At 42.8% G+C, this 144,179-nt stretch overlaps 1 protein-coding gene and 1 non-coding gene across 2 annotated transcripts; one reads left to right on the forward strand and one right to left on the reverse strand.

Annotated features, from left to right (window-relative positions):
• Nucleotides 1-11,174: 11,174 nt before the first annotated feature.
• On the reverse strand, nt 11,175-115,517 carry MAOB (monoamine oxidase B). The gene is made up of 15 exons (XM_059157987.1): nt 115,337-115,517; nt 76,121-76,215; nt 75,008-75,145; nt 39,559-39,663; nt 38,732-38,823; nt 32,651-32,792; nt 31,271-31,420; nt 30,059-30,218; nt 26,954-27,050; nt 25,941-25,994; nt 23,730-23,787; nt 20,362-20,459; nt 14,254-14,365; nt 13,612-13,674; nt 11,175-12,143 (listed from the first exon to the last, which is right to left on the reverse strand). Exons 1-15 carry the CDS (start codon nt 115,380-115,382, stop codon nt 11,991-11,993), a joined length of 1,563 nt encoding a protein of 520 aa, XP_059013970.1. The 5' UTR covers nt 115,383-115,517; the 3' UTR covers nt 11,175-11,990.
• LOC131822351 (U6 spliceosomal RNA) lies at nt 85,594-85,699 on the forward strand. Its single transcript, XR_009350226.1, has one exon. It is a non-coding gene; the product is annotated as a U6 spliceosomal RNA (small nuclear RNA).
• Nucleotides 115,518-144,179: the final 28,662 nt, after the last annotated feature.

The following is a 144,179-nucleotide window of genomic DNA, read 5'->3' on the forward strand; positions in this document are numbered from 1 at the left end:
CTGGGTTTCCAGGGTGTCTTGTGGGGTGGTGGGGGTGGCCGGCAGAGGACAGCAATAGGAAATCTGAATTTAGGACAGGGCACGCTGTCAGGCTCGGGCAAAGGGGCCCCGCATACAAGGAACAGAGAGACTGGGCCTCTGGCAGAATTCCCAGGGGGCTGCTGACAGTTACAGACCACAGAGCCTCAGTCCTGTTCCCTAAGGCAGACCCATCTTTGTCAGAGGATGGGGTTTGGACCCAGCCTTAGGCCAGTGGTCTGCACTGGGTGCTTTCATTTCCCTGTTCTCACCCCATCTCCCTACCAGGCCCGGGTATAGCTGGAACCCAGGTGCTTCCAATCTCTTGCCCTTGCCTCCCAGCGCCCAGCGACCCTTCCCACCCTTCCTGGGGGCTGGACCTCTGAAGCCACCTGCCCTAGTCTCCAGGGACCTTGGTTGACTCACCTGCCAGCCCTGCCTGTGCCCCTGCTGCTCCACCTGGGCCCACCGACCCAGGTGACGTCACCAAGCCAGGGCTACTGTGTGATTGCCCTGCAAGCTCCTCCCCTTGGCTTCCTGAGGAGGGATATTCTGCAGCTGAGCCCCTGAAGACAAAATGGAGAAACTCTCCAGGCTGACAACAGGGAGGCTGCCCAAGACAGAGGAAATAGTGCTGTCTGCAGGGATAAGTCCCGAGGGAGGGTCGTCAGGCCACAGTCCTCTGGGTGGACAAAAGGCCAATAGAGCTTAGTGTTGCTTTCCTTGGTCACACATCTTTATTCTAGCTCAGCCATGTGCTTTTTCACTGAATTCTTCCTTCCTTCCTTCCTTTCTTCTTTCTTTCTTTGTCTTTCTTTCTTTCTTTCTTTCTTTCTTTCTTTCTTTCTTTCTTTCTTTCTTTCTTTCTTTCCTTCTTCATTTATGAGACAGAGAGATAACCAGAGAGAGGGGCAGAGAGCAAGAGAGGGAGAGAGAGAATCCCAAGCAGACTCCGAGCCGAACACAGAGCCCAATGCGGGGCCTGATCCTATGACCCCAAGATCATCACCTGAGCCAGAGCCAAGAGTCCAATGCACAACCGACCATGCCACCTAGGCGCCCCTCACCGAGCTCTTTCAAACAGGGAACACACCTTTCTGATGTCAAGTCATGAAATCATCTTTTAGCAGCCCCCTCCTGATCCCTGGGAAGCATGGGGCACATTGGGGGCCCTCTTCCTTCTGTCAGCAGGATCTGCGAAAAAGAGGAGGTTGCCCGCCAGAAAGGACACCAGGAGGAGGAGGCCAGGGAGAGGCCTGAGGAAAAGCTGACAGAAACAGGAGCCTGGAAAGTGGAGGGGAAGGAGGAATAAGGAGTCTCCCAACATGCAGCACCCACCTTGTGCAGCTATGGTTCCGAAGCCACTCGGCAGAGTAGATTTTATTTCTAGGCTGGCCTCAGTTTGATGAAGCTTACCCATACGACGGTAAGATATGCCAGGAACCCGGGCAATGGGTTAGATGCGTATTGTGAGAGACCCCCTATCCAAGAGGCTTTCTCTTGTAATATTTCAGACAGCGTGACAAACTAAAACAGGGACACTTCAGGCCTTGGTCACCATGTCCTTGCTGGAGGCCCTCAGATTCCCCACCTGGACAGCAGTTTCCCTTCTCCGTGTCTGGCTGCTTGTCTTTCTTCTCCTCAACGATCTGCTCAACTGGTATCTTTTTTGGGGGAGGGGGCATGAGTCTTGATTTTCTACTTTGCTTTATTAATTCAATATTTACATTGACAGCTGGATGTTGCCCCAGATCCTTTGGGAAGGAACAGACAATAAGCAAAACATAAATAACAGGAGCAGATTGCCCAGCCAGGTGTCGGAATACCAGACGTTGAAACTGGAAATATCTTCAGGAGATGTCAAGAAATAACTACTCACCTTCTGACATTGGGTTATCGTAATCACTGAAAAGCTATAATAATGTAGTGTATGGTGGGGGATCAGAGTGAAGTCACAGTCGTCTCTGTACTCTATTTGGGATGTTTCTCAGATAGGTTCGTTTTAGGGATCACTGCTGTTTGTAACTGAGCAAATATCATGTTTGGATGTCTCAAGGTTCATTCTCAGGCATTACTCAATCCCAGCACTCCCCATAACACCTCACCAACCCCAACCTGTCCCCTAAACTCTAAAGATATGGCCAACATTCTACGTGACGTCCCCACTTGGATGTACATGGATACGTAATAGATGTTTCCATTTTATTACACCAGACTGAGCAACCAGGGTCATTGGCTTGGATGGCTGCCCTGGCCTCCTAAGCAGCCTCCTGTTCCCACACTTCCTGCAGAATAATCTGCTTTCCAAACTGCCAAGTTTGGATTCTGTTCTAAAAGTCACTTTCTCAGCAAGGCCTCAGCAGACCACCCCAATCTACTGGAGCCTCCCTTTGCCCACATTACAATGTTTCCCTTGCCTTTGCCTACATTTCCTTGATGACACTTCTCTCCACCGACCTACCCATTAGCATTTAAGTTCCATGAGAAGAGGGGCTGCCTTTGTTTTGCTCACAATTCTATTCCTAGCACTAAGAAAAAGTCACAGGCTGACTTCCCCAGGACGCTGACTCCAAGATGGAGATGTGGGCACGGGGAGGACTCTGGAGGGAGGATGCTCTTGGGATCAAAGCCTATGAGGGAGTGAGGGAATTGAATTGGGCAGAAAGGGAAGTTGAACTAGGCCCTTGTTGCTGTAGGGGTGTCAGCGGACCCTATGGCAGCTTTGAAGCTAGGAGAGCCTCTTATACCACCCACCCCCGGGCCCAGTCTTTGGATGGGGGCTACTCTTAGCAAGGGACAGATCTTTGGGCCAGGGCGGTTTCTTCAGCCTACAGAAAGGGACACAGCCAGGAACTGTCAGCTTCCCAACTGTCAGGGAGAATGAGTGCCCACAGTCTCCCAAAGAGGGATCTCTGTGGCACACTACAGTACCCACTACAAAGCAATTCTTGGAAACATTTGCTGACTGTACCCCTACTAGGGTACAGTACCCCTACTAGGAGTTACCTACTAGGGGTTGCCCTGTACCCCTACTCGGAACCCTCCAGTGGGTTGTCTTCCCACTTAGAATGAAAGCCAAGGCCTTGCTATGGCCTAAGCCTCCTTCTGTGATCTTGCCTCTGTCAAACCCTCCAACCTTATTTCTTATCACTAAGTTCCTGTGATTGTTGCTCCTGCCTTTAAAGCCCCAATTCTCTTCCTCTGATGTTCCAATCACACTCTCACCTTCGGGCCTTGCACTTCCAGTTTCTCGTGCCTGGAACGCTCCTCCCCCAAAGAGCATCATGCTTCCTTCCCTTACTCTACTTAGGATTCTGTTCTAAAAGTCACTTTCTCAGCGAGGCCTCAGTGGACCACCCAATCTACTAGAGCCTCCCTCTGCCTACATCACAATGTTTCCCTTGCTTTTGCTTACATTTCCTTGATCACACTCCTCTCCATCAACTTATCCTTCAGCATTTAAGTTCCATGAGGAGAGGGGCTGCCTCTGTTTTGGTCACGATTCTATTCCCAGCACCAAGAAAAAGATCTGGGATAAATAGTATTCCATGTATGTTTGCTGAGTTGTGGTTGAATGGTGATCATTCTTTAAACCATATAATGCAATGGGCAGAAAAACATATGAAGAAGATATTGGGGTTAGACAGAGTGGTAAGAGAGCAAAAAAAAAAAAAAATCTAAGCTTTGGAAATACAAGTAACTCAGAAAGATCAGGTCCTTGGTATTCCAGATAACTCTTTTTTAAAAAAATTAATTTTATTTTTTAAAAAGACTTTATTTTCCTATTTGAGAGAGAGAGAGAGAGAGAGAATGCTCACAGAGGGAGAGTGAGAGGGAAAGGCAGATGCCCCGTTGAGTGCAGATCTCAATGCGGGTCTCGATCCCAGGACCCCAAGATCATGACCTGAGCTGAAGGCAGAGGCTCAACTGACTGACTGAGCCACCCAGGCACCCCTCCGAGGTGCATCTGAAGCTCATGTCCACCTCTTACTGATTCTGAGACCTTTGTCTCGTAGCATCTCTGAGACACAGACTCCTCATCTGTAACATGGAGATGATGGGGGTGATTTTGGGGTTAAAAGAGATGATGTACAATGTCTTGTAGATAATACGTGTTTAACGAAAGGGAGCTATTATTATAATATAATTAATAATGAGCAAAATTATTATCCAAAGACAGTTTTATAAGGAGATCTTAAATTGCGTTAAGGCAGGTGGGTCTTTTAGGATGCTTTGGACTCTAAGTGCCAGAAAACATATTCAAACTTGTTGAACTTATTTCTCACGTGGCAGCCATCCTGAGACAGGCTAGGCTGTAAGTAGGGTGCATCAGGGATACAGCTCCATACCTCTGAGACTTTTGTGGCCCTGACCTGATCTGTGCTAGGACTCATCCTACGCTTGAAAGCTAGATGGCTGTAGCAACTACAAATATCTCATCCAGACACTTGCAGTGTCCCTGGGAAGGATGGGATTGGACTTTTTATTTTTTTTAATTTAATTTTTTTAAGGTTTTATTTATTTACTTGACAGACTGAGATCACAAGTAGGCAGAGAGAGAGAGAGAGAGAATGAGTGAGAGAGAAGGAAGCAGGCTCCCCACCGAGCACAGAGCCCGACGCGGGACTCGATCCCAGGATCCCGGGATCACGACCCGAGCCAAAGGCAGAGGCCCCAACCCACTGAGCCATCCAGGCGTCCCTAGACTTTTTATTTCATGGGTCTGTTTCTAAGAGTGAGGGACCCTGGGGCACCTGATGGTTTTGGTTGGTAAGGCATGGGACTCTTGATCTCGGAGTTGTAAATTCAAGTTCAAGCCCCATATTGGATGTGGAGTTTACTTAAAAATAAAATCTTAAAAAAACTTACTCTCCTGGAGGCTCCAGCCTACCCCTAAGAACACTTCTTTTGTTCCATGAGCCAGAATCACGTAACATGGTGAGGCTTAAGTCAATCATTGACAAAGGAAACAGACGCCCCACCATTGGCTTAGACTAAACAGTACCCACATCTTGGGGCTGAGGGTGTGGCAGCAGAGCAGTAGGTGAATAGCTGAGCAAAACCAAGACTTATTTAGGAAGAGAGTGGAAGGATGCATACAGAGTAAGTCTAATACCCAACATTCTACCCTAATCTGTGACTCAAAAGACATGGCCATTGCCAATGGGAATAGCCTGTAAGTCTAGAACCCCTTCTGTGAGTGCAGTTCCTATACTGCTCTTTTCTACAGTGGGTTTTATCGCTTACCCTGTCCTTTGCTTCAGTGGTAACTTTGGCATTGGGCGCCTAAAATAAATGGGGCTCAAGGAGGCGGGGGTTGGCAGGGAGGCTCTTCTGTTATCTAAGGACACCATTTATTTCCTGATTTTAACATGCCTAGAAGCTTTTAGAAAAATGAGATTTTGAAAACAGTCTTGTCGTTGGAGTACTTCTAAAACACAGAGAGGCCTAGTCCGAAGGGCCAGCATCACCAGTGAGCTTTGGACTCTAGAAGGAGTTCTGTTTATCTAAGCCTAGCCTTGACCAGGGGACTAGGGCCCGAGCACGTGGCACACTGGAGTTTAAGCAGATGAAAAGAGCAGATAGAGGACAACACTAGGTCAGAGAAGAGGGATAGGTCATGGGGATGAGGGGCTTATGGCCCAAGCCACCTCTCACCCTCTTCCAAAACAGTGATTGGTCTTTTTCTCAGTGTCCCCTATCCCCCAATCCTCCACCATAACTCCAGGACTTTCTCCCTGCTTTTCTATAACCCAGGGAAGATTCTGGTATTGAAAAGCTCTTGACAGCAAACTAGGGAAAAGAAAATATAATACAGTGAAATGGCCTAGAGGGAAGGCAATTGGATATGTCAACGTCACGTACAAAAACTCAGTGCCACTCAGCCTTTTGCCTTGCAGGAAAGTAAATATTCAAGGAGAATCAACTGGACTAGAATGCTTAAGGAAGAAATGGTTGGGGATTAGAGAGGTAAAGAAAGGTGAAAGAAGAGGTGATAGGGATCATGGATGGGGGTCAGAGCCTGAAGTTCATTCTGCTGGACTGGTATATGATATATCAGTGACTCACTGCATGGTCTCAGCAGAAATGACAAGAGCAATCACATCAGAAAGGAGGAGCCGGGGGTTAGTGCAAGGTCTGATTAGATTAGTTATTTCCAATACGGGAGCTTGGCTTCTAGTGTCCATAGACCGAAATGTCATTAAGGTCACTCTCCAGGAGAATTTCCAGCTCAAATGAGTCTTCTCAGCACTTAAAAAACAAACTGGCAGGAAACAAACAATAAGAGCAAGCTCACCACTACAGTACACCAGTTTGTCTACACAGTCCCCTAGAGTCTAGAACATTCTAGACTATTTTGTTTGGTTTACAAGGTTTAAATCTATTGGGTTTTCTGTTTTGTTTTTTAAAAGGTTTTATTTATTTGAGAGAGAGAGGGAGAGCATGAACGGGGTGGGGGGGCAGAGGGAGAAGGGCAGAGGGAGAAGCACGTGGCTTCTTTCTGCTCAGCAGGGAGCCAGATGCAGGACTCAATCCCAGGACCCCAGGATCATGGCCTGAGACAAAGGCAGATGTTTCACCGACTGAGTCACCCAGGTGTCCCGGTTTAGTCTATTGTTGAAATGAGGACTTGTCCTTTTAGTTCCGGGCCTAGGCTAAGATGGAAATAAAGGGATCCTATCCTGACAGATTGTCCAGGAGACAAATGCCTAAAGGACCGAGGGCTAGGTAACTGAGGACAAGTAGAGTTGAAGTTTGGAAGAAAGCAGGTAGGAGGGAGGAATATTGGCAGAGTACACTCTGTTTCCATAGAAAATCAGCTCACTATGTCCTGGAATGTCCATCACTGTTGATATGTGTCAGTAGGTCAAGTGACATAGCAGCCACTCTAAAGTCACGTGTCAGGATCAGGCACCATTACACCTCATTCCTGTGGCTTAGGCTCCCCGCCACCTGTGTCCTTTATCTTCACCAGTGCCACAGAAAGTCTTTGGGCCAGTCAATGCATGGGCCATTGAGCACTCACAGAGAGCTATCTTTGACTCAGGAATCAGCCGTGGTCCAGTCAGTCGTCATCAGGGTAGTAGATCACACAAGCAGGTGACCTGGTTGCAAGGATCCACCTCTGACCACTCTTATTGAAAAGAGACCACAGGTATGGTAAGCACTGTGTTTCATAGACACCTTTCTTGCATGAGACCTTACCAGTCATTGGATTTACCCCAGATGGGCAGTCTTGAAGGTCTCAAATTGGTATGTACTTGTATAACTAAAATACCCACAAGAATGTCACATAAACATCTATTCCCAAGATTCAGAAGCTCTTCCCAAAAAGCCACGCTTCTCTTTTAATTTGTATATTGCCCCCTATATATAGGGCACCCCTTTTTTAAGATTTTATTTATTTGAGAGAGAAAGCAAGCACAAACAGGCAGAGGAGCAGAGGATGAGGGAGAAGCAGGCTCCCCGCTGAGCAAGGAGTTCGATGGGACCCAGGATCATGACCTGAACTGAAGGCAGACGCTTAACCAACTGATCCATGCAGGAGCTTCTATAGGGCGCCTCTTGGACACCACCATGTCCCCTCAGCCTGTCTTTTTACTCCAGCCGTTGCTATAGCAACCAGCAACCAGCTGCGCAAGTTACTGACAGCACCGTCAGCAGCCATTCTGATACAGGGGCAGTCCTGGAAGTGGAAGCAAGTTAAGCGTTTTACGGAAAACTTTGGCCCATGGGAGATGAATACTCTCTTAACTCCCTCTGGTGATCTAGTCTGAGGTGAATTTTGTGTGGCTCCTCAGAGGCTCCCCAGGAGGACCAAGCCCCAAAAGCCCACAGCAATGGCCAATTCGATACTGCAACCCCTGGGACTGGCATTCCCTCCTTCCCTGTTTTTGTTCTTCCTTGGCCCCCTTTGGCTCCCTGAGATCACTTCCTAGAGCGAATGATCGGCTTCAACGCCATTGCTTCAGGCTTGGCCTTTGGGGGAGACTTTGGGACCCAGCTAAAGACAACCATGCTTTCCAATAGAAAGATAGCCCTTCTTGATTCAAGTAGTTCCTATGATCCAGGAAATAGGTCTCACTCTTTATCTTTTTTTTTTTTTTAAAGATTTTATTTATTTATTTGACAGAGAGAGACCACAAGTAGGCAGAGAGGCAGGCAGAGAGAGAGAGGAGGAAGCAGGTTCCCTGCTGAGCAGAGAGCCTGATGCGGGACTCGATCCCAGGACCCTGAGATCATGACCTGAGCCGAAGGCAGCGGCGTAACCCACTGAGCCACCCAGGCGCCCCTCACTCTTTATCTTGATGGATTTAATGCTTGGCTTTCAGTGGGCGACACTGTTCCTTTCTATTCCAAGGGTTTTTTTTTTTTTTTTTTTTAAGATTTTATTTACTTGACAGAAAGAGAGAGAGATCACAAGTAAGCAGAGAGGCAGGCAGAGGGAGAGGGGGAAGCAGACTCCCCACTGAGCAGAGAACCGGATGTGGGGCTCGATCCCGATCCTGAGATCATGACCTGAGCCAAAGGCAGAGGCATAACCCACGGAGCCACCCAGGTGCCCCTATTCCAAGTGTTTTATAAGCACTTTCTTTTCACCCTGATATACCTGGATAGCTGAAAGGGAATGAAGGCAGAAGAGCTGTCCTGTGAGAAGGGCTCAGTTTCAGACCTTGACAGAGAAGGTCTATGAAGACACTTGCCCTTTCTCTACCCAACCTGCTACATTAAACTCTCCATGTAAAGCTTAGGCATGTGGCTCTTTCCAAAGCACCCCAGTAATTCTGCTATGCACCCTCCGTTGAGAATCACTGCTTAGACTCCATTGACTCAAAAAGGAAACTGGATCCAAACATTATCAGTGCTATGCTGACTCGCATACAGTCGAGAAGATAGTATTTTCACAACGAGTCTGAGAAAAAATAAAAATGAGCTCTTTGCAAAAGAAGGCAAGGGAACATCCTCTTTACAAAGTGTAAGCAGGTGTAACCAGATGGTCAGAATTATAAAAAGCAGAACTACAACGAAAATTACAGGAATCCATTTTGAGACACTATGGTGGCTTAGGCACCATAAGAGATACAAAGGTTGAAAAGATGGATAGAAAAACAGTCTCTGCTCTAAAGAATAGATGATAAGGACACCAATACATGAAATGGGTTGTAAAGAAATTACAACTTTCTTTCTCTTCCACTGTGCACAGGGAGAGATGTTCCTCCCCTTCTTGCATTCAAACACTCTAGCAGTCTGTGACTCTACCAGTCACTCTTAAATTAGAGGCAGTCCTGAGGCTTAAGTCACAAACCAGTTTCAATTTAATAATTTGAATGTCCAGTATTATAGAAAAACTAAATCTCTGAACTTGGTTTTTTATTTTTTTTAAATTTTGCTTTGAGCTTGATTTAGAGTTTGATTTTCTTTTCTCTTCCAGTTAGGACCCATTTCAGGGCCTGTCATGCCAACTCACAGAAGCCTATGGCTAACTTTTCCTTTCCTTCTGTATACCTTGCTTAGCTTGCCCACTGTACATTCTGGGACTTTAGAGGTATGTGTGGAGAAGGATGAGGCAAGGGGGCTCAGTGAACCCTCCTACTTGACTGGCCCTCTTGTATGATGGATTTATACGCTTTGGGACTGTCATGAGAACCAACTATTGTGGGGACACTTGTGAGGTTTTATTTATTTTTATTTTATTTTATTTTTATTTGACAGAGAGAGACACAGCGAGAGAGGGAACACAAGCAGGGGAAGTGGGAGAGGGAGAAGCAGCCTTCCCATGGAGCAGAGAGCCCGATACAGGGCTCGATCCCAGGACCCTGGGAGCATGACCTGAGCTGAAGGTAGATGCTTAACAACTGAGCCACCCAGGTGACCCACATATGTTACATTTTTCTTTATTCCTAGTAGTGGCAGGGTGGGGGGAGGTAGAGGGAGATAGTCTCAAGCAGATTCCACACTCAGTGCAGAGCCTGATGTGGGGCTCCATTCCAAGCCCTTGAGATCATGATCTGAGCTGGAATCAAGAGCTGGACACTTAACCAATCGAGGCATCCAGGCATGCCATCTCTTGTCTTTTTTATGGTAAGTCATTCTAACAGACATGAGATGGTATCTCACTGTGGTTTTGGTTTGCATTCCCCTATTTGACTCTTTCTTAATGGATGTGTTGGGAGTTATTAATGTGACAAATTTGGGGGGAAATTTTTTTTGAAGGGAAACATGCTCAAGAAGACATCTCTAGCCCAAGTACATTACATTTTTAGAGATTCAAAAAATCACACTGTTTACATACAAAGTCTTAGTGGGTTCTTTTTTTTTTTTTTAAGATTTTATTTATTTGACAGAGAGACAGTGAGAGAGGGAACACAAGCACGGGGAGTGGGAGAGGGAGAAGTAGGCTTTCCACTCACCAGGGACCCCCATGTGGGGCTCGATCCCAGGACCCTGGGATCATGAACTGAGCTGAGGGCAGACACTTAATGACTGAGCCGCCCAGGTGCCCCATGTCTCAGTGGGTTCTTTAACTTCCTCATTTAGTCTCTAAAGTTCTTATAAATTTACAAATGTAAATGTCACTGTAAAATCAGCAAATCTACGCTATTATTGGTTAATCGTGGAGATTTCTCACACTGCATTTATGCTAAGAATAATAAATTTCATTTTCTAAAGGAGAGTAGGAAAATGGTCATTTATGGATTTAAAATCTATTCTGACAAAAAGTGACCTTGGGAGTTGAGAGGTATGAATACTTTGAAATGATAGCATTTAAAAAGTAGTTTAAATAGGATTTAATGGACTGTGAAACTGTAGTTTTAAATTAATGAGTGTATCTAGTAAAAAGCTTTGCACTGATAAAGAATATGAAAGGGTAACTGAAATATTATAATTATCTTAATAGTTAACGGATCTTATTAATATGTCAATTACTTTGACAGGTCTTTTGAGGGGGGTGAAAGGAAGGAGTGCTGTCTTTTAGCATTCTTATCTTATCATTATAAATCATTTACCAAGTGCTCACACACACATCATCATCTGGGCTTCAAGGAAATTTTGGCCAAAGGGTTTAAAGCCACAATTATATGCCTAATACTGGGTCTTGATCTGATCTGTCAAAACCCTGAAAGTCATTACCCAAAAAGAAAAGACAACAGACATCTGGTCAATCAAGTTTATTTCAATTGAACAAATACATACTGACCTTTGTATCTAGACATAATAGGAGAATACAAAAGGAAGAAAAAGCAATATTCCTATCCTCAAAGAAATTGAAATCAGCTGAAGACACACTGCACAAGACAGTAATACTTTAAAGATGTATACTGAGTAGCACTGAGGAGCGCCTAACAACTTAGTATGGCATAAACCCACACAAAGGGACACCATCCATGACCATGGCAGGGAGTAGAAGAGGGTGATTGGGGCATACACCTGGGGGGATAGGAGAAGCAATGGACTTGTGTTCTAGTACCCCAGATACAAGTGGCTTATTGTGAAACTTGGGCAATTTAAGTTCCACCTCTCCTGGTCTTGGCTTGATCAACACTACAAAAGAAAGTGAAGACTAGATATTCTCTAAGGCCAGGCTATAACAATACAGGATTCAAAGGACAAGTGCAGAGAATTCGGACAAAAAGGATGTTACACCTAAGAGAAAGGACCAGCACAAAGCCACAGAGATGGGGAAAAAAAGTAGGTTTTTTTGTGCGTGGGCAAGGTGCATCGTGGCACAGTGAGGATTTTAAGAAGGCTATTTAACTACTAGAAAGATTCTGAGCGCAGTAAACTTGGAAATGGGCAAGAAAGAGCATAAAGCCAGGTAAGGGAGTATATGCAGGGGTCAACTGGAAATGGACATACCGCGTTTCTTATGGTCGGAAGTCTGACTTATCTTCATGCTCCCCACGTCATTCTACAGTCTTTATGTCTTTTTGGAACCTCATTACAACCCCTGCCCCAAACCCACACACTGGTTAGACCCGCAGCAGTAGACCCCTTTTGTGGGCCAGGAAGCCAAGGGCGGTTGCTGAAAAGATGGCGGTCAACCCAATGAGCTTCAGCAGGCCTGGCACGGAGGGCAAATTTCTCTCCAAGAAGGTCGTGGTGATGGGCTGCGCAGGGACATCCTGGGTTCAGAGAACATTCAGTGTCAGCACAGGGCGTACGCACTTTGCTTCAGAAATTCTTTGTTTCCTCCAGTTCTTTGAACACGACCCACTCCTGCCCACCTCTACGCCAGGAAATACAATGTTCCTGCTGCTCATGGCACTCGTCCCCATTCCCCACTAGGCCCTTTACTTGGCTAATTCGGACTCATCCTTCAAGTCTTACTTTACAGGCTCCTGGCGGAGTCTTTCCTGGGACCCCAGGCTAAAACGGCCTCCACTTTTTACACCCTTGAGAAGTCTTCTCCATGACATTTATACTTTCTGGTTATCATCTATTTTCCCCACATGTTGTTGCTCCATGAAAGCACTGCTCTACCCTTAGCATGGTAGCTGATGCCGAGTCGGTACATGATAAATATTTGTTGAGTTGAATGGATCTGTGGTCCACTCAGCCCCCAGTCCCATCTTTGATAAAAGCACGGAGGCAATGACTCGGACAGGCATGGCTGTTCTTTTGGACTTCACACTGATCAAGGAGTAACTTTGACATTTTTGACCCTTGTCCTCTGTAATGCATTTCACTCTATCCTCTGTGTCCTCCCTTCCAGTCAGGAAAACTTCCTGGGGTTTTATTATAAAAATGACAGTGCATATATTGAAAATACTTTTCTAATCTACATCTGCTCTTTTTCATTCCACTCCTTGGTCCCTAGACAGTGGATGCTGACCTATTTTCCTTTTATTTCCTACCCACTGTTAGAGATTTATTCAGGAGGCATTTATTGAGTTCTTAAAATGTTCAAGAACTCTGACCAAAAGAAACTATATTTTTTCCTAATAATCTGCAATGGATGTGGCAGGCTATAAGTTTATCAATTTCTATTAAATCTCTCATCTACCCTAGCTCATGGTATCTTTTAAAATTCTTCCCTTTTTTGGCGGGGTGGGGGGTATAGAGAGAGGGAGAAAGAGAATCTTAAGCAGACTCCATACCCAGCATGAGCTCCACCCACGGCTCGATCTCACAATCCTGAGATTTTTTTTTTTTTATAAAATTGTTAATGAAATTAAGTTAAATTAAAATGTAGATTGATTAAAAATAATTTTGGTGGTTTCCATGAATTTTGAGAAGACCCCTTTTACCCCTTTAATATATATATACAAAAATCTATAAACAATTTGGGGAGTTTGTGGATCCCTCAGTTTTCTTTTTAATGTACTTTTTATTTTTTAAATTTTTTTAAAATGTCTTAATTTTATCTTATTTTTTTCAGGGCTCCAAGATTCATCTTGACCTGAGCCAAAATCAAGAGTCAGAAGCTCAACTGACTGAGCCACCCAAGCACCCCTTTATGGTATCTTTTCAAACATGCATGGGTTAAATCACTTAGGGAAAGGTATATGACCATTGTAAGTGGTTCTTTTGGTAAATAATTGCTTTTAGAGAAAAGGGATTTAAAAATTCATGAAATAAAAAATAACCTACCACCGACTCTGGTTCTGACTGCCAGATTTCATCCTCAGGGATCTTCCCCATGGCATGCAGGATCTGAAAAGAGGATTTTGGTGAGTAACAGAGCTGACACCACCTTTCTGCTGCTAATCTCCTCTTTAAATAAAAGACTAACTGATTGTCTCTCAGGATATCCATCCAAAACACCAGGATAAAAGCCAACATAGTCCATTCAATCTTTGAAAGGCTCTGAAAGGTCTTTCAGCTATGACATAAGAAGCCCCAACCATGGGGCTTACCATAGATTTGAGTAGTTATGAACATTCCTTGATAGGAATGAGACATAGGGATTGTCAGGAAATATATAAATGAATTCTGAGTCATCATAAAAAACATTTTGAGTTCTATAACACTAGTCCTGGGTGATTTCTCAAGTATAACCATTGGGATCTTTTGTCCCATGGGGTCTTTTCACTTTGGGCGACGTGATCGATATTTTCATTACTTTTGGGTTAAGGTGTTCGTTGCACTTGAGGATACTGTTAAAATGGTGTTTTGTGGGTCTTCAGATGGCGGTCACTGGGGAATTGGCCTCCAAGATCTCAGACATCTTTGACCTGCTTATAAGACCCATGCATTACCCCCTTTCCCACAGTCCATGACCCAAGGCCCTACCTCCCGGGCTGCTCTCTCCCCAGCCTCCACGGCCCCCTCCATGTAACCACTCCAGTGCGTGGCTGTCTCAGTGCCAGCAAAATAAATCTTGCCCACGGGCTGTCGTAGAACCCTTGAAACAAAAGCAAAGAGGTAAAAGTGGTCAGTCTCAGAAAGACAGAGAAGAACCCTCCCACAAAGACCAAATCCGGATGCTTTCCTCTGATACTAAGCATTGGAAGTTCATGGGTAATTCTGGGATGATGTTCACAGGTGCCTCCGGCTACTGCATGATCCTTGTCATAGACAAGGAATAAAAGCTGAAGGCTGCTCCTGCACCAAGAGCCTACAGGTATAGGGGATGATGTCAATGGAGTATGTATTTGCTTCACCTACATGAAATGAGGGACTATTAGGGCCCAATGCTTTTATGGCTCACCAGGTCCAAGCAAGGTGACACCTGCCTCAGTTCCCTACTGGTTGGGGAGTCCACCAATGGACTTGGCAAATCAATTCCTCTCATTAAGCTCTGGATTCCCCATCACTTAGAGGACACAGAACAATGATCTCTATCAGTGATAGGTAACAAATCTGTGAGCCTGACTATGGCCATAAACGTCAGAACAATGATCTCCATCAGTGACAGGTAACAAATCTGTGAGCCTGACTATGGCCATAAACTACCACTCACTAGGGTCGTCTGGGTGGCTCAGTCGGTTAAGCATCTGACTCTTGGTTTTGGCTCAGGTCATGATCTCAGGGTCATGAGATTGAGCCCTGTGCTGGGCTCTGCACTCAGCAGGGAATCTTCTTGTTTCCCTCTCCCTCTGTCCCCTCCCCCTGTTCACTCTCTCTCTCTCAATATATCTTGAAAACAAAAACAAACAAACAAACCAACCCTGTGACTCACTGAGAGCTTACCGCTTCCTGTGTAAATAACAGTTAAGATTTATTGGGTGCCAAGCCCTCTTCAAAGTGCATTAATCCTCACCACAGCATTAAGATTAAGTGTTAAGATTATCCCCATTTTGCAGATGAGAATACTAAGTTACACGGACTGTGACACTGTGATACACTACCAAGACCACCCCCCGCGCCTCAGGAACGAAGGATTTATTCCCAGCTGCTCGGAGTGCTGCCAGAAGATGTCTTCGGATGTCAATCCTCTCCAGGGATTGGCTCTGCTGAAGAGAACTGCATCGCCTCAAGGTCATGCTTCTTCCAGAACCAGGAGCATTCAATGACTAAGCACCATGGGGCGATAAGGACTTCTCTACCCCTTCGCTCCAACTTGAAACAACTCTTAAGGGCCATCCTAGCTCCAGAGCTTCCTATGGGCTCAGCTCAGGCCTTCACCACTGTACAACTTCTCCCTCTGCCCACTCTTGCTTCCCTCCTCTCACTTCTGCAAGTACTGACCTCAAGGGCTGTCTCGAGAATATATCCTGGATGTGAATCTGTGTTTCAGAGTCTGCCTCGTGGGGAATCTAATCAGCAACAAAGACAGTCATTCACTCTAGGTCATGGCTAGTAAGGCTCCAGGTTATGGCTAGTTGGTGCCAGAGCTGATATCTGAACCCAGGCCGTTTGACTCCAGCCCCTACAGTCTTTTTTTTTTTTTAAGTTTTACTTATTTATCTGGGAGAGAGAGTAGAGGGGCAGAGGGATAGAATCCTCAAGCAGACTTCCAGCTGAGTGCAGAACCCTACATGGGGCTCGACCCCACAACCCATGAAATCAGGACCTGAGCCAAAACCAAGAGTTGGATGCTTAACTGACTGTGCCACCCAGGGACCCTGAGCACCCACAGTCTTAGTCACCTAGTTACATTTTCTCCCTCTATTGAATTATTTAATCTTTTTAAAGAGTTCTGTGACATACCTACTATTATCATTATCCCATTTTACACATGAGAAATAGGCTTGAAGAAATATGCACTAATTTGCCAAGAGTCAAAGTGCTAGAAAATAGCAGACTTAGTATTGGAACTAGGTCTACCAGATGTCAAGGTCTCTGGTGTCAGTTTTTTTTCCCCCTCTGTGCTTTGCCTTGTGTATCATCAACACCAGTTAGCAAAGAGAGGTCATATGCTATACAAAGGGACAGAAGTGTACCGAACTTGGCTTCTAAGAGGGGTGCTTTGTTGTTACCCTAACAAAAATACCATAAGGGACATAGACACTGTTGCCCCATCATTATTCATCCTATCTCAGGTTTCCTTTATATCAAGGAAGGGATGTGGCTGTCCAGAGTGGACACCCAAGCTCTATCCTGGTCAACACTGTATACCATCAAGCCTTTTATCAGAAAACCAAATGGGTTTTCTTGAATTGGTGGGTTTTCCTTCACTGTTCCTCGCTGAAGCGAGGAATAAAAAAAGGGGAGAAAGAAGAATAGAAGATACTATAGAATATTAAATGCTGCCAGTAATACATAGAATAATCTGGAACGACCCAAAGCCAGAAGGGCCTGGAGAACCTAAAGGTACTCAGGAAGGATTCCCTGCAAGAGAAGGTGAATTCCTTTTTTCCAAGTTCATTAAACAATGTTGCTTTTTACACAGGAGGAATGTCAAGGTCTCTGTTTTTATCCTCTATACTTTGCCTCAGGTATCATCATCAACATTATACATGTTCACTTTTTTCTTGTTTTTTAGTAAGATTTTACAGAGAGAGAGGGAGAGAGATAATCTCAAGCAGACTCTGCACCTAGCATGGAGTCTTATGTGGGGCTTGATCTCACGACCCTGAGACCATGACCTGAGCCAACATGAAGATTTGGCGCTTAACTCCTTGAGCCACTGAGGTCCCCGCGCATGTTCACTCTTTTCAAATCGAGGGAACAAACAACAAATTGGAAACTTCTGGAAGGCATGGCCAAATCCTAGAATTAAATATTAGATGAGAGAATAAAGTCTTAGAGAACTAGTCATGCAAACCATTGGAATGTAAAAACTAAGAATTAATTTCAAACAAAGAGATATTTTTCCTGTATTTGTTCGGTGCGAATCTTCCCTTGAGCCGGTGGGGCGGGGGGTGGGGGGGAAATCCAGCAGCTAGAGAAGCAAAAATCCCTGTCTCTGCCTCTTAAAAAAAAAAAAAATCCTGTCTCTTCTTTTGCAGGTGAGTGAGCAGGCCGTATATATGCACAAAAAGGGATTATTTCCACGTATATTTCTCATGGCTTGGTGGAGTAAAACATTTTCCTTACATGTTTTTATTGCTTCATCACTACAATTCCTTTTTCTGTCTACCCTTTAGAAATGCAAACGGAGTGTTTTCTGTATACTTCCAGGGCCATGAAGAGCTCACTCACAGCACTACCTCAAATGTCATGAACCTGATGGGTCACGGGAAGCCCTTTGGCAGGTAGTCCTTGCTTGGTCTGGGAGCTAGGTTACCAAGATATGCTGAGCCTTAGTCTCTACCCTCCAAACTGAAGCTGGTGATATGAAGCCTGATACGTGTCCTTGGGAAGAAATCAAGATGAGAACAGGGCATTGACCCGTCACCACGAATGCCTGACATGATGGGGTTTATACTGCTTCTGTCGTGTGGCCAGGGTCAAGCCAGTGCAGGTGAATCTTGGCTCCCCGCCACCCGGTGGCCTGACAGACATTGTCTTCCAACATCTTAGGGGACTGAGTATGAAGTTTGCCATTCCGCTGTCAGAAATCTAATCACATTACAAAACCCAAACCAAAAGTCCTGCTCGGGTTGGCCTTTCTTTGTTGAAAGAGGAAGTTTGTCTTCCAGAATCTGTTGTATGAGGCAAAGGATCCTATTTACTTTTCTGATTCTCCATTCAATCCCCAGGATGACTCAGAGCCCAGGCACACAGAACTTCCTCCCAGACCTCCCACAAACTTGAAGGAGTCCAAGTGTTTGCTCCTAAGTGTCCATCTGCCCAGGGTGCATCATTCAATACCCTTCTCTGCCTTCCGCGCTCCTCAGGCAGTGTGTGTATTATGAAGCTTTCTTCTATTTCTCTTGGTAAGGCTAGCCCATCTCTCCCTGGGTACCCAAGACATCTGTATACCCATATATTAGAGTACTTACCACAGCACATTAAAGTCAAAGTTTGCTCTCCTCTCTTCTCCCCAGCCCCTCTCCAGCCCCAAACACGGTCAGCTCCTTCACAGTGCGGAGGAATTTTCTTGGTATGGACATCTCCAGCACAGGAGCTGGCAAGCGGTTGGCACTTAGCCAATATGCCCTGAATGAAGCAATTACTATGGACACATTCTATACTTAGCATATTCAAAAATGAACTAAATGACCCAGTAGCTAATCAGGTGGTGCTCTTTGGCCCCAGAATGTTCTCGCATGTGACACTTTGCCATCTTCAGGGAAATAAGGAAAGTGTTCACCAAAGTCATTGTGTATCTTCACACAAGCAGGTTTTAATCCTTCTTTGATTTAGGTGGACAGATCGATCATCTGTTCACATTCACTCTTACCCTCTTTTTACTGCATACTGCCAACAGGCTTTTCCTCACACTACCCTACATTTCTTATCTTTTTGAGATTGAGCTCTTACCTTTAAATTATTGTTTTGCTTAGTATTACTATAATGGTCATAAAAGTTACTGGTAGATTATCAATCCATACCATGTCATTGTCATCAAACACAATTATCTAAACACCAGTGAGTCCTACTTGGACGCACGCACTGTTAATGCTAAAAACCACTGAATTGTGTGCTTTGGGTAAATTGTATGGTATGTGAATTATATCTCAGAAGATGTGTTAACAAAAAGTAACTCTTGGGGCACCCAGCTGGCACAATGGTTAAATGTCTGACTCCTGCTTTTGGCTCAGGTCATGATCTCTGGGTGGTGAGATTGAGCTCCGTGTCAGGCTCTGAGCTTAGCTGGAGGCCGCTTGAGATTCCCCCTCTCCCTCTGCCCCTTTTGCCAAATCACGCTCTATAAATAAATAAATAAATAAGTAAAATCAGTCTTTTAAAAAAAATCTCTTATGTTGTCATTAACATACTGATTATTATTCCTTGTATGCTATCTTGTACTTTCCCATACACCTGCCAAGGGAAGCAAGGTCCAGAGAGAAGTGACCTGTCCAGGATGACAAAGTTAGTTATGGGCAGAGTCAGGACTGTACCCTGCACTTCCAGTCTAGAATTCATATCGAAGAACCAGTATAGGTCAAAAGTAGAGCCTTACTATCCTGATATGTTCAGAGATATGTCTTTGGGCAGGTCAGTGTCCTTCGTGATAAACTTCTAAGAAATTCCGACTTGATGATTGCTTTTATGAATGCTGTACCCATGCAGGTACTTCTACAGTTCCATTTTCTTAAAGACTTATTTATTTATTGGAGAGACAGAGTGAGAGAAAGAGAGAGAGAGCATGCGCACACTCACATGAGTTGGGGGAGGGGTAGAGGGAGAGAGAGAATCTCAAGCTGACTCTACACTGAGCTTGGAGCTGAATGGGGAGCTCGATCCCACCACCCATGAGATCATGACCTGAGCCGAAAACAAGAGTCCAGCGCTTCACAGACTGAACCACCCAAGCTCCCCGACAGTTCCATTTGAAGGAAATTTTACTGAGCTCTAACCTCAGTATAAAGACAATTCTTCTGACAATGTAAGCGAACCTGCTGAATATCTAAACTCCCATTCTTATGTGGCCACCTTCATTGTATTGATTGGGACGGCTCTTTCCGAAGACTCCAGAAATGCAAGGCACCTCCATGGGGCAGAGTTGTAATGACTTTACCCAGGAGATTCACAAGATGCAAAGGAACCTGGGAATCCCTTCCTTCCTTCCTCCCTCTCTCCCTCCCTTCTTTTTTAGCATCTACAAGATCAAAAGGGTGAAGGGGGGGCGCCTGGGTGGCTCAGTGGGTTAAGCCGCTGCCTTCGGCTCAGGTCATGATCTCGGGGTCCTGGGATCGAGTCCCGCATCGGGCTCTCTGCTCAGCAAGGAGCCTGCTTCCTCCTCTCTGTCTCTCTGCCTGCCTCTCGGCCTACTTGTGATCTCTCTGTCAAATAAATAAATACAATCTTAAAAAAAAAAAAAGGGGGAGAAGGGGTCCATAAACCCATTTAGAGTTTGGATTCAGGCTCAGGGAATTTCAGTAAGAGCTTAGCACACTTTTACTCTACCTTCCATATTGAGTCATGATCCCAGGGGGGAAATAGGTGGTGTAGCAGCCCCCGGAGTACTGTTCCTCACACCAGTTCTTCTCTTCATAGTGCACGGGCTGCAAGAGAGAAAGACAAAGGTTCAGAAGAGACTCAGACAAAATTATCTACTCTAGAATAAATCGAACACAGCCTGGTGGGCATCATACTGAAGAACCAATATTCGTCTGAAAGAGAGCCTTATTACTAGCCTGATGTTCTCAAGAGATATGTCTTCGGGCAGGTAAATGCCCTTGGTAATAAACATGGAAGACATTCTGACCAGAGAAAGTTCATTCATGTCTCAGGAAACGTTCATGAACTGCTATGGTCTCATTCCACGTTTCAGTTGGTCTTACCTTTCAAAAAGTTGTTAGTGCCTAATGGTTTCAAGACAAGTTTAAATAAGGATTTATGCTGGGCGCCTGGGTGGCTCAGTGGGTTAAGCCGCTGCCTTCGGCTCAGGTCATGGTCTCAGGGTCCTGGGATCGAGTCCCGCATCAGGCTCTCTGCTCAGCAGGGGGCCTGCTTCCCTCTCTCTCTCTCTGCCGGCCTCTCTGCCTACTTGTGATCTCTGTCTGTCAAATAAATAAATAAAATCTTAAAAAAAGAAAAAGGATTTATGCTTACTGGAGTGGTTGGAGCAGAGAGAACAGCAGAAAAACACGTCTGTCAAAGAAAAAGGAGGACCAGACTCATGACTTTGGTGGAAGTGAGCTTTTGCGAGGGGAAGCTAGGTGGACAAAAATGAGTGTTTTTCACAAGCTGGAGACACGTCTATGGATCTGGGCTCTTGCAAACAACTATTGGCCTAAAGAACATGTTTTGCCACAAACAGACAAAACAGTAGCGAAGATTCTGCAAAGCTCGAGCTCTTTATTAAAATAACTAAAATAAGCTTTATCAATAAGCGTTATTTTGACATGAAAATCACCATAGCAAGTTTTAAGAGAAAAATGTCAGCTTGAAAGTAAATTTTGAAAAAATGTTTTGCCTAAGAAATATGCAGTCACCTAGGGCACGTTGGATAGTCGTGTGTAATGTATCCTGTTTACAGAACACAAGGCCGCCGGTGAGGGCTGTCCCTGGGTCCAGGTCACTAGTGGTCTTGCCACATCCCGTGCCCTCTCTACATCTGAGGGCAACCACCACCTCAGGAGCACTCTTCTCTGCTGTTTCCAGCCACTCAGGAGAGAGGGTGGACTTTCTCTTTCCCCTTTCCCTGCTCCCGGGGCTTGCTTCCTTCCACACAATAAACACCAACGCAAGACAAAAGCAAGTGCTCCTCTTTGTGCCAAGAGCAAACAAGGACAGGACCAGCTCACTTTTATCAGCCACAATGAATCATCCACATTCTTCTTTGAAAAAAGAGACTTTCCCACATTAAACTTGGGAACAACTGCTTTCCCTTCCAACCGGGGTTCCCCAAACAACCATCTCACAGGTCATTAGAGGGATTCTCAGTGACACACCACCTCAGCCTGAGCACATCTCAGAACGTTAACCTCAAGAAAGCTTGAGGATCTACCCAGGGGAAGTATCTGGAACAGCATTTTAAAACGGAAAAAACAGTCGTTTTCAACAGACATGAAATGACTTTTTTCTAGTGTGTGTATATTGATGGTTTTGCTATTACATTCGCACTACCCTTGAGCCTAGAGGCTATGGTTATATTTAAACTTTTTAGGGCTGCCTGGGTGGCTCAGTCAGTCAAGTGTCTGCCTTCGGCTCAGGTCATGATCTTGGGGTCCAGAGATCGAGCCTCACATTGGACTCCAGAGATCGAGCCTCACATTGGACTCCTTGCTCAGTGAGGAGTCTGCTTCTCCCCTCCCTCGTGCTCTCTCTCTCAAATAAATAAAATAAACTTAAGTGGCCTATGGAAGCACACACACAAAAAAGAAACAGAACACATTCTTCGTTATTATTATGTTTCTCTTCAAATCAATCAATCAATCAGTCTCGTTCAAAGGAACTCCCCAAATCCTCAAGAGCACGAGTTTCACCTACATCATGTGTGTGGGAGTGGGGGGTACGGATGTAAAAAATTGTGCTTTAAAAGAATGAACAAAATGACAGATTGGAAAGCTACACCAGCCTGAGTGGAGGGAACCAGTCGCCTTGAAGTTGAGCAAGATGAGTGTGGAAGTAATAAGATTAAGCCATGTAGCTACTCAACTGAGTCGCGGTGAGCGCTGCAGAGACTTGGATTTGAGAGGCTTAGCAAGGTAAACATTCTTAGCCTTCTCGTTAGATTTTTCTCATGCTTTAACTGCTCATTTGTACATGGGTCTCCATTGTCTTCAAAAGCTTCATGGATAACCATATTTAATAATCACTTTTTAAAAAAGATTTTATTTATTTGACAGACAGACATCACAGTAGGCAGAGGGGCAGGCAGAGAGAAAGGGAAGAAGCAGGCTTCCTGCCGAGCAGAGAGCCCATGCGGGGCTCGATCCCAGGACCATGAGATCATGACCTGAGCCGAAGGCAGAGGCTTAACCCACTGAGCCACCCAGGCGCCCCCTAATAATCACTTTCAAAAGGTGATTTAATCCATGTTCAAACGTTAAAGCCCCCCACGGTCTGGTGCATGTCACGAGAACACCAATTCATTGCTTTAAATATGGATGAGGGAGGTGACTGTATCTACTGGTTAGGGGCGCAGTGTGCCCTCTGGAGGTCACCAAATGCCCCTATCACACCGGTGGCCTTGTGATCACACCCTATCCAGCCTGGGCCGGGTAGGGCTAGTCTTTGTGTAACTTGAAGATCGAAAGGTCCTCATTCTCAGACTACTTCCAAAGGGGTCTATGAAACTTGGCCAGCAGGGTTCACCCTAAGTCAACTGGCATATTTTCTCTGCACCCCTAATATTCAAGGGTAAAACAAGAGAAAAGGGGATATGCAGGAAAGGGACAGGCCACCCGATTTGTACCTCTGAGACAGAGAAGGGTGGGGGGGCACGTTAGGGAATGCTTATATGCTAGTTCATGCAAACAAATGAGAACCCCATCTTTTTGTAGGATCGGAGAGAGAGAAAGAAACTGTTTGCATTCCCACCCCAGCTGCTAGGACCCTAGGTCTCCCGAGGAGTAGCAGAAGCTCTGATCTTCTAACCTTCTGACAGAGGTGGGAGTGGTGTAGCCCAGTGTTCCACTCCAGGAAGAGCACTGAACTCCGGGACAAGTGTGGCATCGCCCACAACACAACAGTGCTGTGGGATTCTTGAACTATCAGAGAACACAGGAGCCCTCTAGAACCCTACTTGCATGAGCCAATTCCTGGTAGCCCCCTGAGGACAAAATCAGGGGTCTCTCTCTGAGGAAAGTGATGAAACATGGTCTTACTTGCAAAGCTTCTTGGGAGCCCAGAACTTCCGCATAGAGCTCACACAGTTTCTTCAACCTATGGGTGGGGGAGAGAAAAAGACAAAAGGGCAAATGAAGAAAGAAAGGAAGGAAAAGAGACACCCATCCCTTCATTCAAAGACCCCAAGAGCTATTCCTTCCGTTTGTCATTTCATTTTAATTTTTCGACAGGATACTTTGTTCTTTTTCAAACGTCTAAAGTCTACGTGGTCACCAACAATATGAAGGAAGAGAAAGTCATATATGGCTCACATCGCCAGGGGCACACAACAATTTGGTCATTCTTTCAAGATGACCTTGTGTACCTCTTAAGTGTCCGTGTGCAAAGTGACAGAGATTCTGGGAGCCGGTGGGGATCGGGACACCATCCTTGCTTCCCTTCTTCCTCCTACTGCCCCGCCGCCAGGCAATGGGCTGAGTGGAAAGAGGAAGGGGCAGGAATAGCCTTGAATTCTGCTTCCGCCCCTCAAAGACTACGAGATCTTGAACAGGTCACTTAAGCTATCTGAGCTTTAGTTCCCTGAACACACGGGCATGATTTTGTTTTTCTTCTGTGGTATAAAACAGTGTGGTCCTCAGACCACCAGCAGCAGCAGCATCTCCTGTAGAACTGGTTAGGAATGCAGATTCTCAGGCCCCACCCCAGACCTGCTGACTCAGAAAGCTTCTGAGTGATTCTCAGGTTTGAGAACCACTGGTACGTGGCATAGAAAGTTATGCTTTGTAGTAACTGGGACATAACAGAGGCTCAGTGAAGAAGTGGGACATAATAGCTGTTCAATAAATGGTAGCCCTTGAGAAATTTAGTTTTATGGGAGACTGGGGACATTAGCCAATAGTTATTAGTCAGGTAAGGTGTGAGAGTACAGTTATTTCAAGTCTGATGTTTACAGAATGCTAAAGGGAATCTTAGAGATGATCTAGAGTCATGCAATGATTTTCCAAAAGTATTATTAAAACCTACGAAGGAAAGACAGATTATTCAATAAAATAGCACTGGGACAAAGTGCTCCCCATGAAGGAAACAAAGTTCACCTCCTTTGTGACTTCTTACACCAACATGTATTTCTGAGGATCAAAGGTCTTCAATGTAACAGATGAAATCAGAAAAGTAATCCGAAAGTGAGCGGTTTTTAACATAATCTTGGAATGGCAAAGTCTTTTCAATGTATGCGAGGCCATTCTGAAGGCATGATTTTAAAAACTGATAAATTTGGGGCGCCTGGGTGGCTCAGTGGGTTAAGCCGCTGCCTTTGGCTCAGGTTATGATCTCAGGGTCCTGGGATCAAGTCCCACATTGGGCTCTCAGGTCACCAGGGAGCCTGCTTTCTTCTCCATCTTTCTCTGCCTGCCTCTTTGCCTACTTGTGATCTCTGTCAAATAAATAAATAAAAGCTTTTAAAAAAGTAAAAAAAAAAACTGATAAATTTAACTTCATAACAAGTCAACGTTTTCTTATAAACCATAAATATGGTCAAAAGATAAACTGGGGAAAGATTTGCTGCAGACACTGTTCCAGGCACTGGAGACCCAGCAGTAGACTAGCCAGACAAAACCTTCTACGTTGATGGATCTTAATATTCCAGTGGTGACTTTTTTTTTTTTTTTTTTAGGTGAATGGTCCCATCCATACCCCCGGCCAAGAGCAGCGGTGTCCATTGTCACAAAGAAGCAGGATAATGCAGGGTAGGAATGTGCCATAAAGTAATTCAGAGGCTCATAGTTGGTAAATATGCATTAGGGAGGGAATAAATAATTGGGTGAATATTAACTTGTGGAAGAAATTGTCACCTCCAGAGAAACGTGTCCCTCTGCACTTATAATCTAATTGTTACACATCACTCATGCAAGCTATGGAGGGCCGGCCGGCCTTGCAGTTACTTGTCTACCTGGTTATCTCCTTCCACAGTACGTTTTCAGCCCCTGGGCTATGTCCATTTTTGTATTCCAGCTAGCTCCTTGCATGGTATCTTATGTACAATAAACTCAATAAATATTAATTTGAACACTTAGTTCTTAAGTCATTGGCCCTGTGCCTTCTTACAAGACCTTCATAATTAATATCACAGACACGTAGCATTAGCACTACACATGGTATGAGGCAGTCTTCAAATTAAAAGTTAGCAAAATGGAAAGGCAGGCGAGTAGGCAGAAAAGAAGGAAAGAGAGAAGAGGCACTTGGTTTCATACCTTTCTTCTTTGGTAAGACGTGCCAGTTTTCTGGCTTTGTGGGCAAGGATAAATCTAAAATATACAAATAGAGAAAGGGGGAAATTAATGGCTGCTTTTACCCTGCACCCCCCCCCATCTCTAGGACTACACACATGCCTAGAGAACAAATGAAAAGTCAACCAGAGAAAACAAATTATATTCTAGTTTATTCTGTTTTTTCTTGACACCGACAAGCACCTTCAGCTTCAGGGATTTGAGGGACAAAACACACATGACTGTCTATAATTTCTGCCTAAGATAATACAATGATTGGCTACCTCCCCCCATGTGGGTGATGGCCAACAAGAATGAGCCTTTGGTCTCAAATGTTCACCCAAGTTCATCCAGCCCTTGCTCTAGTGTCCAGCCTTCTAAAATCTGCCTCCGTTTCTAGTTCTTTGATTGCCTTCAACTTGATAACTGATTAACTCCCTGTCATCACCCAGGGGCTCTCTTGGAAATAAGTCTGTATATATCTTAGGGCCCATCTCAATTTTGGCTGCTTTTGGTAACCACCCATCTGGGCCAGGTTCTGATCCCCAAGACATCCCCAGTCTATGCTGGTTTTCCCTGCCTAGCTGAGGACCCGGCTGGCCTTGGCGCCTCTCTAGTGGGTCTCAGAAAATCTCAGCACCCCACACAATGACTACTGATGTCCACACAGGATCCACAAGAAGCCCTTTTAGTAGAACACCCTAAGTCATCACAAAAGATAGCTACCAAAATAGATCTACCCCAAGCACTAAATATGAAGCAGAAAATGGATATAACAAACTTCAAAATGTTATCGGTATTCTACGTCTTTGCTAAGTAATTATCCATTGGAACACAACACATTTTTAAAGGCATTAAGAATTTTTCTACTGTCAGTTTTGGAGATGTTTATCCATTGGGTAAAAAATGTCTTAACAAACCTTGTGGCACATTTATTAATAGCACGCAATATTTTGTCAACACCAAATAGCGCCCTCATCACTATCAGTGCGCCTTACCCCATTATGGCGGCATAGCTGCCATCGGGTTTGGTATCATCCAACGTGTAGGCAATTGGAGCTTCCTCTCCTTCAATAATCATGGTTCCACAGTAATCTTGGAAAACAGCAAAATGGAAAAAGATATTCATCACCGTATCAAACTACCCATAATAGTTACTGTGAAGCACATGTTTTCAATGTAGGAAGCGCAGAGGCCAAATACAAGATGATACACTCTAAATAACGAAGGCAGACCAAACTGATGTCAAAAGAAAGGCTGAGTAGCCAACATTTTGTGAAAAAATCAAACTGTAGAGGCCTCTTGGTACAGAATAAAGCAATGTGATGTTATGAATTAACCCAGGCCACAATTCAATAAAATCTTGTCTTCTCTGTCATTAAGACTTGTGTCCCAGGACACTTGGGTGGCACAAATGGTTAGGCATCTGCCTTCAGCTCAGGTGATCCCCAGGGTCCTGGGGTCGAGCCCCGCATTGGGCTCTCTGCTCATCAGGGAGTCTGCTTCTGGATAGAGTGGCTCCTTAGACACTTCCTTCCCAGAACAAAGCTGGCCTTGGAGCCATGCAGTCACACTGGGCAGCAGTGAAGGAAAAAGGAGCAGAGAGAGAAGTCATGTTCGTGCTGGGACAAACTATGTGGCATCGGGAACATTTCTATCACTTGTAGTCCGACCACTCAGGAGTCCCGCCCATGCACACCTGACTTCCGGTCGGCTTGGTCAGGCCTCATTCTTAAAAGAAAGGGACAGTCAAGGACAGCTAGACATTTAACAAAGTCCTTTAACAAGAGACACAGTGACAAAAGCAGAAATAAACTGACAACAGTTAAGGGCTGCAACACATACAGAAAATACTTGCAAAACATTTGCAACACATACAGAAAAAAATGAACAAGTGAAGGATAAATAGGTGATTTACAAAATAATTTAATATAGTCTCAAGGCCTCTTAATGGTTAAAATTAGCACATTCTAGATAAGTCAGATATTTTCCTCTGCTGATTGGTAAAGTTTAAAATATTAGTAGTAAAATATTATTAGTTGGCAAGAATGTTGGGAGGATTGGAATGCTAACAAAAATTTCAAACATCTAGGGGCACCTGTGAGGCTCAGTGGGTTAAGCCTCCGCCTTCAGCCCAGGTCATGATCTCTGGGTCCTGGGATCAAGCCCCACATCAGGCTCTCTGCTCAGTAGGGAGCCTGCTTCCCCCTCTCTCTCTGCTGCTTCTGCCTACTTGTGATCTTTCTCTCTGTCAAATAAATAAAATTTTAAAATTTCCAAACATCTACCCATGTCAATTGCTTTCAAAACTCCACTTTTGATTTAATTTTTGATTTTGATTTTTGATTACATGGATTTGCCAAGCTATATGAAGACTGCCATTTACTGCAGCATTGTGTGTAATGACAAAAGCTTGGAAATAATCGAAATGCCTCTTAACAGCAGACCTATGTGGTAAATTTTGATGAAGGCACACAGTGAAATATTCTGAAATATTGCTGAAATGAGGGACATTTAAATTCACTGATGTGGAGACATGTCTATCGTGCATGGTTAACCAAAACAAAGTGAATTTCAGTATAGTATGTATCTTTTTTAAATGTTTTTAGAAAAATACATATTTACTTAAAATTATATTTGCATATAAATGTTACACACATTCTTTAATTTATATTCAAAGTGTATATATATTTCAACATATACATATGTTTAAATATTACCTATGTATATGATAAATTTCTTTTTTTTTTAAGGTTTATTTATTTGAGAAAGAGGGGAGGGCCGGAGGAAGGAAGAGAGAATCTCAAGCAGACTCTCTGTTGAGCGTGGAGCCCAACATGGGCTTGATTCCAGAACCCTGAGATCATGACCTGAACTGAAACCAAGAGTCAGACACCTAATGGACTGAGCCACCCAGGTGCCCTGTATATGATCAATTTCTAAAGAAAAACAACTTAAATTTTTAGTAGTTGTTCACTAAGGGGAGGACATGCCAGGACACTCTTCGAAGGGAGAGGAATAATTTTCACTTTTTTACTTGTACATTTTACAGGGAATACATTTACTTCTGTAATTTTTTTTTTAAAGCAGGTATTCCTTTGGTCTTTTTAATTTTTATTTTTTTCCTTATTTAAAAAAAACTTTAAAGATTTTATTTATTTATTTGAGAGGGAGAGTACAAGCAAGGGGATTGGCAGGAAGGAGGAGAAGCAGGCTCCCCACCGAGCAGGGAGCCTGATGCGGGGCTCGATCACAGGACCCTGGGACCATGACCTGAGCCAAAGGTAGCCGCTTAACGACTGAGCCACCCAGATGCCCCCGCTAGCCACGCTGAAGTTTTTCGATACCCACATGTGGCTAGTGGCTGTTGTGTGGACAGAGTATCTCTAGAACACTTCCACTGTTGTGGAATCTAGCACTTTCATGGGCATCCCTATAGCTATCCACCAGGCACAACAGCACGCCTGCTGAATATACATGAATGAAAGAATCACCTTAACTTAATATAGTACAATCTCAACACGAATGAGAGATTGCCGGAAAATTTTCAGAATCCCTACTTTTGCGAATGGCTTTATAAACTCATGCTTCAAAAAATGGTTTTAGAGAGTGACGATAACTTTATTTTATTTTTTTAAAAGATTTTATTTATTTATTTGACAGACAGAGATCACGAGTAGGCAGAGAGCAGGCAGAGAGAAAAGTCGGGGGGGGGGGGGGAAGCAGGCTCCCGCTGAGCAAAGAGCCCTATGTGGGGCTCAATTCCAGGACCCTGGGATCATGACCTGAGCCAAAGGCAGAGGCTTTAACCCACTGAGCCACCCAGGCGCCCCGTGATGATAACTTTAAAAAGAAAGTGACAATGACTATTTTTATGAGATTTTGTGGCACAATAAAACAAGACTCTATAGTAGATTATGAAAAGAGTCATAGTTCAAGGGAAGTTAATTCCATGAATTTGGGCCAATATATGTAATTGGCTAGAATGGTACTCAGCACCTGGCTGGACTGGGAAGATTTTATGTCTAGCATTCTAATAAAACCAGTTACACGCAAATACATGTCTTTGCACCAAGTTTCTTGGACCTTCTGATCATACTCACCCTTCTTCCTCCAGAAGGGCTCCTTATAATAAACCATACACTTGATGACTGAACCCAAAGGCACACGAGTGATCAGCTGGTTTCTCATCATTGGCAGGGGGGGATCGAAATGAATCTTCATGCCCAGAATAGGAGGAACAGCGCTAATCACATACTTAGCCTGGAAGAAAAACAACAGGCTTAAACGTTGCTCGTGGGCTGTTTTTCTTTCTGTTTCTCCCTAATGTTTCTCCTTCATTTTACCCTTGGCCCTCTAGAATATCTTTTTTGTTGTTGTTGTTAAAGATTTTATTTTTAAGTAATCTCTACACCCAACATGGGTCTCGAACCCACAACCCCGAGGTCAAGGGTCACACACTCCACTGACTGAGCTGGCCAGGTGCCCCTCAGGTGACCCTCCTATGACTTTTCATCACATTGGAGTCAAAGCCAAGTTCCTTACACTTACCTTCAAGGCCACTTATAGAAATGGACCCTTGCTACAGCTCTGATCTCATCTTCTGGTACTCTACCCCTCACTCCTTTAATTCTGCCATTTGACCACCTTGCTGTTTCTTCATCGTGCTGGGCCTGCTTCTACTACAGGGCCTTTGCATTGGCTATTCTACTTGGAATGTTCTTCCCTGGAAGGACCACATGGCTCAACCCCTCATCTTTTTGGGTTCTGTGCAAAAATCCCCCCTTCTGAGTGAGGCCATCCCCCACGACCTTATTTAAAATCGCATGACCGATCCCCTCACCCCCCTCTTCTGGCACACCCTCTCCCCCTTTCCTGATTGATTTTTCCTACAGTACTTATCACCATCTGGGATACTTTATATCTTAACCACATATTTGATTATGGCCTTTCTCCTTCACTAGAATGTAAGCCAAATGAAGGCTAACAATTTTATCTGCTTTGTTCCCTGCTGTGTTCCCAACTCCTAGAATAATGCCAGACACACAGAGAGCACTTGATATTTATCAAATAAATATTTTCTTTGGTATCTAATTACATAGGAGCCCAATACAAAGGGTTGATACCATATGATTTTATAAATCTGCCCTCTCCCCAAATATTCTGGTTCTCTTTTCCCTTCTTTCAGACAGAGGTAGCTTTTTCGTCTTCGGCAAAGGGATTGTCTATGAAGTCTGGGAAATTTTTGGCTTTATTTAAGCTTTGGTTATCTACGGGATTCAGGCCCCTTCCTCTAGTTTAAGACTCTTGGTTACCTCATACACCTCATGGTTGAGGGTCTCCACAAGGACATTTTCCCCAGTCTGGTCAATGTGGGTCACGGGCCTCTCCAGCTTCACTTGGTCTCCAAGGAGGTCCATTATTCGCTCACTCACTTGTCCAGATCCGCCCACAAATTTCCTCTCCTGGAAGGAAAAGAGGACTCAAGAGGTGGGTAGACAATATAGGAATGGGTTTCAAAGATTCAGCTGTGAGTTTTTCTCACATATCTCTCTGTGAGATGTGTAAATTGCATTTTGCTGTTGCGAATCGTGTCTTCAACACTTGTTCTCTAACTAGTGATTGCTGGCTTTTGACAAAATTAGGGACTTTGTAACCAAATGACTGTTATGCCACACTCTTATGGATTCCCACACTCCACCCTCGGCTGGATGTCCTCAGCCTGACCCCCGTGTCCCAGCTGCCTGGCCACTACACCTGTTTCGTGTCCCATCTAGATTCCTTTGTTGGGCTGCTGGGTCTGGTGAAGTCCCACCCGCCGCTAGACCACCATTTGCCTTAACGCACCTAAGTCTGTTTTTCCATCCCTTGCTACTCAGGCTGAGAACCTCCCCAGCCTACCCACCCCCAGGCCACTCTAGTCTGTTGCAGGCTGACTGTCTAATCCTGGGTCACATGCCTGTTGCTTCTGAATGTTCTGCATGGTTGGGCACATGGTTGTGCTGACTGCCTTCCCTTAAATTTTCAGTCCAGGTAATTTTGTAAAAAGATATTTCAATTAGGTCTGAGAAGAAGGAGAAGGAGAGAGAGACAAAGAGGAGAAAGACAAGGAGAAAGAGGGGGACAGGGAGGAGGAGTGGGGAGGGGAATGAGAAAGGCGAAAGGAAAGAAAATGACCAGCAAGCAGATTATTTAAGATCTCAACTTCAATTCCTATTAGGCCTACCACAGAGCTTTATACAATGCTGGGGCTCAGGAAACAGGGAATGAATGAATGAATGAATGAATGCATGAGAGACTTGATTTTGTGTGGTATGTGTGTGTATGACACTGAAAGTGCGTTTGTTTCTGACTTTCCATTCTGAGCTTCCCAAGAAATGCTCAAGCTATGTTCATCGGATGGTCTCCTACAAACTTTCTGAAAAATAATCAGATGCATATCCAAATGGAAAATTGCAAAAGAGTGTAGCAAGGTAGCGAGGTAATTGTAAAGCCCCACTGGCTGCTGGGTTCTCACGTTGCGTCCCTAACAACTGACTGCCCCTCACACAAGCCCCTTGAAGCTGCCATCATAAAGTTCTGAAGTCCACACGCCTGCCTCTTGCTTCATCTGTTCACAGCTGAAGGAGGATGGCAATCTTTTTATTTAGACATGGTGGTCCTCTGTTGGAACAGTGGGGAGAATGCGAGAGTACCTGCCCTCCGTTGGTTGTGGAGATGATCCTGGTTGTGCCCCCACACTGCTTCACATACCACAGGAACCAGAGCGCAGAGACCTCATGAGTCTCTGCAGTGACACACAGGTTCACAAAGAGAGTGGCCAGCTGCTTGGCAGATCTGCTCAGGAAGAAACGAGAGCACAATGAGCAAATCAGGGAGGACATCTTCTTCATACTCTGGATGTTGTTCTAGCAATACATTTCCTTGGCTAACTTGAGCACGGTTTGTCAGGTGGCAGCAAACTGTCCCTAGAATCCAGTATTAGACTACGTGACATCAGAGCCTGTGAGAAGAAGATTTATGTTCCACTTCACCCAAACAGCTTATTCAGGATCAGCCTGTATTCTGTATTCTGTGGTATCATGATTTCTCTCCACAGGCCTGCTCCTCCTCCTGTGATCCCCGCCTCAGTAAAAGGCATCACCATTCTCCCGACTGCTAAGGCCAACACTCTGGAAATGAACTTTCATTTCTCTCTTTCCTTCACTCTCCCCCCAGCCCAATCCACCAGGAAGTCCCACTGTCTCTCACCACATCACGCCAACACTACCATCACCAACATAGCATCATCTTTTGTTGGGAGTATTGCAACTATTTCTTCCAGACTGGTCTCTCTACCTCCACTCTTCATTCCTTGGTGTCCATTCACTGTGCTCAAAGCCAGAAGCTTCTTAAGCCCTCCCCACTGTGGTGCTTTTTCTATAGTATAAATCAAGTCATGCCATTCTCTTGCTTTAAACCCACCAGAGGCATCCTACTGAAACCAGAATGGGATTTGGATCTTACACCTTTGCCTGCAAAGCCCCAAGTGATCTAGCCAAGACCCACTTTTTCTACCTCATTCTGTACATTCTCTTCTTCTGATGTCTCCTCAGAAAGACAAACTCTTCCATCTCTTGAAAATGAACACCAGCTTCCATATACCCAGTACCCTAGCATTCGCTATCATCTTACCATAGTATAGTATCTTTAAAACTCTTCTTGTTGTCTTAAATTATCTTTATTGCTGGTTCTCTGTTTTCTACTCCTGTCTCCCCTACCACAATATTAACCAATGAGAACAGGAATCTTTAACCTTCTTGTTCACCTGTGTCCCCTTTAATAAACTAGTGTCTGGCACATAGTAAGCACTCAATAATTACTTGTTGGATGACTGAACACATACATGGTTATCAGTTAAACATTATTTTTAAATTATCCACAATGGGGGCACCTGGGTGGCTCTGTCGGTTAAGCGTCTGCCTTTGGCCCAGGTCATGATCCTGGGATCCTGGGTTGGAGTCCCTCATCGAGCTCCCAGCTGTCCTGGGAGCTTCTCCTTCTCCATCTGTCCTTCCTTTCCACTTGTGTTTGTTCTCTCTCTCTCTTTCAAATAAATAAAATCATTTGAAAAATTAAATAAATTATCCATAATGTGCAAAGGATATGCTAGGTGTTGTCCCCAGTACAGAATTAGCACCAGTTATTTTTTAAAAGATTTTATTTATTTATTTTAGAGAAAGAGAGAGCAGGGGGGGGTAGCAGAGGCAGAGAGGCAAGCAGGATCTGTGCTGAGTGCAAAGTCTGACACAGGGAGAGAGGTCATGATCTAAGCTGAAATCAAGAGTTAGACACTCAAATGACTGAGCCACCCAGGCAACCCCAGTCCCAGTAGCTTATTCTGTTATTTTATTGTCTAAGGTAAGACAAGCTCAAAGGATGGATAAGGGGGAAAGCAATTAATAGAGCATAGATAGGTCAACTTTTGTTTGGGGTTGGCAGATCAACAGCAAGAAGTTATAACCTATCTTGAGGCATATCACAAAGTGAGTGACCTCTTCCAATTCCAACAATTCAGTTATATCTAACACCTTTTTGTTTAAGATTTTATTTTTAAGTCATCTCTACACCCAACATGGGGCTCAAACCCACAACCCTGAGATCAAGAGTTCCATGTTCTACCAACTGAGCCAGCCAGGCGCCCCTATCTAACATTTCTGAAATTCACCAGTAGGATTGTGTACTCTGGGACATATTTACTAAGAACCAATCCCCCCCTTTTGACTTCAACATAAATTTTGTTAATCGGCTTATATCTGACACAGAATTTACTGCCTAGTCATGCTGACAGTGGGTGGGAGGGTAGGATAAATGATACTGCCTTCCGTTATTGAACTCTTTCATTCTCCGTGGTTAGTAAACCTACTCTATTGAAATGTCACAACAGATCTATAAAACAGCAATTTCCCCCAAGCTCACAAGCCTGAAAACTGCATCTCAGGGAAGTTAGTATGTCGTGCACAGTCTACTAAATGGTACAATGTCAAACCAGATCATACCTGATTCAAATCTCATGCCTTTACTACCCAGAAATGTTTTCTTATTAGGCAGCTGAGAAGCTCAAAAGTACAAATAGTTACCAAGGACCACATCTCTATGCTAGAGTACCTTGACTCTGGAAGTTTCCAGAATCAGGCCCAACACACATACCAGGTGCTGTCAATGTTTGCAGCCCTAACAACCTGATAGTGTGTTTGTAACAGTCCCATCATTTAGCCTGAAACTAGTGCAATACACATGTTGAAGAGACTTAGAGTGAGTTTTGTAAGATTCTTCACGGTAACCTAAGGGCGGGAAAGTGCTGACTCACGTTTTCTTCGCAAAGGCCGTTTGCGGCATCACTCTAAAGCAAACACCCAGACATGAATTCAAAATATTACTTCAAAGTGGAAAACATCCTTTGCTGTTTCCCAATGTCCTATTCCTTTTTTCCTTAATTCGTAAGGGAATTTGGGGGTCATAAGGTCAAGTAATCAACAACTAAAATTTAACACTGGACCAGCTAAGACAGCCAAGATTAAGCACAAAAATACTGCTGTGATTCTAGTTGTTATTGTTGCCAACTGGGTGGGGAAGAAATCACCCTGGCTTGAAATAGAGGGAGATCTCAAAGCAATTCTCTCTGGAGGGCCAGGCCCTTCCTAATCCTTTATTTGACTTGCTCTGGGAGCTTTAGTGAGAAAAGAAATGAGAAGAACAACATTTGATGGATGGAAGGTCAAGGAAGCTAGCGCAATAATATTTTCATGTTCTTTGCCCTGTTGACTTTTTAAAAGATAAATGTTATTATCTTTTTCTACATGAAAAATACATACACATTATATAAAAGTTGGAAAATTCATAAAGTAAAAAGGTGACAGGATGAGTATCTTCCATTTTCCTGCCCCACCCCCACCCCAAAGATAATCACTGGTTTCTTTTTGGGACTTTTCTTTTTTGGTTATAGGTTTTGAAAAGTGTATTTACATAGCCTTGACCACACTGTAAATGTATCCTGTTTCTGAAAAACATGTTTTATTTGTCATTTGTTTTATTCTATTGTATTTTGAAAAACACTTTTTCAATGATGGTAACTGAAAGACTGGTCAACGTTGTTCTTTGAATATATGATTGTGCTTCAGTTTCAGTAACTATAGGTTGGATATTTTGGGGGTTACTTCTTTAAAACCGGAAAATGAGAGCATGTAGATCTTGCATAGGGAAAGTTAAAAATTAACCTTGTGTTCATATAATCTTAGTATCTCAGAATGTTTTATTTTGTCAGCCAACAACCTAGAATATTCACTAAGGGTGTGGGGGGCGGGTGGGCCTAGGCCAAGAGCTATGGTAGAAAAACTCAGATCTCTATAAACCCCAAAGTAATATAATTAGTCCTAGCTTCAAGGGGCTTCAAAACTCTCTGAAGAGAAAAGAGTTCCCTGAATTTATGAAAAGCTTTTCATAATGGAAGTTCTAAAGCAAATACAGATAATTAAATACTATGTTTATAAAATCTAATGTATAGAATTTAAAATACTGAAATTGTATTATAATAAAATAAGTTATAATTACAAACTGCACTCTCAAAAAAGGTGGTAAATAGCTAAAGTATTTAAAAAGATATAATTAATAGCAGGCATTAATTTTATAATAGTAATATGGTTTTACTCTTCCAGAATAGGTTGCTTTCAAAAGTTGAAGTCTTAGGAAAAGCACAAAGATGTTTATCACAGAGTATTATATAATAATGATAATTACAAAACCAGGAAGTAACCAGAATGTCCACACAGTAGTCACTTCCCATGGAATGTCCTGCAACTATAAAATAATAATATTTGATGATGCATTTTTGATGATATGAATAAATGTTTGCATTGTAATATTAAGTGTTAAAAAACATTGTGATGAATGTCCATTGTTTTTGCACTGCATATACAGTTTCCTTTTTTAAAAAGAGATCATGAATCATCCTGTATATACTCAATGACAGCCTGCTTTTCTATGTGTTAAACATTATGAATTTTTTAAGCTATTAAATATTCCTCTACAACAGGATTTTTCAAAAATTTTATTTATTTATTTGAGAGGAAGAGAGAGAGAAAGCATGAATGGGTGAGAGACAGGGGGAGAGGAAGAAGCAGACTTCCCGCTGAACAGGGAACCTGATGTGGGGCTCTATCCTAGGACACCAGGATCATGACCTGAGCCAAAGGCAGATGCTTAACCAACTGAGCCACCCAGACACCCTTTATAACATGATTTTATTTTTTTAATTTTAATTTTTATTTTTTAAAAAGATTTTTATTTATTTATTTATTTGACAGACAGATCTCAAGTAGGCAGAGAGGCAGGCAGAGAGAGAGAGGAGGAAGCAGGCTCCCTGCTGAGCAGAGAGCCCGATGTGGAACTCGATCCCAGGACCCTGAGATCATGACCTGAGCCGAAGGCAGAGGCTTTAACCCACTGAGCCACCCAGGCGCCCTATAACATGATTTTAAAAACCTGTAGAGCATTCCATTTTTTGGTGCCTCATTATTTAATCTATCTTTTAATTTTGGACATTTAGATTTTCCTTTTTAAAAAGAATGCTTTGAATTTCCTTCTTTCCTTTTCTCTCCCTCCCCTCTCCCTGGTTGCCTTTCTTTCTCTTCCTTTCTTTCTCCTTCTTAAGCTAAGTTCTAAAAATTTGAATTTATATATCATGAAGTATGTAAATTTCATGTTTTTAAGATTTATTTATCTTAGAGAGAGAGTGAGCAGGGGGAAAGGCAGTGGGAAATGGAGAGAGAATCTCAAGCAGACTCTCTGCTAAGCATGGAGCCTGACACGGGGCTCCTTCTCAACACCCTGAGATCGTGACTTGAGTCGAAACCTAAGAGTCAGACTCTTAACCGACTGTGCCACCTGGACACCCTGTAAATATTGTGTCTTTTGACTGTTTCCATTATCTCAAATTCAGAGATTCCTAAAAACTTATTCTTATTCTTAGTTCTCAGTGTCCACCTTCCCTCCCTAATGCCTAAAGAATGAATTCATCAATCCCAGAGCTAGACATATTCTCAACTAATGCTGTTTAGCATCATAGGACCATCTCCTTGAACTTGGCTTCCATTTCTCTTACTCTATTTACCACAAATTCGCTATGCGCTGGGACCCTTACAATCCTTTCCTTTTTTCCTGCTGTCCAAGAGCAGTGAAGCCTCTCTATGTCATCTTGTCTCTGTCTCCTCCACAATTTGTAGCCAGTTCCCAGCTCTGCCAACCAGAATTTAATGCATGACTCATGAACACCTGCTCTCAAAACTATATGTTTTTCGCCAAAGGGGAGCGGTTAGTCCAGCCATGTGTGTTTCCTCTACAACTGTGAATTATCAAGAGAACTTCTCTAGAAGTTCCTGTTCAAGCCCTTGAAGAGTTACCCACCATCCCATAACATGTTTCAAATGCATACACTAATGCACCTTCTCTACACTTGACCACCGGGGAGGCTGGCAATCTTTAAGTTGTTCTACATAAGATGATGGCACGTTCGGGTTTGTTTTGAGGACTTGATGGGGCAATACTACCTTTGTGATGCATCGCTCTTCCAAAGATGTATAGACATCATTGGGACAGAATACTGTTTCAATTGTTTTTAGCATTCCACCTGGCCAAATGGTATGGTTTTAGACACAAAGCAGTTCTGAACCCGCTAAATGGCACCGCTAAATAAACCTGAGAGATCGTCACAGTAAATGCCTGTGCTTAGTGGTTCTTACTCTGTCCAGCAGATCTTGTCCAACAGCTCCTTCATTGTCATGTGGTCCCACTCCTCCGCAAGGGGTGCCTTCCACGGGGCGTCACTGGGTATCTACAGTCCGACAGGGATTCAGAGAAGAAAAATGAATGTAATTTTCCATTTCAAATAACTATTTCAAGAGTACCAGAAACTCCAGTTGAAGAAGGAAAATGTAAGCTTTCCAAATTCCCCCATTCATGATTTTCACAACACAATGTTGTCGGTGTAGTTTTCCCATTATAGATGTTTATCACTGCATCCATATTGAATTTACGGTAGTACTTCCTGCACAATAAATGGAGGCTATGATGAAATGGGGCTATTTCCAAATATCGATCACTAAGTTACTCATTTAGAAAGAACATTCATAAATTCAGCTCTTTAACACGGGTCAGACAGCTGCACCAAATGCTGCCTAAATGGGTCTTTCAGGTCAAGTTCTGTGTGTGCTTACTTATGGGCTGCAGGATTGAGCAAGATGGTGACACAAAGACCTTAGACGTCTTATTCTGCTCTGTTGTGAGGATTTTCTAAATTAGAAACATCATTCCAGGAACACTGAGTGATATGTGATCTTCTCCCCACCCCGCTATTCCCAGTGGTGTAAGACTAGTAGTCTGCTGGACATCTCATTCCTTGAGCAGTTAAAAACCGGTTCATTTGCTCATTTCCTAAATCTTTACTAAGAGATATTATGTACCACACAACATGCTAGGCATTGCTGATACCCTGTCCCTTCTTTCTCTGAAGGACTAAACTTATTATGAAAAACACAAATGTAGTCAAAGAAGCATTATTAAGCTTTACCTCTCGCCCCATGGCATCCATCGTCCTCCAGAGGTTGTTATGATCCAGGTACACAATTGGGTTCCACACAGGTGGGAAGGGGCCGCTGAAGGGGTATGACTTGCCCTGTGAAATACAAGGTATTTTCATTTGTTTGTTTATTTACTTATTAAGATTTTATTTATTTGAGAGAGAGAGAGAGAGAGAGAGAGAACTTGAGTGAAGGGGCAGAGGGAAGAAAGAGAGAATCTCAAGGAGACTCGCTGCTGAGGGTGGAGCCTGACCTGGGGCTCGAGCCCACGACCCCAAGACCACGATCCAAGCCAAAACCCAGAGTTGGATGATCAACCAACTGAGCCACACAGGTGCCCCAACACAAGAGTATTTTTTAAAAGGGAACACTTACTACAATGTAAAAATAGTTAAATGTTGGCAAGCAAAATGATGTTAATCTTTAATATATGATATACACTTACATGTTTTATTTATTTATTATTTATTAAAGATTTATATTTATTTGTGAGAGAAAATTTATTTATTTGCAAGAGAAATTCTCAATTTCAATCTCTAAGGTGGCAAATACAGATAAAGTCACACGAGCAAAGTCTACTTGAGGTTCTCAATAATTTTTTGAAGAATGTGAAAGCCCTTTTATACATAGCAAACAGGACGTGCTCATTAAATAGACATTGCTAATGGTTTTGTGATCATGATAAATGTCCTTTTATTTACACAACTACTTCATACCTATAAATCCACATCCACATTTTCAATTAATTATCTTTGGATAAATTCTCAGAATTAAAATTCTTGGTCTGAAGATTTATGTTTGATTTTTTGTTTTCTTTTATATTTTTAAAAATTAAAAAAAATTCATGGCTCTAAAAGATATATAATAAAACATCCTATCCAAGAAAAATAAAACACACATTTTCCTCAAATACACACAGAAGAATCCCCTGGTTAAATCACATAAAAAAATACAAGACAGGTACTACAAATTAAAGAAGTCGGAAATTCAACCAAGTATATTGTCCAACCACAATGATACAAAACTAAAGCCCAACACTAAAACAGAACTGGAAAACCTACAACGTAAATATTAAGTATTTAATATGTAAATATTAAACAGCACATTACTGCCCAAGCAATGGGCCAAATAAGAAATCAAAGAGGTAATCAAAATATGTCTCAGAGCAAAAGATAAAAGAACACATGATATTCCAAAACCTATGGGATGCAGCAAAAGCAGATGTTTGAGTGAAATCTATGCTACGTATGCTTTTTTTTTTTAAAGGAAAAGAGTTCAAATAAACACCTTAATATGACACCACAAGGAACTAGAAAAAGAAGAAACTTAGCTGAAATTTCAGAGGAAGGAAATAACAAAGAAAGATCAGAAGTAAATAAAATAGAGAGCAGAATAAACAGTAGCATAACACTGAAAGTCATGACCAGTTTTTCAAAAAATAAATAAATAAGTAAACAAAAAATGTCAATGCATTAACTACTAAGCAAAAAAAAAAAATTCGATAATAGATTACTAGCAACAATTATATGCTCAAAAATCAGATCACTTAGAAAACCAGATCATTCCTAAAACTGCACAAGGTCTTAAGACTGAATCATCATCAATTTTGAATACAAGAAATAGGAAATCTTAGACTGGTAATGAGAATGAAAGTTGAATGAGGATTCAAAATCTTCCAGCCCAGAAAAGCCCAAGACCCCATGGTCTTATTGGTGAATTCCACCAAACATTAAAAAAAAGTAATAATGACAATCTTTACCAGCATCTTACAGATAATGGAATAGAGGGAACACATTCAGAATCATTCTAGGAGGCCCGTATTACCCTGATACCAAAGCCAGATAAAAACAAAGATAAGAAAGTCTAGTTTGTCCCATGTAAGTATTGCTACCTGGATAGTCTTTTGACCTCCTTCTGCATGATGAATGTTTCTCCACCCCCTCACTTTCAATCTGCAGGAGGCTTTGTGTCCAAAATGAATCTCTTGTAGGCAGCTTATGTTTGGCTACATAAAGCAGACTTGTTGAACACCAGCGACGGACCCGATGGTCACATGACCTCATTTTGTAGCCCATGAGCCTTGGCGGACTCAGTAAAGACATTGGAAATCTGCCTGCTGGATGCCGCAGTTAGTGAGCAGGTGAGCGGCTCTCAGAAGCTGGCTGGCTGGGGGACGCCCCCTTACTCCCATCACCTCCAATGCTCCAGATGGCCTGCTCTCCTCCTGACTCTGGTTCTCTGGAGGCAGAGATCCCACATCCTGATCTCTGTCCCATCTAGGAAGTCCCTTTGGCATTTTATTCCTGGTGTCTGCCAGGAGACAGGTGGCGTGGCCCTTCTTAGATCCAGCTCCTCGAGAGCGACCCTTCCCTCTCAGGAGGTCTTCTCTGCTGTTCATGGGAATCTTGCCCTTCCTCCCTGTGGGGAGTCAGAGCAGACCACCCAGCCCTCCAGAACTCAGTCATTTTTATGGCTATTGACAGGGACGATGCTTAGGGCATAAACAAATTTGTGGAGGACCAAGCTTTACTTTCAATCTCTATATTCAGTTTGGAAGAAAACACATAAAATCTCGCCCATGGGGGAGAAAGGAAGGAAGTCCTGTCAACTATGAAGCAAAGGGCTTTCTTCCTCTGTTCATGTGTTCACTTTTTTTGTTGTTGTTTTCTTTTGACAGGGAGAGAGCAGTATAGGGGAAGGCAGAGAGAATCGTAAGCAGGCTCCACGCCCAGCAGAGCCCAATGCTCGGCTCAATGTCATGACCTTGAGATCATGACCTGAGCAGAAATTCATAAGTCAGATGCTTAGCCGACTGAGCCACCCGGAGCGGGGGGGCCCATTCACATTTCTAAGCACCATGAGTCGGCATGGACACAGTCTTCTGACTGCATTGCCGCATGGTGAAGCTGGAGGGAGGGGCAGACAGTGGCAAAGGTTTTGGAACCAGCCTGCCGCCCAGGAGCACAGAAAGGCTTGGAATTGTCCATGTAGGGAGAAATTGTCCATGTAGGGAAGATGGGGGTGGTGACGGCCAAGATATTAGGCAAAGCCCCACAGGAATAATAATAACAAACAAGGCGACAGCTAACACAGAATGTGTACTCTGTTTAGGATTTGTTTGGTGCACTTTACATGTGTGGATTCCTTGATCTGCACAACGACCCTTTCAGCTGGTGAAACTGAGGCAGATGAAATAACGATCATCTGCTTAAGGTCTCATAACTTAAGACTTAATTAGGTCTCATAATAAGTGGCAGCAGGATTTAAATTCAGGCACACAAAGGCCAGTACTCTGGATCAGGAAGCTTCCCAGCCTCTTTTCCTTTTTTAAGTTTTACTTATTTCACAGAGACCACAAGTAGGCAGAGAGGCAGGCAGAGATAAAGGGGAAGACAGGCTCCCCACTGAGCAGAGAGCCTGATGTGGGGCCTGATACCAGGACCCTGAGATCATGACCCGAGCCAAAGGCAGAGACTTTAACCCACTGAGCCACCCAGGCGCCCCCAGCCTCTTAACAGTAACTATGAAACATCACGGGGCTAAGAGTTTTCATGAAGCTATTTAATTTTATTCTCACAACAATCCAGTGAGTAAACTGCTAATTATAGGTTTCATTTTACCAATGAGTTCTGAAGCATAGAGAAGTTGAGTAACTTGTTCAACATCACACAGCTTGTATGCAGTGGGAAGAGAATTTAACCTCAGGTTTGTGTATTTGGGGCTCAAGCTCTTACTTAGGTCTCTGCTCTAGGAGCCACAGCCCAGTTGATTTAAAGAAGGTCTCCAGGGATGCCTGGGTGGGTGAGTCAGTTAAGCCTTTGCCTTTGGCTCAGGTCATGATCCCAGGGTCCTGGGATGGAGCTCCGCATCAGGCTCCCTGCTCAGCGGGGAGTCTGCTTCTCCCTCTGCCTGCCTGTCTCCCTGCTTGTGCTCTCTCTCTGTCTCTCTGACAAATAAATAAATGAAATCTATAAAAAAATAAAGAAGGTCTCTGGAAGGCCATTTCGATCTGGAAACTACCTGAGATTCTCAAACCACATAGAAGCTAATGATGCACTCAATGATCAGCCAGATCTTTCCTGTGGCTGTCCCTCCCGTTCCCAGGCAAGGAGCAGGCCAGCCCATCCGCAAATGGCTGCCATGTCAGCCCATTCCCTCATTCATTCAAGTAGTCCCTGAGCACCTCCCACGCGCCTGTCACTCTTTTCCTCCTCCTGGGGCAGATTTGTGAGCCAAGTGAGCCACAACAGACAACAGTGTCTGCTCTCCTGGGAACTTACCTTCTAATAGGTGAAAGCAAAGTAAACTAACAAAAAAACCAGGCATTAAACAAAAGAAAGAAGACAATCACATAGTGTATTAGAAGGTGATAAGAGCTATGAAGAAAGAGAGCTGGAAAGACAAAGAGGAAGTGTTGGTGGTTTGGGGTTGATTTTTTAAAAAGACTTTATTTATTTATTTATTTGAGAGAGAAAGAGAGAGCTGGGGGTGGAAGGAGGCGAGGGAGAGAGAGAAGCACACTCCTGATTAAGCAGGGGGCCCAATGCCGGGCTTGATCCCAGGATCCTAAACGGTTCACTGAGCAATCCAGGCACCGCTGGGATTGACTGCAATTCTAAATAAGGCAGTCAAAGAAGGCCTCCCTGAGAAGGTGACATTTGAGGGAAAGGATAAGAAAGGACAGCGAGGGAACCATGAGATTGTCTAGGCGGGGGATGGTGCTTCCAGCAGAGGCCCCAGCAAGCATCCTGGGGTGGGTGTATGAATGAACTTCACAAGGAACAGGAAGGAGGCCAGCTCCATCCTCTCCCTCCTACAGGTGTGCACCCTTGCTGACTGGATGAAATTCGGGCTCCTGAGCCCGTTTCTCAAGGTGGCTGCCAAGGAGATGGCCTCTGTGCTCTGATCAGGGGGACAAGTTACCCTGATCTCAGCGGCCCATCGGTCACCACTGCATTATTGCTACTGCTTCCCTTGAAGGTCCTTTCCCTTCAGATCTCCATCAGTGCAAAGCTTAATGCCCAGCTCCAGTCACTTGCTTCGAGAAGCCTTCCAAGATTCACCCCACTCCCAATCAGTGCACTAAATATAAAGTTCACTCCATTTTGAGCCTCTGCCATATTAGTTTGGACCTGCCCATATTATCTTGATAGCATTCTCTAAGTGTTCCACATGAGTATCTCTTCTCTTTCCAGCCCCTTTGGGGAAGGAATCAATCATTTCCATCCTCCCACAATGTGTAAGAGTGTAATCTATTCGATCAGTGTTTGACAAGCTCTGAAGGACTGGATGGATGAACAGACCAGACAAGACGAACAGAGCTGTAGACTGAATGTTTGTGTGCCTCCCCATGCCCCCCCAAGATTCATAGGTTGGAACCTACCCTCCCATGTGTGATGGTATGAGGAGATGGGGCCTTTGGGAAGTCATGGGGCCAGATGGGTTCTGCCCTCATGGGTGAGCACAAGGCCCTTATAAAAGAGACTCTGGAGAGCTTGAGACATATGGAATCTGCTGGCACCTTGATCTTGGACTTTCCAACCTTTAGAACTGTAAGAAATAAGCTTTTGTTGCTTATAAGCCACGCAGTCTCTGGTATTCTGTGATAGCACCCTGACCTAAGGCAAATCATGTAAAAATAAGAGGACTTCTTTAGGGTCTGAGACAGAAGCCTGTTTTTAAAAAAACTGATGGCTGATGTAACTTCTGAATTCAGGGTGAAGAAGGAGACCTGGAAGGTCTTTTTTTTGTTTGTTTTTTTAAGCTTTGATATAGTTATTTAGCAGAGAGAGAGAGCATAAGCAGGGGGAGCAGCTGAGGGAGAGGGAGAAGCAGGCTCCCCACTGAGCAGAGAACCTGACGTAGGGTTTGATCCCAGGACTGGAAGGCAGACACTTAACTGACTGAGCCACCCAGCCCCGGAAGGTCTTAAGAAACATAAATTCATTGACTACTTGAGTAGAAAGGAACTTCAGGTTTTAATCTCGGCCCAGTCAGCACGGACCTACTATCACGGAGAGAAGCTTCCTGCCCAAGCTGCTGCATGGAGGTGACCTCCAGATCACTATCTAAGGTCCCTTCCTTGGAAAGAAGTGTTCAGTATCTGTACTGATGGTAGCTGACTGACTTCTGCAGGGAGCGAAACAAAAGGAAGTAGTTTCAAAAGCGAGTTCCTTTTCTGGAGTCCAGTTGTGTTGCGTTCAGTGTGGTCGGCATCATCTGTAACCTAGACCTTGCCGACGTCCTGTGTCAGGCGGGCAGTTGCTAGTCCTCCCTGAAAATGGGAATTCATGGTGCTCGGAGTGCAGAGTGGCTGAGCCCATGTTCAATGTCTCCCAACGGAAGGTCCATCTTTCTTCAGCACATGGGCTTCCAGAGCCTCCCGTGCTGTCTCCAATGGTCTTCACCAAGAGCCTGAGATCCTCCACAGACAGCACGACTATCCTCTTGTACAATATCGTTGTTTGCTACATTTCTGTGTTTTCACTACTGGCTGAAATGGCCCTTCAGGGAGTCCAGTGAAATTTCCTGATTCATTCCATTGTTTTTCTCTACCTGCCTCCCCATCATTGCTAGTGGTCAGAGACCAATAATCCATTCATCTGTGAAACCACAGAGTGCCTAAAGTCAGTTGCTTAGAGTAAATATCACCCTCGACTCCTCTTTTTCTCCCAGCCATATAGAATCAGTCAACACTTCCAGTTATGCATTAAGATGTATCTAAAATCCGACCATGTCTCACCTCCTTCACTGTTACCTCCCTGGTCCAAGCCGCTATCAGCCCTGGCCCTGATTACTGCATTATCTTACCAAACTCTCTCCCTGCTTTCCACTTTTGGCCCCCAGGGTCTCCTAGCAGCAAGAATGAGCTTTAAAACATATGACTAGAGCATGTCCCTCCTGACCGAATTCTTCCAATGGCTTTCCATCATGCTTACTAGAAAGCCAAGGTCCTTACCGTGGTCAACGAGAATTGCATACTTCTATTTCCTCATCTACCACCTTCCTCCCTTTATTCAGATCACACTGGCCTCTTTGCTGGTCTTTAAACACACAAAGTTTTCTGTCAGATACTCACATGTCTCCTCCCTCATTGTGTTCAAATCACAACTCAAATGTTCCTTCCTCAGAGATGTTTTTCTTAGCACCCTTTCTTTATTAGTCTTCCTAGCAAATGAGATTGATAGAATTATTCATATATGTGTTTAATGCCTCTACCTCTGGAATGCAGACCCTGCAAGGGTAGAATTTTTGTCTTTTTCACTGGTGTATTCCTGGTACCTATAATGTTACTCATTCAATAAACAGCTGATGAACAAATAAATAAAAATTTGATGCTAGGTTCATCTAAAGCCACTTTTAGAGGCTAGAGGAGAGTCACAGCAAATAGTGATGGTGCTGAGAGGGTAGCTGTGCCTTGATCCTGTGTCTGGAAGTTGTTTGTGATGAGTTCTTCATTGATGAAGTCAGATCAAGGCCCATGGTGATTGCCACCCAGTCTGTCTTGATAGTGATCACCACTGACCACAGGAAGTTTCGGGGTAGTACAGGGAAGGGACAGGTGTAAACCACTGCTCCTATTATGTTAGGATGGGGTGAGGTACAGTGGGGAAGCAGAAGTGCTTTGGGAAAGAACAGCTCTCACCCAAGTGTAGGTGTGGGTCATTATTAGAGAAGACTCCTACATCATCTCCAGGCCCAAGAAAGAGCCATACACCCTTCTCCTTAAGCACAGTGCCTTTTACAATCATGCGCTCCTTTGCATGAAGCAACTGCTTGATTTAATTAGACATGCCCAGGAACAACTCCCTTTTGGTGAGCACTCACCATGTGTGTGGTATTTCATGTATCTCATTCTTAATCCTTACAAATATTTTGTGAGATAGGTACTGTTATTAACTTTATTTATTTATTTATTTATTTATTTATTTGTGGGGGGTAGAGAAAGAGAGAGAGAGAGAGTACATGTAAACTGAGGGGAGGGTCAGAGAGAGAGGGAGAGAGAGAATCTTAAGCAGGCTCCACGCTCAACACGGAGCCTGAGGTGGGGCTGAATCTTGTGACCCTGAGATCATGACCTGTTCCAGAAATCAAGTCAGGTGCTCTACCAACTGAGCCACCGAGGCACCACAGCCCTATTTTTGAATAACAGCTTTCATTCACCTATCCTAAAATTAATCTTTTTTATTGTGGTAAAATATATGTAACACAAAATTTTAATTTTAACTTTCTTTCTTTTTTTTTAAAGATTTTATTTATTTGACAGAGAGAGATCACAAGTAGGCAGAGAGGCAGGCAGAGAGAGAGAGAGGAGGAAGCAGGCTCCCCGCTGAGCAGAGAGCCCGATGCGGGACTCGATCCCAGGACCCCGAGATCATGACCTGAGCCGAAGGCAGCGGCTTAACCCAGTGAGCCACCCAGGTGCCCCTTTAACTTTCTTTAAGCATACAGTTCAGTGCCATTAAGGACACTCACAGTGTTATGCAACCAACCCCACTACCCATTTTCAGAACATTTTCTCCATCCCAAACAGAAACTTCATACCCACTGAATACTAACTCTTCATTTTCCCCTCCCATTAGGTTCTAGTAGCCTCTATTCCTCTTTCTGTTTTTATGAATGTGCCTATTCTAGATAACTCCATAAGTGGATTTTGTGTCTTAATTTATTTTAGGTAGCACAGTGTCTTCCAGGTTCATCCATGTTGTAGCATGTATCAGAATTTCCTTCCTTTTTAAGGCTCTTTTTAAAGAGCCACTTCTGTGAGTCAGGTGGCAAGGTTCTATACCAGCCCATTGTATGGACAGACCACGTCTTATTTATCCATTTATCTGCTGATGGACATTTGGGTTGTTTTCACTTTTTGGCTATTAGAGGAATGCTCTAGGAACATTTGTGTATTGATCCATTTTAGAGATAAGGAGAGTGAGTCTTAGGATAAATGACCTTCCCAGGATCACAGAGTTAATGAGGTGTGCTTAAAGTCAAGCTAGTTCCCCTGCTCATGCTACCGCTCATGCAACAGGAGATCCAAGATCCGGATGGTCCCCAGTGCACAGGCAATGGCAGGCACCAACATGGCCCACCTCATTGCCATTCCACTCTGCTAGCTTACACGTAATTTAACTTTAAAAGCCTTAGGCAGCGAGACAAAGCAAAGGATAACTACCAAATTAGAACTAACATATTTAGCCAAATGATGAAGAGAATCAAAATTGTCTTACTGATAGGCTTGGATGGGTCCAAGAAAAATCTCTAAGCATCATAATTTTAAGGGCTACTGACACTTGGGCAATTTCTTCTTTTATTCGGTAAAAATGTATTCACTACAAGGTATGAAACAGCCACTGCATAGTGCTCTGAAGAGAAAGAAATGAAATAAGACACAGTCTCAGGGAGTTCCAAAGTCTAGTTGGAGAGGTGGGGTCACGGAAGCAGAGAATTACTGCACGATGATTATAACGTGGCACGTGGCTAGCCTCATGGTGTCACTTGGCTAAATGGCTGCATCTGGCAAAGGCCACAGATGGAACCCTGAGTCTCTGCCCAGGTCCATTCTGTTAGCCAAATGGCAAGGACTACAGAAGTCCCAATAAGTGAAGCTTGGCCTAGAATTACTGAAGATAAGAGTGCTCTACCCAGTAGCTCATGGGGTGGATGTTGTGATAAGCTTGCCCATATCCTCATTCAGAAGCAAGGGAGTTATTTCTTCAGCTGCTAGCATTATTACTGGCAGGCAGCCCTTGGTTCTTAGCCTCCTTCAGGGACTACCCCAGCTGCGAAAACCCTACTTCGTCCAAGGTTACACCACCTTTGCTGGGGAACTCACTTCCAACAACTGAATGATATGAGCGTATCAAGTTCTTGTCCTTCTGCCCCACTCAGGACAGCTCTGGAGGGTTGTCCCATCTTTGGAATTCCTTGCAGGGTTGTCTGAGGCTTCCATTGATAGAGAGAGAGAGAGAGAGAGAGAGAGAGAGAGAGAGAGAGAGCAAAGCGAGGACATGCTGAGCTGGGAGCTCAATGGGGCACTCAATCCCAGGACCCTGGGATCATGACCTGAGCCAAAAGCAGATGCTTAACTGACTGAGCCACCCAGGCGTCCCTTGCGGCTTCCACTGAAACTACATCACAGTCTGACTTCTTCAGTGGCTCTTGCCCTCCTATCTAAGCTGTTGATCCCCAAGGCACTCCCTCATATTACTTCCTGCAGGCTAATCTCATGAAAAACGTCTAGAACTGAGCACAGTGGGACCTCATTTGAGAACAGGGGTTTTCTAGAAGTAGGATTAGTAGGGAGGCCTCAATCTTTTTCCCCATGATCCTCACCAGTGACTTGTTGCAGGAAATGGGAAATATAGCAATAGCGGCCACAAATGTACTCAGACAGGTTTACGGACCAAAAGGGAGAAACTGGGAGCAGAAAGTTTGTAACAAAGCAAAGCTCACTTCTACATTGTAGGTCATAGTTTAAAAATCCCATTAATGTTCATGTGAAGTTTTATGCTGGGAGCCAGAGTTAATTTGCCATCTTAAAAATGTTTGTAAGGAATTAAAAAAAAGACAAACTACGAAAGCTCCTATGACATGTTTTGAGTTATTAAGAAAGAACCTTGGAGTTAAAATCCACATGACCTCCAAATTCCAATGAATCTTAAGTCTTGATATTGAGATTTTCTCTATGTATTTTTAACATGCTCTGCTAACTGCATTAGCTTACCCATAATCTTAGACAAAAGATCACTTTTAGTCTCACTGAAAGACTTCATAGATCCTCCATAAGTCATTTACATAAAAGGTAGTTTTCCCAACCCTAATATTCTAGTTTAACTAAGAAATCTAATGTGTTGTTTTTTTTTCACAGACAAAAACATAAAGTGCTTGTAAAAATAGCCAACATTCAAGAGTTGTAAAATTCCATGCCTGGATAGCCATGTTATGGTTTGGAAAATTTTACTACAAAAGTATGGTACTCTGATAATATATATTTGGTCTTTGTCCTTAATGTCTGGCCTATAAGACTTTTGGAATTTCCTGAGTGATACGGGTGAGAAAAGGGTTATTTATAAAAGCCCCTTTTAAAGCATATCTGAGGTTATGCTAAGGAAGTGACTCCTGGTGGGCTCCTAGAGCTTCTGGAAGGGAGCTCATTGCCAGAGGAACCAACCATGTCATTAGATACATGGAACTTTGTGTCCCTGGACCTCTGGGTAGTGGAAAGAGTCTGCAGATTGATCTAGTCACCATTGGTCAACAATTGAATCAATCGTGCCTATGTAATGAAGCCTCCATAAAAATCCCTAAACAATGGAGTTCAGAGAGCTTCCAGTTTGGTGACCAAAGGCACATCCATGTACTGGGAGGCTGGCCCACCCCAAACTCCATGGGGACGGAAGCTCCAGTACTTGCAACCCTTCCGGACCTTGACTGATGTACCAGAAGGCCTGGGACTTAACCACTGGCCTCTGAAGTGGGGGCGATTTTATGGGGTTGAGCCCTTAATTTGGAGTTCTATGCCACCTCGGGGTAATTAGTGTTAGAATTAAATTGAATTGTAGTACACCCAGTCGGTTTCTGGAGAGTTAAAGAATTGGTAGGTGTGTGAAAAAAGGAAAAATCCCCACATATCTGGTGTCAGAAGCGTCATGAGTAAAAATTAACTCATAGTAGGAGGTAACATGATTTTTCAGTAATTGAATTATAGGGCAGTAAAGAAATAAAACCAAATACAAAAGTCTTAGCAAAAAGGGATAGTGGGGGCATATATTGGGTGGCTCAGTGGGTTAAGCTGCTGTCTTCAGCTCAGGTCATTATCTTAGGGTCCTGGGATCGAGTCCCCCATCGGGCTCTCTGCTCAGCAGGGAGCCTGCTTCTCTCTCTCTCTCTCTCTCTCTCCCTTCTGCCTACTTGTGATTTCTCTCTGTCAAATAAATAAATAAATTCTTTTTTTAAAAAAAGGGATATTTGGCTTAACCATGATAACTACAAAGCCTTATTTTATAATATTCAAACACCAGAAATCACTTGAGAAATATCCATTTCTGTCCCTACATACGTGTCCTTAGAGGTAAGAGCACAGCCTGGGATGTTCACCAGGCCACGAGGTAACCACATGAATTCAGACAAGTGACTTCAATCATACTCACCTGGGGGGGCCAAGGGCGGGCCATGCTGAGATGGGCCACTTTGGCATGAACATTATTTTGAGTTAAAAGCAATCCAGGGGCACCTGGGTGGCTCAGTGGGTTAAAGCCTCTGCCTTCAGCTCAGGTCATGATCTCAGGGTCCTGCGATCGAGCCCCACATTGGGCTCTCTGCTCCACGGGGAGCCTGCTTTCTCTTCTCTCTCTCTCTGCCTGCCTCTCTGCCTACTTGTGATCTCTGTCTCTCAAATAAATAAATAAAATCTTTCAAAAAAAAAAAAGCAATCCAAACCCAGCTGATTCCGTAAAAGCTATTTACCTCCCCCCTCAGCTGCCTGCCTTACCAGAGGCAGGGAACTATTAACAGAGACTCCCTTTTACCTAAGAAACTTAGCTGCATCATAGGGCAACATTGTTTTTCCAAACATCTCCTTTCACCTTCTTCCTAATGGTCTTTCTCCCGTGTGTATGCTCAGACCATTACCCCTCTCTTTAGCTCACAGAAGCTTCATGCTGCCTTGCTGGTTTTGGAATTTCCACGTCTGTGTGCATTCCCCATAAGTACATATGCTATCAACTTTGATTTTCTGCTGTTAATCTGTCTCATGTCAATTTGATTCTTAGTTCAGCTAAAAGGACCGTGAAGGGCAGAGGAAATTCTTCATTCCCAACACATCTTTAAAAAAAAAAAAAAACCATTTAATTTATTTATTTGACAGAGATCACAAGTAGGCAGAGACAAAGGCAGAGAGAGAGAGAGGAAGCAGGCTCCCTGCCGAGCAGAGAGCCCAATGCGGGGCTCGATCCCAGGACTCTGAGTCCATGACCTGAGCCAAAGGCAGAAGCTTTAACCCACTGAGCCACCCACGCACCCTCCAACACATCCTTCTATAATGTGGATGTAAAGAGAGCCAATGTCATGGTGTCATGGTCAGCAATGAGTGAGATGATACGTATGCATCTCTTACCTGAGTGCCCTGCACACAGTAAATGTGGAAATACGAATGAATATCATCACTACTGTCCCTACACTTTCATTCCACAAAAGGTATTGCCAGCTATTGTTATCTTGAGCCTCCCATGAAGAGAGGCTCTCCAGATCCTCCACAGGAATCCCACTGTGAGAGTGGCAGATGACCTTGGAGGAGGAAGCACAAAGCTTCCTACCCTTACAGCATCACTCAGCATGTTGGGAATTACTCGCAGAAAAATCAGGCTCTGACTGCTCATCCCAGCACCCTCCTGTCAGGGAAGGTGCTCATCCAGTCACCTTCTCTGTCAAGCCCTCTCTGAACCTCCAGGACTGGCTCCTGAACCCCAGCCTCAGAGAGCAGCTCCGCCAATCCCCAACAACTGCATCGCTTTCCTAGCCCAACTATAGCTTTCCTGGGGTCACAGGTGTTAGACGACGGGTGCAATCCTGGTCTTTCAAAGACATTATCCAAATGCTTTTGATGTCCCTAAACTGTATAGAGTAATGAGAAGATGAAAAAGCTTTTGTAACCTGGTACAGACACAGTACAATAGAAAACGAGAGAGAAAGAGGGAGGGAGGGAGGGAGGAAGGGTTGAGGGGGGAGGGAAAGAGAGAGAGGGACAGGAAGAGAGAGAGAGAAGGAAGGAAGGGAAGGAAGAAGAAAGAGAAATTAGGGCTTTAAAACAAATGCTTTTTCTCAAAATGGGTTATTTCTCAGAAGTCAAATATCATCTTTGGGTTACTAGACTATCATTTTGTAATCTGAAGATATGTGATGATCTAAGTCTGGAAAAATTGTGTCTAAAAAGCAAATTAGATATAAAAAAAAATCCCCTCCTAAAGAGTTTCTCTGCCACATAAGACACACACACACACACACACACACACACACACGTGGAGGTAGGAGGTAGGAGGAGTTCCTACCTCCTAATGTGGTCATAAAAAATGAATATGATAATATATAAAATGACTTCCTATATATATGACTTTCTGTACACACATACACGTGTGTGTGTGTGTGTGTATGTGTGTGTTTATAGAAAGTCATATATATAGGAAGTCATTTTATATATTATCATATTCACTTTTCATGACCACATTAGGAAGTAGGAACTAATCGTTCCACATTATACGCTAAGAACTGAGGTTTCTAGGAAGCAGTAAACTACACATGGCGAGGGTCCATGGTGAATTTCCTAAAAGCTCAGAACTCTGACAGAGGCCTGTGACTCCAGACTTAGTCTGTATTTCTCTACGGAGAGGTTCTCACAAGATGGAACTTCAGATCCTTGACTGTCTCTACAATCTGCTCTGTCCTCTCTAATGCGTAACTCACAGAGTTACAAAGTCAGCCTCTGATCAATACTGGCACACATACCAGCCTTTCACTCCATACATTATTTGAGGAAAATGTTTACTTTCTCTAATGGTACAAACCAAAATGATGATTCGCTTAGATGAGTCAGAAAATTCCCCCAAGAGAAATTCAACACTTTGAAGGAAGAACTCCATTTTGAAATACATTGAAAGAGACTTCATGCACAGATAGAAGGGTTTCCTTGGTCCCCAGAGGAGTTTTGCCTCCATGAACATTAATCCCTTGCAGTGAAACTGTGTTGATTTAAGGGAGAATCCCTTATTGAGACAGTGAGGAGGACGCTGGGCAGATCTGTTAGAGGACATTTGAGGTCTAGTAAAGAGATGATGCGGCAGGAGAAATCTGGAGTGAGATTCAGATAAAGGAAGAGACAAGTCTGGCAAAGGGGCAACTTGTGAGCTGTATGTGGAAGACACGCTAGAGACCATTGAGGAATTCAAACGTGATGAACTGTACTGAGATGAAAGGATTATCCCAGAAGCATCTGCTTATTTGAGACTATTATTTTCAGGAAGAAAGCATTTTCAAAGAAATTCACTGAAATGGTACTTTTGATTGACTTCCATATTCTTTTTTAAAAAGATTTATTTATTTTATATATTATATTATTTTTCAAAAGATTTTATTTTCTTATTTGACAGAGAGATAAAGACAGCCAGAGAGTGCAAGTGTCGGCGGCAGTAGGGGGAGGGCAGAGGGAGAGAGAGAAGAAGACTCCCTGATGAACAGGGAGCCCAAAGCAGGGCTCAGTCCCAGGACCCTGGGATCATGACCCGAACTTAAGGCAGATGCTTAAGCAACTGAGGCACCCAGGCGCCCCATTATATTTTATATTCTTGAAAAAAGATCATTGCAAAAGATAAGTCATGAGCTAGAAGAAAGTGAGTAAAAAAAATAAGGATTGTGATAGGGAAGCTCTGTAATCACCCCCACTATCCCCATCATCACCATGGCTAACACTTTCTGAATACTTGCAAGGTACTGGGGAATCTTTCAAGATTTTACAAATTTAACTCATTTCTCTCTCTCAATGACTGTACGAAGACAGTGTCATTATTATTATCTTCATTTTTTTTAGATTAAGAAGCAAAAAGGTACAGTTTAAGAAACTTGCCTCCAATCACACAGTTAATAAAGTAGTGAGTCGGAAATTTCAATCCAGGCCTCTGGGTTCTAAGCCTATGATCTCAATCTCTATACTATTACAGATGGACTAGTAGTTTTGCCTTTCGACTGCCCCCCCAAAATACACTTGATAACATATATATATGTATAAATATATATATTTATACATATATATGTATAAATATATATATATATATATATATTTTTAAGGCTATGAGAAGCTTTGATGCTTTGATATGATCATTCCAACATATGTTGGTGCTGCTGGAAGATATCAGCAAACACTATTGGAACAAAGGCTATCTCTTTCATAGCTGGGAGAAATGCTCTTTAAGATATATTATAATTCAAGGCTTCTGTTAAATTTGTAAGCACTTACCTCTTTCTCCTTCCTGACATTCTTTTCAACTATCTCGCCTTTTCCATACGCAACCCTATGTATTTATGCTCAGGAAGTCTGTCACTGTACCTGTATTTTGTTTTTCTTTGATCTGTATCGTTTAGACTTTCTCAAATCAAGCAATTAACTTAGAAGTTTCCTAATTTTGGCCATTCTAACTGGTGTAAGGTGATATCTCAATGTGGTTTTAATTTGAATCTCCCTGATGGCTAGTGATGATGAACATTTTTTCACGTGTCTGATTTGTATGTCTTCATTGGAGAAGTGTCTGTTCATATCTTCCGCCCATTTTTTGATATGATTGTCTGTTTTGTGTGTGTTGAGTTTGAGGAGTTCTTGATAGATCCTGGATATCAACCTTCTGTCTGTACTGTCATTCGCAAATATCTTCTCCCATTCTGTGGGTTGCCTCTTTGTTTTCTTGACTGTTTCCTTTGCTGTGCAGAAGCTTTTGATTTTGATGAAGTTCCTGTGGCTGATATCAAAGAGATTACTGACTATGTTCTCCTCTAGGATTCTGATGGATTCCTGTCTCACGTTGAGGTCTTTTATCCATTTTGAGTTTATCTTTGTGTATGGTGTAAGAGAATGGTCGAGTTTCATTCTTCTACATATAGCTGCCCAGTTTTCCCAGCACCATTTATTGAATAGACTGTCTTGTTTCCACTGTATATTTTTTCCTGTTTTGTCAAAGATTATTTCACCATAGAGTTGAGGGGTCCATATCTGGGCTCTCTACTCTGTTCCACTGGTCTATGTGTCTGTTTTTATGCCAGTACCATGCTGTCTTGGTGATCACAGCTTTGTAGTAAAGCTTGAAATCAGGTAATGTGATGCCCCCCGTTTTATTTTTGTTTTTCAACATTTCCTTAGCGATTCGGTTGGAGGGGATGTGGAGAAAGGGGAACCCTCTTACACTGTTGGTGGGAATGCAAGTTCTCTTTGGAGAACAGTGTGGAGATTCCTCAAGAAATTAAAAATAGAACTTCCCTATGACCCTGCCATTGCACTACTGGGTATTTACCCCAAAGATACAGATGAAGTGAAAAGAAGGGCCATCTGTACCCCAGTGTTTATAGCAGCAATGGCCACAGTCTCCAAACTGTGGAAAGAACCAAGATCCCCTTCAACGGACGAATGGATAAGGAAGATGTGGTCCATATACACTATGGAGTATTATGCCTCCATCAGAAAGGACAAATACCCAACTTTTGTAGCAACATAGACGGGACTGGAAGATATTATGCTGAGTGAAAGAAGTCAAGCAGAGAGAGTCAATTATCATATGGTTTCACTTATTTGTGGAGCATAACAAATAGCATGGAGGACATGGGGAGATAGAGAGGAGAAGGGAGTTGGGGGAAATTGGAAAGGGTGGTGAACCATGAGAGACTATGGACTCTGAAAAACAGTCTGAGGGTTTCGAAGGGGCGGGGGGTGGGAGGTCGGGGTACCAGTGGTGGGTATTATAGAGGACACGGATTGCATGGAGCACTGGGTGTGGTGCAAAAATAATGAATACTGTTATGCTGAAAATAAAAAATAAATTTAAAAAAAAAGAAGTTTCCTAAAAGAACCCCAACACCATGCTAATGCACAACTTCAATTTTGAAATGTTGTTCAGGGATACTGTATCATATGATCCTTTCAAATTCCAGGGTAGGCCACAGGGTGCTAGTTACCTTACGGTGACTTACAGTTGGTTTAAATGCTGACCATGGCAATGAAAAATACAGCATAGCATAGTTTCAAAATGTTCCTCTTCAAAATTACTATCTGTTGAAAACCCTAAAGTTTCCTAAATGCATACACATCAGTTTGAATAGAATGTTATGAGCTTCAGAGAAGGATCCTAAGAATACTTCTATCACCAGCTAATGAGGTGAAGTATTATATACGAACTGTGATGACAATGTAAGCCTTCCCAACATGTGCTGAACCTCACTTTTATAAAAAGCTCCAAGGTGAATAAGCCACAGAGTCTTAAAAACCATGATTACATATGGCATTTTTATTTTAGTGGGTTCTTAGAGAAAGGCATGAATGAAGAAAGAGGATCAGCTCTTCAAACAGAAGGATGTACATTCTTCTTTGGTGTCTACCCCCCAAAAAGAGCAGAACGGTGGCTGGAGTGAAGTGAAACACTGAAGACGAAATACACACACATTTCCATGTGTGTGCAGGCACGTGCATGTGTGCGTGCACGCACACACACACCCATATTTATTTGCTCCTGAGCAAACTTAATACCTTCCAATGGCTTCTCCTATCACTTAGCGTATAAGCCAATGTTCTCGTAATTGTCTACACACCCTCTACCATTTAGTGTTGGATGCCAACTACCTGACCGTCCTGTGTTGTGTTGGGGCCTGTGCGTTCTGGCTCAGGAGAACCAACTGTGCTCATCCCTCAGCTCTCCGTTCAGTGACAGGAAGTTGGTGTGTACACCAAGCAAACCCCATCGAAGAGAGTTTTTTGTTGAGATGTCACCTCTTCTCTGACTACTCTATTTGAAACAGGATCCCACTTTCTCACACCACTCCCAAAGCCCCCCCATTCGCCAAAGCACACATGACCTTCTGGTTTTATATAATGATGTGGGGGTTACGGTGCCAACCACCACACAACTGAAAATCTGCATATAACTTTTGACTCCAAAAACTTAACTACTAATGGCCTACTGTCTCCTGGAAGTAGATAATGTAAACAGTTGATGAATACATATTTTGTATGTCCTATGTATTATATACTATGTTCTTACAATAAAATAAGCTAGGGAAAAGAAAATGTTATTAAGAAAATCATACGTGTGGGCGCCTGGGTGGTTCAGTGGGTTAAAGCCTCTGCCTTCGAATCAGGTCACGATCTCAGGGTCCTGGGATGGAGCCCCACATTGGGTTCTCTGCTCAGCAGGGAGCCTGCTTCCATCTCTCTCTCTGCCTGCCTCTCTGCCTACTTGTGATCTGTCTCTGTCAAATAAATAAAATCTTAACAACAACAAAAAGAAAATCTTAAATGGCTCAGTCAGTTAAGTGTCTGACTCTTTTTTTTTAAGATTTTGTTAATTATTTATTTGTCAGAGAGAGAGAGAGCACACAAGCAGGCAGAGTGATAGGCAGAGGTGGAGAAAGAAGCAGGCTCCCCACTGAGCAAGGAGCCCGATGGGGGACTCGATCCCATGACCCTGGGATCATGACCTGACCCGAAGGCAGCAGCTTAACCAACTGAGCCACCAGGGTGTCCCTAAGTGTTCAACTCTTGATTTTGGCTCAGGTCATGATCTCAGGATCGTGAGATCAAGCCCTATGCTGAATATATTTATCTTAAGCCTGCTTAAGATTTTCTACCCCCCAACCTTGTAAACTCTCTCTCTTAAAGGAAGAACGAAAATCATAAGGAAAAGAAATACATTTGCAGTACTGCACTGTAAAAAATCCACATATAAGTGGACCCACGTGGTTCATTCAAGCCTGTGTTATTCAAGGGTCAACTGTATATATTTTTTTCAAAAGTGGCTGAGTGGATGTTTTACTGCACATTTTTAATGTATATGAGGGATTTAACAGATCTGGCTAAAAAGTTTCAACCCCTTGTAGAAATTATTAAATCCTGACATGGGAAAAGTAACAGACTTTAAGACCCAAAGCTTTTTGCATAATTCTGGTTAACTGAATTTCAACTCTAAAATACATTTGAAAGTCAACTCATATACCTATTAGAGTTGAGAGGGTAAAACAAAAACATTTTAAAAGTTTCAGAGAAAGCATTATGAATTTTTGGTACATCTGAATTAACTTCATCTTAAGCATCCATTTTTTAATTTCGCACTTTACCATCTTTCTTCATTGTATCTGTTAGTGGAAGTGAAAAGCAATATAAAATCAAACATGGTTAATTCTAATTCTATCTTAGGTATAAAAATTGTTTTTTCTGTGTATTTCATTTGTTTGTTTATTGCCTGTCCTCTCCAGCTAACATGTAAGTTACATGAGGACGAGGATTTTTCTGTGTTGTTTGCCTCTGAATTTGTAAGTTTGTCATTTAACCTTGTGGACAAAGAAAGTAATCGTCAGCTGTGGAGTTTTGGTGGGAGCTGGTGGTGGGTGTATTGAGATGGGAGGTACTCCAGGTTTCTTGACATCGTACAAGGTAGGCATTTATTTTTCCTTTTTCTTTTCTTTTCCTTTCTTTTCTTTTCTTCCTTCCTTTCCTCTCCTCTCCTCTCCTTTCCTCCCTCCCTTCCTCTCTCCCTTTCTTTTCCCTTCCTTCCTCCCTTCCCCCCCTCCTTCCTTCCTTCGTTTCTTTCTTTCTTTCCTTCTTTCTTTCTCAGAGAGAGAGAGCACAAGCAGGGGAAGCAGCAGACAGAGGGAGAAGCAGGCTCCCTGCCAAGCAAGGAAACCTACATAGGACTCAACCCCAGGACCTGAGGATCACAACCGGAGCCAAAGGCAGGCCCCAAACAACTGAGGCACCCAGGCATCCCAGGCACTTATTTTTCTATAGGACTAGTACAGTCCTTACTTTTGCCTTAAAAGCAACACCAGATCTAGGTCTGCTCAATTGTGCTCTAAAAGGGACAGGCTCACATAGGGGCAAAGACCCATTCTTTCCATAATGCATGCAAAAACATTTATCTAAAGCTTACTGTATGCTGGGTCCCAATCCAAGTGCCAGAGATACAGCAGTGGACAAAATAGAAAAAAAAAATTTCTGCCCATATGGAGCTTGCAAACTACCAGGAGAAAGCACGTAAAACAAAACAAAACAAAACAAAACAAAAACATACACATGTATGATGTGACGTCAAGCATTTGTAAGTGCTGTGAGAGAACAATGAAGCAGGGAGGGGACAAATTCAGGATAGAGAATACAAGTTCGGGAGGGGTGGGGGGGAGGGAGGGGAGAGGTTACTCCTTAAGATAGAGTAATCAGGGAAGGCCTCCCTGAGGAGGAGGTGTCTGAGTTGAGACCAGAGAAAGAGCATCCCAAATGGAGGAAATAGCACGTGTGTTTTGGTTATTTTTAGCTGCAGAAAGACATAATCCCACAATTTCACGGCTTTAAACATTAATCTCATCTCTCATAGTTCTGTGGGTTGACCGGGCTCAGCTGGGCAGTGCTTGCTGGAGGTCACTCGTGCAGCAGCTGGGGCTGGAGTCATTTGAAGGTTGGACTATGCTGAATTAGAGATAGCTCTGCTCCCTAGTTTAGAGCCTTGGAAGGGATGGCCTGAAGGCTGGAATCAGCTGGGCCAGGTAACAAGTGGGCTTCTCTGTGTCCTCTCCAGCAGGGTGCTCTCAGGGTCTCTGAACTTACTCCACAGTGTCACTCAAGTTTCCAATGGTGAGTTTTCCAGGAAAGAAGTGGAGCATGAGAGCTTCTTAAGGCCTGACCTCCCAGGCTGGAAGAGCATCACTTCAATCATGCTCTGCTGGTCAAAGAAATGACAGGGCCCTCCTAGATTCAAAGGGAAGCACAGAACCCACTTCTGCCTCTTCATGGAAGGAACATCAGAGAATTTGTGGCCATCTTTAATCTGTCTCCATGTGCAAAAGCCCTGGGGTAGAAATGTACTGGACATACTAGAATCCTGAATGGCGGAACTAAAGTGTTGCTTGATGAGGGTGGTAAGGGTAGATCATATCGGTGCTTGGAGGCTGTGATAAAACATTAGTTATTCCTTCTCTCAATTATTTTTTGTTGCCTTTTTTAAAATTTTTGGTCCTATGATTCTACAGTCAAGAAACCTTGGCTCCAGCCTGGATACGTAGACAAGAGGTCATCAGTGATCTGGGAGAAATGCCTGGAACCAGGAAGGGAAGATACAAGGCCCCTAAAATAGCAGTGGCACAACAGCAGTGGCACAACCAGCCCAGCCTCAGAAAGAGCAGTAGTAGCTTAAAACAACCTGTTGACTTTAGAGAGACTCCATCCTTTTTAATCTAAAGGATCAACGTCATCAAGTATCATAAGAATATCACTCGACCGCCAGACAACTACTCTACATAGGTCACCCTTAAATATAGAGTTTTCTCTTTCCTGCCTAAGGTTGAAGCTGTATAGAAAGCAATGCTTCTTAAAACCTTACTATGATCACACTTTGCAATGGAAAAATGAAATGAACCCGAGACATATGTATGGCTATCTACTCTCATATTTATTTCGTATGGCACAGAGTTCTAGCAGTTTCCCCAGAATGAGCACCTTTAATACACTTTAAGATGTTTGGATTAAGAATGAACTAGGATGACTCGATGTCTCCCAATAGCCCTTGATTTAACCAAAAGGACAGTTCACGTCAGTGGCCTCCATGAGCTCCTAATACCACTAGGATATCAGGTAGGTCCCAGGAGGTCAAAAGAGGATTAAACGAACATCAGCAGTGGGGCGCAAGACTGAAGAGGGCAGCAGGAGGGAGCAAGAACCTGAACACAAAGGAGAGGAGAGTTCAGTTCCTGGCACCCTTACCCTCTTCTTTTCTTTGGACGTTCCCCACCCTTCTGTAGGATTTCTGCCCATGTCAGCACCTTGGCTATGACTCTGGAGTGAGATGGATCAGGGTTGCAGACCCCACACTCCATCACCTGCCACCTGGGGGACCTTGAGCAAATCACCCAGAGGCTCTGTGCTTCCATGACTTCATTTGTAAATAAGGGAGAATCATAACCATCAGGCTTCTCTGAGTTATCAGTGAGATAACGCATAGTAAATGCTTAGGGTAGTGCTTGGTACATCAAGAAATCTCAAAAGATGTTGGCTATTGTCATTATTAAATTCATTCTTTAACTGAACCGCCAGAGGCCACAAGGCCCATGTGTGTCTGGTTCAACGTGAGAGCCTAAACTATCGGGGACTATGAATTACGATTTTTTCTTGGTTTGCACGTGACCAGACACTGTCTCTGGCAGCAGCCCTTAATATATGCCAACTTAAAAACAGAGGAAACAGGGGCTCCTGGGTGGCTCAGTGGGTTAAGCCTCTGCCTTTGGCTCAGGTCATGATCTCAGGGTCCTGGGATCGAGCCCCGCATCGGGCTCTCTGCTCGGCAGGGAGCCTGCTTCTCTCTCTCTCTCTCTCTCTCTCTCTCTCTCTCGGCCTGCCTCTCTGCCTACTTGTGATCTCTGTCAAATAAATAAAATCTTTAAAAAAAAAAAAAAAGAAAAAAACAGAGGAAACAGTAAATGTCAGCAGTAAAAAGCGCCAGGCCACTCGGCAGCGTCTCTGCTCCGAGTTTTGCGAGGAGCCTTTGTACTCAAAGCTGAAACACGTAGATAAGTAAGTTGTCCCACCAAACTGCAGGATTACCTTCTCCAGAGCTCCGAGCTTGTGGGAATCTTCTCTAAATGTGTTTGAAGACAATAATCACTTCTAGGGTTGTGGGCCAGTTCCATGGTTGCTCCAGAATTAGTCAGAGTTAGGGATCATCTGACAATTTTACTGTAATAATGACGTTCTACAAAAAGGCTTTACACGCTCCATGAAGTTATTCCCTTGAATTTATTCGGCGATGTCCTTCAAGGTTTTGAGAAGCGTTCAAAAAGTTTTCTGTGGCAGCATCTCTGACCACCTTGACCTCACTGAGTTCCAATTTGCTTACTGCCTCACACATAAAAACATCAGACACGTGGCACCTCCCTGTGCACCTAAGAGAATTTTTATTTTTATTTTTTAAAGATTTCATTGATTTATTTGAAAGCAAGTGAGAGAGAAAGAAAGAGAACACAAGAGATGGGGAGGCAAAGGGAGAGAAAAGAGAGGGAGAAGGAGACTTCCTGCTGAGCAGGGAGCCCGATGCGGGACTCAATCCCAGGACCCTGGGATCATGACCTGAGCCGAAGGCAGACGCTTAACGGACTGGCCCACCCAGGCATCCCCAGTAGAAGTTTTTCCAACGTGATTCATAGCTGGTTTGCCATGAGGAAGCAGAATGCATAGAGGGAATATCATTCTGTTTTACTTCCGAGTTTTTTGTGATGCCAGATATTTGAAGTTGCATAAGGGAAGGTAACCTGTTGCATGATAAAGGATTGACACTGTAGGATCCAGGCGTACGTTTGGTACAGGTTTTTTTTTTTTTTTTTAAATTGAAGATGTCTGAGAAATGGCAGCACATATACATGGACCCTGTTAACCTATGAGGTCTGTGCTGCCCAGTATGGTAGCCACGAGCTGTACATGGCTATTGAGTTTTTCGTATGTGGCGAGCCTGAGTTGAGATGAGCTACAAGTACAATATACACACCAGATGTCAGAGGCTCGGTACAAAGAATGTAAGACACCACATTTATCATGTTTTATACTGACTACATGCTAAGAGGACACTATTTTGAATATATTGGGTTAAGTAAAATATATTATTAAAATTGATTTCAGCTCTTTCTTGTTACTTTTCGATATGGTTACTAGAAAATTTATTTTCTTAAATGTTTTTTTAAAGATTTTATCTATTTATTTGTCAGAGAGAGAGAGAGCACAAGCGGGGTGGGGGAGGCAGCAGGCAGAGGGAGAAGCAGGCTCTCCGCAGAGCATGAAGCCCGATGCAGGACTGGATCCCAGGACACTGGGATCATAACCTGAGCCGAAGGCACATGCTTAACCAAACAACTGAGCCGCCAAGGTGTCCCTAGTTACTAGAAAGTTTAAATGACATATGTGGCACATCTATTTCTATTGTGCTGTGCTGTTTTAAGCTATTTTGGTGAGTATACCCAGATTTCACATACATGTCAAAAAAAAGACAAAAAAAATTAATGTATTTTGGTTCTCTGACCTTGGGTTATTTAAAGGTTAGTAAACTCTGACATGCCTACTATCTCCTGAAAATTCTAGAAGAATACTAGCATTGCCACTCGGTAACCTGAAGCAAGGGCCTCGCTGGGTCTAGCAATAACATTGTCGTGTATGGACATTGTCGCAGAGGAGAGCTGAAGGAAACGTAGAAGGTAAACAGAACCAGGAAAGAAGATTTTATTTTCTCTCTTCTATTATCTATTTTCTCTTGTTAGTCTGGGCATATAAGTTTAGCTGTAGCCAAATGCTGATGGCCTAGCCTATTAATAATATGGGACACAAATAAAGAAGGGGAGGGAGACAAACCATCAGAGACTCTAAATCTCAGGAAACAAACTGAGGGCTGCTGGGGGGGGTTGGGGGGAGGGATGGGGTGGCTGGGTTATGGACATTGGGGAGGGTATGTGCAGTGAATTGTGTAAGCATGATGATTCACAGACCTGTACCCCTGAAACAAATAATATATTATATGTTAATGTTAATAAAAATAAAATAAAATATTAAAAATTAAAATAAATTTTAAAAAAGAGAAAAGCCTGGGTTTAAAAGGAAGAGTTACAGTTCAATGTATAAGGAGCCTGTAAAAATATTTTCAGGATGAGTATACTGGCCTGGTTCTCTTTAGGTAAGAATCTGTACAGCTTTGGGGTGCCTGGGTGGTTCAGTGGATTAAGCATCTGCCTTCGGCTCAGGTCACGATCCCAGGGTCCTGGGATGGAGTCCCACATCGGGCTCTCTGCTCAGCAGGGAGCCTGCTTCCCCTTTCCCCTCTGCCTGCCTCTCTGCCTACTTGTGATCTCTCTCTGTCAAATAAATAAATAAATAAATAAATAAATAAATAAATAAATAAAAATCTTTAAAAAAAGAAGACGAAGAAGCTTCATCCTCCCTGGTGCCCTTGCCATTCAAATTCTTACATAGTATTATGAATCCACACAATCGTTAGAGAAGTTTTTCAAAAGCAAAGTCAATGGACTCTCGCCTTCCTATCAAAACATTTCTTAGTAACTTCAGTTTATCAGAGCAGCCTCATTGGCAAAGATAAGGTTAACCAGTATCTTCTGTTAGCCTCTTTTCTCTTTCAAAGCTCAAAGCACTAAGCAAGACAAATACCTTTCTTTTGCAAATGGAGACATCAGGGCACAAAAGCATAAAGACCATGGTCAAGGTGGCACAAAGGGTCAACAATGAAGAGTGTGTGTGTGTGTGTGTGTGTGTGTGTGTGTGTGTATCAGACACTGGGAAAACTCTGCAACCCACTGATAATAGGATAAGAGGCTTTGACATTCTGCATTCTCTGACAGTTGCTTTGGATCTAGACTGTCTAAACTCAAAGGGCTGAAGCTCAGTCACTAAGCCCAACTGTTAGCAGTTTGGTCTTTGTTAACGGATATATAACCCAGGAGATCGCTGCTGGGCAGGTGTGAGTTACAGAGTCGAACCTCTTCTCATGGCCCATGAGCTCCCAAAAGGTAGAGTTTGAGTCTAATAATATTTTTAAAAATAAAAATGAGAGGAGCTCTTTACAAAAAAGTTCTGGCAGTATCAAAAAATTCAAAGAAGCAGGAAGCAAATTATCTCAAATTACACCATTCAGGTTAAAAAACAGCTATAGCATTTGGTGCCTGACATTCCAGACTCCTTTATAAGCATCTGCAAGATAGAAAGATGGATGGATGGGTGGGTGGGTGGGCAGGTGGATGGATGGATGGATGGATGAATGGATGAATGGATAGATGCACAATGGAGGACTGACAGAGGGAGAAAGGAAAGAAAAAAGAAAGTAAGGAGGAGGGAAGGAAAGGGGAAGGCAGGGAGGAAAGAAGGGGCAAAGAAAAGAAATGCAAGTATCTGAGACTCAAATCACACTATATTTGCTATTTTTAATGACCTAAATTTACCTGAATTTAATGGAAGAAACACACACTGAAGTGAACTGGAGGAAGTTTTAAATTTCAAATGAATGTTGCATGACCCCAAGAAATAGTGGTTCCTGAAAGAGCCCTGTAGCAAAAAAAGTGAAAAAATTCATAAAACCATTAAGTAATCTGAGTCTGTGGATTTTTATTGGCTACAAGTCTAATCTTGGTATAGAATGCTTCTATGCTATGAAAGAAGATGTCACTAGTACTCAATTTGCTTACATCTCTTACTCTTCTCACCTTCCTCACACTGATTTTATAGATTACATTCTTTCTTTTCTTCTCTTTTTCTTCTTGCTTTTTAACGCTATAAAGGTTGTTTTAAAAATATAGTCCGGGGACGCCTGAGGGGCAAAGTCGGTTAAACGTCTGACTCCTGTTTTCAGCTCAGGTCGTGATCTTGGGGTCATGAGACTGCCTCCCGTGTGGGGTTCTGTGTTCTGCACAGATGCTGCTTACGAGTCTCTGTCTCTGGGGCGCCTGAGTGGTTCAGTGGGTTAAAGCCTCTGCCTTCGGCTCGGGTCATGATCCCGGGGTCCTGGGATGGAGCCCCACATCGGGCTCTCTGCTCAGCGGGGAGCCTGCTTCCTCCTCTCTCTCGGCCTGCCTTTCTGCCTACTTGTGATCTCTGTCTGTCAAATAAATAAATAAAATCTTTAAAAAAAAAAAAAAAAAGATTCTCTGCCTCCACCCCTTCCCCACTTGCGTGCTCTGTCTTCCAAATAAGTAAGTAAAAATAAATAAAAAAATACATTCTGTAGTTGATTCTGTAGTACCAAACATAATTCTTCCTATTCTTTACATTTAAATCTTTATTTAAATGTGTTTACTGTTTAAAAACAGTTTTACCAAGGCTTCTCGATTCCTGAGTTCTTGGGAGTCCCCATATGACAACACTCTGAAGTGGAGTGCTGTTATGACCAAATTTTACACTGGGTGCCATTGGGTGAAACAGGGGATGGGGATTAAAGAAGGCCCTTGTGATGAGCACTGGGTGATATACGGAAGTGTTGAATCACTCTGTTGTACACCTGAAGCTAATATAACACTGCATGTTAACTCACCAGAATGAAAATAAAAACTTAAATAAATAGGGTGCCACTGGCTTAGTGGACAGTGTGCAGGTAGCCAGGAAGGAGATGTCACAGGATTAAGAGGCAGAGAAAGTAGGAATGTATTGGCCAGACTGCTGTCTGGATAATCTGAAAGGCACACCGAGTGCTTACCAGCCTTGGCACGCTGAGGGAAATTGAAGAGTTCGTGATCACTGGCTTTCATGTGTAATACGTCTGCTTTCAGCAACAGTTGAGCTCTGGGTTTGAGCAGCCAGTATTAGAAATCTAAAAGGTTTTGCTTGCCATCAATTCTCAAATTTTATGATCGGAGGCTGCTATCTTTTCTGGTTTGATTGGGGCGTGGAAATCTTTGTTTTGCTTTTTTGTTTGCTGTATTTTACTTAGACATTTTTTTTCTTTTTTGGGTGTGGGGGGGTTAATCTCCTTTTATACTGACAAGGGAAATTTTGATCTCACAATTCTGACACTGGCTAGAGCCCAAACTGTCTCAAATTCAATTATGTAGCCCACCACCTTGTATGCTAGTAACATATGTTAGATGCTTAATAAATGTCAGACTGTTTGAACAGAGTATAGATACCTTATTGAAAGTAACTGATTGGCAAAATGTGCTCTATATTATGGAGTGTTCTTACAACAGAATATTATATACCTGTTTAAAATGGGATCTATAAAGAACTTTTTTAAAAAAAAAAAAACAAAGTACTTTTAATGACATTGGAGAGTATCTATGAAATATTCATGCATGAAAAAGCAGACCTAAAAAACCTTTTTAAATTGTGAAAGTATAAAAATAGGAATCCAAGAATGTTAACTATAAACAAAATATGCTGTGTGTGCATGCACGCGCATGTGTGTGTGTGTGTGTGTGTGTGATCTTGAAGTACACATAATGGAACACCATTCATCCTACTTTCAAACGGGGTTTGACAAGGTATCATCAGGAAAGTGGGGAGGATACAGGGCTTGGGAAGAAGCCAGGATGATAACTGTAGTCAACTGCAGAACATTTTTTAAAAGATTTTATGTATTTATTTGACAGAGACACAGTGAAAGGGAACACACGGAGGGGGAGTGGGAGAAGGAGAAGCAGGCTCCCTGCTAAGCAAGGAGCCTGAAGTGAGGCTCGATCCCAGGACCCTGGGATCAAGACCTGAGCTGAAGACAGAGCTTAACAACTGAGCCACCCAGGCACCCCAACTGCAGAACATTTTAACAAAAAGGAGAATCTTGGGCTGGAGTTTTCCAAGACACAACCTTGTAAGTTTGGAAGGAAGGAGAGTAGTCAAGCCAAGTGCTGGGGCTCAGAAGGAAGTGACCCAAAGCCTCTCATCTAGGGGACAGCAAGGTGTCCATGTATTCTTGACACCCCAAGACCTTGGATCATGCTCTGACCCCATCGCTTCCTGCCCTCTGCAATCAATCTCTCCATAGCCTTTATGTTCTCACCTGTGAAATGAGGCTAAAACTTCTAGCTCACAACCAAGTAACTCACAAGTAAGATGTTATGTGGAAAAGCACTTGCTTGGTAGGAGCCTAATGTCCATGCCACAGGAGTGTCACTCTTGCTATCATTTGCTGGATGTTGCAAAGGCCAGGAGAAAAGCAAGGGCTCCGTGAGCAACAGACTCGGAATCCACGTGTCGGCCTTTCCGGGGGCTGCTGCCGAGAGGGTGGCAAGGTGGGCCGACACATTCCAGGCCCTCTTGTACTTCCTGACAATGCCCTGGTAACTGCAGGCTGCTAACATTCTCTGACCAACTGTTACCTGGTTGCCCTTATTAGCCTCTGGTGAGCTGGGAGCCTGTCACTGCCTCTTCTTTTTTTAAGGATTTTATTTATTTATGTGTGTGTGAGAGAGAAAGCGCACGAGCAGGGGGGAGGAGCGGAAGGAGAGGGAAAAGCAGACTTCACTCTGGGTGGGGAGCCCCAGTCGGGGTTCGATCCCAGGACCCTGAGATCAGGATAGGAGCCGGAGGCAAACACTTACCCGACTGAGCCACCCAAGTGCCCCCTTTCACTGCATCTTCTTTGGACTACTTGGCCGAACCCCACGATGACATGTTATAGGACCTGTCAAATCTGGCACAAGACTGAAGCTGAAGGCCTATTTCTTAGTGAACATCACCATTGTTACCGAATTCTATACATTCTCTGCTCTCCACCTTCAGTGTGATTTAAAATTGACACTGTGCTGCCCACAGTTCTAGTGATTGTCAAGTTCATCCAGATGTGTGTAAGTGTTCGCACATAGAGGAGAGGCTTCCTAATTTTTTCATAAATTAAGTTCCAAATGGAAAACTCAAAGGCCGAGAATAAATTCATCTCCTAGCTCAAAACATTGCTCCAAATCCAGCCGTTGAAGGCATAATTTTTGGCAAATTATTACACGCCCGAAAGCTGCCTGTGTTTTCTAAAGAACACAAATGAGCACTTCGGTTTCTAGAATGATCCCTAGACAAATGGGTTTCACTTCTGAAGAAGAAATTACTATTCCCCACACTTAAAAAAAAAAAAAAACCCAACTGTAATGATAAGAGATATTTGTTTCCAACAAATACAAAATGTCGTGGAAGGCGGGTGGGAGGGGAAGAGAAGGTTCCCGAAGCTCATCTCGGCTAGGGCAGACTCCCGGAGCCAGTGAGCTCTGTGTGGCCCGTGTGACATTCATGTGAAACTGGCAGCTGCTCCTGGGCCCAATGCAAGAGTCTGCCTAACCTGTTCCCGGGGACTTCTGTCATCACGAGAGAAGCAAGAGCAACCTGGACTTCGACGGCAGTTTCCCTGGATTAACAGGACTGGAGGCAGAGGTGTGGGGAAGAGGATATTAGAGGATATGAAGAGCCTGAAGAAGACCGGACATCACTGATTTGTTCATTTCTGGGAAACGCTGAGGTCCTGCGTGACAAATGCAATTGTAATTTGAATATTTTATGTCTTGATATCTGGGCTCTCATTCTGTTACTGTTCCCTAATCCAGAGAGTGAATTAAGCACCTGTGATCTCTTTCTCAAAATTCACCAACAGCTCTTGTTGCAAGAGACCTAGTTTCCGCTCCCTTTTACGGACTTTCGGTATACTGGATTTTCAGCTGATTTTGGAGTTCTCAACGAACGAAGGTGGTCAGCCAAATGGTACCTCCTTCAGGAGGTTGTGTGAGCAAAGGACGTTGTAGCAGCAACGGGAAGCCAATCTATTTGAGACAGGTCTCCTCATTCATAGGCCTCTTCAAGCACTGACCACATCGAGACACACGAGGGGCTTTAACAATGAGCTTGGCTTCTAACCGCCAGGAAGCCGACTAAGACCAGAGGAACTCTTTTTTTCCCCCTCAGTTTCTCTAGATAGCTGAAGTTGGTAAATGATTATCAGTGTGAAGTTGGGCTAAAGCAGTTTCATGTTTGACTAGACTCTAGTTCCATACTTCAGACTCATAAAAGCTTCCGAAACAGAGAAACTCTATTTGCCAACAGCCTAAATTGTACCAGACTTCAAAAATGTTCTCCACTTTCTTCAAGAGAATAAAAAACAAATGAGAGAACACACACACACACACACACACACACACACACACACACACATTAGATGGAAGAGAAAGAGGTATAAATCAAAAAATATAGTGCAAAATATAGTGAAGTTCCTTAGGAAGTTTTGACTTTCCGTCTGTAATTATGAGACAGTCCTTAAAAGAGAACACTACTTCTAAGTCACTTTCAAGGTACCTAAACAGCTGCCTTCTGTACTCTACTAGCAGAAATTAGCATAATTATTTGCAAGACAGATGAAAAATTTCAGGACTGTGAAGCTCTAAGGGAGGCATCACAGACTTCAGAAGTGAGGAATACACCTTCTGAACTAAAAGATTTGAGCTGAAGTGATCACTTTCCCCACCAACAATGAAACCCCAATGTAGCTTGGTATCGCATCTTTTATTCTGGAATGAGGCTTTGGAAAACCACACTGTAGCAACCTAAGACAGATCAACCTTAGCACTAAAAATAAATGTCACTCAGTAGTGATAACCATTTCTGACACACTACAGGCAAACAGGAAAGAGGCTCCATGTATCACAGCACACAGCAGGGATTTCTGGATGCTTGTTACGGGGCCGGCATGAACACACCCCATCTATCAGCCAACTGTTCCTTCTACAACTGCCAGGACACTGGTGATACTGGGAGTCATCATTTCTTAAGAAACACAGCCTTCGGGGTGCTCAGTAAGCGTCTGCCTTCGGTTCAGGTCATGATCCCAGGGTCCTGGGATCGAGCCCTGCAGTGGGGGATCTGCTTCTCCCTCTGTGCTCTCTCTCTCTTCCAAACAGATAAATAAAACCTTAAAATCTTAAAAAAAAAATACATGTTGGAAAAAAAATACACGTTGGGCTCCTGTTGAAACAAGGCATGAATATATCATAGATTTGCATGAACTACATTTTGTGCTTAGCAATAGTTATTGAAATAGGCAATAGAGGATGCCTGAGTGGTTCAGTGGGTTAAGTCTCTGCCTTTGGCTCAGGTCATGATCCCAGGGTCCTGGGATCGAGCCCAGCATCGGGCTGTCTGCTCAGCGGGGAGCCTGCTTCCTCCTCTCTCTCTCTCTGCCTCTCTGCCTACTTGTGATCTCTCTCTCTGTCAAATAAATACATACAATCTAAAAAAAAGAAAAGAAAAGAAACAGGCAATACAGAGTAATGGCCAAATGCCTACAAGACTGCCTACCACGACAGAGGAAAAAACTTATGAACTGCATTCTTTGGCATGTAGAAGGAGACAGAAAGCTAGAGCTGTTATCGTTAATTCCAGAAACTGATGCAGCCATCCTAAATGCTTTTCACAGGTTAAAACCAAAGAAAATATGAGCAGAACACATGCAGGCGGTGAGAGTGGAGGAGAAGTGTTTGGTTAGGGGAGGACTTCTTAGGCATCGGGTCTTTATTGCTATTTATTATCTAGATCTGACCATGGGAGGTCAAATTAACCCCTCTGTCTAGACTGAAACAGGCATTTATTTCATAGACTCATTAGTGTTTAAGTTGTCTTGGTACTAGGAATTAATTACAGAGTAAGTCAATATATCAAATATATATCTGTATATATGTATGTACCTGTTATTTTTAACTGCACTGATAGTTCTCATTTCCTCCAGTAGAGGTCAGAGAATAGCAACAGAGAAATAGGAAAATCTACAAACCCAAAGTATTTTCCAGTGATTTTCTCTAGCTAGGGTTATGGAAGGGTCTTTAAATTGTTTTTTTTTAACCACATTTTCTAATTCTATTTTTCCTTTTGTAGTCCTTAAAAAGCAATGACATTTATCTGATATTTTATAAGGAGCACTGTCGGCATAATGTATTTACCCGGTATCAAGTCAGAGACACTTTAATTATCTGTATTTTTTTCTTAGCTGCACATAGATTACTTGAAATTGTCTAAGAAAGCGGCTGAGGTAGCCAGTATAACATCATTTCCACAATTGATGACTGCAAATAGTCGCTTTCACAAGGAAGTTAATGTCAGTCATAAGATTACCAGAGGAACAAAGCATCCTGGGCATAGCTTCTGACGGCCAAGAAACCCGGCACACACAAAGACAGAGACATGAATATAATCTCTAGTCATCTCCTTTGTCTGGAAGAACCTACAAGAAAGCCCAGTGTTCTGGATCATTCTCTGCAAGTCTTCCATATTAGGACAGGGAAGACAAAGAAATAGGTCAACGTGACCTACATTTAAAAGCAAGGAATCCAATGAAGGATGTTTACTAAGCCTGATGATTGATGTGCAAGACATTGCACTATCGCCATGCGACACTTTTATTTCTAATTCGTTTGTCTCTTTTTCTGCTAGACACAGATGGAAGCAAGGTAGAAAGGCTTAGAAAGCAAAATCTGACGGTCAACCAAAACATTTATGTATAAATTAAGGAAATCTATTAACCTCATTGTATCAAATTAGATAGATGTTTATTTCCTGTTTTATTAAATGACTCATAATGTACAGTTTGTTATATGTCCTTCTGGATATTATCACTCACAAATAACATAAGGGTGTCAACATTGTTAACATAAATCAAAACAGACTACTGCTACTTTCTTCTGTCTTCCTTAAAGGGATGATTTCAAAGGAGCAAGTGACTGCCTTCAGCTCAGGTCATGACCTTGGAATCTCAGGATCGGGTTCCCCATCAGGATCCCTGCTCAGTGGGGAGTCTGCTTCTCCCTCTGACCTTCCCCCTCTCATGCTCTCTCTCTGTCTCAAATAAATAAATAAATATTTTAAAAAGGGATGCTTTCTACCAGTGAGGAGTGTATGTCTTTGTACTGCTCACTTCCACTTGCAAAAAAGGCAAGTACGGAAGAGAGGAGAAGCTCAAGTTCAAAACCTCTGCCAGTTCTCTCTGGGACTCCAGGGTTGGACCCAGAGTAGGTGACTCTTTGCTTCTCAGAGCACAACAGTAACTTTTTGGACCAAGACAATGCTGCTCGGAAAACAAGGATCAGGGAGATATGAGAGGAGCCTGAAGACAGCAACATGGTGGGTGACTTGGATCCACGGAGAAGTGTGGCCAGTGAGAAATCCCCAGGGGGCTCATTGATCTAAATTCTTATTAGAGGGGCGCCTGGGTGGCTCAGTGGGTTAAAGCCTCTGCCTTCAGCTCAGGTCATGATCCCAGGGTCCTGGGATCGAGCCCCACATCAGGCTCTCTGCTCAGCGGGAAGCCTGCTTCCTCCTCTCTCTCTGCCTGCCTCTCTGCCTAGTTGTGATTTCTCTCTGTCAAATAAATAAAATATTAAAAATAAATAAATAAATAAACGCTTATTAGAGTAAGAATGTCAGTATTCAGTTCTAAGCTACTTGTGTTTCTTCAATTAAACCCCCCCACATCCCTATTGCTCAAAACTTCAGTCAAGTCTATGGCTCACAAATGCTTGGGATGGTCTGAAGATAATCAAGATAAAGAGATGAATGTGAACACAGGTTGGCATGGATCAAAGGGAAGACAAGGGTCACAGACTATAAGATGTGAAGGGGCACAGGTGTCATGGAAGCAGGAACCATGAGCCACAAATGATCATGGGAATGGCAGACCCAGTAAACTCAAAGAAATTTTGGGGAGATCAATGGAGCTTCCCCACAAAAAATGGAATGTAGGGCTTGAGCCACTTTCATGTTACTCTCCAAAGAACAGTAACCTTAGATGATATATAGGATACAATAACAAAATTTCAAAATACTGTTAGGCATATTACAAATACCTTCATAATATGAAGTCTAGGGCAGTATTTATAAAACTGTACACCCGCTTTTGTGTCACATAAAAGTGCCCAGCTATTCAAATAGAGGCATTTAATAAATCAATCACAAACATCTTTTTCTCTATTGGTTTTGTTCAACTTTTTGCCAAATGGGCAATACCACTTCGTCAAAAACCTTCCCAAATAGGTTAGAATTCTCAGCTCTCCTGTAATGACAGTGAAAACATTCTGAGAATGGTTGAAATGCACATATGAAATGCATATGTGACATTCAGTAATGCAATAAATTCTCTGAGGGCAGGAGGTGGACTTCATATATGGAAAGACGGAGAAAGAAGTCTTCAAATACTCCAAAGGCTGGCCCAGGCTTACCTTTACATGGTGGATGAGACGCTCTACCTCATTCACTTTGTAGGTCTCCAATCCTAGCTCCTTGGCTAATCTTAAAATACGATTCTGAGTTGGCCCAACGTAAGATCCTCCAAGGTCCACGTACTTAACCTTTTGGTTCTGTTTTCCCACAGAAAAAAAATAAAAATATTTGTGAAAATGTTCTTCCTAAGATAAATATAAAGAGCTCTGAAATAAGATAATAATAACAATAGTAACAATAAGCAAATTGGCATTTCACGGGTTATAGACACACCTTAAGGTATATCCATGGAAAATGGGATTCTGTTTTCAATGGTACTTCCTTCATGTGACTTAGTTATTAAATCATTCTTTAAAGCAAATTGGACTGCACTTTAAATAGGCAACAAACTTCTGAACCCTATCGCTTACAACATCTTTCACACCATGGTTTTTTGTTTTGTTTTTTTTTTGTAAGCTCTGAATTGTTGATGAATTTCTCTTTACTTGGTACTTCAGGCTAATTGTAAAATGCTTAATGCTAGAGAAAACCAAGAAACGAAATGATCACTTCTATGTGGTTAATCCAGACATTTGAAAGATAGCATTAGGGAACATTGGGCCATAATCTGAACCTTTGAAATTGTTCTTATATGTTCATGAGCAAATTTTCTATATGGTTACAAATAGGCTTCACTTCCAGTAACTAAGGACCGATCTTTGAAGAAGGGACTAGAAAAGCTCCTTATGCCTGAAGGTGTCCAAGCATAACCAGATACCTATTAGTCAGGGGTCCGTCATTTTCTGCTGTTTTTTGTTTGTCATCTAGCTCCCCTGTCCCCCAAAGATAACCAAAGTTTTGCATAGGTGGGAATCTTTATTCTATTCACTGATGTATTCTAAACACCTCTTAATTGGTGCAATAATTCATCAGGCAAGTGCCAAGCACCATTAGGTAAACAAAGAGACAGAAGAAAACGTTGGAAAGGGTAGCAAATTGAGAGAGAGCCTATTTCAAAGTAATTTCTACTCTCTTAAGAGTCAAACAAAATTCAAGACTTTTAGAAAAGAAAAAAAAAAAAAAACACTCCGCTTCAGCCTCCCATTTCTTCATCCCCATCCTTCATGTCTTACCCTGATGGTGTAAGTCCTGCCTCCCACTCGGTCCCGGGCTTCCAGAACAACCACATTCAGGCCAGAGTCATGCAGAAGCTTGGCCGCCGCCATGCCTGGGGGGAAAATACAATAAGAGACCACAATCAGACACTGCACAGGGACTCCAGGTAAGCCCCTCATGTTAACCCCAATGAGAAAGGTCCACATTGGCTCACTCCCATGGCCTACTGCTACCTTCACCCTACACATACCTAGGGTTTCTCAGTAGAGGCCCAGATTCCAAGTCTGGGAAACCAGCTGCTATTTCTAGCAAGAACAAGAAGGATTTCATTTCTTTTTTAAAAATATTTTATTTATTTATTAGAGAGATGGAGAGAGACCACAACTAGGCAGAGCAGCAGGCAGAGGGAGAGGGAGAAGCAGGCTCCCCCACTGAACAGGGAGCCCGATCCCAGGAGCCAGCGATCATGACCTGAGCTGAAGGTGCCGCTCAACCGACTGAGCCACGCAGGTGCCCCAAGGGATTTCATTTCTGATAAATGTTCCAAACCTTTAAAATATCTTTGGTTACTATATCAGCATGTCTATCTTTAAGGACTAAGTTGCATGACTATGTGTCTGACAACACAAATGAAAACAAAAGGCCACACTTCAGAGAAATGTATAAGCCCCACTAGGCACCAGACCAAACATAGCCAATTGACTTTATTCTCCAGTAAATCTGAAAAAAAAAAAATCTCAGTAAGTCAGAGGGAGAGTAGGCCTTCAAAGCAATTGAAAGGACCTAGAATTAATTGTTAAATTCTGTGTCAACATGAACTTTTGGAAGTTGGTGTAAAGTTTCAAAACCAAGGACATGAAATTCAACCCCACCCTGTGTCCTAGTTCTCCATGTGACCCATCACGAAAGAATGAAATGACCCTGTGCATTCATTTACTTAATTATGAATGTAGTCAAAAATATTTAACGAATGCCTGAACATTCTCACCAACTTGAATGTAGTTTAAAAAAAAGTTTTATTGAGGAAAATTTACATATGGTAAATTTACATATGGTAAATTTTACTCAATGAGTTCAATGAGTTTTGACAAGGTATAAAGCTTACTATAGAATCTGTATGTGTCGTTTTTGGTATAAACACATCCTAGGTGATGTTTTTGATCTCAGAGATCTTAAAATCCTATATCTTCAAAACCACTCTTACAGAGTTCCGTAAGATAGATGATTCTCAGACAGGAAATCTCTGGAACTCTCACCATGATAACCGAATTTCCTCCATTCTAATTACTTTCATCATTTGCCTGATGGGATCAAATAAAATCAAGGAATGCCAAGACCCTGGGCCTTACAGACAAATGAAACAGCTTCTAGCTTAGTCTTTAAAAAATAATAGTTCTGGGATTTTTAGACGCTCTCCCTCAAGTCCCCCCCCCCAAAAAAAAAGAAGTAAAAGAAAAGAAAGATTCCTATAAAAAGAGCTAATACTCATTCATTGCTCACTGCATTTGAGATGCTCTTCTATTTTAATATACTAATTCAGTGAGATCTCGCCACAACCCACTGAGAAAAGGTACTATTGATCCTGCCATTTTATGGTCGAGGAGAATGAAACACAGAAGCTCTCACAAGAGCCAAGCAGCCTCAGTCCAGGTTCAGAGTTCATAAACCACACATATTGCTTTCCACAGGGACTCGGAACCATCATCTTCATAGATCACATCTCTCACGTTCTGCTACAGGGGGAAATTACACTTCAGAAGATCATCTGCACTTTATTTGGTTCAGCGTGTTTTGAAAATACACTTGTATCTTGCAGTTTGATAAGCAAACAGAAAACAGGAGCCCACCGCAAAAGATACAGCGAAAAGCCCAGGCTTCGTTCACTGTTCTATCAGCGATCCTAACTGAGGAAACCCATTTTTTAAAAGAGCCGGATCTGACATTTCATTATTTAAGTTCATCTGTCTCTCCGAGTCCTGTCCTTGGAGGCTGGGCAGGGGACTTTCAGCTGGTGGCAGGGTAAGGGTCCCAGAGCCCCCAGCCACCCACACACGGTGTACACAGCATTGCACAACCGATCATTTGGAAAGATAAGGTTTAGATTTTTAACTCCAGTGCTAATTTTACCTCCATGAGGAAAAAAAAAAAGAAAGAAAAATTTTACGTTCATCTATTTTTTAAACATTTCTACTTAGATTCAAAATTGTAGACAATTCAATGCCGTTTCTCTTATCAAGCATCAGTTCGACAAATGAAATATGAAATAACATGCAGCCGTAGTAACCACTGTTATCGAGGAACTCAGACAGACCTGCTAAGCACGCTGAGGCTTAAACAAAGGGGGTTCAGAATGAAATACGACATCGCTCATGCACACTAGCATTTTGTAGTCCACAAAAGGCACTGTCTTTTTGTCTGCACAGTTACCCAACAGTATCTGATGCCAAACATGAACAGTTATTAAAACAGCCAGGATCTTATTAAACCATTCAATAAAGACTTCTCCATGCCCAGGTGCCTTAAAACATCATACACAGAAAATTACAAAAATAGCCTTAAATGGGGCAAAATGAGACCGTGTGATTGGACATACCCTACAATTGGTCTAATGTTCACAGGGTGGGGGGGTGGGGAGCAGTGTTCAATGGCTTGTTGGACATCAAGGGGCAAAAACTGATTTGAAAGATAACTGGTCCATATATGGGGGCTTAAGAAAGTCACTGCAGTTTTAGGAGGTAGGAGTTTCAGAGAACCTAAGAAACTGAGGACTTGGAGTCTGTTCAGGATGTGATTAAAATTAAGGGGCGCCTGGGTGGCTCAGTGGGTCAAGCATCTGACTTTGGTTCAGGTCATAGGACCCTAGGATCCTGGAATCAAGCACCGCGTGGTGGGGGGGTTGTCCCTGCTCAGTGGGGAGTCCGCTTCTCCTTCTCCCTATGCCTCCCCCACCACTCGTGCTCTCTCTCTCTTTCGCTCTCTCTCAAAATAAATAAATAAAATCTTTTTTATTTAAAAGATTTTATTCATTTATTTGACAGACAGAGATCACAAGTAGGCAGAGAGGCAGGCAGAGAGAGGAAGGGAAGCAGGCTCCCCTCGGAGCAGAGAGCCCGATGCGGGGCTCGATCCCAGGACCCTGGGATCATGACCCGAGCCGAAAGCAGAGGCTTTAACCCACTGAGCCACCCAGGCGCCCCAATAAATAAAATCTTAAAAAAAAAAAAAAGATTGAGAAGTAGCTCACCAGAGGTTCGTCACTGATGACTGGGGGAAGGATGATGGTTTAACCGATGGAAGAATAAGCAAATACTGGACTCCACAGAGCCGCCCCAGCTTACAACAGGGTTAATTTCTCAAGAGTCCGTTCCTCTGCCAGTTATTGGGAACTTTTACCACATTTTGTCACAGAACAAAAATAGGAAGGATGATGCCTTCTCTGGGAAGTCTGGGAATTTTAAAATGCCATAGTAGAGTGAAAAAAAAAAAAAAAGAAAGAAAGAAAAAAAGAAACCAACCCCCAAATCGGAAAGAGCAGACATACGTTTGCCTGAAAAACACTAGGTAACGTGACTGGTACTGTTTAAACACTTAGGCAATCATTTCCAGACACAAGTGAAAAAACAATAGCCATTTTTTAAAAAGAAAATATTCACAGTAGTAATAGCCGCCGTCATAAAGCAATGAGCACTTATTTTGTTCTCGGACCAAGAAGCACTTTACAAGCAAAGCTCCTCCGGTCTTCAACATGCAGAGAGGTATTATTATCCTCATCTTAAAAAGAAAAAAAAAAAAAACGGAGGTTTGGAGAACATTCACTGACTTGCCATTGATTACACACTCAGTAAATGGCAGGTCACAGCTTAACCCCAAACCTGAACTCTTCGCCACTACCCTTGGACCAAAGAGGAAAAATTAAAAATACGGCAACCCTATTACCCTGATTGATGCAAAGTATCTTATAACATTCTGCTCTCCATCTAAACACAGGACCCTTCAAGTGCCAGGTGTTCTCTTCGATGGATATTTAACTTCGGTAAGCAATTGAGGAATGAGCTTCTAATCACTTTGTACTTTAGAAAAGTTAATTAAACTGGAGCCGATCATGCAGGATCAATTAATATTTCACAACCGAATTATCTTGGCACATTCAGGGACAGCCCTTCTCTGGCCCTGACAGGTCCCTGATAAGATCATCTCATTTGTTGACTCCAGATGGTACAGTGGCTATGGTCTTTTGGCTCAGAGAGCCTTCCTTGGATGAATGACAAAGAGCCCAGCACATGTGAATAATGATCGGCTAATGCCTAATGCCATGAAATCATAAAAATATTGCATCTGTCTTCTTAGGCAGTTTATCTGGAAAAAGATGTCATCAAAGTGATAAGTATCTTGATGATTTGGAACCCACACAGCAGAAGACATCCAGATTATTTTAAATATCCAAAAATCAGTGGTGTGTCGAATTCTTAGCATTCAAAACTTCCAAGTTGTCGTGTCATGGAAAACGACCCAAGAGTTAGATGAGACAGGAAGACTGTAAAGTACTGAAAACAAAAGGTTTTGTTTTGTTTTCTTTTCTTTTCCTTTTTCAAGGCATCTTAGGACTGATGGAGGGATTAGGACAGGGAGGGAAGAGAAAAATCATTATCACCACGGGTCTCACCTCGTACTTTGCTTTGTCAATTGTGGCTCATGTCCTTCCTATTGAAACCTGAGATTTAACAAATTTTTTCAGAGTTTTAAATTGCAAAGTTAATTGTTTTGACAACATTATGAAACATCAGTACTTCAATACCACGTAAGGACTTTTTTTCTCAGTCTAAAGCTACCCACATCCCCAGAAAAGTATCATGTTAACCAAGGCTGACAAAGAAATTCACTGTACCTCAAAGCATCTCTAACCTTATAATCCTGGTAAAAGATATAAGCCTTCCCCCAGGAAGGATGAAAGCCAAAAATCTGCAAATAGCCCTTGACTCCTCTGTCACTTCTGACAAAGCAATGGTTTTATGAGAAATTTCTAGAAACAACCAAGTGACCTTCTGATCAAAGAACTGGGATTCTTTGATGTCTCCAAAGAGAATGCCTTTTAGTTATTTAACACAAATACACACACACATACACACACACACACACACACACACACACACAAAGGACCTGAGTAAGATGAAAATATCCCCTGTGTGAAATAAATTCATTAAAGGAAAGTGGTATTTGTAGATGGAATTCGATGGTTAATTGCTGAACTTTTCAACAGAGAGTAGAGAGGCAGGTAAAAACGTCGCAAAACAGCTAACATTTTGAGCACTGACCATATGGCAGCTTCTCTTTTGAAGTCTTTTACATATAAGAATTTATCCTTGCAACAACACTGTGAAGAGGGTAGATGTAAAAAGTAAAGCGCAGAGAGGCCAAGTCACATGTCCAAGGTCACACAGCTAAAAAATGGCAGAGACGGTATTCAAATCCAGGCACTCTGACTCCAGGTAACAAACATGCCCAGCAGCTTTCCTCATACAAAAGGGTGAAGCATTGGGGGCCTTGTAGTAAACCTCATGGACCATGCAAGCAACAGGGTCACTGTCGGCACATTCTCTGCCCTTGTGTAAATTACAAAAACGATGCACACACACACCCCTTAGCTAAATTTCAAAATGGTGCCCTTCCTTTCGGGGGAATGCAGCACACAACCATGCAAATGGATTGGCTGGTGGAATGTGGGCTGGACCTCACCCTCTCTGTCACTGCCATCAGCCAGGCAACCTTGTGTAGGACACCTGCCTGAACAGATCATGCTGTGCCCTGAAACTCAAAAAACTTATTTCCTGGATGATAAAAATTTAATTATCCGTTCTTTGTCTCCTCAGTGCTAGGACACAGTGGCGCTTAGGTGATTATGGAATGAATTCATTTAATATCCTTCAACAAAGATGACATTTAATTACTTTAGTCAATAAATAAATAAATGGCCATAAGGGTGTCTATGTAAACATAGTATATTTGATTTAGCATAAGAAACTAAAATATTTGCACACACTGAAACTGATTTCCTCTAGTAGCCCCAGAAATGGTAAAGGGGGACATCTGGGTGGCGCAGTCCGCTGAGTGTCTGACTCTTGGTTTTGGCTCAGGTGGTGATCTCAGGTTCATGGGATCGAGCCCCGTGTCGGGCTCCACTGGCAGCACGGAGCCTGCTTTTCTTTTTCTCTCCTCCTGCTTGCACACAACTCTCTCTGTCTCTCAAATCAATAAATAAGTCTTTAAAAAAAGAAACGATAAAGGATACTTCTGACTTTTTCATTCTTTTTTTTAAAGATTTTATTTATTCATTTGACAGAGATCACAAGTAGGCAGAGAGGCAGGAAGAGAGAGAGGAAGGGAAGCAGCTCCCTGCTGAGCAGAAAGCCAGACGCGGGGCTCCATCCCAGGACCCTGAGATCATGTGCCGAGCCAAATGCAGAGGCTTTAACTCACTGAGCCACCCAGACGCCGCCCCCCTTTGACATTTTCAAAGGGAAAGAGTTGGAAAGAAAGAGCCTACTGATACTAACCACCTTTTAGTTTATAGCATTGTAGTTTCCTAGATTCATACACATTCAGTCCTTAACATGACCTGTGAGGCTGGCATTATTATTCCCATTCTTTAGATTAAGAACTGGAGGCTCAGAGAGAGTTGGGGGCTTGCTCAGCTTTACACAACCAGCTACATCAGAGCCAGATCTCAAATCCGGTTCTGTTTCTAGGTCCTGTGTGTTTTTCATTAGTAGCATGACTTCCTGTAATACACAATGGCCGTGTTAAAAAAAAAAATTCCAAAGCATGTCAAATTTTAAAATTAAAATATATCTTCATTCATTCTCTTGGAAAGAATACAGGGATAAAAACACCTGCAGCCTGTCCGTGCCCAAAGCCCTGAGCCCGTATTACAGGATGATCTGAAAGCTTCTGAAACATGCAGTGTCCTTGAGGTCAGCTCCCCTGAACTACTCCTTAAGTGCTTTGGCCAAATGGTTCTTCCTCCTTAAGTACGGACTGACTTCTTCCGGAGAACACATCAACCCAACTCTTGGGAAAAGAGAGACAACATCACATAAACCAAACATTTCAATCACTGAGAAACAACATCCAGGCCCATACTATTCACGTCTTGCTGCCAAATATGAGAAAGATAGATTCCAAGCCTTTTTGGTAGCTCTTTGCTCTGCTTTCCCCAAGACAAACAAAATATATAACAGAAAGCCAAGTGACAATCGCTTCTCAAATGAAGGGGACCTTTACCGAAGCCTCAGGCCGTGGGATGATTAATGCTCTTGAAAAGAATAAAAAACATCAAGCGTTTGTGGGTTGCCATAGAAACCTTTCTCCAGATGATACCAGAAGGAGATTGCTTCCAAGGCCTTTCAGAATATGTCTAAAGCCATAAAAACTGTTTGCTCATCATGGCTTTATATGTAAATGATTACATTCTCCTAAAATGTCAGCAATCAGAATAAATCTTATTTCATAAGCAAGCTTTTGTCTTTACTCTTTGTTGCTAGAAAGGAGCGGGACAGCTTTTGTGTATTGTAATCGGGGTAGACAAACTTTGTTTTCACTTCACTTCAGTATGGAGGCCCATAAAAAAAAAAGCAAAGCCAGAAATTAAAGCTTTGTCTATCACAGCTTTTAAAATGAAGAATATAATACACAGACTTGTTATAGAAAACTAAACTTTTAAATCACCTGCCTTGAATCCTTTTGGAAATTCCATGAAATATGTATAAATAAAAAGATCAAGAGTACAATTATCGCGATGAGCACTGCGTAATGTATACAAGTGTTGAATCACTATACTGTACAACTGAAACTAACAGAACACCATACATTAATTATACTGGAATTAAAATCAATCAATCAATAGTAACCACTCAATAATTATGGGTTCTTTAATAAGTTATGATCATTGAGATCCCAACAGTCATGATTATCAAGAACAGAATTTTCAAACGAAATTAAAGAAGAATTTCTAAGTAATCTCTCTGCCCAACATGGGGTTTGAACTCACAACCCTGAGATCAAGAGTCATGTGCTCTGCTAGTCAGCAGATGCCAGCCAGATGCCCCAGAAATGTTTTAATACTATTTGTATCAGAAAACAAGGAATTAAATGTACTTATCCTCAAAAATTTAGGAGATTAGTACTATGGAACCAATAGTTACCACTAGAAATCTTAGACTGATAAGAGCAATTTTCTTGAGATATATCTAATCAGTATACTAGAAATTAAATACTAAAAAAAAAAAACCAACCCTGTTTTTTAAGTTTAGAGGGTAATCACAGAATACCATGATAGTTTCCTTAAATGTAACTTGAGGAGGACATATCTCATTGCTGTGATAGTAGCCCTCCTATGGAGTTTTAGAATCACAAACATTTTTTTCAGGTGGAATATAAAATCAGAGAGCTATCATTCAGAACCCTTTGGCTCACCCACTCCCTAGAGCCTAGTCTCTGAAAGAAATAGGTGTTACAAATGCCCTGAAGAGGGTGACAGGCTTGCTATAGATTACCTTGATATATTTCATATACTATATGCTAGCTAACTGAACATAATAAAAAAAAATAAAATAAGATAAATTAAAAAAAAACTTTTTTCATGAAAAACGAGATGATGAATTTTAGGAATTTGGGAAGGAGAGGATAAAATGTGGGCATGGCCAGGGAAAAGAAATTGGGGTGAGATGTAAGAAGTAATTGGAAGAAATGAAGTTACAAAGGACTCCTTCATCGATGCCAAAGTCTGGTCCTCCCCTCCATCTTCTGGGAGCCTAGTGTGGAGCCCGGCCCAGGAGCTTTACTTTGTCCCTGAAACACTCCAGTGACCCAAAGATGAATGAAGTCAACTACAGCAGTCTACAATGACCAAAGTGGAATGCTGCCAGGTTCAAGGACAAGGCAGAACACCACCATCCTGTAGAAAAAGCTCTAAGGTTAATAGGTCTCGGCCTGGCTGTATGACTGACCTGAGACAAGAGTCCTCACCTTCTGGGCCTCGTTTTCCTCATCTGGGATTAAATTTGGTCCTTCCCATTCTGTGATTAATCGAACTGAGACAAGACAATGATTTTAAGTAAGCTGAGATTTCATAACCCCAAAGCATCGCGTCCAAAGGCTCTCCTGCGGAAATTTGGGTGACATCAGCAGGTGTCAAGAGGTGATGAGATTAATCATATTACTGTGACAACAAACACATGGCTTTTAGGGACGCCTGGGTGGCTCAGTCGGTTAAACGTCTGTCTTGGGCTTAGGTCATGATCTCAGAGTCCTGGGATTGAGCCCTGCATCTCACTTCCTGCTCAGTGGGGAATCTGCTTCTCTCTCTGCCCTCTGTCCCTCCCCCTGCTTGTGCTCTCTCTCTAATAAATAAATAAAATCTTAAAAAAAAAAAAACCACATGTGACTTTTGTGCTCATGGGGGACAAGGAAATGCTGATTTAAACAAAGCTGATTAGTGCTTGCTTTGGCAGCACCTATACTAAAACTGGAATGATACAGAGGAGGTTAGCATGGCCCCTGCACAGGGATGACACACAAATTCATAAACAAAGCTGGTTAAGGATAGGTGTGTTAAGGTAGTTTTGGGGAAAAGGTCCTGATACCTGTGACCTACTCGGAAATGCATCAAAATATAAGACAGATTGATAGAGAGAGAGAGAGAGAGATGGATGGATGGTTACAATGGAAAAAAGCAAAAATAGAAAAATTTTAACTATAGAATCCAGTTGGTTGGTATGTGAGTGTTGACTGTATAATTCTCTGAAAATTTTCATAATAAGAAAATTCTGGAAAAGAAATTTAAGCCAAGTGGTCAGGAGGTACAAATTCCAGTTATAAAATAAATAAGTTCCAGGGTTGTAACATACAACATGGCAACTATAGTTAATAATACAAGATTGATATTGAAACTTACTAAGAGAGGAGATCTTAAAAGTTCTCATCACAAGAGAAAAGCTTTTCTAACTACGTGGTGGCTGTTAATTAGACTTGTGATGCATTTTGTAATATATACAAATATTGAATCATTGGGTTGTACACCTGAAACGAATATGTGTTCATTACATCTCAATGTTTTAAAAAACATTGTCCAATAAAATCAAAATTATGAAGTTGGTTATTTGAAATTGGAAATGTGTGAATTTTCCTAGATTATATGTATTTTTAATTGCAAAATACTAAGGTTTACCCAGCTTAAAGACGGATGAAACACTGTTCAAGTACAAATGTTTGCTGACCTTTCCTGTATCAACAGTGGTTGTCAGTAATAAGCAATGATGGTTGTTAGCAATGTGCTATGAAGTTGCTGTAAAATAAAATAAAAATAAACACACATACACAAAGTTAAACCAGTTTCTGTTCACCTGGACTTGTCAGAGACTTTAATTAATGTACTGCATGTCTCCATCAGGAGATACTATTTCCGTCGATTCTTCATCTCTATAACTTATTGGGGGACTGTGGATGGAAGTGATTTTCTAGAAGGGCAGAAATATCTCCTTACATATTTTTGGAGACACTACCTAAAGCCACTAGTCCACTTGGTTCAGTGTGGCTACAATTGGTGGTAGGTCTGTCAGAAAATCCTCCTCTCAAAAACAACAAAATAAAAAAATAAATAAACCTCCTCCCCTCTTCCCTCAAAAAATCAAATATTCTCAACTATACCATTGTCCTTGGGCTGCATGTTTTCAAAGAGCTGATGTCTAAGTAGGACTTGCTTCTAGAAGAGGGCAAAGTTTAGCAGGAGAGACACCACGGTGGGGTGGGAAGATGGTGACTACAGTGTATTTGGAAAGGGAGCTTCTTGGGGAGGGTCGGCATGTACTTGGTTCAACCAAGTTATAGAAAATGGAAAATGGTGGAATACAGAAGGAAAAAGACAGTATCCTACCAAGATAGGAAAGAGAAGTTTCCCTCCTCCTCCTTCTCTTAGGACATGCAGTGCAGAAGGATCATCCAGGTGAATGCAGGCCAAAAAGAGAAGGGAAATACAGGAATCTGGAAGGCCTGGGGGCAGGGCCGCAGCTAGAGTCTTGGAGAAGAGGGAAAGTGGGCTGCTACCTTTCAGGTCTTGTAAGTTAGACAAAGGACAATGAGATGAGGGAATCTGGGGGCAGTGTGGTGTTAGGGGTTGAACTGCGCCCTCTTGAAATCCATATGTTGAAGTCCTAACACCCAGAACCTCTCAGAATGGGAACTCATTTGGAGATGGGGTTGTTACAGAGATCTTTGAGTTATAATGAGGTCATTTGGGTAAGACCTAATCCAGTATGACTGGCGTCCTTATAAAAAGGGAAAATTGGTGACAGGCAAGCACATACAGTGAAGACCATGAGAGGATAAAGCTAGAGGTCAAGGTGAAACTTCTGAAGGTCAGCAAACTGTCACAGATCACAATAAACAATCAGAAGCTAGGAGAAAGACACAGAGCAGATTATCCCTCCTAGGGCTCAGAAGGAACAACCCTGCTGACACTTTTTGATTTTTGAGTTCTCACTTGCAGGCAATACCCTTCTGTTACCTTAAGCCACCCAGTGTGTGGTTCTTTGTTACAGCAGCGTTAACAAACTAATACACACAGGAAATTTTCTTTTCCATATTAGGGTAACATCACTGCTCATTGAATTTACTTTGGGATACCATGACGATAAAAGCTCTAGATGGCCGTGCCAGGCTGGCATTTCTTACGTGCTGAGGAGCCCTGGGGTTTTGGCAGGGGTTAGGTGGAGAGGGAGGGAAGCTGGCCAGCTGCTCTATTTTAGGACCTGGGAAATGGGGCACCAGCCCCTGGGTGAGTCTCCTGGTAACAGAGCTTAAGGATCTGAGTTTCAGCCTTTAAGCTGTAAGCAGCAAAATAAAAAACAGGCCTTGCCGAATTCAACACAGAGCAGTAAATAATAATCCGGGTGTGTCAATCACCTAGAACCAAGGCGAGGAATGGAACTTTCTGAGATAGGAGTTAAGAAATTCGCTTTGCCAAGGTTAAACAATTTCTGCGCTTCATACAAATTCTGTAGTATTTTTAGAATGCCAAATGTTAAATCTGTCATTAAACTCTACTCAAAAATTAAATGATGGTCGACGCCATTTATGAAACGATTCAACTTCCTGAGAAAAATTCTGCCTTCAGAATCTCATTGCTTTTCTCGGAGCCAAGGAAGAGCCGTGGCCCACGGCTCAGATACGAGAAGTTTCGTCTGCCAGATCATGTGCTCCTGGTCTCTGGGCCCTCAGACCAGAAGGGATGGAAACATGGCGGCAAGCCAAGAGTGTGAACTTAACCAGAAATGGGCCATTCAGAAATGAGTGTGGGGGAACTGTGTCCTTTTAGGTCTTTACAACTCCTTTCAAACAGAAGTCAGAGGGGTGGAGAAAGCAGTTCTAGCATTAAAACATTGACCTCAATGTCACAGGCCAAGTAAGTTCTGGGTTGTTGGTTTGTTTGTTTTAGATTTCATTTATTTATTCGACAGTGAGCACAAGCCAGGGGAGTGGCAGGCAGAGGGAGAAGCAGGCTCCCCACTGAGCAGGGAGCCAGAGGTGGGGCTCGATCCCAGGACCCTGAGATCATGACCTGAGCCGAAGGCAGAGGCCTTAACCCACTGAGCCACCAGGCACCTGTTCTTGGTTTGGTTTGGCTTTGTTTTAACTTCAACCTGGAAAAGTCATGTTAAGACTGTAAGTCGCATCCTGAGAATGTGTAAACCTAGACCCACACCGGAGCACGCAGATGTGTGCTCGGCATCCGGCATTTTCGCACGTGACCATGCGTACTGGAACTGCACAGCACACATGACCAGGAGTGCGAGGCTGGGGTTCCAGGCGGACACAGAGCTAAGAGGTGCACAAGCTGCCCGTCACTGGGAATTGCATGTCACTCTTCTTGCCAAAATAGGGAGACAACACGCAGCTACTGTCCTCATTCTTTGTTTTGTGTTTTAATGGACTCAACTCAAACGGTCCTTGTATCTGGAATTCCAAACCGGTAAGCAGGGAGTAATAGAGAAAAAGGAAAAGGTATGGCTCTCCTGGCATATACCTTTAAGGTCGGTGTCCTGTGGGGAGTGTGAGCTGATCGGTGCCGGTGGGAAGGAATAGGGCAAAGGGCAAAGGCGTATTTTCTTAGAAGCTGTTTTCACATTTTAGCCTTGAAGCTAACCCTTCCTGCTTTATCACCTCCAGCCCAAGGTCGGCTTCTCCGGCAGCAGCCTACAACTGAGGAGACAAAATACATCTTCCATCACCAGGAAGAGTAGGTAATCTCACCTAGGGTTCAGGAATTAGCCCTCCAAAAAAAAAAAAAAAAAAAAAAAAGGAAGAGGAGAGGAAAGGGGAGGGGAAGGTGGAAGAGGGGAGAGGAGGGCACAAAAAGAAAAAGAAGAGGAAAGAAAAACCCCTACAGGATATTTTTAATATCCTTTAAATCCTTTAAAATATTCAACTGTTTTAATTTTGATAAAAGACCCTGTTGAAATCCTGGCGTTTCAAAAATTCAATGATAGCCGCTTTTCCATCAAGCTTTTATGTCCTTTCACTCTATTTTCTCTTATTTGTCTCATTTTACTAAAATTTTAACTATGTGGAGGGTTTTTTCCTTCAAAATAGAAAGCATTGGATCCAGAGCCTTTCCCCTACCACCAGCACCCCCCCATCAGAAAGTTCCTGCCAGCATCTTAAAACAGGCTGCCCATTCTCTGACTATCTCAACAGAAAACTGAACTCCAGGCAAAGCTAACAGCCCAAAAGCACTTTCCCAAAACGTGTCCTGTATCACTCTGGCCTCTGCCTTCCTGAGTAAGAAAAAGTACTTGCTGATGTGGCTACAGAGAATTTTCTTTCACATTCCCAGATGCTCTGGTAAACTACTTCTACCTCACACCTCCCAAGTGCTAGGCCCTGGAAGTTACATCGCCTGGGCTTCTCAGTTATGGATACTGAGGTTCTGGCAAGATCCTGCCTTTCCTTTTCATTCCAAGTCAAGGACTGAAAATATAAAAGCAGTGGGGGAGGAGGGCAGAGTAGGCAAAGTGTGAGTGGGAAGATGTAACATAAGAGACAGGGCCAAGGGTTATGGAGAGATCAAGACTGTGTGTGTTGAACCAAAGTACTTAAATCAAATTTTAAGGGAACCGGGGTGGCTCAGTCAGTTAAACATCTGCCTTCGGCTCAAGTCCTGATCCCGGGGTCCTGGAATGGAGCCCCTCATAGGGCTTCCTGCTCAGGGGAGAGCTTGCTTCTGTTTCTACCTCTCCCTCTGCTCCCCCCACTCGTTCTCTCTTTCTCTCTCTCTCTCTGACATACATATGCTCTCTCTGGCGCTCTCTCTCTCTCTCTCTCTCTCTCAAATAAATAAAAATCTGTAAATAAAAAAAATCTATAAATTTTTTTTAAATCTCAAATAAAAATGTATAAAAATTTAAAAATCTGGCTCTCCCTCAAATAAATAAATAAAAATCTATGTGAAAAAAAAAATCTATGTGAAAATCTGCAAAAAACTCAAATTTTAAAACACTGGAAAGCCATCCTAAATTGTGGAAGACTCGGCTTGAGGGCTACCAGTTCAGGACCTCGCTATAAGCTACTTTCTGGGCCTCGCCTCATTAACAAGGATGTGGTTTCAGCAGACGGCACCATTTTCCTGGGTCCTCACTGGTACCTCAGCTCTTTGCATGGCTTCAAAGACGGTGGCCCTCCCTGTTCCAAAGCAGGGCTCTTCAAGAAGCCACTAAGAAGATTCCTAGCTTTCCTCATATTTACAATGTAAGGATAATTGACAAGCCTGAAACTAATGAATGATCAAAATCTACCCATTTTCCCAGGGTTTTTTTTCTGGCTTATAACTTGGGCCCAGTCATCTACCTAGGAGTCAGCTCTAAAACCAGGGCTTCATCCTTGCGTTTTCCTGGTCCCTCATCCCATCAATGCCATTCCAGAGGCTTTTCCTGTTACAGCAAACCAACAGATCAGAGATAGGTTGAAAGCTCTTCAGGTCCAGCCAAAACCCAGCTTGTGGCCTGATGAAAGTCTTAACAGAAAGCCAAAATAAGCTGGCAGTGTTTGTGAAGATAAGGCCTCAGAAGGAGCGCAGATGAAATTACTTACATGTCGATTAGATTCGATCTTTTTCAGGGAAAATTACAGTCTAAATCTCGGTGAGAAATCCTGCATTCAATTGTCAGAGTCACTATGAGAAGAGCACCGGCCACATAAAAATTAACACTGGTGCAAAGATTTACAGAAAAACAAAATATCTGTTGCTTTTTGGGAGAATTATTTCAGGGGTGTCTGTAACTGGGATCCAGTTTCCCATTCATTTTAGGACATCTGCTCAGCTACCCCAAATCAAAAACAAATTCAGGCACTTTTAGCCAGATTCCATGTTGAGGGGTGCGCCCCAACACCTGCTAATCCGATTGCCTTAATTCCTTATGTTAAATTGTTTCATATTACCCTCAAAAAAGGAAATTTTACTCTTTCTGCAAAATTAAATATCTCTCATATTCTGCGTCTGCTATTAGTAAGATGATTAAATTTATCCCCTTCTTCAAACCTCAACTTGCTCTGTAAAAAGGTATAAAAATATTTATCCCCTACCTCACTGAGTAGTTGTGAAAAGAAATTAAGGCAAAATATGTAAGGTATTCAGCCCATCGCCTGTTGCATGGTAAATACCCAACAATATCTGTTCAGGAAATCAATGAGTCCAGCATCTTTGTACTTGGCTTTGAAATTGGAAGAATTAAGCCCCAGCCCTTGGTCTCTGAGACATTGTAGTCTTGGGCAAGGAACTTCTGAATTCCTCCTAATTTCAGGTTCTAAAACAGGATGATACCTTGCAGGAGGAGTTGATGCAAAGACGGTGTGGGTAAAATTACTTGCATATCCTTGGCCTGCTGTTGCTATGGGGTGATAGGCAGGCTGGGCTTGGAAACTGGTTATACCTCTACTTCTCCTTCCCTTCCATCGCCCTACAAACACTGACTGACCCTGAAGGCTTTTTGTAACATCTCATCAACTTCTGATTCAGTAAAGATGATTTATCTATAAACCATGTCTTACAATATTAGCATAACCTCCTAGGTTTTAATATTTCTTCAAACTGTGCGGCACACACACACAAAATGACCCGGTCTTAAACTACCTTCTTTTCAACCTTTTTAACAAAGCAACTGGATAAATTATATCAGGAGCTGGGTGAACGTGCACGGACCGCAGCAGAGAGGAGGGAAAGCGATTTTTCTTTCTCTGTTGATAACATTTTTATCGCGCACCTAGTGCAATCTAAGCAGTATCTTTTGATTAATCATCACCAGAAATAATATTTGAACATCTCTTGGCTAATATTAAGACCGCTGTATTTGACAGATCCCTTCTTGCAATTCAATGAATGATTTGACAGATCCCTTCATGTAACTCAATGAACGATGCCTTTGAACTTCAGGGTATACTTTCCCACTGTCCAAAATGGCTATTTCATACCTTTTCTTTAACTTCCTACATGGCACCACCCACTCCAGCCCTTTGTAGCTGATGACTCGGTTTCATTTTTTATTGAACTCGTTCATCTTTTCACAATAAATGCGCGCAGACACTTTCGCCTCTGTCTCTCTGTGCTACTTTACCTCTTATGCCTTAAATGAGCAGCTTCTTTAAGGGAGCCTACCCTCCCCCACTCTGGATCCTGTCCCCTCCTGGGTTTGGTCCACTGCTCCTGTACCTCTCCCACTCCCTCTAGCCTGGATCACAGTCATTAGGGCACAAGCCTGCTCTGGCATCTCCCGTCTTCAAAATACCTGTGACCCAACATCTCCTTTTGCCGATAGCCCCTCCCCTCTGCACTTCTGCAAAGAGTTCTCTGCGTTGTCTCTATTTCCGCACCTGACTCTGGTCAGGCCCTCATCCCTAAAATTCCTCCTAGACTGCTCTTGTCAAGGCCACCACTGATTTCCATATTTCCAAATCCAATCGGTCAAGTCTCTGTCCTCAAATCACCGGTTCTCTTTATAAGCTTCTGATCTTGTCCTTCTTGACCCACTGTCTTCACTTTCCCATCTAGGCCACACACTTCCGTGAGTTTCTTTCTCTCTGACTCATTACTCCTGCTCAGATCTTTTTGCTGGGAGAGCACCAGAACTCAGTTCTTGGATATCTTTTTTTTTTTTTTTTTTTTTAAACATAGCTAGGTAGGGAAACCTAGGGGGCTCAGTGGGTTAAGCATCTGCCTTTGGCTCAGGTCTTGAGCCCAGGATCCTTGGATCGAGTCCTGCATCAGGCTTCTTGCTCAGCAGGGAGTCTGCTTCTCCCTCTCCTCCCTTTTCATGCTCTCTCGCTCTTTCTTACTATCTCTGTCTCTCTCAAATAAATAAATAACATATTAAAAAAAAAAAAAAAAAGCATTCCCGGGTGATCTCACTTAATCCCATAGCCTTGAACCATCAAGCTTGATATATAAATTTCCTACTTCATAGTGCCTTCAGCTATTTTGTAATCATCTCAAACTTAACATAGCCCAAACAGAGCTCAAGTCCCCGCCCCCAAACTGGTTCTTTTCCAGTCTTTTCCATTTCAGTAATGGTACCACAATGCCCTCAGTTGTTCGGGCCCAAAATTCAAGAACCGGGTTCGTATCTTTCTTTACCTGACCATCGCACCCTCTGATCACCCACTGGTCAATTCTACATGAATACAACTGTTTCTTAGCACCTCTCCTACTACTGCCTTGGTGTAAGAGGACGTCATTTCTCCTCTGGACTACTGTGATAACCTTGCAACTGCTTCCACTCCTACTTCTCAGATTTCCCAATTTACAAAGCACAGAATATCTTTTAAAACAACATCAAATTCATGACACCTCCCTGTTTCAAATCTGCCAGTGACTTACATTGCAAAGAGGTGATCCTGGCATTACTTCACTTACAAGACCCTGGAGGACCTCATCCCTACCAACCTATCTCGTCGTACTACCCTTTGCTCATGCCACTCCAGCCATATTGATTTTATTTCCACTTTTTGAACATGTCAGACTTGTTCCTAACATAGGGGTTTTGCACCGACTGTTCCCATCTCCTGTAATATTCTTCCCCCAGATATTTACATGTTCAACATCTCGTGTCTCGGCTTCTACCTGACCTCTAAGGCAGAGGCATTCCTTGACTCTGCTCCATCACTCCCTCTATCTTATTTTTCATGGACTACTTACCCCTGCTGGTACTTTGTATGTATGTATGAGGGTAGGTATGTATTATGTATGTATTATGTATGTAAGTAGGTAGTATTTATTTGATTGATTCATTGCTATTTATTGTGTGACCTTCTTCATTGGATTATAACCTCTGTAAGGATGGGGGTCTTACTTCTAATGTTTCCTGTTTTATCCCCAGCATCTGGGAGAACCCCTTGCATGTAGGTCTCCTCAAGAAATAATGGTTACTGGTGGGAAAGAACTCAGACAAGTCAATGAGCTCATTTGCGAAGGATGAAGAAGGGCTCATTTCACAAAGGACTTACTCCAGTGGCTTCATCAGAATGCATTTCTACACAAAAACTGATGTGGCACAGGGATGCTTAGGTGGCTCAGTTGGCTAAGCCTCTGCCTCCAGCTCAGGTCACAATCCCAGCGTCTTGGGATTGAGCCCTGAGTTGGGCTCCCTGCTCAGCAGAGAGTCTGCTTCTCCCTCTCTTCCCTGCTCATGCTCTCTCACTCTCTCTGTCTCTCTCTCTCTCTTTCAAATAAATAAAAGCCTTTAGTAGCAGATTTTAAATCCGGAAAGCTATGCTGTCATGTCGTGCTTTTCTGTACCTTTTCTTTCCTCTGAATTTCTGTTTGATTCCATGAGTCCTAACTTCCGGGGTTCCTTTCCTCTGTATTGATCTTTGTGACAGTGTCTCCACATTCATTCTTAGCTCTGCGTCTTACAAGGCCCATGATCCCCCCCACACACCAATTCCTTCTGTCTCTCCTAATGAACCCAAACACAATGCCAGTGTTTATTTATCTTCCTGTATGTTGATGTGGCCATAAGTGTACAGAGATTTGCATGTGACCTTAGTACGGGTGAGTTTTGAAACCACCGACCTCCCCCAGAGTTTTTTAAAAGTTGTTGAATCACCACACAAACTCTACATAGAATAATACCACAAGGAAAGCATGTTCAAGAAAGTTTCCTTATTGGATTAGGCCATTTTAATTACAGTATCAGAATCACCATGTGGCTAATGGCCGTAGCCCTGGGCGTGAGATCTCTGCACGAAAAGGGGTTGAGGGGCTCACAGAGAGAGGACTACATGCATTACAAGGGCATAATGAGCATTTCAACCTCTTGGCTAAAATGTCTCTAGTATTAGTTGCCTATCCGTTCAGATACAGAAACACCAGCTCATTCAAAAAGAAGAATGGATTCCACCCCATATTGTAACCACAAGTCAAGAAAAAAAGTGAACTGGGGATGGTTGGGTGACTCAGTGAGTTAAGCATCTGTCTTCGAGGGGCACCTGGGTTGCTCAGTGGGTTAAGGCCTCTGCCTTCACCTCAGGTCATGATCTCGGGGTCTTGAGATCGATCCCCACATCGGGCTCTCTGCTCAGCGGGGAGCCTGCTTCCCCCTCTCTCTCTGCCTGCTTCTCTGCCTACTTATGATCTCTAACTGTCAAATAAATAAATAAAATCTTGGGAAAAAACCTGTCTTCGGCTCAGCTCATGATCCCAGGATCCTGGGATCAACCCCATCTTGGGCTCCCTGCTCATTGGGAAGCCTGCTTTTGCCTCCACCTCTGCTACTCCCCCTGCTTGTGCGCTCGTTCTCTCTCTCTCTCTCTCTCTCTCTCTGTCAAATAAATAAACAAATAAATAAAATCTTTAAAAAATTTTGAACTAAAGATAGCCCTCCCAGAAAATATAATTGAATAATAGACCTAGGAAGAATTTTCAACTTGACTAGTAATTAAAAAAGAAAAACAACCATTTTCAGCTCTCAGTTTAAAACACTGAGAAAGGACGCCTGGGTGGCTCAGTGGGTTAAGCCGCTGCCTTCGGCTCAGGTCATGATCTCGGGGTCCTGGGATCGAGGCCCGTATCGAGCCCTCTGCTCAGCAGGGAGCCTGCTTCCCTCTCTCTCTCTGCCTGCCTCTCTGTCTACTTGTGATCTCTCTCTGTCAAATAAATAAATAAAATCTTTAAAAAATAATAAAAAAGTAAAACACTGAGAAATACCATTTTTGCTCTCAGTTTGCAAGACTGAAAAAAAAGAAGGCTATGATATTAAATGCCACCAACAATGTGATGGGAAAATTCTGGCTGAAATAATCATTAGTAAAACAGTTGAGAAAAACAATTTGGCAAAAGCCTGAAACTGTCCATTTCTTTAAATCAGAAACTGTTACTTCATGATTCAATTCTAAGAAATAATACCACACATAGAAAGATTATTATTCCACAGATCTTTAGTGCCATGTCATTTATAATAACTCACATGTAATATGTAATGTCCAATAATCTCATATTGGTTAAGTAAGCTATGACACACCTATTCGATATTAATTAAATTATGTTCAGAAAGACTGCAATATTGTGAAAAATGCTTGTGTTTTTATATCAGGTGAGATATAAAATTGTGTCTGTAATATGACTATCAATATAAATGTGTGGCACAGGTGTGCACACACACACACACATAGAGAAAACAAATGCACAAAAAAAGGCTGAAAGAAAATACACCAAACTACTAAGAGCAGTTGTTTTGTTTTGTTTTGTTTTGTTTTGTTTTGTTTTAAGTAGATTCCATGCCCAGTGTGGAGCCCAGTGTGGGGCTTGAATGCCTGACCATGAGATCAAGATCTGAGCTGAAATCAAGAGTTGGGACACTTAACCGACTGAGCCACCCAGGTGCCCTGAGAGAGGTTGCTTTGAGTGCTAGGACTTAAAAAATGAAATTACTCATCCAGACAATTCATCCAGAAGTAGTATAAAAAATAACTTATTTAGTCATGAGCTCATGTAAGTAGTTTTATTTACTAGACTATTCCAGGATTCGCTGTATAAATGGTTTACTTTTGTTATAAATTTATACTTCTTAGAGACCTAAAATAAAGCAGAGTCACACAATTGCCTAAACTGTCTATAAATCACATCTATCTTCCTTCATATTGCCTCTAACGCTCTGGATTTCAGAAAAAAAATTCTATGCAGGCCCATTGATAGAATTGTTTTCCCTAGGTCAACTGTATATCAAACCAAATAAAAATAAAATGAATTACATGCTATTTATATAATTTACTTCAATTACAACTGAGTGATCATATTGGGGAAGGGAGAGAAGGATGTACATTATTTTTTCAAGACTTGGGAGCTGTTTCCCTTAATTGCTTTTTCTTTCAACACCACCAATACATCTTTATTAAATTGTTCCGTGAAATTTGGAATTTAATAACATTATTTATATTGTGCTTTCTAAACTGATGAATGCAATGTAATTATTGTTCAACAATTAAGGGATTGAATTTGGCATCCTGATCCGTAACTCCAGGCTCACGGGCCACCTCACACTTCCCTTCTCAACTAATATTCATACCTTGCCCCACTAGAAAGCTTTGAAAAGATAATTGGTCAAGTCATTAAAAGAAGATTTCTGCAGTTATGTTTAGCCAACACAGAGAGATGGCTTTAGAATTTAGATCTTGTTGACTAAAAGTGTTCACAAATAATGCCAATTTCTCCCTAAATTGCCATAATAACTGTGGCTCATCTTAAACAGGGAGTTTTTCCTCTGTGATTCAGTTTAATTCTTTTAAGATTTTATTTATTTATTTGAGAGAGAAAGAGGGAGTGAGCATGAGCAGGGGGGTAGAGGGAGAGGGAGAAGCAGACTCCCTTCTAAGCAAGGAACCAGATGCAGGACTTGATCCAGGACCCTGAGATCGTGACCTGAGCCAAAGACAGATGCTTAACCGACTGAAACATCCAGGCATCCCTGGGGTTCAGTTTACATGATGGCCCTACTCAGAGGGGCAGAAAAGCAGACACCATGGAAACGTTGCCATAAAAGTAGAAAAAGCTTAAAACTGGGAAAATTTATTGGCACTCCCAGGCATTAACTTTTTGCTGAAAGTTCAGTGAGAATAGTCAGAGAACAGTCTCTTTTCCGAGAACAATAAGCCACATGCATTACCAACAACCTGCCAACCAGCAAACAAAAACTTCACTATGAACATAGCAGTATATGGCCGCTTCATTTTCGGTATTCCAGTTTTGACTGCATGCCACCCTTCTGCTTTCTATTTTAAAAAGGCTTCCCTGATCTGAAACCCTTGGAAACAAAGACATTTCAGAACTTCAATTATTTTCTGATTTTAGAGAGACAACCCAGTACAGACACATATATTATGGGACAGTCCTAGTGACAGCTGGGACAACCGCTTTGAAATCACCCGATTATGTCCGCAGTCAAACATATGACTAAAAGCAAACACAACACATCAGTTCTGGCCAGGTTTTGCTGAAAGCTCGAGAGAACAGTTTCAGTTTTCAGTGATCTGGGCATGTGGGCAGCGCAGATAAGGAACTGTGTGCTAAAGCATGGTAGATTCGAGAACTAGCTGCTTTCAGATAAGTGCTGAGGACCCGGGTGTCGAAAACGAGACACGAAAACTCAGGGCAAGTAAGGACACCCTCTTCATGAAAAAGATAATTTCCTACAACGAGGTGGTTTAATACTTGTATGACGGGTTGAGTAGACAGCCATCATAAAAATCGTATTGAAGTAATTCCGAAGAGGTGGGTAACACAGAAAGATACAAATGCAATTTAAAACCAAAGTTGTTCATGTAGTTCTTAAGGAAAGAGTCAATAAACAAATTGATACTGACTGTGAATCCATCAGGTAGAAGCACCGTCCAGCGTGGTGTGGGAGACAGAGTGCCTGCCCTCCTGGGCCTTACAGTTGGGAGGACAGGAAAGGTGTAAAACCAGAGTAGAACTGGGGAGCACAGTGTAGTTTGCACAAGGTTGTCAGATATGGAGATCTTAAAAAAATGAGGGTTTTTTTTTAAGATTTTATTTATTTGAGAAAGAGAGTGAGAGAGAGCGTAGGAGTTGTGCGGGGAAGGGGAGAGGGCAGACGGAGAAGCAGACACCTCACTGAGCAGGGACACTGATGTGGGGGCTCCATCTCGGGACCCCAGGATCGTGACCTGAGTCAAAGGCAGACGCTTAACCAATGGAGCCACCCAGGCGTCCCCAAAAATGAGTTTTAAAGTTCTGAAAGATGGTCAAGATTCACCAAAGTGGCCGGTGGGGGGAGCCTGAGGTGGATTATTCGAGGACTTGCCACACGTGGGCTAGTGTGGTTGCAGAGCCAAGACAAGACACTGGTGGCCGAAGATGTTTCTGAGGTAGGCAGGGGTCAGGCCTCCTGTGTCTGCGCCACAGCCATTATTCGGGACTTAATCCTGGAAGCCACTAAAGGGTCTGAATCAGAGGAGGAACTCATGAGATTTATATTTTAGAAAGATTGCCCTGCCAGGAGAACAGTCTGGAAGGATATATGCCAAAATATTAGTAAGAGTCACCTCAGGAGGGTTAGGATGGGGTGAAGGCCCATGGATAATTAGCTTTGTCTTTGAACAACTTCATTTGCCTCGCTTCTGGCCATAAACACTTTTTGTGGCTTAAAAATATTAAAAGTTGAATTTTTTTTTTCCTCATTAAAACCGAATTATTCTTCCTTTAGTGTAAGAATGGATTGGGTAGATACACCCTGAAGACATTTTGCTAAGTGAAATGAGCCAGATGTAAAAGGACAAATACTGTATGATTCCATTCATGTAAGTTCCCCAAGTAGTCCAATTCAGGGGGCCGGGGGGCAGAAAGCAGAATGAGGGCTGCCAGGGGTTAAGGAGAGCAAGGAATGGGGAATCTATGTTTAATGGGGACAGGACATCAGTTTAGGGTGATGACAAAAATTCTGGGAAGGGATGGCAGTGATGGCTGTACAACAGTGTGGCTGTCCTTAATGTGGCTGAACAGCCTGGGTGGCTCAGTAGGTTAGGCCGATGCCTTCGGCTCAGGTCCTGATCCCAGAGTCCTGGGATCGATCCCCAAGTCGGGCTCTCTGCTAGGCGGAGAGCCTGCTTCCTCCTCTCTCTCTGCCTCTCTCTTCTGCCTGCCTCTTTGCCTGCTTGTGATCTCCGTCTGTCAAATAAATAAATAAAATAAAATAAAATAACCATAAGATACAGGATCAAGCCCCGTATCAGGCTCCTTGCTCAGCAGGGAACCTGCTTCTCCCTCTCCTTCTGCCTCTCCCCCTGCTTGTGTGCTCTGTCTCTCTCCCTCTCTCTCTCTCAAATAAATAAATAAATTCTTAAAAAAGAAAATAAATGATATCTTCAAATGTCCAGTTAATACAGAGCATGAGAAGCTGAAAAATCTTGCCTTAGACTGTGGGCACTACTCTGGAAAACACTATTAGTTGAATAAGTGTTTATAGGGGCCAAATACCCTGAATTATTCTATACCACAAAGCTCAGATACCAAAGATGTAGCAAACGATATCCAACCAGACAAATAACAGTGTGAGAGAAATAGAAGCTCTCAACCTGTGTTTCCTTTCCTCATCTCTTTCCGACCTTTCACTTAATGTAAAATTACACAGATCGAAGGACTGCACATATCACCTTATAAGAAGCATGGATTTGTTGAGAATAAAAAATCTAATATTGATTTCCTCATGTGCACAAGAATTACACGCAACCAAGGACCTTGAGAAATACCGGTCAAATATTATTACTACACTTTGCATCTGCGTTTTTTGTTTGTTCTTCGCCCATACCTGCAATTATTTTAGCAGCAATTGAATAAGATCCCACTTTTGCAAGTTATTTGCAGATGTCCCTTCTCATCATCACTATAGCTTTCCTTATATTTGAAAAATATTAAAACTGATGCCAAGAGTTTGTATATAAAACGCATGATTTGAGGACAGGCTTAAATTCTAAGTGCTCACATTTTTTTTTCAAGCCCTATTTTCAAAGAAAAAGGATACATACATCTTAGCCTGAACATATATATCTTCACTGGAAACTTAAATTCCCTAATGCTTTTAATTTTAAAGATTGGTTTTAAACTTATTCTCCAACGATCTTGAAACCCGCAAATTCCTTCCAAAGGAATTCATCCAGAAGGAAGGGAACCAGATTTAAGACAGGATTCCTGAAACACACCTTTAAAAGAACACAGGAGGAGAAAAAAAAATGGTCATTTTCACCAGGTTTTCAGAGTTTTTGTTCGCCAACTAAAACCCAGGAATAAAGCAATCCCAAGTCCCAGACGATTTTTCTTCTGCACACAAACTGTTTTTGCTTCCCCTGCCACACCTTAGAGTCATCTTAACCTCTTTGTACTTTTTCCCATTTCTCAGACGTGTCTGCTGGAAGCTCAATATTGCAGACCGGCAGACTGATTTATCTACAGAAAACTCATTTTCCCCTTGGACACATTCTCCACGATAACAGAGAGAAAGGAACAAGAGGAGAAAAGCAGATCACAGGCAATGTACTTTGGATGTTCTGCGTTTTATCAACTAGGACCATGTGATTTCCTTTCAGACTCTGACCACAGCTGCATGCAGCCCGATTTCCAATGAAATAAAAGGCATGTATGATATTTCACCCCTCAGGAGGCCAAAAAGATCATGCCACCTATGAGTAAGCCTGAAAAAAATTAGCAGATGACACAGCACCTGGAAACCAAGACCGGAGTCATCTCAGCATCCATTCTGACTTTGACCCAAAGGTGAGCTCTGTAAAGGTACACAGGAGGCATCCTTTATCTAAAAAGGACTTTTTTTTTTTGGGGGGGGGGGTATGTGCAAACCGACAATGAAAAGGCACAGGAAATGTAATTTCACCTCATTTCTTGTGTATGTGCATGTGTGTAAGCTGGAACTCTTTCTTGATGTTCATTCCTGGCATCTAGCACGTAGAAGGCACTCGTTCATGTTTTCTAGATGAAAGGCTAACAGAAAGAGGCACACAGAAAGAGCTTGGCCTGCTACCAGCCAGGATGTGAGGTAAACAGCAATATATAAGGGGCTACCTCACAGGATTAGAAACTAGCCTACGATTTCCTTTTACAGATATCTCCATAAGTAAGGTGTTTTGTCTTTTTCAATCAGAGAACAGAATCCTCAAAGTGTTAATATCATCGTAATACTAACGGTCTAGCTCTGTAAAGTTTAGCTTGGTGGGGCATGGGAAGAACAGGATCTTTATCTCTCTCTCTCTCTTTCTACTCTTAAATCATCTGTTCAAGTGCACAGAGGATAGAACTTTGGACATGCCAACTCAAAACATTATAACTCATTTAAATGCTATGCTATCAGCAGTTATTTCCAAGAAGTATAGTCAAAAGGTTACCTGTCAAAATCCTTCAACACACGCCTTCAGGATCACGATCTTTCTAGTTCATTTGTTTTTCTAGTTCATTTGTCAGATCCCTCTATTAACGAATGTCCTTTGACCAAAGCCCACCAACCTGTTTACCTCGCCATTCAAATGCTACCGACCAGCTCCCTCACTTTCTCCCTCAACCATCTTGGATTCTGTTGCCCATGTTTACAACCACTTTTAGTATCTTCAGTTCCCTGTGAGAAATCCTGTGGGAAGCTGCATAAAACAGTAGCAGGATTATGGAAAGAAGAGGGGTACGCACCAACAGTACTATTTTGCTAAGAACCCAGAATCTAGGGGCACCTGGTAGGGGGACTTAGTCGTTAAGCGTCTGCCTTCAGCTCAGGTCATGATCCCAGGGTCCTGGGATCGAGCCCCACATTGGGCTGCCTGTTCAGTAGGGCACCTGCTTCTCCCTCTCCCACTCCCCCTGCTTGTGTTCCCTCTCTCTCTCTCTCTCTGCCAAATAAATAAATAAAATCTTAAAAAAAAAAAAAAAAAAGAACCCAGAATCTGTGCTGGACCCAAAATGGTAGCCTGGGATAGATGGATAGTCCATGACCTTGTATGTCTAGTCCTCACAGATTATGGTTGTTTGTTCCTTATTTATCCCTTGGCTACACTGCCACAGATGTTTTCAGTAAGGGAAGAGAACTATGTTTGTAACAATTCCAGATAAGAGGTTATGAATCTCAGCTCTAAATCAGCCCAGAGTGTTAAGAGAATTAGATCCCCTGGAGTTTGTTGCGGCCAACATAAAGGTCACCCTCCACCCTCCACCCTGTTCTGGGGGCACAGGGCACCTAAAAGATCCAGAACGGATGGGGCTCAGCACTGTCCCTGGGCCTCTGCTCCAACTGACACAAACTTCATGGTTAGAAAGCCTTGTGATGGACAGAACGAAAATACGTCCAGCTTTTGTCTGTCTAGGTTAGGGTCCACAGCCGCAGCCTCTGAGGCAGATCTACACGTAGGAGCTTTATCAGGGTTCAACAGATGTCAAGAAGCAAGAGGAGCAGGACAGAGGGCTGAACTGAGATGCAGTCACAACGGAGGCCTCAGTCAATCCCATAGGGAGCTCCAGAGCTGAGAGGGCCCATCAGAGTTTCCTGAAGTGAGGCAAGGGGGCCAGGCCTCTGTATCCCCGCATCTGTTGCAGGGTGCCCCCAAAGGAAGGGGTATGCTCTTGGGTGAGTCAGCTCCCCTCAGTCAAGGGCAATTTCCACAGAGGGACTCCACAGTGAACCAGCAGGCGGCCAGCCTCCTCAGCAGGTGGGGGAATAACTGCCCTAAAGGGGGCTTAGGCAGCCAAATGGCCTCCACCACGCTGCCATTTTAGGGCCAACAACAAGAAGAGCGAAACTGAAAGTTCAATGGCCTGTGTATATTAGAGCACAGATTTAAATTTCAACCACTTAGAGCTATATTTTAAGGAAAAATATTTGAATTGGCCAATTAACTCTCCAATAAATCCTCTCACTAAATATTTGTTCAGGTTCTTTGAGGCCCTGAGGTGACGCTTTCATCCTCCTCTACTCTCTGGAGATGAACCTATCTTTCTCAGCACCCACCACCCCCACCCCGAGCATTCACCTGTGTGGGGCTGTATGTGTCTCCCTCTGCTCGGCGTACCCCTCAAAGATGGAAACCTGTATTACCCATCTGTCTATTCCCATGCCAGCCCAATGCTTGGTAAATACGGCATTCGATAAGCATTTATTGAATAAATGAATTCATCAAGGAATGAGCAAATTTGACTTCTTTCTCTCCCTGGCAGAAATAATAGGATGGGAAAACACATTTGATGAAATGAGGAGCTCGTGTGTGTGTACACCTTTGTACTTCTCATCAGTGCTTAACAAGGGCTATTTGATTTTGACTAACTGGCATAGCCTGAAAGGGCTATTCTGAAACAGTCGAATGTATCTTACAGGACCTCCAAATAAACTGAAATCTGGCACAGATTGGAAGGCAAACTAGAAAGGACATTAAAATGTAAAACACGAAACAGTTGTGTGATCCTCTTATAAAAAACTGGACAGGGGCGCCTGGGTGGCTCAGTGGGTTAGGCTGCTACCTTTGGCTCAGGTCCTAGGATCTCAGGGTCCTAGGATCGAGCCCCACATCGGGCTCTCTGCTCAGTTGGGAGCCTGCTTCCCTCTCTCTCTCTCTCTGCCTGCCTCTCTGCCTACTTGCGATCTCTACCTGTCAAATAAATAAATAAATAAAATCTTAAAAAAAAAAAAAAAACTGGACAAAGGCTATACCCATGTCTTATCTAGATGGGTAAAAATAATCATAGAAAATGATTTGTTACAGGGCTGTTTCCTTTTTTGCACTGAAGCACAAACTTCTAGATGCATGGGATAAATAGTGTCCAAAAAACTTGGAAGTACTATAAAAAACATAATAATGATGAGCATAAAGTACTCATTGCAAAAAACAGTTGCAGAGAGTAAAATTTACTTGCCACTACTGAAATTTTACAAATCTGAAGACATTTGTACTTTCTAGTCCCTACATCTTCATTAAGTGACAACTACGAACTGGGGAAGGATTTCTCTGTATTGTGCTGGAATGGGGAGAATTGTTGGTTGCCTGTTGAAGTAACTAAGAAGTCCATTATTACAATTCCACCCTAAAGTAAACTGGTAAAATTTTCTTGGGAATGACAATTTTGCAATAATAATTGAAGGCCCTCAAAGGACCCCCATCATTTATTTCTAGAATCTTCCTAAAGAAATCATCAGAATTACGCACAATGGTTTAGGTATAAAGATGTCCATAACAGCAGTGTTTGAAATGAAGTTTCAAAAATGATGTTTCCAAAAGAAGTTTGGAAATGTAAATCTTCAGCAATAGGACAGTTGCATAAATAAATACAATCCTATGAAGATATATAATAAAGTAACCAGGATCTTATGGGAAAAGAGCAGTTAAGACATGATTAAGCAGTGGTGTTATTATTTACTAAAAAACAAACAGATCCAATAGGTGACATGAAAAAAATATATATATAGGTGGCGTTAGTTAACAGTGGTGTTTCTGGTGGGGATCAATTATGGGTGATTTTCATTTTATTTTTGTCCTTTTCTGCAATTTACAGATGTTCATAGTAAATATGTACTATTTCTATAATCTGTGTTATTAAAAAATGTTCCCATGTCGCCAAAAAAATTCCTTAATCTATAAATCACCAAGAAAAAAATGTGATTTCATCTTTCTTTTTTTTCCTTTTTTTGTGATTTCCTTTTTGTTTTTTTTTGTTTGTTTGTTTGTTTTTTTTTAAGGATAGGGAATGTGCCCTCGTGCTTGAGTGGAGGGGAGGAGAAGAAGAAGGGAGAAAGATAGAATCTTCTTTTTTTAAGATTTATTTATTTAAGAGAGAGAGACTGTGCGCGTGTGCAAGCAGAGGAGGGGCAGAGGGAGAGGGAGACAAGCAGACTCCCTGCTGAGTGGGGCTCAACCTCAGGACCCTGGCATTATGACCCGAGCCGGAATCAAGAGTCATGCTCAACTCACTGAGCTACCACCGAGGCATCCATGTGATTTCATCTTTCATTTACATCAATAGCCTTTCTTCTTAAAATTTTTGAGGGAGGCGTTCCTGGGTGGCTCAGTTGGTTAAGCGTCTGACTTCGACTCAGGTCATGATCCCAGAGTCCGAGGATCGAGCCCTGCACCATGCTCCCTGCTCAGCGGGGAGTTTGCTTCTCCCTCTGCCCCTTACCCCACTCTCATGCTCTCTCTGTCTCTCAAATAAATCAATGAAATCTTTAAAAAAAATTCAAAAACATTTTTGAGGATATTCTGGCTATTAAATTATTTGCTTATTAATTCTTTACTTTATCTTAAATCACACAAAAAAAGGGCCCTGTTGAACAACAAAAGCTTTTCCCAAGAGCTCACTGTTTTAATGTAGAAAACCGAAAAACAACCCAAAGCAGTGAGATGGAATTAAAGACAAAATTATAAAGACACAGTTAAAGACAGAAACACAACTGGAATCACAGGAATAATAAAGTAGCTCCATGGGACGCCTGGGTGGCTCTGTCAGTTAAGCCACTGCCTTCAGCTCAGGTCATGATCCCAGGGTCCTCGGATCGAGTCCCACATCAGGCTCCTTGCTTAGCAGGGAGCCTGCTCTCTCTCCGCCTCTGCCTGCCACTCTGCCTGCTTATGCTCTCTCTCTCTCTCTCTCTCTCTGACAAATAAATAAATAAAATCTTAAAAAAAAAAAAAGTAGCTCCAACTCCAAAGCATGAGGTTAAGATTCCAAATTCAGCATCAAAGAATCATTGGAAATGTTAGAGCTGTAAACCAAAAGGGGAGTGGTTATTTACGCTGGCAGGACAGCAAATCAAATTAAGGACCTAGCAGGACTCCTTCCTCATTGTGCAATTCTGATAAATGTTGAGGAGGATGTGGCCAGAGTAAGAAACGTCCTACGGAAGAGAAGACGAACACCAGGTCAAGAGCTTAACCTTCTGACACAATGTGAAAATTAACTAGAACATGCCACTTACGATACCATTAAACAGGGACCATGGTAACATCACTAACATTTGAAAGATCATTCCTACCTGAAGGTACATTCTGACTTTGTCCTTTCTCTCACAAAACAGTAGGTTTCAGTGACTACTTTGACATAACAAATAGGATGAACTATTCACTTTGAGACTGCCTGAGACATGTGTTTGTTACTGAGTAAGCGGGGTCACAGCCCTTGGGCAGAAAACTCTTTAATTTTTTTTTTTTTGAAAAAGAGGGAAATTTTAAATACAGTCATGTCCTTCAATTCCAGTTATAAAACCTCCGAGGGAAAACATGAATTACTATTTTCGTAATACTTCCTGGGATCAAGCCCAGCAACCAGCTCGGTGCTCAGCACAAACTCTGAGGTGGAGTCTTCTAGACGGTTTCCCTCTCCCTCTGCTTCTCCCCTGCTCGTGTTCTCTCTCTCTCTCCCTAAAATAAATAAAATCTCTTCAAAAAAAAAAAAAAAAAAAAAACCACCACCCATTGACTTGTAAAAATGGAGTTAACACTTACTGACCCTTCCAAAAGTTAGTCCCAGGGCCCGCACTCCACTTTATAAACAAGGATCTGGAGCCTCTGGGGAAATAGGTAATAACCCAAGCTACACAGTTAGGGACAAGGGGTGGGGATTTGAACCTAAGCCCTAGGCCCCCAGAGTCCTTGCGTTTAACTTCTGGGTTACCCCGCTTCCTCGAGAAGGTGAAAGTTTTACTCCGTTTTTTTTCTGTAGGTTTCTAGCTGTGGGGTGTACCTTCTCTGGGTCCAAAGCCTGGGACGACCCATGAGCCTGATGGAGGGATTCTACCAATGTGATTCCATTTCGGGGAGCTAGAACGGGCATACTTCCTTTCTAAATACCAGAGATGGGAACATAAACCACACAAAGTACTGGATTTTGAGCAGCCTATGGTCAGATGAGGGGTCACAGATGCTTAAACAGGTCAGTGAAATTAAAACTGATAAGACTCTAAGTAAAATAGTCATTAAATCCAAAGATGAACCTGGTTAGTGGTAGTTCTGATTCAGGGTCACCAGCAACTGTACACATTTCATTTGTCCCAGGGGCTGAATGACATCTGCCATTAGACTATGGTCTTGTCACCTGTAATAATTTAATGGTCACTAATCTTTTTTTATTTTTTAGAGAGAGAGAGAAAGCATGGCGAGGGGGTTGGGCAGAGGGAGAGGAAGAGAGAGAATCTTGAGCAGGCTCCACACCAAGCACAGAGCCGGACACGGGACTCGACCTCACCAGCCTGAGATCATGACCCAAGCCAAACTGAGCGAGACGCATAACCAACTGAACCACCCAGGTGCCCCAAGAGTCACTAATTTTAAATGTTATTCAAACTGTAGAAGTACAAATTCCATATTAATCAGTCAAGCACATATGCATATAAAGTGTGAGTCTTGACGGGAATAAAGGTACTAGCATATACAAACTTGGCGATGACATACTAGTTTATCATTACGGGTATCTGGAGAAGTAAGCAGTTGGCCAGAAAATATTTTCTGAGCTTTACTGTGTCAAAGGAACATGGGAAATGGGAGTCGGGTCCAAATGTTAGAGGAATAAGTTAAAACTAAATGAGCTCTTCACGCTCGTAGGATAAATTTGACCAGAGGGACCATCCCAGTGTCCTCGGATAGAGCCCAGCGTCGGGCTCCCTGCTTGCAGGAAAACTGCTTCTCCCTCTCCTCCCTTCTCATGCTCTCTTTCTACTTCTCTCTCTCTCTCTCTCAAATAAATAAATAAAATCTTTTTTAAAAATGCAGGAGGGGCACCTGGGTGGCTCGGTTAAGGTGCTGCCTTCAGCTCAGGTCATGATCCCAGGGTCCTGGGATTGAGCCCCACATTGGGCTCCCTGCTTGGCAGGGAGCCTGCTTCTCCCTCTCCCTCTGCTTGCCGCTCCCCTTGCTTGTGCATGCTCTCTTTCACTCTGCCAAATAAATGAAATCTTTTTTTAAAAAATGCAGGAATCGCCGAAGCAGCTGATTTTCAGTTACAAGCTGTAGTGTTTTAAAAACCAATTTGGATGACCTTCGTTATCGGCCGCATTGCTAAAATCCTCTCGATGTGTATGTCTCTGCAGCCACAGGAGCATGAACAAATGATGTGGAAACACATCCCAAGTTCATGTTACACAGGAAGTGGACTGCTCTGATGATGGGCGAAGGTTAACAGACCAGAACTAGCTGCTTCTGCAAGGACATTTTCACCGGGCAGCAGAAGAAATCAAACAAGGAAACAAATGTCGAAATGAACAACAGGGGGCTGATCTTAACATCAACATCCGCCGGGCACCAAATGCATGAGAAGTGTTCATAAAACAGACATGCATTCTGCAGTCAGAATTTCTCACGCTTTTCCCTCTTCAATATATTTTCAAAGTAGTTAGAGTTTAAGCTTTTTCTTCAAATTTTGCTGCCGGCTTTCTTATATCATCTGTGTGAGTAAATCATATACAAGCCAAGAAAGTAGGGCGGGGAGGCAGCATCCCTAGACGGGATGATAATCCATGAATCTGTGCGTGTGTGTGTGTGACTGCACGCCCAGCCACTAACTGTTTCCTCAACCCGAAGTTTGACAGTGGAGTCAGCTGGCACGGTGCCATTTCAGACCCATCTGTGGTCAGTGACCATTTGTCAGCCTGATGAACAATAGTAGCCAGTGTCCACTGTGTGCTTGCCAGATGCCAAGCTCTGTGCCTGCATTTTCTCAATTAATCCTTTCCACCGCTTTGCGAAGGGAATACCATTCTTATCCCTCTCTTCTGGATGAGAAAACTGAGACCTGGGAAAGTTACCGATGTCTCTTAAGGTGGCACAGCTAATTCATGGTGGAACCAAGGCAGACGCCATGCTCTTAACCTTAGGCTCTAACACTGCCCTGTAGAACAAGGGCGGCTTGGGGGGGGGGGGGATGGGCTAGACCTCAGAGTCCTGCCAGATGCAAAGGAAATTGCTGCCACAAATAATGGCCAAGCAGAGCCCGAAACCTGGAGGATACAGAAGGATTTAGAAATCACGCTTCTCGTGGCACCTGGCTCTGCCCACGTGGCCCACCCGGCAGGCCCCTCCCAGCGATGTGCCCTATGTACTAGAACTAAGCAGGAGGTACAAGGCTTTGGTGTTCTTAACCCTCACAGAGCTGCCTGAAAAAGTCAAGCTCCTAAAGCCTTGCCCAGCATGAGGATGGCACTCAGAATGCCAGCTCTTTGTTATTATTTATTTTTTTAAAGATTTTATTTATTTATTTGTCAGAGAGAGTGAGCACAGGCAGACAGAGTGGCAGGCAGAGGCAGAGGGAGAAGCAGGCTCCCCGCTGAGCAAGGAGCCTGATGCCGGACTCGATCCCAGAACGCTGGGATCATGACCTGAGCCAAAGGCAGAGGCTTTAACCCACTAAGCCACCCAGATGCCCCTTATTATATTAATAAGCAATTAATCCTTTCGTGAATCAATAGTATTTGCATGTATTATTCATACACTTGTGATTATAAGGAAGACAGGAGTCAGGTGGCTGGAAATGAGGCCCGGGTCAGAATCTGAATAAAAGCCAGGCTAGGCAGCGGCTAGTACCCAGATCTGGGGCTGCCGAAGTTTCTCTTGATAACGAATACGGAGAGTTCCAGAGCCCGACGTGAGCCTGAGCTCTGGAGGCCCCTCACTGGAGGGTGTAAAGGGATGGGGTGGGGCAGGAGGGGACTGAAATCAGGCAGGTCCCTCCTGATGCCCGCCCCTGCTGCCATCTTATAAAAGCAGCATGGCAGGAGAAATTATTAGTGTGTGAACAGGAGGAAGTGATCGCACCGAAATGCCTGCTTCTCCTCCCACAGACTAAAAAATCCTAGCGGCTCATCAAGGGTCTATTTTCCAAAAAGCATAAACTGAAGCTGTAATGGCCAGCAGGTACATTCTTTTGAATCCTAGCAACAACCTCCTCTTACCGATAAAGGCATTAAGAGTCTGATGTAGAAGATGAGGCCGCGGGAGAGCAGGGGGAGTGATGGGACTTTTATGGTGACGCAGTAGGGAAGGGTAGGAAATAGGATCCGTAATGGGTCTGTTTGACCCTAAAGTGTCTATTGTTATCACATTGCCATACTGGCTTTCTCTCTGGAGCCTCTCTTTGACAGGGATCGACAGTTTGCCGAGTACTTCTAGATCATTACTACTTTTCAGAACATTCAGAGGGGTTCTAGGAGCCCAGCGATGTCCTCCACCTTTCTTCATCAAAGGCAAAGATGAAGTTTTACCATGAACACACATGCCGCATCTGCCTACTGCGTCCCTCAACTTATGATCCCCCATGGGCCATCTCTGATAGGCCCTGCCCAGGCCGGGCCCACCAGCCCATAGCAGGCTTGCTCTCCTGGCCCACAAAAGATCACCAGCCAGGCTGCTCCGACCATCGCAGGATCTCAGCCAAGTACCAACCAACCTCAGAAGGCTAACTCTCCTCTCTCAAGCCTGGCAAAGACATCCTCCTTTCTACTTAGAACTTCCTTTTTTTTTTTCCCCCAGCTTTTATTTTGAGGATTGAGCAAGAGCCATTCCAGAATGGCAAAAGATAAGTTTCCATGGTTTCACCAACCCAAACACTGAAACTGAGACTCAGAACAAGAAACAGTATGCTGCCCTCCAGCTCCATGTGGGAAACGCTGTTATTCTGTCAAAACTCCAGAGATCACGTGCCCCTTGGTCAAAGGAGATCTGAGGAGGTGTGCCTTTCTAGGCCACGCACATTTCTCAAGAAGCTAGTCCACAACTGCCCCAGAATTTTTCACACATCAAAAAAGAAAGTTGCATATTAACCAGCTGCCTCTCCCATACATCTGTGTTTATCCTAAAGGGAGCAATTAAAACTTGCTGATGGCTTAAAAAGCTATCAGAGAGCTAGCAAAAAGTCCCAAGTTTAATAATTAACACATTTTAAAACCCAGAGTCAAATTCAGGCATTTCTAAACATACATCACTGTGGCAGTCACCTACTAATTCTAAAATTCTGATTTGATCCCTTCTCCCGCCCTCCCATGAGATTTGGCGGGAAATGCAAAAAGGCTTGGTAGTCAGTAAATGTGAGTTTCCCGTGAGTTTTGGGGGCCAATCAATTGAGGCTTTGTCCTGTAAAGGTCCCCTCCCTGGGCTCCAGGGGCTCACAGCCCCAGTGGAGGGGAAAGTGAGCCATTTCAAACTCCTGGAAAGGAACAAGGGGGCAAGCGAGAGTAAAACAGATGCATCTCATCCAATCTGGGGAGATTCGGGAGGGCAGTCCTGGGAGATGATATCTCAGCCAGGGTGTGAGGTTAACTGTCTTACAGCATCTGTCTCCTCCTCAAACTACAAAGAACGACTGAAACTTTCCTCCCTTCCACCCTACCCCACTTCCAGCCTGTCCTGGACTTCCTCCCTTTTCTCTCTTGGTTCCATTCATTTCATTTGCTTCAATGGTTTCAGTTAAAACTTCACGGCCGTGCTCATCAGTGAGCCCAACTTCTTCCCTGCATCCCACCTGCTACACATCTCTCCCCAGTGTCCTCCGGGCCCCTCTGAAACCTGCTCTTCCCCTTCACACCCCTCTTCTTGCTAAGACCGTCACCATGTCCCTCTCACTTGACACACATCACTCTGTGAATGAAAAACCCTCAGTGGCCGTTCATTGACCACACAAAGAACTAAACTTGCTTGGTTTGAGGTACCAGCCTCCCCACAATTCATCCCACCCAGACCCCACCCCCGCAACTCTCCACACTGAAGTTCTCAAGGCTTCCTAAGCACGCTACCATATTCTTTCACATATTTGTGTTTTTATATCAGCTGTTCCTTCGCTCAAACTGCTTTCTGCCGCTAGTCTCCAGCTGAACCCTTATTCATCCTTTAAGGCCCGCTTCAAATGTCACCTCCTCTGTCAAGTCTTCCCAGATTTTTCTCAGGCAGAGTTTGACATTCTCTCCAATCACCTTCCCTGGGACTTTGTGCCTGCAGCACTGAAGCACCTTATCAGAGGTCATGAGTATTCACTGATCAGGACACATTTCTCACCTGTCTCCCACCTTAGCTACTGAATGCCCCTGGGGCAACACCCCTGTCTAATTCGTCTTTTATTCCTTTCAGGATAGGATGTGGAACAGGAAGTAAGAAGTCACTGCATGAATGAATAATGAATTAATGAACGGATTCCTCTTGTGGCATATACCATTTTCGACCCTGTATAGTCTTTATTTGGGTATCTCATCTCCCTTCCTAGATGGACAAGTCTTCCAGGGCAAAAGCAATGTGATCCATTCTTGCGATGACCCTGTAATCTAGCTATGACTAATCGGCGTTGCCCTTGTGTAGCAGATAAAGCAACTGAGTGAAGTCCTTGGAGCCCTGCTTTCTTGGTTTCCAGAACAATGCCTATTCCATGCACTGTTCTTGAGAAAATGCAGATCTATTCACTTGTTCCCTCTTTTGAGAGTTTGAGGGTGAAGGCAGAGGTTCACCACTGCTTGCAAAAAAAGCCAAACCCTTGTCTATTCTTCCCGAATGAGTCCAACATGATTAATCTGAGTGATCTTGAAGGTCTGGAGTATGAATCAGAAAGGGAAAAATAAAGGGGGGAGGCACAGAATAGAAAAATCTGAATCTATTAGACTTGGGGCAAAAACAGGACTTTGGGGGCCTGGCAAGAAAACCTTTAGCTTCTGTAAAATGGGATGTTATGCAAGGCAGCAACTAAAAGCACTGAATAATATTTTCTAAAGTACCTAGGTAGATATGCTTTTAAAGTCCATGTTCCTAGAGGAGAAAAGATGCCAAAAATACTGAAGGGAAACAGAATCGATATAGCCTTGACCCACCTTAGCATGCCACTGTGCCTAGGCATCTGTGGGCCTGCGGCACCCGACACAATGCCTGGCATGAGTGAGCTCAGGAGGGCCCCACAAACAGAAGTGGTAGTCTGAGATCTGTCCCAGAGGTGAGGAGGGGTAGAGTGGAGGGAGCAGCACAGGACCAGAATCAGCACCTGGCATCCAAAGCCTTGGTTTATTCACCAGGTACCTCTATCCTGCCCACCCCTGGGGAGCAAGGGCCAAGCCTGCTCCTGAGACCTGGCCAGGGCGAATGTTGCCCAACACATCCATGGTTTGGGGAAGTGTCCTAACTACTTCGCAGCCACCAGGAGACCCTGGGGTTTGGGCCAAATTAACTGTAGGGGTCTGTTAGGCTGTCCTAGGAGTACTGCTTATTCCCACTAACCCCACCCCATATAGTCTACTCTCCTCAGAAGGTGAGTTTCCCCACTGACCCCATCCCTCCCTCTAGCTTTTGTGCACTGTCGCATCCCGGTGTCTGAGAGGGTGGTATCTGTCCCCAACCCTCCATATAGGCTAGGCCAGAGTCAAATTTCTCCATTCCAGCCCTGTTGGACTTGTTCACCCAGCTTCTTAATCCTGCTCTACGGGGGTGGCGGGGAAGAGTTGGTGAGTGGAGAAGAGCTCTTTGCCCAAAAGTCCCCGCTGCCCCAGGGAGACCCATGACAATCACAGAAACACAAAGAAGCAGGCTCGGGATCATTTTGTTTTGTTTTGTTGTTTGGGTTTTTTTGTTGTTGTTGTTTTTTGTTTTGGGGGGGTTTTTTTGTTTTGTTTTTTGTTTGTTTGTTTGTTTTTGACAATCGCTCGCCCCAGGGTCCAATCCCTGCTTTCAAACTCAGGAGATGTTCAAGCGCGTTTGCCCGCGACCAAGAACTATACAACACGTTGTGGCGCACGCCTGCTTCCAGAGAAGGTGCAGAGCGCCCAGGTCAGGTTGGAGCGAAGGATTGACCTTTGCTTGGAAAAAGTGACGGCCCTTGGCGTCGCCCCCTAGTAGAAATCTCTCATCTGCCGGCCCCCTTTCTCCTCGCCTCTAAAATTCCCCCAAGCGCAGGCCTGGCAGCCTTCGCAGGGAGAAGTTCAAAGCCTGGCCCCAGCCTTTCCACAGACTTTCAGCCCCCGCTTCTGTCTGGGACCGCACCATATCCCGCCGGCGAGGGAGGATCGTGCGCGGAGCTCGGGAGCCGCGAAATGCCCGCCAGGGCATGGAGAGTCTTGGGGTGAGGGTCCGGGACCAGCCTCCGCCCCAAGGCCCTAGGCCCTCGGCCATCAGCCGCCCGCGCGCCACCCCCCGCCCCCCAGGCGGCCACCTGTCCGGGCGCGGGAGGAAGGAGGGCCGCCGCCGCGACTGACCTGAGATGCCGCCCCCAACCACGACCACGTCGCATTTGCGGCTCATGGCGCTCGCCTCGCTCCGGGCCTCCCGGGTGCCCGCTGCTCGGCCGTCTGGGTCTCGGCCCCCGCCCGCCACGCCGCTACCCCAGCACAGTAGCGCCGCCGCCCAGCGGCTATATCGCCCGCCCCGGGCCCCGCCGCCGAACCCCGCCCCCGCCCGCAGCTCCACCGCCTGGACCTGAGGAGGGCGGGCGCCGGGGGCGGAGAGATCACCTTGTGCCTGCACGTGGGATGGGGGAGGGGGTTGCGGGGGGACCTTCCGGGGGGCCCTCAGCCCCCAGCCTCCTGCACAGTCTGTATTTCCGCATCAGCCTCCCTAGTGTGCTTTGGAACTCCAGGGGTGGGGTGGGGGGCGCTGGGAGGGTGGCCCGTGGGGATGGCTTTCTCCAGCCCCCTACCTGGTCCCCTAATAGAGCAATACAAATAATAGCGGGTATTCACCTGGCGCTTTCCAGATCCCAGGCATTAAGCGCTTTACGTGCATGATTCCGGTTAACCCTAACATTAAGCGCTATACGTGCATGATTCCGGTTAACCCTTCCAACAACCCATTTTACAGAAGAGGACAGCGAGATAAAAGCAGTGAGGAGCGAAGGCAAGGTTTAAAAAAAAAAAAAAAAAAGCCAGAAGAAAATAAAGTAAAAGGCGTGGTGGTTCTGAGACCCACTTTGATCCACCACGTGGTGCTATCACTATCCTGGGAAGGATTCCAAGCCCCTCTCATCGTGCTTCCATTTACCCACCTTCCCCTACCCCTCACCCCTGCCCTCATGCCCGCAATGAACTCAGCAAGAGTGAAGCAGCGAGCAGAGTTATTTGTGACCCTAGGATGTGGATCTGAGGACCTTGGCTTTGCCAAACATAGGGATGTTTCAACAATATTATAGGTGTTTAAGCTGAGATGGCCCAAGAACACGGAGGTGTATCTCTTCAGGAGACTTGGAAAGTCACCTTTCAAAAAGTGGAAAAGAGCAATGTAGGGTGGCTTTTCAGGAAATAATTGTGTGAAGTGCTTCTGTTCAGGGTAGGGGAGCTGTGGGACTGGAGGCGGGAAGGGGAAGGGGTTGCAGGCTCCAGGTCTGGTGAACTCTGAGGCAAACCTCCACCTCATCCCACCCAATCTGTGTATCCACCTGCTACCAAAGCATTCTGAGCTTCTAACGTCATCAGACTAGAAGATGGGTTGGGCATGTCTGTGACTAAGTCACCTGTGGCAGAAGTCTTGATTCTGCTCTGACCTGATTTCTAGAAACCCTCATCTGTCCTGCTTTGGTATAAAGCAACTCCTCGCCTGAACATGGGTTCCCCACTGCCCCACCCTGACAACAACCAGTAATGAATGCCAGTGTTGTTGGGCCATGAACCACCCACCTTGGGCACGTTGTCCTCTACTCCAGGCCTCTACTCTCCAATGGTTCCAGAACCAGCTCCACACTCCAGAGCGCCTGACCTATCTCAAGGTGGTCCTAAGGGGAAGAGGTTCGGTCATTAGAAAAGAATTTATGGGATACCTACCTGCTCTGCTGAGGCCTGGGGCAGGGATAAACAAGAGAAGATCTGCCCCTGCCTTCTGCCCTCTCGGGGCTCACACGCCATCAGAGAAGACATCCAGGAAGAGTAATCACAGGTGTGATTTTGAATATTTCTCTGGAACACATAGCAGGGCTAGGTAACCTAGCCCAGGCAATCAGGGAGGACTTCCAGGAGGAAATGGCTTTCCCACTGGGACTTGAAGGACTAACAGGGGTGAATCAGCTATTGAGGCTGACCACACCAGGGAGAGTGGAGACCAGAGCAGTGGGAGGACTGGACACAGCCCAGTGTCCAAAGCCCATCTTTAACCACCTTTCGGACTTGTTACACACACTACGAAATTAATGGTGAAAAATAAGAAAGGAATGGTTAAAAATAAACCAATGAAACGATAGGAAGCGCCATCTAATTTTGCGCCTGTTTGAGTCTTCTCTTCCTAAATTGATAATAAATTCCTGCAGAAAGAGAGATTTTACGTTCTCCTTTATTCATCCGTCCAAGAATGATTTATTGAGCACCAAGTCTTTGTCAGGTGCTAGGCTCATCACCGGGAAGGACGCCGTTAGAAATAAGAAATGATGCTAATCATCGAAAAGACAACCATGAAACTAGACAATTTTAATGAACCCAAGTCATGCTACAATGGAGTCGAGTTCAACACCTCAACCCAAGAAGCACACAGGAGTGTCGCTGGCTCCAAGCAGTGTTTATTTGCCTTTCCAACTTTATGATATCCATGTTTAGTCCATTAAAAGGAACTTACTTTCCTTTCATATTTTTTTATTAGAAGACTGCCAAAGAGATAAAATGTCCTTATTACTTCTTTCTTGCTGTCCAGCTTTTCATTAACGGATATTTCGGTGAGCTTCTTATGATGCCACAGGAGGTTTCAATAAAGAAGCAGGCTGTGCAGAACAGAGTCACCAGATATTATCTGAGTTGTACATTTCACTGGTTTTGAACACTGGGAGTTTGACAAGGGTCAGAAAATTTGTTTTAAAATGAGATCTAGAGCTTACGGGTTTCTTTTTCCCAACTTCTTTGTTACTCTTTTTAAAAACATACACCCAGGGATCAAATGATGGTAGCCAGGACAGCTCTATGACCATGTTAAATTGCAATTTTAACAATTTAACAATTGTTCAATGTTACAGGGCCTCTGGGTCTGCCCAGTGAAGTAACAGACATCAGCTTGGATCTTAATCAGAGAGCACCCAAATCCCTCTTTGGAGACAATGAGAAGGTAAGACGTGCCCTTTCAGCAGGCCAAGACCTTGCTTTTGACCTCAACGACTTGTTTGGTGGGGAGTGGCAGCCTCAAGCAGCCCAAGACTTCAACAACTGAAGTCAGAGCCTTTTACTAGACACTGAGATTGAAGCTAGAGATCCACCTCAAGGTACGGAGGCTGGTTTAAGATGCCAAAGGAAAGACCTGTCCCAAGGCCAGGGGATTGGTCAGGAACCGGCTCGAGTAGAGATCATGGGGAACAAGCCAGGTGACAGGTGGATGCTCATGACTTGCCTTGACAGGCCAACAGCTTTGAGGATGTGCTAAACTGGCTTATTGAGTCAAGGTTGAGATGGAGGGGAAATGAATCTTCATGCCCAAAGAACCAGAGTAAGGCTCTTTCCCCAGTGACCTAATTTCCATAGCACAGGCAAGGCAGGGACAAAGGGGGGCAGACATCTTGACAGAGACACCAAACTCCAAGACTTCAGGAAAATAGAGGCCATAGCTCTAGACGCATTGCAAAACACGTTGAAAAAACAAACAAACAAACAAACAAAACTTATTTGCAACAGAAGTGCTAAGCCGGGTGTACCCAAAGCGATTTTTTTACAACGACTGCTGCTGAGGCTAAGAATATCTCTACAAAACGTAATAGGGCTCCTAAACCCTTCGTTATATAAGGTTTGACATATCAGAACAGATGATGGCCAGGAGCGTGTAGGACACACAGAGCAAGAGTGAACAGCAAAATATTCAGTTCAGGAAGAAAAGACAATCAGAAGAGACATTTCCTAAGAACACCGGGGTGGAGGTTTTCACAAATTCTTTTGGGAAGAGGAAATTAGAAGCTATTATTAGAGTCCCACTGGATACTAATTATGGATTGTTGAACAGCATTATTTTCAATTAATTTCTCTTATGTATATGATTCTAATTTCATAGGGTGTCACTGATGCAGAATCAATCCTTTGATTATCTTTATGTAGTCCTGAGTGAAATCATCTCTCCATGTTTTCTTATAAATAAATATTTGTGTCCCACAGATTAGAGATGACGATCGCAATCAAGAATCTGAGGACTCTGAGAAATCAGATGAGAAGAAGGATCCCCTTACTAATGACTGCCACAGCAGGCACATTCCCAGTGAGGATTCCCAGTGGTTTACACATTACAAAATGATGCTAACAACTGGGGCTTGAGTTGACTTGAAGTCTTCCGAATAACAGAAATCCAGTTTATAGACATGATTGAAATGAAGGTGTTTAAGAACAAAATTTATTCCTCACTATGGATGTTGAGACCTTTTAAGGCTTTCATCTATGGACAACTATAAAAATAAGTGAAGTAGGGGCACCTGGCTGGTTCAGTCAGTGGAACATGTGACCTTTGATCTCAAGGTCGTGAGTTCGAGCCCCATGTTGGGTGTAGAGATGACTTAAATAAATAAAAAATGCAAAAAAAAATAAGTGAAGTAAAAAGCAGGCAATGTACCACACAAACGTGATGTGTATTATAAAAGGTAGAAAACCTGAGCAGATCTCTGACCAAAATATTGAATATAGTAATTCAAATATTTATTACACATGCATAGGAAACCCCTTCCTTCTGCAACCAACAGCACCCACTTTTTTTTTTTTTTAACAGCCGAGGTTAGAACACAGGGCTCCTGGTTATGAAACGCAAGTATGAAAAAGCTCAAACGTTTTGAAGTTGCCATGGCATCCTGTGCGACTACAATTCCTGTTTGTGGAATATTCTGCTATGTGTGTTAGTTTACTGATGAAGTCCACATAGCCGGGCATTTTCAGGCTCCAAAAAAGCAATACTTGGTGTCGATGTTGCAAATAGAAAACTTTGACCCAGTGGGATCAGGATGAATGCCATCTGGCTACAGCTGTGTATGTTGTCTGGGCATTAAAGTCAGATCGTTTCAGCAGCGCTGGTCCAGAGCAGCTCCTGGTATATTCACTCACACTGTTTGCTGCAGAGATAGCGAGTAAGGGACAAGCGAGTCTAGGTAGGGACAGACAGGGAGGGGTCTTCATAACCAGGCTTACAGAGATCCCAGATGTGGAGAAATGTTATAGACAACATAATAACCAGAGAGAAGGGAGCATAACAAGTCCACCTTGCTTGTTCTAAATACAGACCAGCTCGTTGCATAACCTTTACAAATGCACCTTGCTTGTCTTAAATATTATACATGGTTACCAAGCTCCCTGGTCAGTTCTCTCAAAAAGTCCGACCATAAAAGCCCTTGATGGCTACACATTTGGGACCCCCTCACTCTAGAGAGCTTTCCTGACTGTCCTCACATTCCCATAATAAACTTGCACTTTACTTCACCCTATTATCCTCGAGATTCATTCTTCGACTCCGTGACACAAGAACCCTGCAACCTTGCAACAATAGTGTTAAGGTTCATCGATAACAAAATGCTAGATGATAAAGCAATACTATTAAGGGTTAAATTTCCATGGTTAATTATCCAAATAATTGAGATGGAAACAAGTCATTCCCTGGCATTATCAATCGACCAATGCCCAATGTGAAATTCAGGCTTGGGATGTTAAAGACTAAAAGACAAACTCACCTACCTGATCCTCCTGGGGGGAAAAAAATTTCCCTAGGGCCTGGATTCTTTCCTGTCCTGATTTGGTATTTTAAAGGTTGAATCCTAAACTTCACCATTTCTTGGAAGCCAGCTCCTGCTTCAGATCACAAATGATTTAACTATGCTGTGAGTTCCAGCTAGAAGACATCATTCACTGTCCCTACCTTTGCAGGATGAATATTTTACCTTTCTGTCTGCCTTAAAGTAATGAACAGCTGCTCAGAAGGGTGTTTATTTGAGAACTGACTGCACATCCAGGCTTCTCTCATATGTCCTCAGAGATATAAGGAAAATTTAAGCAAACCTTCGCCCTAAACAAGGTCGCCATATTTGGCGATTAAAAATACAGGCCGCCCAATTAACATTTGAATTTCAGCAAGTAATCTTTTTTCATATAAATGTGTTGCGTACAACATGTGCAAAATACTCATACTAAAAAAAAAAATATTAGTTGTTTATCTGAAATTCAAATTTAACTGCATGTTCTGTACTTTCTCTGACAACCCTAGCCAGAAAGGATACTGTGTTCTGATTCAGGAGGAGAAATCAACACAAAGAAGTCAATTTCAGAGTAATGCATAGTAGAATATGAACAAGTATTCAATTGTGGGGTACAAGGAAAGGGCAAAGTTAACAGAGGTCAGAATTCCTCTAACAATGAGCTACTTAAGGGACTCGTTCTTTGCGGGGTTCTCCTATGTTCTCAGCCTTTAGCACAGTGGCAGTGATGTTTGCTTAATGTATGTAATGAACGAACAAAGAAATGAATGCATCAACCAGTGGGAGGGGAATTTCAGATGGGTCTTGAAGGAAGGCCCAGGTCTGTAGGTAAGGAGTAGCTATGAGAAAGAATGCAACATTTCCAACTTGACCAGGGGCTGCCCAGGGGGAGCTATTACAAAGAAGAGCTCCAAGAATAGTAGTTCTCCAACTTTTTGTGACTGAGAATAACTTAAGCAAAGCATAAGATTTCACAGTCCCTGATGCTAGTCGTTGTACTTGCCCGCAGAAAAAGAACTAGGGAAACAAAATTAAAGTCTACAGAATTCCATGCAATGTTTCTAGAAACACATTTGGAGGTCTATTTACAATTCTCCAGGGGAACCCTTCTCAACCATTAGTGACCCAAGGACTGTGTTTTGAGAAATGTTCAACTAGGATATAAGTAAAGTTTCTTGAGCTGGGAAAATGAAAAGTAAGAAACTGAATCTTTGATTTTTAATATTTTGATATGAAAGCGTTAGTATCAAAAGGATATTCTCTGGCCTGGCAGACTTCAAGTGCACTTTAAAAAAAAAAAGATTTTATTTATTTGTCACAGAGAGCTATCACAAGTAGGCAGAGAGGCAGGCAGAGAGAGAGGGGGAAACAGGCTTCCCGCTGAGCAGAGAGCCCGATGTGGGGCTCGATCCCAGAACCCTGAGCTCATGACCTGAACCTAAAGCAGAGGCTTAACCTGAGCCACCCAGGCGCCCCTTCAAATGCACTTTTAAAAGTCATTTAAGGGTATCTGGGTGGCTCAGTGGTTTAAGCCTCTGCCTTCAGCTCAGGTCATGATCCCAGGGTCCTGGGATCGAATCCTGCATCAGGATCCTTGCTTAGCTGGGAGTCTGCTTCTCCCTCTGCCCCTTCCCCTTCCTTGTGTTCACTCTCTCTCTCTTACTCTCTCTCTCTCTTTCGTGCATGCGCATGTGCGCAAAAATAAATAAATAAAATCTTTTTTTTAAGTCAGTTAAAATCATCCAAGACCAAGAAGGAACAAGATTTAAACTCTTAAATTGGGACGCCTGGGTGGCTTAGTTGGTTAAGCCGCTGCCTTCGGCTCAGGTCATGATCCCGGGGTCCTGGGATCAAGTCCCGCCTTGGGCTCCTTGCTCGGCAGCGGGCTCCTTGCTTGGCAAGGAGCCTGCTTCTCTCACTGCCTCTGCCTGCCTCTCTGCCTGCTTGTGTGTACTCTCTCCTGGCAAATAAATAAAATCTTTAAAAAAATAAACTCTTAAATTGCTTCAGGCTAGATCAGAGTTTCTCAAGTTCTACACAGTTGACTTTTCAGACAGAAAAATTCTTTGTTATGGGGGCTGTCCTGTGCACTGTAGGGTGCTTAGCAGCACTCCTGATGTGATGGTCAGTTTTGTGTGTCAACTTGATGGGCCACAGAATGCCCAGATTAAGCATTTCTGAGTGTATCTGTGAGAGGGTTGCCCGAGGAGATAAGCATTTGAGATGGTGGATTTACTAAAGCAGATTGCCCTCTCCAACATGGGTGGGCTTCATCCAATCCACTGAGAGCTTAAATAGAGCAAAAGACAGAGAAGGGGGATTTTGCTCCTCTTGCTTCCTGCCTGCCTGCTTGGCTTGGGACACCTCATCTCATCTCTGACACCTCAGACTAGAATTTCAATCATGGGCTCCCCTGGCTCTTGGGCTTTTGGATTTGGACAGAATTCACCACTGGCTTCCCTGGGTCTCTAGCTTGCAGATAGCAGATGGTGGAACTCCTTAGCCTTCACAGGTGTGTGAGCCAACCCCTCATTATATATCTCTCTATCTCTATCTCTGTCCCTGTCTCTATCTCTCCATCCTACTGGTTCTGTTTCTTTGGAGAACCCTCACTAATACACCAGCCTTCCACACACTGAATACAAGTAGGACCACCACTGCCCCCCTCCATTTGCTTGTGACAAACAAAAAATGTCTCTAGACCTTGCCGAATGTCCCCTGAGAGGGAAAAATTACCCCCCTGTTGAGTACCATTAGTCTCGATGAAAGTACACTGTACCAGTTGAATTGGATGTCTAAGAAGTCACTTATGTAATTTTTTTCCTACCCGACTGAGGCAAATAAGGGGTAATTTGAACAAATAAAGCCTACGCATTTGAGAAGCTTGTCTCTAAGATGAATAAAACTGCTTTCAGACAGGAGTACTGGATGATGAAAAGGCAAATGATGAACTATCCCCATAGAGATCACACATGTTCACTTCAAAGATCCTGACTTCAGTGGTCCTGGGTCAACCTCAGCCAGGCTCGCTTGTTGAAGTAAGTACACCCGACAATGAAAGGCAACTCATTACTGGGTAATCACAGGGATGATTATCTTTAATAAATGCTTCTACAGCTACAATTTGGGGCAGAAGAAAAATTACCCGTGATAAATGGAAAGGAAAAAGACCCTTGACAATCTGGAGTCCCTCCTAAGAAGTAACTGTCCTCAGTTGACAAAGGCTGTGTTCTATCAGTTCAAAAGCCCCTGGGAAATTTGTGCACTCAAGATCATCTTAACCAAAATGGGGTAGGTCCCATATGGTTTGCCTCTGGCTGTCCTATCCTGGAGACGTTATTTTATCACTTTGAGAAACATTTGATACTTCCAACTATCACTCAGAAACTCATTAAGAATTGGTCCTTATGGAAAAGAAAAGAATTGATCCCTATGGGAAAGTAAAGCAATGAGATATATGTACAATGTATTTTTCCTGATTCAAAAAATTGTTTTTTCCTACGGTGAGGTTAGAAAAAAATCATCATTCTGGTAATTTATTAAGTAAAATTTAGCACAGGATTCAAAATAAAGATAAAATTAATGTATATGTGTGTGTGTGTGTGTATATATATATATATATATATCTTTAAAGATTTTATTTATTTGACAGAGAGAGAGTGAACACAAGCAGGGGGAGCAGCAGACAGAAGGAGAGGGAGAAGTAAGCTCTCTGCTGAGCAGAGAGCCAGACATAGGGCTAGATTTTAGAACAGGTGCCCTGAAATGAATTTATATTTTGAATGTCTATTGTTTTGGGGAATTATTGACTAAATATTAGAGAAAATTTTCTTATCCTTAAAAAAAAGATTTTATTCATTTATTTGAGAGAAAGTATATGCAAGAGAGAGCACAGGAGCAGGGGCAGAGGAAGAGGGAGAAGCAGGCTCTCCACTGAGCAGAGAGCCTCATGTGGGACTCGATCCTATGACCCTGGGATCACGACCTGAGCCAAAGCCAGACGGTTAAGCTACCCAGGCACCCCTCCTTGCTTTTTTTTTTTTTTTTTAATGTAAAGCATTGAGTGAAAATTTTGAAACTTTGAAAAATAAACACCAGTCAAAACGGATTTTCAGTAAGGCCTCTTAATTTCCTACTCATAGTAACATTAAGTAATAATCAGATATGGGACTTCTATTTCCAGCAAAATGACATATATACTAGACGTCCTGAAAATTCTCCCGATACAAAACAGCTAAAAACTCTAGATAAAATATAATAAACATCACATTACATTAAATAAAAGAAGCCAGTCACAAAAGCTTGCATATTGTATGATACTATTTACATGAAGTACCCAGGATGGGTAAATTCATAAAGACATAAAGCAGAATGGTGGTTGCCAGGGGCTGGACAGAGCGGAAAATAGGGGCATGAACTGCTCATTGGGTACCGGGTTTCCCTTTGGGATGATGAAAATGTTTTGGTGGTAGATAGAGGGGGTGAGGGGTTACAAAACATTGTGTATGTGCTAAATGTCACTGAATTGTACACTTCATATTTTTTTTTTGAGTGAGAAGGAGAGAGAGAGAGAGAGAGAGAGAGAGAGCGGGCGTGTACGTGTGCAGGGGGAGGACTTCCCAGCATGCAAACAGACACATCAAACTGGTTAATTTCATGTTGTGTGAATATCACCTCAATAAAAAATGTAGTGAGGCATAACATTGTTTTCACTGTACAGCCAAGTTAATAAGAAAGTGATAAAAATCAGGAGGGACCAAAACTTAGGAGGTCGATGGAAATACAAGCGATCATCCCAAACTACAGCTATCACGGGAACTTTGATGATTTTTCTACCCCAAAGAACTGGTCTTTAAAGGCAGCACAGGACAGGAGGTAGTGCTTTTGACTTATCCTCCATGAGATGTCATCAGAACTGAGACCCCTGAATGAAGCCCAAACAGCAAAAGGAATGAGTCAGTAAAAAGGCTCATTGGATACAAGCCACCTTCCTGAAAGAAAGAAGAAGAAAGAGCTTAGCTTGGCTTGGGATCTGGCTTTGAAGAAAAAATAAAATATAATAGCAGTTTCTTCCTGCAAAACTGCAGGTTATAATAAATGGTAGAAATGACAGGGAAAAGTAACAGCCAAAAACATAAAATCTTTAAAAAAGGGTATTTATCCTATTACACTCTTAAGTTAAATTAAACTAAATGATAAAAATGTAAGGAGTTGAAATCAAAAGAGTTTTTAGTGCATTGGAAATAAAAGGGAAAAGAAGGAAAACATATAAAGGTGATTTAAAAAATAACTGGTCATATAAAATTTAGAGATAACCAAAAGGAAGAGTTTATAAAGACACAAATCTTAAATAACCAAAGAATAGAAAAGAAGAAAGAGTACCAATTCATAGAGGAGTCATTGAAAACAGGCTAAACAGAAGAAGAACGTACAAAACCAACACATAAATGCCAAGCTATGAGTAATTTACAAGTAAAGTAAATGTGGGTGAAAAGAAAGAACAGTCCCACAACTGGTAACAGAGTTAGCAACAATTTCTAATAGGAGTGGCCACACCCAAGGGTGGGACCTGGGCAGAGACTTCCAATGTCAGAGAGGCAAGAGTGGCAGAGTCCAAATTCTAGAGGTTCTAGCTGTATCTTTTGGCTATTCACAAGACGACTTAAAACCCCGGTTACCCTTTCAGTAAAAACACACGTGTTAGGACATTTGGCCCTGTAAGGACACCATGACTACTAGGGATGGGGGTTTCTTCACACCAGAGAACTGATGAACACCAGAGGTGTTACTTCATGTTGGGTCTTCTAACCAAGAGCATGGATTTTTACCATTTTCCTGAATTTCCTGAATTATCATCTTTAAAAAAAAAAAAAGCAAAAACAAAAACTGAAGGAAAACAAAAAGCAGTGACACAATTAAGCACAAAATGCCTTTGTTGTTGTTCTGTTTCTGTTCCTAACTCCTTTTTCTTGGCTTTGGAATCTCAGAAATGTTGTCTAGTTATAAGAAAGAATTGAATAAGACAGATACAAATCCTTCTGCACATAGTGCAGAAAACAGAGCCAGGAGGGGGACACAGAGACCAAAGCAAAAGGGGATGTATGGGCCAAACAAAGAGTTTGAGAGGGGAGCAGCAGAGTACACGTGGGAGCCCAGAGGGAACAGGTGATATCTGTGTTCATGTGTCGTCTACCCTCCCCCAAATGGGAAAACCAAGATCACTGCGGTGAAATATTCAGAAACCTAACATTATGCTAATTTGGAGGCCATCACCTAATGGGAGACTATAGCCTACCTGCTTTTTTTTTTTTTTTTTTTTTTTTTTTGCTGTTACTGTGTCCTTTCTTATAAAATGATGACAGAAGTAGATAGTCTCTAGAATAACTTTACTTGGCACAATTAAAAGGTAACGACCTTATGCCAGCCAACTGACTTGTTATTGCTGTTATAATTAAGGGACTTCATCAGTCCGTGGAATGGCCAAGTTTGGGTGTTTTGCATTTTTGAGACAAAAATGGCAGATCTTAATAAAAGAGCGCCAGGACCTGTGGTGTGTACGTGTGAGTGTACATGAAAAAAGAGAGAGAAAGACATGCAAAGAAAAAGAGAGGGACAGGGAAGCCCAGTGTGGCATATGCAAGTTTTAGAGAGGAATTCTGGAAATGAGGAGGCAAAAGACTGGGACCCACGAGCCTGGAGAACATTAATGTCTTGTTTCAGCTCTGCATAAATGCAGTGTTTTCCTCAGCCTGGGTTGCCATGGAAAGCAGAGCTTGGGACAAGAGTGTTCATGCGGCTAGCTTATTTGGGGGCGTGACTCCAAAGAACAGTACTGTGGGCTGGGAAAAGGGGAATAAGTAAGGAGGGACACAGTGTGGGCACCTGGGAGTTAATCTCACTGGGATCTTCAGGGGAACTGGCTAGAAGGGGTCTCACCATTGTCTGCTGGTGATACAGAAGAGACGGCATTTATCCACAGACTTACAGCCTCCATTGGTCAAGGGCAGTTCATAGGCTAACTCTCCCACCATGCAGTTTTTTTGTTAAGGATTTTATTTATTTATTTGACACAGAGAGAGAGAGACAGTGAGAGAGGGAACACAAGCAGGGGAAGTAAGAGAGGGAGAAGCAGGCTTCCTGCTGAGCAGAGAGCCCAATACGGGGCTCAATCCTAGGACCCTGGGATCATGACCTGAGCTGAAGGCAGATGCTTAATTACTGAGCCACCCAGGCACCCCTCCCACAATGCAGTTTAATGCATCTATGGGCACCAACAGGGTTCCTGCAGGTGTCCCCTACAGTGGTATCACAGGGACCCCGGGACAGAAAGGGAGAAGTTCAAGTTGCCATTGGGATGAGGTGCTGTGGGCCTTTATTTGGGCAGAACAGATTGCCACTTCAATGACGGGGACACAAATATGTGCTGGGAGACCATGAGGTAATGAACCTGAAGGAACTGATGCGATAGCTTTTTGTCAAGCAGAAGAAGAATCCAGAAGCAGTTGCCTCCTTGTAAGAAAAAAGTTTGCAGGTGGAGCTTTAATCAGATGGGATGCCCTTCCCATTAGCCTGTAGCCATTCTAGGTTCATTCCAATGACAGCTTGGGTGGGAAAGCAGGTGTTATAACATGCCGTGCACCTAAGTCCAGCTGAAGCCACAGATGATGTCTTTTTTTATTTTCAGCGTTCCAAGAGTCATGGTTTATGCACCACACCCAGTGCTCCATGCAATACGTGCTCTTCTTAATACCCACCACCAGGCTCACCCAACCCCCCACCCCTTTCCCCTCCAAAACCCTCAGTTTGCTTTTCAGAGTCCACAGTCTCTCATGCTTCATCTCTTCTTCTGATTTCCCCCAATTCACTTTTCCTTTCCTTCTCCTAATGCCCTCCATGTTATTCCTTATGCTCCACAAGTAAGTGAAACCATACGATAATTGACTCTCTCTGTTTGACTTATTTCCCTCAGCATAATCTCCTCCAGTCCCGTCCATGTTGATACAAAAGTTGGGTATGGCTTAGGATCCCTCCCTTCTCTGGGTCCTTAATCCCCTCTCATATTTACGCAGTGACTGCAGTGATCAACTCTTTACATAATTGCTTAGTAATTCAGTCTCAAGTGTTACTATGGTGGGACTCCTTAAATTCTCCATGAGTTAGATGGGCTCAGTCCCACCCTGGGTTGGAGAAAAGCTGCCACATTTGCACAGCCCTACTTAAAGTTACAGGACATTTGCACATGACGTTTCCTATCTGGCCTTCACACCCATCTTGGAAGAAGTTTCAAATGGCAGAGTGGCAGCAACATCGCAGAGGTAGCGTAGAACATTAGGATTTCCAGCAATGTTCTTTCCTCCCAGATATCCGACCTTTTGTACACAATAACTTGAAAACAGTTCTTAGACCCAAAAGACTCTCTTTGACAAATTAAAGCTGGGACATTGCAAGGAGCAGCTTCTGACGTAGTTATCCATGTATCCGTAATGGGCCACTTGGTATTCTTGGTAATAAACAATGGCAATCAGTTCCATCTATATTAAGAAGGAAAGAACTTGTTGGGGAGGTACAGGTTGGCTCACAGAATCAGTGGGATTACTAGAGAAGAGGCTAATGACTAAATAAAAACCAAAGTTACAAGACTAGCTGGACGGGATAAGCCACTTAAACCAATAAAGGCTTATTTCTTGCTCAGTCCACAGACCCATCTTGGGTTGATAGAGTGTCTCTGCTCCACATAGTCCCTTGGGTCCCCAAGCTGATAAGGCCAGCCACTATCTCAAACCTTGTCAGCAGTGATGCCAGAAAGGAAAGGGAACCCACCGGGGTCCCACTCGACCAATGAAATTCTCATTCCGGAGCTAACTCTCACCACTTCCAGCCCAAACCATAGCCATCACAGGCCATAGGGCTGCACTAAACCAAAAGGCAGCCAGAAAATGAAATTGTATCATGTGCCCCAAAGAAGGAAAGAACTGAAAATACTTGACAAGCAGTGCTCAGGACTGTCACAGTCATGCAGAGGGAAAACTCTCTGGTTATAGTATCACCCTTGGGCACTGCTGACCACCACGAGCACTGCCAGAATGAAGTGGAAACTGCCCTGATCATCCATTCTGGTTCCAAAGCCCTGAACGCATTCAGGGCTGCCTGGGTGGCTCAGTGGATTAATGCCTCTGCCTTCAGCTCAAGTCATGATCCCAGGGTCCTGGTATGGAGCCCCGCATCGGGCTCTCTGCTCAGCAGGGAGCCTGCTCCCCCCGCCCCCACCTGCCTCTCTGCCTATTTGTGATCTCTCTCTCTCACTCTGTGTCAAATAAGTTTTTTTTTTTTTAAAGTCCATGTTCATTAACTGTGTTTGGGTCACATGACCGTGCTGCAGCTGCCACTCCCTTATCTCTCGCCTCATCATTGTGTGAATTCAGTGGTGGATTCCCCAAATGCAAGAAGGAAGTTTAGATCCTGGGTGGTCAAATGGAAGAAGATTGTCGACTACATGATAAACATCCAATATACATCACTTGCAAAGGAAAACAGAAGAAGTATATAAACAGTCCTGTTCAAAGCGTCCTTCCTATTTGTCCTCTGATTAGCATGGAAATCAGAGATACCTGGATCATTCACTCATATCTGTACCCATATATTCACCTAGGCAACAAAGGTTCACAGAGCTCTATCTGCTTCCAGGTACTCTGAACGAACCAAGATGAATAAGGCATGATTTTCCAAATGCTCACTAAAAAAAAAAAAGATTTTATTTATTTATTCGTCAGAGAGAGATAGAGAGAGTGTGCAAGCAGGTGGAGCAGCAGGCAGAGGAAGAAACAGGCTGCCCACTGAGCAAAGAGTTTGACTCAAGACTCGATCTCAGGACTCTGAGATCATGACCGGCCCCAAAGGCAGACACTTAACTGACTGAGCCACCCAGGCTTCCCCACCAGATGCTTAAGTTCTAACAGTAAGATGGACACTCCATAAATAATGACAATACCATATGATTAGTCTTTATGAAAAATTAATGTTAAAGGGATGGTTTTAGCACAAAGGCCAGCGCTAGTCAGCAATGGCCATAGAAGGTAGAGACGCTATCGAAGGGAAAGGTGAAGGTGCCCACTACCTGCCCTGGGGAGAGATAAGTGCTGTCATGTCAGGGGCGTAAAAAAGCAGATAGACTTGAGGCTGGAACTAGAGTTGCCAGATTTAAAAAATCCAAAGGCAGCGCACCCATTTCCTTTGGAACTTCAGATGAATGTTGAATACTTATTTTTAAGATTTTGTTTATTTATTTATTTATTTTTGAGAGAGAGATAGAGAGAGAGAAGGAGAGGGGGAGAGGGGCAGCGAGAGAGGGAGAGGCAGACTCCTCACTGAGCAGGGAGCCAGATGCGGGGCTCTATCCCAAGACCCCAGGATCCTGACTTGAACCAAAGGCAGACACTTAACTGACTGAGCCAATCAGGCATCCCCAATGAATACCTTTTCTAACTTTAATTCTGTCCCATACATTATTTGAGACATATTTATCTTAAAAACAATGCTAAAAATAGTTTGTTATGTGAAATTCAAATTTAACCCTGTGTCCTGTGTTCTATCTGGTTACCCTATTGCAGTGCTTTCCTACACATTCTTTGGGACACATTTCAAGCCCTCTCTCTTCCAGGAAGCCCTCCCAGAAATGCTGGGTTGGCCTGAAAACCTTCTTCTGGGACCTCAGGGGCCCATGTATGTGCCTCTGTCATAGAATATGGTGCATTTTTGCCAAGTTATCTTTAGAGTGCTGTTGTCTTCTGTTAGTTTCTAAGTTTTCCTAGGGCCTGCTAGAAATTTGTATTCCAAGCATGAAGCAAGAGATGTTGGTTGACATTAATTAAGATCTGTATCAGGAGCCTGGGTGACTCAATTGGTTAAGTCACTGCGTTTGGCTCAGGTCATGATCCTGGGGTCGTGGGATCTAGCCCTGTGTGGGATTCTCTGCTCAGCGGGGGAGTCTGCTTCTCCCTCTCCCTCTGTCCCTCTTCCCATTCATGGTCTCTCTCTAGCTTCTCTATTTCTCTCTCTCAAATAAATAAATAAAATCTTTAAAAATATGTAAGATCTGTAGTTGACCCATAGCCTTGGAAATAAATATTCCAAACGTACCTGCCCAAAGGGGCTGAAAAGAAAAGATTGTCATTACTCCATCTGTTTCTCAGGTAATATAAGAAATTCAAGACTCTGAGTCCTGAGCCCACATCTCATCCCTTCTACTGGGTGAATGGAAAGGGCAGTTGTAAAGGGCTTCAAGAAAGCATATAGTACTCTTTGCAAAGCACCAAAGTCCAAACAACGTAGAAGTTTGACCTTTCAGTGCAAATATAAGTTTGATAAGAAAGGTTAGAAAGAAGGTATTTTGCATTTTTCTATCTCAGAGTACTGCTCGAACGCTGAGAAAATGTGAAAAAATTGGTGCTCTAAGAGGAAAGCATTACTGTAATCCACAAAATAGCCTTGCAGGCAATTCTAGCCCGTTCCCTTGGCTTGAGATAGGAATCATCTCAGCAGGATGAAAATCTAGCTAAGAATCCAGAATGTCTTCTATCAGTCCAAAGCTGTCATTTTACAGATAAAGAAATTAGGACCCAGAGAGGCTAAGTAAATTGTCCAAGGTCATGGAACTAATCAGTAACTAAGCTTAAAGGTCTTCTGATCCCCAGCTCAGAACTCTTTTAACAGATTTCCAAGATCAAGTAATCCATTTGAGTGCTTATTAGAAGATCTTTATCATCAAAAATTCCTTCCATCTTATCTAAGGTCTTCATTGTGTCAAAGTCTTTCCTTTGGTTCTCCCTTAAGAAAAATAAGCCTTACTTTCATCAACTTGTACTTTGTATATTTTTTGGCCTTTTTTTCAAAATTGTTTGCTTTGTATATTTAAAGCACTATTAAATGACCCTTTGCTCACCTCATTCTCAGATTAAAAAACAACAACAACAACAGTTTTTTCATGTAGTTTGTCCTCCTGGGCAAAGTAACCCTCATTTGACCTATTACCCTAGGGCCTTTAGACTTTACACTGGAGAGTGGAGAATGGATATGCCATTTTAGTATGGACCCGCCTGGTTTGAGAATAGAAGAAAAACAACTTCTATCTGTGCATTTTCATGCAAGCCTGTACATTTTATGGTTACATTACTTTCAAAGGAAAAAAAAGTGCAGAAAGTGGCTTTTAATTCCCTACTCATGATAATGCCATCCACTTCAAATCAGGACATGGTTTCACTGCTATCACTAGAAAGCTGGCTGAGATCCCAAGACCTCTGCCCTGTAACTAGGGATCAATGACACATGTGTCCTACACTTTAAAGGCCTTCCTTGTCCAAAAACTTTGCTTACACTCATTCTCCTTGCTGTCCTTATGCTCTGCCTTAGATGTATTTTATTAAGAATCCAAAACCACAAGCAGGTAGGCCATAAATCTTACCCAGCGCAAAGTATATTACGTTTCAAGGAAGTTAAGTCTAGAGTTCCTTCTTGGCCAATTCTCACTAAATTTTCAATATCCATTTTACTTAATCTCCTTCTCAGCTCTGTACTGTGTATTGTTTTTATTTTTAATCTATAAAATCTCTAATTACCCTGTAATAACACAAGCTTATCTTCTTAGAGACATTTCCTTATAAGTTTACTTAATACTCTTTAAAGGTACATGATGCCTGTAGTTTAACTTCAAGAGGGTAAGGATGAATATTTATTCATAAGCTGTAATATTAGGGAACAGAATAAATGTTGGGAACAGAATAAATATTGAACACATCTTGTTTATAGTCTGGCACAAGGACTTTTTCTTCTGATACTTTTGTCTGAACCTTCACCTCTTGCCTAAGAATGCCTGCTTCCTCCTATGCAAATCCTCCCTGTTCTTAAAGGTTTAGCTTAAAATATCTCTCCTATGACAACTTGCTGAACAAAGCATGGTTCCCAAACTTGTATAATTCAAATCATGTTCCACCTGCTTTTCTTTCTCACAGTGCCTGTACTTTTGCCTTACTGTAAGGAATGCAGTTTGCAATTGATATTTTTTGTTTACTTGCTATCTATATCGCCCTTCCTCCACCTTAGATGTTTATCTCCACCCCCCCACCCACCATAGTGTATCCCCATTTCACCAATGAAGAAATTGATGTTCATAGCAGTCGTGTAATTTACAGAAGATTGCAGAGTATTGTCTGATAGGGCTGGATTTCTCCAGGAAAGTCTTTTGATTTACTAGCTGGAAGCTTTGCACAAGTTTCTTGCCGTGCTATGCTTCTATTCCTCATAAAAATACTATCTACTTTACAGGGTTGTTGTAGGGGTTAAATGAATAAAGCCAGGCTAAGTACAGAGCTCGTGCTCTCTCTCCTGGACACACATCCTTTGGGTAAAACTGTTCAAATAGCTACTAATCCAATAATTTCATCACAAATACATAATGAAATGTCTTGTCAAATACCCTGTTGAATTTAAGATTCACAAGGCCTACAAAATGTCTTACCTACCAGTTTCATTAACACTATTAACAAAAAAATAAAATAAAATTTGGCTTGTTTGTTGGTGAACTCATTCCAACCTAGGGGCTGTGACTTCTATGTCTGTGCCCCAAACCATCTATCTGATATCTGTATGAGAATTTTACTGAGCAGTTCCACCAAGCTCAATTTTCCCTGGATTCCAGAACCCACTTGTCTTCCCTTTTGGAAAATAGAGATATCATTCTGGCTCCAATAGGTTCATTTACCTTTATATTTTGTTCCTAAAGTATGTGACTTTAAAAAAATTGCTCATTTTACTTCCATGGATTAGTGAATTCAGTACTGAATTCTTTTTTAAAAAATTTTTTCAATTTATTTATTTTCAGAAAAACAGTATTCATTATTTTTTCACCACACCCAGTGCTCCATGCAATCTGTGCCCTCTATAATACCCACCACCTTGTACCCCAACCTCCCACACCCCCGCCACTTCAAACCCCTCAGATTGTTTTTCAGAGTCCATAGTCTCTTATGATTCACCTCCCCTTCCAATTTACCCCAACTCCTTTCTCCTCTCTAACACCCCTTGTCCTCCATGATATTTGTTATGCTCCACAAATAAGTGAAACCATATGATAATTGACTCTCTCTGCTTGACTTCTTTCACTCAGCATAATCTCTTCCAGTCCCATCCATGTTGCTAAAAGAGTTGGGTATTCATCCTTTCTGATAGAGGCATAATACTCCATAGTGTATATGGCCCACATCTTCCTTATCCATTCGTCCGTTGAAGGGTATCTTGGTTCTTTCCATAGTTTGGCGACCGTGGCCATTGCTGCTATAAACATTGGGGTACAGATGGCCCTTCTTTTCACGACATCTGTATCTTTGGGGTAAATACCTAGGAGTGCAATGGCAGGGTCATAGGGAAGTTTTATTTTTAATTTCTTGAGGAATCTCCACACTGTTCTCCAAAGAGGCTGCACCAACTTGCATTCCCACCAACAGTGTAAGAGGGTTCCCCTTTCTCCACATCATCTCCAACACATGTTGTTTCCTGTTTTGTTAATTTTGGCCATTCTAACTGGTGTAAGGTGATATCTCAATGTGGTTTTAATTTGAATCTCCCTGAGAGCTAATGATGATGAACATTTTTTCATGTGTCTGATAGCCATTTGTAAGTCTTGATTGGAGAAGTGTCTGTTCATATCTTCTTCCCATTTTTTGATATGTTTGCCTGTTTCGTGTGTGTTGAGTTTGAGGAGTTCATTATAGATCCTAGATATCAACCTTTTGTCTGTACTGTCATTTGCAAATTCTTATACTGTCTTTGGAATTGAGTGGAATGTATCCAGGACCTTAATATTCTAATGATCCATTTGTCTAATAATATAATACCTAATATTTATTGCATGCCAATGAATGAACTAAGCCCTTTACAAACATCATTTCTTTTAAGTTGTGCATTGCTTTGAGTTAACTACTATTACTACCCATTTTACAGCTGAGAAACTGAGTCTTACAGATTAAAGTTCATGCTTCCTGGTGACTAAAAAAACAGAAAGAGTAATTGGCAAAGAAGAAATAGGGTAGACACACAATGGAAAGTGAGAAGATGCCAGGACTTCTGAGGTTTTAATGGTTTCTTAGTTCCTGTTTTCAGTCCCTTTCTGGACCCTCCTAACCTGTTCCCCAGCTCCTTAACCAAGTTCGAAGTGGCACCTTGAAAATTATTTGAAAATTAAGTCCCAGCTAGGAAGGCTTTCTGGAGGATGTTGCAGACAAAAATTCATTTTGTAGAAGTAGATGTTTATAAGATGAATAAGAAGTGTTTTTGGAAAACTCAGTTTTGTGTTGGAAGGGTATAGTAGTTTGGTGAATGCAGCACAACATTCAGGTGTCTCAATGTTCTCAAAAGGAAAAGAACCTTAGGGTCTGATAGAGGATAAGGTGGAGAGGCAGATGGGAACACAATCATGTTGTACCTTGCATACGAAGGATAAGGAATTTGAAATGTATCCTAAAAATTAAGGGAAACCACTGAATAATTTTAAGCTGGAAAGAGAATTCATATTTCAGTCTTATTGAGGTGATTTCAGCAACCTAAGGGGATCTCAGGTACTCTAGATTGTCAAGAGACTGGATTTCTGAGAGGAACTAAGGAAGATGGCTAGAGAATTGGAGGATCTTAGGCTCACTTCATCCCAAGAAAAATAACTAGATAACTGTCAAATCATCCTAAATACCCTAGAAATTGACCTGAAGACCCAAAGAAAAAACTCCACAGTTTAAGGGAGAGAAGAGGTCACAGTGAAGAAGGGTAGAAATGTGGAGTTGTAGCTTAGAGGGGAAGCAGATCTCAGCTGCTGTGGAAGGGAGGGAGCCATGATCACAGGGAAGGGAAAAGGGATGAGACTACCACACAGGGGAATGTACAAGGAGAATGTTGACCCAGAGCCATTGGCTTGGAAAGTGAGAGCAGCCGAATTTCATGAGTTCTTGCAACCAGTGGAGCATAAAACCTGGAGTTTTAAAAGTCAGCAGGCTTGGTTGGGATAGAGCTCAGAGGGTACTGCCCTGCTTCTAGAGAGAAGGCAGGCAACAACGTGGGGGCAGGTAGTGTGGAAACCATGATCAGAAGAGCAAAGAGTAGGGGGATTATTCACTCTTCTCAGAGCTTATCTCTGAGAGGCAGCATTCATGGAGACACCTCTCTGGGAACAAGGGAGCTGGCCAGCACCATGTCCTTCTCCCACACCTCAGCAAAACACAGAGCCATCTACAGGAAGCACTGCAGTGCTGACACTGGGTGCCCAAGTTGCTTACACCAAGTCCCAATCCTCTGCACTCTGGTGGAACTGCCCTTCTCAGTCAAGCTTGCGTCGGTGCCAGGATGGCAGGCCCCTCCGCCAGAAGACCAGTACAAAACCTTGCCCAGACCACATCTTCCGACCAGAGATTTTTGCAAGGCCTCCGTTCTACATGCTGCCTACAAGAGACTCATTTTAGACCTAAAGACAGCTGCGAATTGCAAGTGAGGGGATGGAGAAACATCTATCATGAAAATGGATGTCAAAAGAAAGCTTCAGTAGTAAAACTTAGACGAACTGTACTTTAACAAGAGACAAAGAAGGACACTGTATAATAATAAAGGGGACAACCCAAGAAGAAAATACAACAATTGTAGATAGTTATGTACCTAACATGGGAGCACCCAAATATACAAAATAATAACAAACACAGAGGAACTAATTGATAATAATACATTAGTAGTAGGGGACTTTAACACCACACTTACATCAATGCACACATCATCTAAACAGAAAATCAACAAGGAAACAAAGGCTTTGAAAGACATAATGGACCAGATAGTTTTAACAGATATATTCAGAACATTCCATCCTAAGATAGCAGAATATACATTTTTTTCAGGTACACATGGGACATTCTCCAGAATACATCATATATTAAGTCACAGATCAGGCCTCAACAGATACAAAAAGATTGAAGTCGTTCCATGCACCTTCTCTGACCCAACGTTACAAAAAACTAGAAGTCAACCACAAGAAAAAATCTAGAAAGGCCACGAACACATGGAAGTTAAACAACATGCTACTAAACCATGAATGGGTCAACTAGGAAATCAAAGGAGAAATTTAAAAATGCATGGAAACAAATGAAAATGAAAATGTAACAGTCTAAGATCTTTGGGATGTAGCGAAATGTGTTCTAAGATGGAAGTATAACAATACGGGCCCACCTCAAGAAGCAAGAAAAATCTACAGTAAATAACTTAACCTTACATCTCAAGGAGCTAGAAAAAGAATAATAAATGAAGCCTAAAGCCAGCAGAAGGACAGAAATAATAAAGATTGGAGCAGAAATAAATGATATAGAAACTTAACAGAACAATAGAATAGATCAATGAAACCAGGAGCTGGTTCTTTGAAAAAAACTAATAAAATTGATAAACCTCTAGCAAGACTTATCAAAAAGAAAAGAGGAAGGACCCAAACAAGTACAATTACAAATGAGAGAGTAGAGATCACAATCAACACCACAGTAATGCAAACAACTTTAAGAGAATATTTTTTAAAAAGCCAATATGGCAACAAGTAGGGCAACCTAGAAGAAATGGTTAAATTCCTGGAAACATATAAATTACCAAAACCAAAACAGGAAGAAATAGCAAACCTGAACAGACTGATAACTAGCAAGAAAATTAAATCAATAACCAAAAGACTCTCAACAAACAGAAGTCCAGGCTTCACAGGTGAATTCTATCAAACATTTAAAGAAGAGTTAATACCTATTCTTCTCAAACTATTCTAAAAAATAGAAAAGTAAGGAAAATTTTCAAATTCATTCCATGGGGCCAGCATTACCCTGATACTAAAACCAGAAAAAGACACCACTAAAAAAGAGAACTACAGGCCAATATCCCTGATGAACACAGATGCACAAAGTCTCAATAAAACACTAGCAAACCAAATCCAACAATATGTTTTTTTTTTTTATTTATTTATTTTTTAAATTTTTTTTATTTTTTTTAAATTTTTTATTTTTTATAAACATATATTTTTTATAAACATATATTTTTATCCCCAGGTCTGTGAATCACCAGGTTTACACACTTCACAGCACTCACCAAATCACATACCCTCCCCAATGTCCATAATCCCACTCCCTTCTCCCCAACCCCCTCCCCCCGGCAACCCTCAGTTTGTTTTGTGAGATTAAGAGTCACTTATGGTTTGTCTCCCTCCCAATCCCATCTTGTTTCATTTATTCTTCTACCCATTTAAGCCTCCATGTTGCATCACCACTTCCTCATATCAGGGAGATCATATGATAGTTGTCTTTCTCTGCTTGACTTATTTCGCTAAGCATGATACGCTCTAGTTCCATCCACGTTGTTGCAAATGGCAAGATTTCATTTCTTTTGATGGCTGCATAGTATTCCATTGTGTATATATACCACATCTTCTTGATCCATTCATCTGTTGATGGACATCTAGGTTCTTTCCATAGTTTGGCTATTGTGTTTTTTTTTTTTTTTTAATTCACCACAATCAAGTGGGATTTATTTCTGGATTGCAAGGATGATTCAATACTTGCAAATCAAGCAATGTGATACATCACATTAATAAAGGAAAGGCTAAGAACCATATAATCCTTTCAAAAGATGCAGAAAAAAAATTTGACAAAGTACAACATCCATTCATGATAAAAACGCCCAACAAAGTAGGTGTAGAGGGAACATACCTCAACATAATAGAGGCCGTCTGTGAAAAACCCACAGCTAATACCATCCTCAATGTGGAAAGACTGAAAGCTTTCCCCCTGAAGTCAGGAACAAGACAGGGATATCCACTCTCACTACTATTATTTAACATAATACTGGAAGTCCTAGTCACAGCAGTTAGACAACAGAATGAAGTAAAAGGCATCCAAATCAAGGAGAAAGAAGTAAAACTTCCACTATTTGCAGATGACAGGATACCCTATGTAGAAATCCCCAAAGACTCCACCAAAACCTGCTAGAAAGGATAACACGAATTCAGTAAAGTTGCAGGATACAAAATCAATCACAGAAATCTGTTGCATTTCTATACAACAATAGTGAAGGAGAAGAAAGAGAAATTAAGGAATCAATCCTATTTATAATTGTACCAAATACAATAAGATACCTGGGAATAAACTAACCAAAGAGCTGAAAGACCTGTACTTGGGAAAGTATGAATCACTGATGAAAGAAATTCAAGATCACAAAGAAATGGATGGACATTCCATGCTCATGGATTTGTAGAACAAATATTGTTAATATACCATATATATTATTATTAATAAATATATATTATTATTAATATGTATTACTATATATTATATATCATATACTACTATATAATATAATTATAATATAATAGATTATCCAAAGCTATCTATACATTTAATGCAATCCCTATTAAAATACCAACAGCATTTTTCAGAATTAGAAGAAAAAAATCCTAAAATTTGTATGGAATCACAGAAGACCCCGAATAGCCAAAACGGTGTTGAAAAAAGAAAAGCAAAGCTGGAGGCATCATGATTCCAGACTTCAAGCTGTATTACAAACCTGAAGTAATCAAAATAGTATGGTACTGGCACAAAAACAGATACATAGGGACGCCTGGGTGGCTCAGTTGGTTGGACGACTGCCTTCGGCTCAGATCATGATCCCGGAGTCCCGGGATAGAGTCCTGCATCGGGCTTCCAGCTCCATGGGGAGTCTGCTCTCCCTCTGACCTTCTCCTCGCTTGTGCTCTCTTTCACTGTCTCTCTCTCTCAAATAAATAAATAAAATCTTTAAAAAAAAAAAAAAAAAAAACAGACACATAGAGCAATAGAACATAATGGAAAACCCAGAAACAAACCTACAATTGTATGGTCAATTAATCTTTGGCAAAACAGGAAAGAATATCCATTGGGAAGAAGACAGTCTCTTCAACAAATGATGTTGGGAAAAGTAGACAGCAGCACGCAGAAGAATGAAACAGGATAAATTTCTTACATCTTACGCAAAAATAAGTTCAAAATGGATTAAAGACCTAATTGTAAGGCCTGACACCATACAAATCCTAGAAGTGAACACAGGCAGTAACTTCTTTGACACCACCTGTAGCAACTTCTTTCTAGGTCTGTCTCCTGATGCAAAGGAAATAAAAACAAAATAAACTATTGGGACCACATCAAAGTAAAAAACTTTTGCACAGAGAAGGAAGCAATCAAAAAAACTAAAAGGCAACCTACACAATGGGAGAAGGTATTTGCAAAGGACATAGCTGATAAAGGATTAGTATCCAAAATCTATAAAGAACTTCCCAAACTCAACACCCCAAAAATGAAAAGTCCAGTTAAAAAATGCACAGAAGACATGAGCAGACATTTTTTCAAAAGAAGATATCCAGATGGCCAACAGATAGATACATGAAAAGGTGCTCAACATCACCCATCATCAGGGAAATGCAAATCTTTAAAACTGTAATGGGATACCACCTCACAACTGTCAGAATGGCTAAAATCAACAACACAGAAAACCACAGGTGTTGATGAAGATGCAGAGAAAAGGGAGCCCTCTTGCACTGTCGGTGGGCATGGAAATTGGTGCAGCCACTGTGGAAAACAGTATGGAGGTTTCTCAAAAATTTGAAAATAGAAGTATCCTATGATCTAGTAATTGCACTACTGGATATTTACTCCCAAAACACAAAAATACTAATTCAAAGGGGTACATGCTCCCCCATGTTTACTGTAGCATCGTTTACAGAGGCCGAATTATGGCAGCAGCCCAAGTGTCCATAGATAGATGACTGGATAAAGAAGACGTGGTAGGTAGGTAGATAGATAGATAGATAGATAGATAATGGAATATCAGTCAGCCATAAAAAATAATGAAATATTGCCATTTGCAATGACATGGATGGAGCTAGAAAGTATTATGCTAAGTGAAATAAGGCAGTCAGAGAAAAACAAATACCATATGATCTCACTCATATATGGAATTTAAGAAACAAAGCAAATGAGCAAAGTGAGGGAAAAGTGGGACGCCTGGGTGGCTCAGTTGGTTAAGCTGCTGCCTTCGGCTCAGGTCATGATCCCAGTGTCCTCAGATCGAGTCCCACATCGGGATCCTTGCTCAGCGGGGAGGCTGCTTCTCCCTCTGCCTCTGCCTGCCACTCTGTCTGCCTGTGCTCACTCTCTCCGACAAATAAATAAATATATAAAATCTTTTTTTTAAAAAAAGGTGAAAAAGAGAGGGAGGCAAACCATGAAACAGACTCTTAACTATAGAGAACAAACTGATAGTAACCACAGCGGGGGTAGAGGGAAGATGGATGAAAGAAATGATGGGGATGAAAGGGCACACTTGTGATGAGCAGGGGGTGATGTATGGAAGTAGTGAATTACTATATTGTACCTCTGGAAGTAATATTACACTGCATGTTAACTAACTGGAATTTAAATAAAAACTCAAAAGAAACTGGATTTCCTTCATCCAGGAGAGGAGTGGAAGGGTCTGAACAAAGCAAACACAATCAAACCGTTAGCTGCCTCAAAGGGGAGTTTTATTTTTATTTTATTATTTTTAAAGCTTTTATTCATTTATTTGACAGAGAGAGAGAGAGAGAGCGCACAAGCAGGCAGAGAAGTAGGCAGAGGGAGAGGGCAAAGCAGGCTCTCAGCTAAGCAGGGAGCCCAATGTGGGACTTGATCCCAGACCCTGGGATAATGACCTGAGCTGAATGCAGACACTTAACCATCTAAGAGATCCAGGCGCTCCAAAGGGGAGTTTTAAATAAAAATTTGTCATTCTACTAAACTATATGGATTCTTTTTTTCATTTATGTAGTCTCCAAGTCCAATATGAGGCTTGAACTCATGACCCTGAGATCAAGGGTTGCATGCTCTACCAACTGAGCCAGCCAGACACCCCCCAACTAAAATATCCCTAATACATACTATTTAAGATGGTCCAGAAAAAAATCAAAAACAAAAGCAATCTACAGAAGTACAAACAAAAGGAATATAAGTTACTTGAAATACCCAGAATTTGGGGGTCTTTTGAATACTGGCACAAATCACTCAAGGGTTAGCTTTTAACTGTATGTTTCTGGCAAAAAGTACTATTTGGGGTCAATTGCATGCATCTTCTTTCTGACCCTAAGTGCACAGACAAATATAAGCGTCCCACGGGGAAGCAAGTAAATGTAGTTCCATAGTTCATTTGTGCATACAATCCAGAAGTATTGAAGTTTTACCTTAGAGACAAACAAATTCACAAAACTAATATTTTGTGTTGTAAGGTCTCACGTAGTTAGATTCTGCAGACAAGCTAACTTCTGCAGTATGGTCAGAATTCAGCAAAAAGAGACATAATGATTCTTTATTTTATTTTTAAAAATATTTTATTTATTTATTTGACACAGAGAGAGAAAGAGACAGCGAGAGAGGGAACAAAAGCAGGGGGAATGAGAGAGGGAGAAGCAGGATTCCTGGAGCCTGATGCTGGGCTGGATCCCAGGACTCTGAGATCATGACCTGAGCTGAAGGCAGATGCTTAACCGACTGAGCCATCTAGGTACCGCATAAATGATTTTTTTAAAAAGATTTTATTTATTTATCTGAGAGAGAAAGAGAGAATGAGAAGTGGGGAGGGGCAGAGGGAGAAGCAGACTCCCCACTGAGCATGGAGCTCAATATGGTTTTCGATTCCAGGACCTCAGGATCATGACCTCAACCAAAGGCAGACACTTAACTGACTGAGCCACCCAGGTGCCCCAAGACATAAGTGATTAAGCTTGAGGTTAACTTTCTAGAAAATTACTGATTGCTGAGATTCAAAAATTCTATGCTAGTTTGAAAGAGCAACAGGTTGGGGCACCTGGGTGGCTCAGTTGTTTGAGCCTTTGACTCTTGGTTTTGGCTCAGGTCATGATCTCATAGGTCATGAGATGGAGTCCTGCATCCCACTGCTCACTCAGGGGGAGTTGGCTTGAGACTATCTCTCTCTCCCTCTGCCCCTCCCTGCCTCCCAAATAAATAAATAAAGCTAAAAAAATAACAACAGGTTTTCAAGGATTGTTAGATTAAAAACAGTTGTGCCTGAATTATATTTTTCTCTTTCTTGATCATATTCTCCTCTCATTTCCATATAAAAGCAATGGGAAATCGTCCATTTCTTTGAACACTTCAGAGACTCTCACTTAGAAGAAAGAAGCCTTCTGGTTTTGTTTTTTCACCTGATTGTGGGGGGTAAGGAGCAGGTGCTAGATCTTCTCCCATGTGCTTCAAACTTAAATATTTCTTGTGTTTTTCCTATGCTACTGAGCCAGTCTATAGATTCAAGGCATCACCTTTCATTTAGCATGTGCACTTTAAGTCATTCTGAATTAC

Source organism: Mustela lutreola, chromosome X (assembly GCF_030435805.1).
Source record: "Mustela lutreola isolate mMusLut2 chromosome X, mMusLut2.pri, whole genome shotgun sequence".
Taxonomy (NCBI): Eukaryota; Metazoa; Chordata; class Mammalia; order Carnivora; family Mustelidae; genus Mustela; species Mustela lutreola.

Coding starts and splice junctions, on each gene's coding strand:
- MAOB (XM_059157987.1), bottom strand. CDS start 115,382: ATGAGCCGCAAATGCGACGTGGTCGTGGTTGGGGGCGGCATCTCAG. Junction 25,995..26,953: donor AGCTATGCCGCCATAATGGG/GTAAGGCGCACT, acceptor TGTATATTTTAG/ATTTATCCTTGCCCACAAAG. Junction 23,788..25,940: donor CGTCTTACCAAAGAAGAAAG/GTATGAAACCAA, acceptor CCCCACCCATAG/GTTGAAGAAACTGTGTGAGC.